Source organism: Pithys albifrons, chromosome 2 (assembly GCF_047495875.1).
Source record: "Pithys albifrons albifrons isolate INPA30051 chromosome 2, PitAlb_v1, whole genome shotgun sequence".
In the NCBI taxonomy this organism is placed as follows: Eukaryota; Metazoa; Chordata; class Aves; order Passeriformes; family Thamnophilidae; genus Pithys; species Pithys albifrons.
The window spans coordinates 11021639-11165817 of record NC_092459.1 but is presented as its reverse complement, the minus strand read 5'-3'; positions in this window follow the sequence as shown (position 1 = coordinate 11165817).

Genomic DNA, 144179 nt, shown 5'->3' with positions numbered 1-144179 from the left:
GACAGGGTGATATCCAGAGGAACCTGGACAAGTTCAAGAAATGGGCCCAGGGGAAACTCATAAAGATCAAAAAGGTCAAGTACAAGGTCCTTCACCTGGGTCAGGATGACTCGTGGTGTATTAATACACGCCGAAAAATTAGGACTAAGAGTGGCCCTGACAAGTAGGACTTGGTACCGGTGGATGAGAGGCTGGACATGACTCAGCAATATGAACTTGCAGCTCAAAAAGTCATACATGTCCTGGGCTACATCAAAAGCAGTGTGGGCAGCAGGTTGAGGGAGGGCATTCTGCCTCTCTACTCTACTCTACTCTGATGAGACCCAACCTGGAGCACTGCATCCAACTCTGCGGTTCTGAGCGCAGGAGAGACACGGATCTGTTGGAGCAGGTCCAGAGGAAGGCCCTGAAGAAGATCAGAAGGCTGGAGCACATCTCTTATGTAGAAGAGCTGAGGGACCTGATGTTGTTTAGCCTGGAGAAGAGAAGGCTCTGGGATGACCCTATTGGTTCCTATTATTGCTTGAAAGGTGACTTATATGGCCAGTGATGTGATAGATGCCCCATCCCTGGAATCATTCAAGGTCAGGTTGGGATAAACTCTGAGCAACCTGGACTAGTTAAAGGTGTTGGCATGCATGGCAGTGGGATTGGACTAGATGAGCTTACTACCCTTCCAACCCAGACTATTCTATGTTCAGTACAGAGCAGAATGGATATCCAAGAACTATAAACTATTCAGACGACATCATCTTCTGCTTAGCCAATTCTGAAAATAAATTTTAAACTCTTGTTTTGCCTTGCATCCAGTTTATAAAATTTTGCCTTTAATGAAGGGCTTGTATAATTTTCTATACACCGGTGTATTTTTTATAAACCTCCTATTACTCTTGTGTGACAGTATATAATGCAAAGAACCTGCAGTTTCTGCCCCAGAGAATAAGGAACCAAAATTCACACAATATTGAGTAGATAGCTACAGTTAGTTCAACGTGTCTCACATTAGAAAATCTTGCAATAAAAGGATTACAAGTTGAATTCTAACCCATTACAATGTAACTATTGCAACAAGAATGTCTTGATTCATGACCTAATTTTATGTTCTTAGATCCTGAATAACCTCAGTGAAGGTTAGAGGGCCAAGTTTGTGGTTCTGAAGAAGCAACTTCTTGAGAATAAGCTTTTGTCATTTTCCTAGACAGTAATTTAACTGCAGTCTATGCACCCAGAATCCAAATCAGACTGTGTAAAACTATCCAGGTACAAATGAGTTTTGTATCTTCAAATGCTCAGGTTTAGAAAGATCAAATTCCTATTGCACCATTGTTATTAAATCTTATTTTGAACTTTGCTGGTTTATATATTGAGGCTTGGAAAAAAACCCACACACTTTGACACAACAGTAAGGTTTGTGGAAGGAACTAGGAAAACTCACTTTACAAATATAGCTTTACACCTATTTTAACTGCAAGTAATATAAAGAATAAGGAAAGAGAAAGAAGGACAAGGAAAGAGAATTTTTCAGCTATTAACATTTAATTAACTTATTTTTAAAAAAATTACAAGGTAGTATGATTTTCTACATAAAGGAATTTATTAAGGTAAGTCTTACAAATTCTCCCTCAAAGTGTTTCTTAGCACTAAAAATGAAAACTGGCATTTCAAGAAAGTGAATACAACATATCAATAGTTCAAAAATTCATTGAAGTGAACAGTCTTAAGCAAACCATATGACAGCACAAGATCCTTTTCTATGCAGTCAGGGAGAATATTTGGAGTCACACAAATTAATGAGAACTATCTAATATACAACTTAAATTGTGATTTTCCTCTCTGTTTATCCGGATTATCATATTTTACCTCTTCAAGGATGGAGTTCCCATTTATTTTATTGTTTGAAGGAAGAAGTTATTATTTTTTCAAATTATTGTGTCATTTTAATATTGAAGTACAAGATAATATGAAATGATGAATATGTGCTATGTCAGAACACAGAAATTACAAAGTTGTGCCTGACCAAGGACCAGGTATATCAGCTTTTGAAAGAAGCATCAAATGCTGTCTTTTTTTCTAAGGTACATCAGCCTTTAACACAGTCTGCAAGATCTCTTCTGATCTGCTTCATTCAGTTCACCGCTTTTATTTTTATTTTTTTTATTTTATTTTTTTTTTCCTGAAAGGAAAGCCATGATGTAGTCAGATAGTGCAAATGTTCTGGTGGTCGTCATTAGATATATGTTATTTCTCTTATTTGCTTGCCAAAGAAACAACTCAAATCTTCATAAGACTAGCTAAATTCAGAATGTTATTCTTTCACCAATTCATTGCCTTGATGAACTGGTCTTTGTAATAATATCTCAACCTTTCAATAGTAATTTTGTTAACTTATATGCATTACCTGACTAATTCCTCTTTTATAATGATTAAAAGTTATCACTGGATATCAAAAAACTGAGGGTTTTTTCTCTCTCATACACAATATTGCAAATATATGGTTTTTTTCCCTAGCCTAACTTGAACAGTAGAAGTTGTTTATAAACGGATTCTGAAAATATTGATTTGTACTAAATAGACTACTTAATTTTTTTTAGTGTTCTTTTAAACAAAATTTTAAAGAAGAGTTTTAAAATCAGGAAATAAGCTTTTATCTTTATGTTCTATCTCTAAAACCACTTTTGTTTTACTCCATTTGATTATCTAATTCTTGAAGAAATATAAATGAAGTAAATCTCCAATGTGTGTTATTTTGCTAGTGATATTGTAATAGTGATACATTAGTAATTAGGTTTGGTATCAAAATATTTGACATTTTAATAAGTAAGATGTCTATCAATTATATTAATCTATATAGGGCTTATTTTTAAATATTGCTTGCAAATAATTTCCAGAAAATAACTGATCACTGTGAGAACTAAGCAGATGTTTTTAATATTGTGAGAAACTGAACAAAAATTGATACCATGCTCCTGAATACTTTCTTAATCCTTAGTGTGTTTCTTTCAATATTTAGCACATTTGAGCATTTATAAAAGATCAGTGTTCTCAATAAAAAGAAAAATTACAAGCCAACACCTCTTTTCAGGAATTTTTAAGCTTTAGAAAAGTGGGTTTCTTTTTCCTTGCAAAAGGAATCAAGAGAATAAAAACTGGTTTTAAAGTGTATTTTTTTTACTCCAATAAAACTTGTCTGGGTCCCTTTTTATTCTTGAGCATAACATCTTCACAGTTTTAAGTCACAGCTTCTTAACATAGATATTTTCAGACATGTTGCTTGAGCTGTAGTGCACTATTTAACGAGACAATTTGAAAAAGTGCAAAGCATTTTCAGTTTTGATAAAATAATTGCATTGTGTAGTCTTTTTCAGTCGATGCTCTTCAGATTCGCAGTCTGGTATTTATAGGGTTTGGTACTTGCTTTGAAAATCAACCACTCTTTTTTTTTTCAAAGTCATATTACAATAGCTAACACTTGGACACTTCCCTCAAAATAAATGACATACAACTTAAATGCAGATAATTTGTAAATCTGCTCTCTTTGTTGACAGCAAAAGGTAGGTCTCTTATTCTCCTCAGTGTGAATACTCTGTTATATACATAACACAAAAAACCCCACCCCAAAACAAAAACAAACAAAAGAAACCCAAACAAAAAACTCCAAAAAAAATAACAAAAAACCCAAACAATCCAACCCAACCCTTCAACCCCAACTATTATTTTAAACACAACACAAAATAATCCCAAATGTCACCTGAATTCATAAACAAGAAGTGCAGAAACAGAGAGAACAAATAAGTTTTCATGAGCATATTTTCAGATTTGTTCTTTGCTTTTTCCCTAGTGCCAAATAAGTCTTTCATTTGACTTTGTTTAATACTGTCTCACCTGGGGGGACATGATGTTCTGAAGCCTCATTCTGGTTTGTGTCTTTGGCTGTTGCAACTGACATTACCTCACTCTCACAGTCCAAAGGGGCAGCATAAAATCAGGAAGGCCTTTCACCTTCTGGCCACTGAGAAAATGTTTGGTTGGAGTACCACAATATCGTAAGAATACGTATTCTGATAAATGATTGAACCACTTGTTCCTGTGATTGTGACCTGCAAAGAATATTGTACACTTCATTTTCTGTAAGAAGTCCAAATTATTTCTTCCTTGTGAAGATGACTGAGTTGCTCAAGTGGAAGAAATTATTCACAGACCATAAAAAGAAGACAGATCCTATTTATAGTCTCTAACTCCAAAGACTTCTTGGTCATGACTACAAACCCCTCAGACACAGTAAATGATTGGCTGCAAGCAACAGGAGAGGCAAAACAGCACAGTAGGCTGGAGAGGAAAGCATATTTTTGTAGGAATTTGATTTGATGACTTCAAGAGCTGTCATATATTATAAAATCAGTCTTGTGATGAAAACAGTATTCTGTCAGCTTCCAAATTATAGTTCATTAGCTGTAGGACTGAACATGTTTGAGGATCTTCCTCATGAGACCCTACATGAGGTATACTTGATGTCTTCTGCAAAACCCTCTCATTTTAACTGGTACTCTTGTTACACTAGTACAGTGGCGTCTATCACATTCTTCTGTTTTCTCTCCATGGGTTTCCTGACTGCTCAGTTCTCCTTGCTAGCCTATTTATTGTTTATTTGTAGTGTTTGTTTACAATGTGGTCATACTTAAACCCACTGATCAGTGCTAATACCCTACCAGAACTACTGTCAGAAGTCAACTTTTCTTCCTTCATCTCTGTGTTGCTTCCTAGTGCTGACACAAAGGTTTGTACAGTCTGCAGTTAAAATCTGTACAAACACCTGACATTAAAATCTATGGCATGGGTTTTTAAAGGCAGTGAGCTCCTGAACATGCAGTTAGACATACAGGCATATTTTGAAAATGTTGTTAGGTTCTTATTTTCCTCTCTCTGAGATTAATCATGTTTCACAATCCAGTCCTTAGTCTCTTAATATTCAAAATTTAAGCTTTAACTTTTTTCTAGGCTGTTCATCCTGCCTGTCCTGCAGACAAGATTTAAATGTAGAGTGTTCTTCAATACCCATCATTGTACTGTAGGTAAAATTAATCCTCAGAGAGTTTTTTTAATTATCTTTCCTTTATTTAATTTTACTCATTTTAATTATTTTATTTTTTCCACACTACATTATAGCTACAGTAGTTTTGTTAAACACTATTTAATACAACAGTTCACAGCATATTATATCACAGTGGAGCCTGTCCAATGTTGGAGTCCATCACCATAAATCTCATGTCACATTGCATTGAACTGTGTCATCTAGGGACTAAAGTGTAATGTAAGTGTCAAATTGTCAGCTATGGTTACACTTCCTGAGGGAAGTAGTGGAAGCCCCATTGTTAGAATAATTTAAAATGAGACTGGGCAAAACACCAGAAAATTATACTATGGGTAACAGTCTCACTTTGGCAGGAAGAAAGAAGTAATAGGGTTTTTTTCTGTCTTCAACTTTCGTTGAAATACAAGGTATGACATGGTAGGGGTTTTTTGGTTCGTATGTCATGCACGGCTTTATAGACCTGTATTTTCCAGTAGTTTTCGCTTCCTACGCAGTGTCATGTAAAGACATCATTACCAATTACACAATTTACTCTTCTAAACAGATTACCTTTGGCAGTTGTAAAAGTGGTTATTATGAAATAAAAATATTAAGTCATAGATGTTTGTCTTATTTCTCAAATTGTCTTGTTTTCTTACATATTGGGACTTAACTATAGAATCAAGGAAATAAAACTTGAGGAAGAGAGAAAAGTACCAGGTTTTTTCAAAATTTTGTGGAAATATTTTCTTCTGCAGCAATCTTTCACTGACATTCAAACAAATATAGGCATATGTAGTGGTTTTAGCTAGGCCTCAAATTAGCAGGCTCAGAAAATCTGAGATTGGGAGAAACAGCCATCACCTGACTGGGGAACCAAGGGAATATTTCATACCAAATGACGCAAACCTACGACATGATACAGGACAAGGAGGTGTTTTTTCTCAGTTCCATCATGGCCCAAGTACAAGCAGGACATGTGAAAGTTGTTTAGCTGTGCTAGGCCCTGCTCCTGCTGCTGCCGCTACTTGCCTTTTGTTTGAGTTCAGAGAAGTAGAAATATTTTGTTGTTACTCTTTCTGTTCTTTGCTGGGTGTCTTTTGGGGTGCTTATAACAGTCTTTTAGGGTGCTTACAGGAAAACAAACTCAAGTATTTAACTATATTTAGGCAACAGAAGATGCAAAGAGAGGTACATTGATTTTTTTTCAGAAATAATTTAATTTAATATTTAACTTTAGCAATAAAAAGGTAAGGGTAAGTGGCATTCATCTGTCTAATTTTAACAGTAAAATGTAGATATTTAATTCTGAACTAGTCATTTATACTGTCAAAGCAGAAAAAGGCATAAACAGATGGTAATTTGAGCTACTTTCCACCTTTATTTTTGAGAGATTGTCTTTTGATGATACTTCATTAAAAGTAGCCCACAGGACTGGATCAGATTTAGAGATAGTAGAAAACTAAGTATCAGTCTGGATATTCTTCTAAATAATAATTTTTCTTCCTTTTCAGACAACAAAAGCAACAGAATTCAACAGGTGACAATTGCATATAACTGTTTTAGAAGGAGCTTCTGTCACTCTTTAGTCTCTATAAAGTTTTATAATTAGCTTAAGCTAAGTGCTAACTTTTTAATGGTTAAAATTAGAGTATATTAATTCTATCTAAAGCTACTTATATATAACAAGTTTTCAGGGTCGGGGCTTAATTATCCTGATATGGAAACAGCAGAACTCACAATTTGACACTGTCAAAAACTCTATAATAAAATATGTTCCTTTGAAATTCTTTTCTACTACTGATAAATACCACGTGGGCTTCACTTTTTCTACTTGACAAGATTCTGCTCTATCTTGCTTAAAAACTGCTGAAGAAAACCAGAATTTTTCCAACCAATATGCTTGAAATGAGATTCTTAAATTCATGATGAAGTTTTTTAAACAAATCGTTCAATTAAAAATATAACATAAAAAAGCAGCCATCTCTTAGGGATGTCAGCAAGAATCTCTAATCTTTTTTTGAAGGTAAAACTACTTGACTTGTTCATAAATAATGTATGGCCTCTGCAGTGAAAGCTGAAAAAGTTACAAGTTCCTTCAGGAACACAGTGCAATAAGCAGTGTGATTTAGTATATCAGATCACTTTTTCAACCTTGAAAATGGAAATATTTCTCCTTATTTGTGGGTAAAAAGCACTGAATATGTGCATCTCATTTGGATTTGAGAGAGGTGCCTCTAAGGAGTACTATCTCTCCTGAGGTGGCAGAATTTAGAGTTTTACACTTGACTCCTGAGGATGTGGCATGGAAACATGCATGTTTTAAGAATAGACATAACTAGACTTTCAGTGCTACCTTTTTTCTCTTCAGATCTTTTCAAAGGCTCATATTAAAACACTTGTATTCAGGAATCCTATAAGAAAGGTTTGAACCTGTTGTTGAATTTGTTTCCTGCTTTTCACCTGTCAAAGAAAAAATTCTATTATCCAGTTTCTCAAACTTTCAAACTTTCTATTTGTAAATGAGCTCTTTAAAACAAAGGCAACATTAATTTGCTATTTATACATCACTTTTTCCTTCTTCTGTGAATTTGTCTAATTTGTCTCTAAAATCTAGTGTTTCTCTCATCTAACACTTTTTTCTTTTTTCTTCTAAACCCGTCAGTGTTATTGTCATGTTAAATCTCATAGGTTTTACATCATGAGAAGTAAATAATCATATCTATTCACCTTGTCTGTGCAACTCATATTTTAAGGTCTCTTACGGAATCTCAGTTTTGTCTTTTCAAGGTTATAGAGTTTCCGTCTATTTACTCATTCATCACACTGAAGCCATTCCGCTACTTTGATCATTCTTGTTGCCCTTCTCTGTCTTTATGACTTTACTGTACTTTTTAGGTAGAAGGTCCAGATAGATTCTAAAATCAAGAAAAAAACAGATAGATAATAAATTCATTTTTTAAAATTTTTTTTTCTTTACCCTTCCAAGTCAATAATGATACTTACTTTGCTTTTTTTACCCTTATGGAATACTAATACAATATTTTGATACATTTTATACAAACATACCACTATTTTCCATAAATCAAATAAAACCCACTATGCTGTTTGCTATAAATTATAGACTGTCATCTGTGTGGATTAAACTCAACTACAATGTACATATACCTATTATCTATCTATCTATCTATCTATCTATCTATCTATCTATCTATCTATCTATCTATCTATTATCTATCTATCTATCTATCTATCTATCTATCTATTATCTATCTATCTATCTACTTGATATCATTATCCTAGACTGTATTACAGCTAATTAAAAACCCCAGACATTCATGAGGCATGATTGACTTTATGTACTTAGTCATAGATTTTAAAATAGCAAGAATCCTGCCTGTCCATTTCTCCTGGTGCAGGACAGGGTGTCTGGACAGCAGATCTGGACAGTCAGCTCTGGAGTACATTTCTCATAGTTGGACACATCTGACTGCAAGTCTCACTGCAAAGTTAAGCACTATAAAAGTACTTTTGATTTTTCATTGGGAATAAGAAATTGCACTACATGTATGTTTGCTTGTGTACCTATAATTTCTGAGAAAAAGTAGAAAAGTGATAGAATACTGGCAGTAACTCAAGGAAAAAAATATTTATATTTCCCCATTTAATTTATAACACATTATGGTCACATAAAGTAGGAAAAGGATATAAAAATATCTCAGGGTCTAAAATAAATTAAATGTTAAGCAAACTTTTCAAATTAGAAATCTCATTTTCTTCCTATGATAAGGGTTATAACTTGAACACTCTCATGGTGAAAATCAGTTCTGTCCCTAAGTATGATACATCTTAGAGTTTATAATGCTCATTTCAAGATGACACAGGAAAGTATTAACCTTGGACCTAAAATTCTATTCAGGTAGAATCATATGGATTAAAAAAAATGGGCTATGTCAAATATTTAATTAAAATGTATTGGAGAGTCTATATATCTGGAACAAACACAACTGAGAACTTTGTTTAAGGATTTTCTGTGTGAAAATGCGAGCTTTCAGTTTCCTTTACTCTTCATGTGTGCTGTGCTTGGAGGCTAAACATGAGAATTTAGCATTTGAGTGAAATCATCCCTGTTGCAATGTCAGCTGGAAGGATGTGACAAAGTGCAGTGACATTTACAAACCCTTTGATTGCCAAAGCTGCTTAGATGCTCTGGTTAGTCAGAGGAGTGTTTATTGTTTCTTGGCAGCAACTGTGAAATAATCAGGCATCAGCTTGTATGTGCTCAGTAGAAAAGAGTACAACAAAGGTGAAATATCTAGTCTAGAAGTATTAGGAATAAAATTTAGGGCACTAACTTTGTTGGCCTGCTGTCTTAGAGCATAGAAACATAAACAGAACCTGGAATAACAAGGTGGATGATGAAACTGTAAAGTGTGTATTAATTTTCTATAAGTTTGTGTTAACAAATGCCACTCAAGGGAAATCAGACCTCATGGATTAATGATAAAGCTCTTTTTCAAGTTTAACTACTTATATACGATTTATCTGTCCACAATTTAGCTACTTAAAGTAGTAGTTCAAGACCTCCTGGGTGCTCTCTTCCACATTCACTGCCAAATTACCATTTACCTGTTCTGGTAGATAATCAATCAGAATTTATTAAACAAGTATTAGATAAATATCAATCTGACACAAGCCTTCTCCTAATCATGGTCAAGCTCTCAGTTTATATTGTCCAAACATTTACTTTACTTGTGGGAAAGTGATTTTTAAAAGTATTTGTGCCTCTGGAATAAAGGCCACACCTGGCATCTAGGAATTTTGTTCTTTTTTATCTACAGGGAATACATTATCTCATGGCTGACCTGAGAATTTCAAAGTGTATGATGCTCATCTCAAACAGCAAAATATTGAAGACATGCTCCTCCTACCTTGCCCCCCTAAAAGTGAAATTAATTTCTAACACATGGCAGCAGAAATAGTATTTGTATGAAAATATACAAGTATATTACTTCAAATGTTACAATAATACACTTTCTTGTACGTTTCTCCCTCTGATCCAAAAATTACAAGTGTCAATCATATTCCTAAATGCATAAATAGAACCTAGTACCTAAGACAGACAGAAAGAGCTTTATAGCTTTCCTAAGGATTAGAAATGTTTTTCTTTTTCATAAGATTACAAGCTGGTTTTATGGTGTGGGACTAGGTTGTACCATCTGCTTTCTACATGCAGTTGTTATTATTTAGCATTCATGGACATTTTACAGCAGGAGCTCCGCAATTAGATGGTGATTAGTGATTTGTGCAGTTTTTAAAGAACTAGGTTTGCAGAAAACAATGCACCAATTGCACCACACCGACATTTTGTGCAGGTGGTGCACTGTTTGCTAGAAGGTATGAATAAAAAAATCTTGGTCTGAGGACATACGTATGCATGACTTGGATAAGTGGATTAGTCTTATCTATCCTTTCTCCTCTATCTTTCCTTAACTAGTTCTGAGAACTGTTTTGTACTTTTCTTTCTGAGATTACTTTAATTCTTAAAGTCTATTAGAATGAGGCTGATCAGAATTCTCAATGGCCTGAGACGAGCTTTATAAAATTTGACATTATGCACAAAGGGTGTCCTTGTCTGTGATGAACAGATTGTGTTTTTATGAAGATCAGGTAATATTAAAATAAAGAATAAAAAAAAAGTAGCCAAGGATCTGAAGAATAAAAAAGTCTACCAAATGAATATGACTCATCTTTCTGAAAGTTGAGTATCTGTAACTATTGTGTCTCATGTTGCTATTAAGCACAGATTGGACCCTAACGAATCTACTTCATAGATATTAATTCATTAGCTAGAATACATATACTTTAACCAAGTGTTGAATGCTAATGTAATGTCACGAGTGTTCTGTTGATCTATTTGCTATAAAATTATATTTCTTTTGAAATGCCCCAGAAATGGTCAGATTTCATATAGATGACAGGTATATTATAAAATGTGCAGTTGTCTCTAATATTATTTTTAGCTAGGGGACATGGCTAAATTAAGTTATGCCCACAATGGAGAAGTAAAATTCTGTAGTGTAATTATATCCCAATCCTTGCAAGTGATGGCCTTGTAGTTACTGCGCAATTTAGAAATTGTCTGGTGACCAAAGAAGGAAATGAAACATCTCTGAAAATCAGGGTAACAGCTCTGATTGATTTACTGACTGATTGAACATCAAGGACTAAATGAAAGACTGGCTTTAGAAAGAAGACACTGTGGTACAAATAACATTATTTAATTTTCTAACACTCAGAAGAAATATTTGTGTCACTCTGTCATGTGGTGGTATCACACAACTAATGGATTACATGCCAAAATTGCTCTTTTGAGCGCTATCGAGAGCACAGCATGCATCTGAGTTTTCCTGTCTATGGGAGTAGAAGCTGTACTACCCCTGAACTGGCACAGAGAATGCCTCCTCAAGCAAGTAATGGAATCATCAGGGGGATGGAGCATCTCTCCTGTGAAGATAGTCTGACCTCACTCTGTCCTTTCAGTACTTAAAGGCAGCTTGTAAGATTGAGGGAGAGCAACTTTTTTACATTTACAGAACAAGAGAAAATTATTTTAAATTAAAAGAAGGGAAATTCTGATTAGGTGTTAGAAGGACATTTTTTACTCCAAGGGTGGTGAGTCACTGGAACAGTTTGCCCATTTTGTGGGTGCCCTGTCGGTGTAAGTGTTCAAGGACAGGTTGGGTGAAGCTTTGAGATACTTCATGTATGGCAATGATGGTGGACATAGGTGATCCTTAAGATCCTTTCAAACCCAAACCATTCTATGATTCTATGCATCGATGACTCTGTGAGTCCAGGGAGGGTTATAGCAAATTTCTCAAATTCTCAAAGCTTTTATTAGGTTTCCCTAAAAACCTAGAAGGGATTTCTTCACCCTTTGCCCAACTCATGATGCTGATGACTTTTTTCTCCTCAGACCAAAGTATATTTTTTCTGGTTTTAGACATATTCTTATCAAAGTTTGTATCAGTGGTTTTGGTGGGATTGTTTGGTTTGGTTTGTGTTTATTTTAAGGATTTGAGCTTTCCCAGCTTTCAGATCCTTTTTTTTTTTTTTGTTAATCTTTAAAACTGATTTTACCTCATCACTATGAAATTGTGCTCCTGCAGTGACCTTTGATTGATTTGATCTGTGACATTGCATTTTATTTTTGAGGAAAATACTACTTGTTATCCCTATAAATTAAAGGTGAATTAAATTTAAGCAATAACAAGTCCCTAAAACTAATTCACCACAAGACAAGCCAGAAAAGTCCTGAGACTTGCATTATCAGGTCAATAAAAAGTCTTTTAGAAGTCATCGCAAAATTGTATTTGCTAGACTAGTATGGGTGTGGATTCATTACTATATAATATATATTTTTGTTATTTTAGATTCCTTACCTTGAGGAAAAATTCACTGTTAATTCAAAGGCTGGGTCATTTCAGTGCAATTATGTAAAAGGAACCTTAGGTGTTATAAATATCTTGGCCAGAAATTAAGGATAAATACATTATTCCTTAATTTTAAATTATTCTTTATGGGTTTTTTGTCCCTCTTCCTCTATGACATAAACAGCAGACAAATGGGATTAATTGAATATCTACACAGAGAAAATTATTACATTTGCTTTATATTCCTATTAATATAAAATGATTGCATGTGTTATCACAGAGAAATAAAAAAAAACAAGAATCTATTTACAGCATGGTAACTTAATAAGGGTTAAGAGTTATTGCAAGCTACAGATATGAAGAAGAGTGTAATAGGTGATTATAAAATTTGATCATTACTTTTAGTGACATCCTTTACACTATCTTAACAAAAAAACCCATGAAATTTTAATAGTACAGCAATTTACACATTATCGGTAAATGCAAATTAATAACAGATATGTTTTTCTGTATGCCTTAACTTCCTCTAACTTCCATTGATTCATTTGACTAATTAAATAATTTTTAATTTATACCAGTTGTCCATTGTCAAGCAAACTGTAGTGTCTTATATAAGTTTGGGGACCTATGCTGACTAAAGCCAAAACTACCACATATATGAAAAAACACATTTTATACTCATCTGGATGGATGTAAAAACTAAGGCAAAAAAGTCTTTCCTTTTGGCATATATTATATGCTTTCTAGTGAATCCTTCTAGAAGTTCTTTTCCATTTTTGTAGCCATTGTAGAATGGCTGTTATCACCATTTTAGAAATAATTGTGATTAATAATTACTCCTGTAGGAGTTATCAAATAGTTTGTTCTTTTGATCTTTGCTATTGTGAAATAACCCATGATAACTGAATTACTTTCAAATTATTCAAACACCAGCATTCTGGATAAATTATTTTTGAAATTATCAATAACAGTATTATAAATCTCCACTGTGGACTTAAATTAATGCAATTTCTTTTACTCTGCTGCATTTATACTGAATTGTTCGGTATTGTACACCGTGAAAACTTGATAGATTTATAACAGGGATTACTATTTTGATAAAATAGTTTGGTTTTTAATTGTTGAAAAGTGTATATTTCTAGCAGTCAGACACAAAAAATTTAATTTAGGAGACTGGTCATAAGTAATAAAAACTTGAACAAAAATTCTTATGACATTAAAAGAAAGTGATGTAACTCTTTTTTTGGAAAGACAGAAGAAAAGAAAGTCCTACAGCAACTGAATGTAATTTAAACTGAAAATAATGCACATTTCAGTCTTTCTACATTTTTCTACTTTGATCTTTTATTTTATATCATCTGAGAAGTCAATCACTGCAAAAGTTCAAAGCCGTTTCACTACAAGTACAAAGGGTGAGATAACCTGTTATAATTTTGCCTATTTCTTTGAAAGAGATATCTCTCAAGAAACAAGATCTGCACCTATATAAAAGAAAAAGAAATGACAACAGTCATAAGGGAAGGGTGCTTTTCTTCCTTTTTTTATATCAGACAATGGGTAAGGTTGTAAGGGACCACAGAGGGTCACAATCTCTACTCAAGAAGGGCCTTCCTAAAGCACATTGCACAGGATTGTGTCCAGACAGTTTTGGAATATCTCCAGTGAGGGAGACTCCACAGCCTCTCAAGGCAATCTGTTTAGCAATCACCTGCAGAGTACAGAAATTCTTCCTTATGTTCATGTTTCTGTGCGTCAGTTTCTGCCTATTGTACTTGGCACTACTGAGAACAGCCTGACTCCATCTTCCTGATACCCTCCCTTCAGATACTTACAGACATGGGCAAGATCCCCTGTTAATCATCTGTTCTCAAGATTGAACAGGCCCAACTCCCTCAGCCTTTCCTCATAAGACAGATGTTTCTGTCCTCTAATCATCTTTGTAGCCCTCTGCTGCACCCAGTCCAGGAGCTTCATGTCTCTTGTACTGAGGAGCCCAGAACTGGACACAGCACTCTGGATGTGGCCTCACCAGGGCTGAGTAGAGGGGCAGGATCACCTCCCTTGAATTGCTGGCCACACTCTCAATGCAATCGAGAATGCCATTGGTTTTCCTGGCCACTAAGGCACACTGCTGGTTCATGAACAGTGTGTTGTCCAGCAAGTCCCCACAGGTCCTTCTCCACAAAGCTGCTTCCCAACAGTCGATCCCCAACTTGTATAGGTGTATGGGATTATTCTTCTCCAGGTGCAGGACCCTGCATTTGCCTTTGCTGAACTTTAGATAGTTCTTCTCTGCCCATCTTTCCGACCTATTGTCAGAGACTGAAATAGTAATGGCTTAAACATTCTAAGATCACCAAAAGACTTTTGACCACTGGCACAGACTGAAAAGAAACAGCTGCTCACCCAGCAAAGCCCACCCCTCTCTGAATATGCCTACTGCAAAAGTACCTTCAGATCAGGTAAGTGGGGGCCATTGTGCAGCTATCCCAGGTGCAAAAAGGTGTGCATACCTGAAGCTACAAACTGGATTTCCAGATAAGGGAAGAGGCTAATAAGAGTCAAATCCTGTGAGATGGGATAATCCTTCTTATTATGCCAATGTCCTCTCCTAAATGATGACTCTGCTGTAAAACCTAGAAGACATTGCACATCCGGCCTGATCTATTAATCTCCAGTATTGGACCATGATGATGCTGAGTCTTAGAAGGTATCAGAGACTCATCCTGTGACACTATCCATTGTAAAATTCTCTGCCCCAGGGGAGATACAAGGCATTCCCACCTGAGCTTGAAGTGTATAACAAGTCTTTGATTTTTTTGTGGGGCTTCCCCCAGGCCCAACAGATCAAGACCATCACTTTGACAGGACTGTGACCACCACTTCAACAAACAGTCATAGAAGTTGCAACTAAAAAGTTTCATCACTGGATCCAGTGTGTGGTGACTATATCTATTTTAGAACTCTTATCCTTTCTTTCTCTTTCTCTCTTTTATATATTTCCTTAAGTGGTATGCTTTAATATTGCTGTATTACTATACATGGCAACACCCCAAATGGTGACATACCTGTTTATCTCTGGAACAAAATTGTTCCAAATGAAACTCTACACATATATGTTTGCAAACACTGATTATTCAGTGTCATTTCACTCTAATCCACCCCAGTGGATTTATTAACAAGAACCTATGTTAATCTCCCCTTCTGGGGTGGGTTGTAACACCTGCCAAGGTCGTTCTGAAGGGCCTCTCCTCCCAGCTTTATGTGATTACCAGGTTGGTGAGAAGGCATCTGCCCCTTCATCCAAGTAATTGACCAATATGGTAAACAATACTGGGCCCAGTACCAAACCTTAGGGGACACCAGTAGTGACAGGCCTCCAACTAGACCCTGTGCAACTGATTACAGTCCTCTGGGATGTGCTTCTCAGCCAGTTCTCAATCCACATTATTTTCCACTCATCCAGTCCACCTTTCTGAGTTTATCTATGAGGATGTTTTGAGAAACAGCTTAGAGAGCGTTGTTGAAGTTGAGGTAGATGGTCTAGTTTAAATGTCTCTCAACAAGTCCTGCTAACTCCAGAGCTGAGATGCTTTTCCTCCTTTGAGACAGGTTGGCCCTGTTTGTTGTCAGCATGCTCAGTGTCATATAAAGCAACCCGTGATCCAAAGATCCAAAATTCTGCTGGTAACACCAGTCTCAAAGCCAAGTATTCATCTGCATGATTTCTCTGTTTCTTTCCCCACCTTTCCCTGCAACTGGCAGGACTGAATTGAACACAACTTGCTTTCCAGATGCCTTGAGCAGTTGTCCCAAGAGTCGGAAGTCCCTCTTGATCATCCACTGTCTTTGTGTAGAGACTTTGTTGTCTGTTGACTTTGTTTCTCTTAATTGAGGAAGTTGTGATTCCTGAGGTAGGCTATCCTGCCCTAGGTTATCCCTCCAACATTCATCCACTTTCTCTTTTCCCTGGTCCTCAGATTCCAGGGTGTCATACCTATTGTATCAGAGCACCTGGGATTTCACCAGCCACCCTGAACAGAAACCCATTTCCACTCCTCCCATATCTGTGGTTCACTCCTTCTGCCTGGTGGTGAGAAGGTAGGGGCTCCACTGCTTCTGGTGAAGTAGATAATGGGTACATTTGTCTAAGGCATGGTGGAGTGTGGATCCAACAGCATAAGAGAAGGAATGGCAGATGAGGTAGTAAAATGGGAAATTTCAAGTATTTTGGGTTAAGATTGAGAATTCAGAATTGCAGGATTGTATGGGTTCTATTTTATTTTAATGAAAAAAATTTGAAAATTACATAGGCATTAAGACAGATGATATTATATTGTTTTTTTTCTCTGTTTGAGAAAACAATTGTTTCTGTGACCATTTCAAGCTTTTTTTTGCACTTTCCCACTTAGTGACAGGTTCTTTCTAATGCTGTTAGTCTTATAATAGTCTCTTCATATCAATCCTTATGGTTGACTTGCACAAACTAGGTGCTGTTAGTGTCTGAGCCATAAAGGCCCTTGTCATATAAAGCCAGAATTGTTTATCTTAAGTTTGTATTCAGACAGTTAAAACACCAGCTGCTCATTGCTGTAGGCAATATATAGTTTATTTCTCTTCCAATCATGATCCCTACTACCTCTTAGGAAGGCAGCCTGAGAAATTATGTCCATTAATATAAATGGGAAGTCAGAGAAAACATTATCACAGAAAATTTCCATGCTTGTGCCAGAAAACCTTGGCAAACTCCTGTGATTTAAAATATCTCCTTGACAGTTTTCATTATAATTAAATCACAGACATATGGGAGGCAAATAACTGAATGTCATTTAAGCAATGAAAAGTTTTAGAAGCAAAGAAACAGGGAAGTTCTTACTTATTGAATGTCACTTTTCTTCTTTCTACCTGGTTCTTGGCTTTCATAATTGATCCAGCAGGGTCACCAATAATTTATTACTAATATTTTTTAATGCAAAAAAAAAAGAGATTCTGACCATTTACAAAGGGGGTTGTATTTTCTTTGTAGTCTAGAAATATAGTAAATTATATTTTCTGGGAACATAGTCAGGACACCAGAGAAATTCAAACTTCCTTACAGGATTGGAATACCTTCTGGACTGCTTTCATGATCAGCAGTTTCTTGAAAACTGTCTATCTTTTACAGATGTATATAACAGCAAGGATATAGTTTGAATGCTTTTGTTTATAAAATGTCATTATTGATTCAGTTTTGAGATTTAAAGCACGTAGCAATGAATAAGGCAGCTGTGTTGATGACTATAAAGATTAAAAGGAAAGAATCAATATCTGTTTTTAAAACACTGAAGTGCCTAAATAAGCTGTTACTTTTACTTTCTAGATTACCTTTTATCATGCTGTACATGAACCAAATGTGAACTCAGGTGGATTATTTTGCCTCCAGTGAAATTGTTCCAGTATTTTTAAATGCACTGGTTAACTGTAGGCCCTGTTTAGCAACAGCTTAAACAGCTAATTAAGCTATACTGTAGCCTAAAATGTTACAATCCTCATTTATACCAGCATATAACAACTGAAACTTAATCCCCAACCTTGCCAAAACCATAGAAAATTACTATTCTATTCATATTGTTTATACGCTTAAAATACATAATCCTTGTAATTTCCCTCAAAAATATTTGAGACTGTGATTGTTTGAACTCTATGTTATCAATGTGTTTCCTTAAATGTTGCATATCTGTTGTTCTACTTGGTAATTTATCTGAAAAATTTAGTGCCGTAACAACAGAATAAACAAGAAGAATCATTTGAAACTTAAAATACCGGGTGGGGGAGGAAAAGTATGTTATCTTAATATTAAGTTTAGATAAAGTTAGGATTGAGAGAATGTGACAACGCCTACATCTTCAGAGACACTGCAACTGCAAAAAGCATGCCAAGGGGAGCAAGGCACTGCACCAACATTTCTCCATTCAACAGCCATGCTAGTGGGGAGCTCATCCTCAGCTCCAACCCCTTATTGGTAGAATAACTCCAAAGGAAGTTAAAAATGGTCGACAGAAAAATTGGAAATCTGTAACAGAAAAAAGGTGCTGCAAAAAAATAGAAAATTCAAATAAGCACTTTTTTGTATATCATGGCTGTGTTGATTACTTGGTTTGAGTATACTGAATATTTGTTTCCACAAATTCAGGACAGTTTCTGAATGCTTTCTCTATAATTGTTTAATTTTAGCATCTCTATTACTTAAAGGCAATATAGAGGACCTGTGAAAAAATATTAGAAAAAAAATGAAAAGCTGATATCATAGAAGATTAAAGCAGATTACATAATAACAGTCTTTTTCAGTTGCCTCTGGAAATAAAGGGAACCCTTGACCAGATGAAAGCAGCCACTGCAATGGTGCTGACAGAATTTAGTTTTGTTGCCCTGAAAGTGGGCTGCAAGATAGGACTTATCATGAATAATGGAAAATTGTAGTTCCCACTAATGACAAATGAGAGGCAAGCAAAATATGTAAGGAGGTCCTAAGACCTTCTCAGAGGAAGAGAATGCCTCAAGAACAGAAACAGTTGTGGGTTCACTCAAATGCATCAGGAGTTGCCTAACAGGAAGAGAAATAATTTATGACAAACATGAGCACAATAGAATGACATGAAATGTTTAGGGAAAGAAGTAGACAGCACTTGATTAGTGTTAAGTAATTAGCCAGTATTAGCAACATTATTAGCATTAAGTAATTTAGAGATAGAACATTTAGAGTGAATGCATGTCCCAGGAAAGAAGTTTCATTCAGGTTAGGAAGGTAGTCTTGAGGCTGGATTCTTCCTTTACTACCACTGTAGTTTAAAATCTGTTGATATTTAAAGCACTTTTATTTTAGATGCCATACTTAAAGTATACTTAGTGATGCCTCACGGTTTGTTTGGGCTTTTTTGATACTTTTAATTTCTATATATTTTAGAAGCAACTGTAGTGAATTCAAATTTTAGTGTAACAGTATTTCTAGTAGCTTAAGTCCAATGTCTCAGCATGCTAAGCATTATCCTATATCGATCCCTCAAGATTTCCTTAGCTATTTAGTCTTGTTTTCAAGGCAGAAGGCTGAAAAACACCTCAAGGCCTGCACCACATGACATAAGCACAGGCAGAGTGACCTCCAAGCCCAGAACATTGGAAGGCCTCCAAGTACCCTGCATGCTGCAAGGAAGATGAAGGATGATGAAGAGGAGGTCCCAGACTCCCCCAGACTCAGTTCTTGATGGGGTGTGCCAGGGGGTCTGATGGGACAGAACTGAGGGATGGGTGAACAGTGACAGGATGACATTATTATAAGAAAACATGGAATTGGTGTTTGGATGTGCATGCCAATATGTATTCCTGAAGGTCCTAGGCCTGGAAATTAAAGGATCTACCCTTTTGATCTTATCATACACTAAGTTGACTGGAGTCCTGTTTTCTGCAACCTCTTAAGGCAACATTAAAAAGTTTTTCTCCTGTCCATTTATTCATAGTACTGAAGCTAAGAACCAGATCTTCTATGTTTTGTGTGAGAGGTTAAATTGCTGGATTATGGACTGTATAGCAGAGACAAATCTGTTACTATGATTTAGCTTTTCAATAGCTACTGAACACTTTCACTCCTATATTAAAAAAGGTGTGAACAATCTTGACATAAGTGTAGAGTAAGAGCAGACACATTGGCAGTTACCACAGAGCATCTGACAACTTTAAACTCATCCTCTAACTCAGTACAAAACACTTGCAAATATGTCCATATTGCTATACTATTATCACCAGTTCCAATACTCACCCAATCTCTCAAGGTGTCCTTCAGCATGTTGCCAAACTTATAAGACCTGATAGAAACCAGAGCTAACTCATTTAATTTATCTGAAAAAAAAATTAACTTCTGTTTCCTAATCTTCTGTACTCTTTTTTTCTGAAATAGTTCCTTTTTTAAACTCAGAAAATCAGATTCTGATCTTATTTTTATTATAGTAAAACTAGTACTGCCCCTTATATTCTTCTGTGCCAGGTGTTTCCTTTCTGTGGACTAAACTCTTAGTTTCTATCATTGTGCATGTCCAGATACATCATCCTACAGTTTGATATTTCCCCAAACAATTACTGAGGTAACACACATTATAGCACACAATCTTTTTTTCCCCCTGTTTAATCTTGTACTGAAAGAAATCAAAATTAAAGCATGAGAAACAGAAAAATATGTTAGACTGTAAACATAGGTAGCTCTAAACATGAATGAGCAAAATATTGACCTATTTTTGATGCCACTCTGTTACTGGTAGGAATAAACCACAAACATTTCTGTCAGTTTGCAATTTTGAAGTTTGGCATTCTGATGATTCTAATAACGGATCAGGAAAAACATACTTTTTTGACTTGTACATGTTTAGAGATTGAAATAATTTAAAATATCCTGTTAGAATGAAAGGTCTTGACCTGTTTTGGGCATATGTTGCTTACAGCAATTTAGTCCCTTTGGTCAAGATCTTGCTCTCAGATATGCTGCCGTTGTTATTTTCAGCTTTGTTCACAATTGACCTATCCAGTCTTCATCTAGAAACTGCTTATTGTCTGTACACCAGAGATGTCTCTACTTCAAGGAATGTGAAGTTAATACCAAGGGATTCTTAAGCATAAATGCAAAAAGATATTTTATGACTCCTTAAGAATTTTGAAGAAATATATAACTTGAAGCTGCTCATAATTTAAATAACAGATTAAAGGATCATCAAGTTGTAAAAATGTGTCTCCTTAACTTCATTTATATGTCTAATTAACTTAACAGAGGTTTCAAAAAGGTAACTCCAATTTTCTGAAAATGATTATGAGCAAAGAGTTAAATCTTTCCTGACCTCCTCTATTGTTTTCTTGGGCATGAATTGAAGCATGGGACTACAGAGGACATTAGCTCAGAATACAATGCTGGATAAGCATCAATTTTCCACTTAGGACAATACGTAGGGTAGCACTGACAGTAAGTAATTGCTTCCTTCACTTCAGACCATAAAACATTGTGCAAACATTATGGGTGAAGCCTCTGGGTCTCACATTTCCCAGTGCAACTGGGTTTCTGTGGAGGGACTGGATATGGGATACTTCTCTTGTTTCTAGCAGAAACCAAGGATGAATAAAAAAAAAAAAGTAAATTCTGACCTACTTTGGTATTTTTTTCATTCCTGAAAATGTGAACTTGATATCAATCTGTTACATATTGGAAGGAGAGTAGAATTTATATTTCAACTAGCAAGGCTGGTGAAGGGACTGGAGCACAAGGCCTATGGGGAGAGGCCGAGGGAGCTGGGGTTGTTTAGCCTGGAGAAGAGGAGGCTCAGAGGTGACCTCATCACTCTCTATAACTACCTGAAGGGAAGTTCTAGCCAGGTGGAGGCTGGTCTCTTCTCCCAGGCACTCAGCAATAGGACAAGGGGGCACAGGCTTAAGCTCTGCCAGGGGAAATTTAAGTTGGAGATCAGAAAAAAATTCTTTACAGAGAGAGTAATCAGGCATTGGAATGGGCTGCCCAGAGAGGGGGTGGATTCACCATCCCTAGAGATTTTTAAACGCAGATTGGACGTGGCGCTGAGTGCCATGATCTAGTAAATGGACTAGAGCTGGACCAAGGGTTGGACTCGATGATCTCGGAGGTCGTTTCCAACCCAATCGATTCTACGATTCTATGATTCTATAACGTGGCTTCATCCATATGATTTGTGGAAAGGACTAACCTATGTCAAGTTTTTGCTGGAGAAAACTTCTTTTATTTTTTTTCCTTCCCCCCCCATCCCCTCCCCGAGTTCTGCAAAATGTTCTGACAAGTGCTGACTGTGCCTGTATTTTAAAATTCTAAGATACAGCATATGGGCTCCATTTTACTGGAGTATGTTTATTGTACCCCTTGAGGTAAATTAAAATACACATTTCTGGTAAATACTGGAAAAAAAAGAAAAAGGAACACTGCATTGGAGAGAATCCTACTGTCTTAAGTGGTTCTACAAAGACTCTACAAACATGTCTCTTAAACCAGTTTCTCATACCCACTTGCACCATCACCAAATCCTGTGAGTATTGGCATAAGAGTAACTCAGTGCACTCTTGGATTTGTTCCCCAGCCCAATTCTGCTGCCCAAAGGCAGCCCCTTAGCCCACCCATTCCAGGCTACCTATAAGAATGTTGAGACTGATTCTTTTCTCATCGTCAAAATGAAACTTCACTCCCTTACAGGGCCCTCACTGCAAGAAAAATGCTGAGATTCTGGAGTAGAGTTCAGAGAAGGGCAATGAAGCCAGTGAAGTGTCTGGAGCACAAGTCTGAGAAGGAGCAGTTGAGGGTACTGGGTTTTTTCATCTGGAGAAAAGGAGGCTTAAGGGACACCTTTTCATTCTTTACACCTACCTGAAAGGAGGAGATTGTAGACAGGTAACAGTTGGTCTCTTTTCCCAATTAATGAGTGATATGTATGTATGTATGGCCAAACTTCGCGAACAAAGATTTGGGAAGGGCTGTCCCCACGTGGGTGTGCCCTTCCAGCCTGCACAGTGGATTTTAGGTGAGGCTCAGCGTGCGCAGAACTGGCCCCACCGTTTAAGTCCTGAGGTTCATCTGCCACGGCCGAGCGAGCTTGGACGGTGCCAGTGAAGTCCTCAGGACTAGAACCTACAGCACCCGACATTTCCCAGGAGGTCTCCCATCCAAGTACTAATCCGGGGCTGACCCTGCTTAGCTTCTGAGATCTGACGGGATCGGATGTCAAGGAGGCATTTAACTGCCCTAATGAGTGATAGGACACAGGAAACAACCTCAAGTTGTGCCAGGGAAACACTAGATTGGATATTAGAAAAAGTTTCTTCATGAAAAGGGCTTTCAAGCACTGTAACAGGCTGCCCAGGGAAGTAGTTGAGTCACCATCCCTAGAAGTGTAAATGTGGCACATAGGGACATTTATTTCTGAGCAGTGCTTACACAGTCTCAAGGCCTTTTCCTCTTCTCATCCCACTCCACCAGCAAGAAAGCTGTGGGTGCACAAGGAGTTGTGAAGGGGCACGGCCAGGACAGCTGACCCCAGCTGATCCAAGGGATATATCCCCAACCATATGGTGTCATGCTGAGCATATAGAACTGAGGGAAGAAGAAGGAAGGGGAGATGTTCACAGTGATGGTGTTTGTCTTCCCAAGGTACCATTACACATGATGAAGCCCTGCTTTCCTGGGGAAGGCTGAACACTTACCTGTCCGTGGGAAGTGGTGAATGAGTTCCTTGTTTTGCTTTTCTTGCATATAACTTTACCTATGAAACTGTCTTTATCTCAACACAGGAATTTCTCTATTTTACAGTTCTGATTCTCTCCCCCATCCCAACAGTGGGGAGTGAAGAAGCATCTGTTTGGGACTGAGCAGCCTATCAGGGTTTATACATCAACTAGTAAAATGTGTAGAGATCTGAGAGGAAATGGTATAAATAAAAGATAGTTGCTTTAAGCAGAACTATTTAAGTTCACAGAACGTTTTAAAGTGGTTCCTCAGTGCTTTCCACTACTCATTTTCTTTTTGGATTGGAGGCCATATATAGATAGCAAAGCATTCATAATTGAGAATTCTTTAATAAAATAAAGTGTTTATAGTAAAAAAAAAAATCATGTTTTTGAACATTAAAAAGTTTGTGAGTATCAGCACCCCACAGCAGTGGGAAAATCTCTGAGTCCTGCAGAGAAACCTATAAATGGAACATCCGTGGTGTTCAACTCTAATATTCGTTCCTCACTTAGCACAACTAAATTTTCTTTTCTTACCTTCCAATCCTTATCAGCATATCAAGTTTACAAACAAGTCTAAGATGATTTGGTTTACTAGCAGATGTTTTAAGAGCAAAGTGAGAGGATAGGTCAGGTTTATTTTTGTTTTCCAAAAACCTTACCACTTAGTGCAGACAGATCCCCCTTTATATTTTCAATTTCTTTTATTTACTATGTGATCTTCATATAGGGATTACTGCTATGAATTATATACTACAAACTGGCAAAATGCAGGAATTATGTATGATACAATGATTTCAGGTTGCAGATTGAATAAGACATGCTCATTTTTAAGTGTTGAGATATAGTAACATAAACATAGACTGTCTGGCCTAAAAAAATCAGATGTCATCTGACTTTTCCAGATACAGATATTAGATTAATCATTTTAATATTACCACTTTATGGCCTTTGTTTTTCTACAGCTTCCTATGCACATCAAGAGCATTTGTACCAATATCCAAAATCCTTAAGTTGCATTGATACTTTTGATATTTGAAATATGCCAGAGCCTGATGGCTATTTCTGGACATTTGGTTGATAATAAAACCTAGGACAATCTCAAGACTATAATACTGCTGCTTAGTTGGGACTGGTTCATTTTTACAGAAAACAAGGGCACTCCATGCTTAAAGTGCAAATTGAATCTAGAGTGTGGATGCTCATTGCCTGTCTCTTCTGTTGCCGCAGTAAAAGTGGAAGCTAAATAAAATTACTAGAGTTCTTCCTTGGGGGATATTTAAGATATTTAAGAGACGTAGAAGCAGATGTGAATTGCATTTCAGATCAAAATAAATGTTGCTGCTTACAAGATGTAATTTGGCATCATGTGCTAAATCCTGAAGGTGTTTTTTCATCTTGAAGCACTTTGTTAAGTATGCTGCAAATGTATCTATTAGCTTATATGGCAAAAAAATCTCAGCACTGCTTCATACCCATTTTCCATATCAAATTCTGCATCCAAAATGTATGAGAAAGTTGTGATATAATGTATAAAAAGACAAATATGTGGAGTTACTTAATGACTGGACTAAAACAACCCTGGGATTATTTGTGACATATCTCACTGCTCAAAACCTTTGTTTATGATGGACATGACTCTCAGTGAAATTCTTCTTGTGCACTACTGCAAATTTGCAGTTTGAGAACTCATGTTGTGTCTTGGTTTGAGGGGAAAAAACCCAAAATGTTTACCCACAAGCGGGGGAGGGGGCCTTCTCCACAATAATCATGCCACTCTTTATTAAATTTAAGGAAAAAGGAATTTAATACAAGAAGGATAACTGTTCTTAACTGCTATATATAAACAGACTAGTGCAAACCGCTTCCCCAACACCACAAGAGAAAAAAAAAAAAACAACAACAAAACCCAGCAGTTTTTCCTCCAGGAGGAAAGTTATATTTAAGCAGTGTCAAATGTCACAGTCCGGCTGGCTGCGGAGTGAGTTCCCAGTAGTTCCCAGTCCCTCTCCAGCGAGACAGACGAGTGGTGAGCTCCCAGATGAACCCTGTGTCTCTTGTCCCAGATGAAGGAAAAAGAAAGCTGAAAGTGGGGAACCACCACGTGTCCTGCAAAAGCAGCTGCAACCCTCTCTCTCCTGGGTCACTGCCCCAGCCAGGGCAGGCTTTGACGGTGCAGGCGGTGGTCAGACTGCAACACAGGCCGGGATCCCAGATGCAGGAACCAGGAGAAACAGCCGCGGTGAGGAGAAAAACAGCGTCTCAGCCAGAAGCCCCAGCAGTGCCAGCAGAGCAGCTTCCCTCCTCGGCAGCCACCGCTCCTGCCTTCCACGGAGCTAAGAATGGAAGAATGTCCCCAAAAACAAAAGAGACAAACCTGCCCCCACCCAAGTGATTAGCAGTTAACTGCTGGCAGGGGCAATTAGTGGCAGGGGAGAGAATTTACATAATAATCCCAAACTACAACATGTTGTTATCAGGGGTTTTTTCCTAAATGGCAGCATTTGACTTGTCAATATTGTTACACTCCCAGTTTCTGAAACAGAAAGGTTTTGATCAAACTGACTGATGTGAATGATCTCTGGACTGGGCTAACATCCAAACTGTACATAAGTTTTGATCATTCTAACAAACTGAGAATACAGATGTACAGCGCCCCATAAAGGGGGCTATTGACCGCCCACCACTTTTTGTTTTACTTGAACAATTGCAAGCTTTGAGTGTCCCTGACTAACTTTTTGCTCCTCCTTCACCTTTTAAAAATTCTACACCAGCTATGACCTGCATGAGTCACAACATACAAAGGGATCAACTTTATCAGCTCTCATTAAACATCTCTAGTGCAAAGCAGATTCACCATGGTTTTCCTGACAGTTAAAAGTACATTTTGGTCCTCAAATGCAATGTAGAGCTCTGCTTTCTTTATTGTTCTGAGCCATAAAATCATGCAAAGTGTTATATATTTCCTGTTTATGGAGACGTTTAAGACCAGTTGGTCTGCTTTGCAAAGAAAACTGAGTGGGATTTGAAGCGTGATCTCTGGCAAATGCATGTTCTTCCATTTTGACAGTAAGAAAGAGGAATTTAATTTTTCTTTTAGTTTTGTATCTCCATATTCCATTTTTGTTATCTTCTTCAGGTAATTCTATAGTTAATTTTTCTTAAAAAATATTTTGTTCAGGGATATCCTTTTGTATATTAGTGGTAGAATAAGGTAAAAAGAGCGTCAACATGAATCTTCTTCTGAATACAAGAATCCTGAACTAGATTTGTGATGATATTATACTTGCTATAAATCTTTCAAAGTATTAGCTAGGTATTTATAATCTAAAATATGTTTAGATAACTTTCTTGCTTCAAGCTGGATCTAGTTTATATGGGAGAAAAGTATTGTAAATGTTTGAAATCTATTTGTACCTTTTACTAGGCCCAGTAGTAAAGCTGGAAAAATGTATCAAACTATTGGTCCTACAAGATTTTCTTAAATGTTGTCCAGAGAGTTTTCAGTATCTCCACATTTTAAACTGTTTTTAAGTTGACTGGATGAGGTTTTGAGCACTGTGTTCTTTACTTTTAGAGATCCCTTCCAACCTAAACCCCATAATGATTCCATGATAAAATAGGACTAGTATTTCTTTTTCTTTTCTATCTTCTTTTGTATCCAGTGGGTATCAAAATTATCAGTGCATAATTCATAGCCATGCATTTTTTTCACCATTTGGCTGGATCAATTTCTCAGCCATTCTTATTGTCAGCTCTTCAAGTTAGCAAGAAGACTGGGACTAGAAGCAGTGGGACTGGTATGACTCCATATATATGGTTTGAGCTTCTGGACATACTGAGGCAATGGCTGACCTGCAGAGAGGCCAGGCCAAGTCATGCTACACCTGTGTTTGTGTTTGAAACCTTGACAAAATGTGAAGTATTCAACCAAAGCAGTGTGGCCTCCATCCTCCACAGGCAAAACAAACAAAAAAAACCAACAAAAATTCAATTTAAAAAAAAAAATCTAAAAAACCCTAAAACCAAATCTTAAACTTAACTGGTTTATATAAAGGGAAAAGTAAAAGCAAACTACAATATAACACACGTATACAAGGTAAAAAGAAACAGCAATAACTCTTCATTCCCACTGAACACCCTGGCCACAAATGACCCAAAAAACTCAACCTCCCAAGGGACAGACCCAAGCAGAGGGAAAACTAGGAATAAATATTTTACTTCCCTGAGAAAACATAGTGGTGAGGTGGTGCTTGGCCTAACTCAGCAGAACAGCAGCAGCTGCATGTCCTCCTCATACCCAGTCCATGAAGAAAGAAGAGAGACCTCCTTAACTGGTTTTTATACCTGTTTTGACATCAGATGATATGAAGTATCTCTTTGGTTGCTTAAGACAGGTGACACTTGTCCCTTCTAATCTATGTAACACTATCTGGGCCGACTAAACTGAGGCCTACTAAAATTAGGGCCTAATCTAGGCCTAGCTAAAACTAAGGCCAAAACAATCTCCACCCCTTATTTCATATCATATGATATTAAACTTATATCCTATATCTATTTATTTCTTGCACTTAAACAGTTCTTGTTCTTTCCAGGGCTGTCTTCCACCCCTCTAGCTGATAGACTTTATTAGTGGGGATACTTTGGGCAGGAAAAGCAGGCAATTATTGGGCAGTAACACTAGTTCAGCTCAGGTCTTCTTAACCTGGTGGTTCATTCCCTGCAACAGACAACTCAGAATACAAGGGTTTTTTCCCTTAAGGTTAAATCTCTTTGAAGCACATACTGGGATAGTCCCATTCCCTTCTCAGGGGTCTCCATACCCCTCACTGGGGTCTCTATCTTCTTCTTAGGGATCTCCATCTAAAACGTATTCCAACTATCTCAAATAATTTTGAAATAATATACTTTTATTACCTACAAATACATAAGGTGACCTCTGGGGTCTTCCTGATACTGACCTCTTGTTGTGTTTTACATAAGTAAATGAACTATGAGAACAGCCTGAATCTAGGCCATACTAGAAGATTAACTGATCAGGATAAATTATACCTGTGCTCCATTTAATTTCTTCCTTAATTCCTCACCACTAGAAGAGTTACTCATGTTTGGCAGAAGGTGCCCTCCTCATAATACCTTTAATCTGGATGACCATTGTATTGGAAATTCCCATAAGTAAGGAAAATAGATCTGCCACTTCCTCAGAAAAATCTTCTGACCAGTAAGTTCTTGCTGAGAAGGTGCAAGGTAATGTTAAATGACCTCAACCCTTGGGGAATTCGGGCTATCGATGGTCACATGAACTTACTGTATGTTTCTGGGTAAATGAAATATTGATGCCTTCCTCTTCCCATCATGGGCTAGATAGTGCTAAGAACTGTAAAATCTGAGTAATTTTCTTAAGCTTAAATGCTCCCTAAATTGGTAATTTATGGGGTAAAAGTAAACAGCTTTTCTGTATTAACTCCGAATTCTGATATTACCACCTGCATAGCTGGACAGTCAGATCTCCCATATGCATTCTGTCTACTTAAAGGATCTATAATTGATTGAATTTTGCCATATGTATATGCAATGCCTAGAACAGTGATAATAATTAATATGTGACACAAATACATAGAAATAGATCTTGAAATAATTCTTTATACATAAGGCTACTCCATGGTGTAAAGTGTTATGCATCATACTCAAGGTTTAAATTCTGTAGTTCTTTTGTTTATTGAAAATATACTAGCTAGAGGGAACGTATCTTGCATCATTATGAAATAAATCTTTCCATTAACTAAACAGTGGTACTAAATTTACTTTCCATATATCAAAGTAAAATTTTATCTGTATAACTGTATTTACTGTGGTGCGCATTCAATGAACTGCTATGCTTGATCCTTTTAATATTCTTCAGGGTAAGAGACTTTTAAACTCAGATTTCTTATAATAGAAGTTATGACATTAAGAATAGATCAAAAAAGTGTTCATGAGTGATTTTACTTCAGAATTTCATTCTTTTAAGTTTGCAGACATCTTTCATTCCTCTAATAGATACACAATAGCTTCATAATGTTACTGGAAATACTAGTGGATAATTCATTGGTATAGAGGACCTTCAAGGAATAATTAAAAGAACACAAAAAAACCCCCCACCACACCAAAACAAAAAAAAACACCAACAACCCCCCCCCCCCCAAAAAAAAATAAAACAAAAACCCCACACCAACCAAACAAAACCCCACCAGACTTTGAGTGAAGATGTTTTGGGTTAGGAATGATACACTCCAATTTGGTGCTCCCACTGAGACTCTCCAAACCATGTACTGCTCACTTGCTCCCCCTCCTCCTCCCTCTCCCCCTACTGTGGGATGGAGAGGAGAATAGGGAGCATGAAAGGTGCAGATTGCAGGTTGAGATAAGAACAATTTACTAGAAATAGGAATGAGAGAAGAAAACAAATGGTAACAGCAACAATACTAGTGACAAAGAATACAAGAAAGAGCTGAAAGATTCATACAGGCACCGCCCAACAATATCTAACCACACTCTTCCACACTACACCAACACATAAAAGATCCCTTCCCTCATGCCCAGAAATGACATGAGGTGGTATAGAATAACCTCCTGGTCAGTCATGCCCTCTCCTGGCTACTGCAAAAATTAACTGTGTCCTGGCCAGAACCAGGACAAAAGACTGGAGTAGAAAAAAGTAAGATTGTCTTAAATTCCTTCAAATGTGGCCACAATAATGTTGCTTCTAGAATCAGAAGGTTACAAACAGCTCCCTTGTGGCCCTTCAGAGAAAAGCTGGTAACTGGGACTTAGACCTTTATTATCAGACATCTGCTTCATTTAGACATTTTTGTGCACTAGGTTGACCTCAGAAAATTATTTCATTGACTGTGCCTTGGGGGTTCTGTGGCAGTGTCATTTCAATCAAATATATGTTCCAAAGGGCACATGTGCAGTGATAAACCAAATGACAAAGTAACTTGTTATAACTGAGAAAAAGCTTTCATGAAACATCATTAAATCATTAAACATTGATTATTTTCAATATGTAAAAAAATAATAACTCCATAGTGGAAAGTATCAAAACCTGAACTGCAAAAACTCGATAGGGGTGGATTGTTTTCTACTTTTTCTAAACCTTAATAATATTTCTAGGAAAAAGTATTTCTCAAGAGCCTTCCACATTTTTCACTCTATTGCAGACAAGAAATATGTATGTGAGCTTCTAATACTTGAATTTGGTGAGGACGTACATTCTGTTGTGATATATATTTAACATTTAATACATAGATGGACTCTTCATGAATGTATAATGAAACTGCTCAAGTATTAATATATTTGAGCTATTCACATATCCAGAGATAAAAATGATTACAGGTCAGAAGTTATTTTTTGACCCAATGGTTATCCAGTTTGACACTCTGATTAATGGGATTTACACAAAGGGTGGCTCATTGCTGTTTCTGATAAGCCCCATTATGTTCACTTGTCACTAGCCAAGTATTGAAATAAATGGCTGATGATGTACAATTCAGATAAGGAATCTTTGATCAAAGAAGCCTAGTTGACAAAGGAAAAGCAAATACCTCTGGAGTATGTATACCCTGACCTCTCTATTATCACCTGAGTTATATAATCTGCGTATGTTAAAAAAAATAAAACTATAACATTTAGAAAGGATGGGGAGAAAAAAGAAAAAAAAATTTTAAAAGTGAACTCTTAGTTTTTCATGTTCTAAGGTAAGTATATGAGCTACTGAAAAAGAAAAGATGAATGTCATTCACACATATAAGGCTCTTGCTGAGGACTCAAAGATTGACTAAGATACAGAAAGAAAAGTCAGGATAGTTAGTTAAAAAAATTAATAAATAGTTTTTTCCTAATACAGGAATCAGAGTGGAGACTGCTGCTCTCTGCTTGTAAAGCAAAGAAGGGGACAATAGCTGTTGGAAATGGGGTTCACTCTTGTTCTCTCAGAACCCTTTCCTCTCCGACATATAGACTAGTCTCATTTTCTCTTCATGGGACATTTTATATAGAAAATATTTAGTGTAGCACTCGCCAATCCTTGTGCTTCACATAAAAGTTTTCACGGTTATGTGCAAGTGCCTGAAAGTCTGATTTGAGACATGGCTTATGAGTAGGAGCATGTTGCTTTTCTTGATAATCTGAGTTCAATATGCTTAAATAATCTGACTGTACTAGCAGGTAACACCTAAAAGCAAATTTAAAAGTAGTATTATTACCTACATGATTCAAAGGAAAATTTGGATTAAGGGGGTTTACTAAAGAAAGAGTCTGATGGATGAATGTGTTATATATGTTTTGTAAGGCTACCATAAATCATAAAATTGCTAGGATTTCTGTAAAGCATTTGCTTAACAGTTACTCAGACCTAAGGAGACTGTATTTTTGCATATATTCCTTTTCTGTTGTGTGCTGATAAGCCTTGGCTGGAAATTATTGCCAGAAAAAAGGTCTGTATAGGATAGTAAAACACGGGATTAATTTCACAACAGTATTAAGATCTTGTGCAAAGGAAAATTTGATGGTTCTAGAAATACATTTTCAGTAAAGATAACATTAATACCATTGCAGAAGGTCTTGACAGTATAGAATACTTCATGGAATTCTGAATTTGCATTTTCACATTATTAACTACATGTTTAGTACATTCCACTGTCAGCACAACCTACAAATGGTAATTCAGTTTGGACCTAGTTACAAAAATCAGACTTGGGATGGAAGGTACTGGCACTACAAGAGCAAATAACAGCCACACAGAGGGCTCCTCCACCTGTTACATATCCCATAGATTTAATGTACATTGACATTCCTCAGATAGTCATGAACTCGATCTGCACTTAGAGGGGGACCCCTCCAGACGCCATTCTGTTATCCATCCTCTCAAGAAGTGTGGAAAGAGAGGTTGTCATTGAACACTGAGGCAAAAGTTGTTGAGGACTTCAGCCTCATACATTGTTACCAGTTTTTCATCATTTTTTATTGGGGGTTATACCTACTCTGACCGGCTTCTTTTGTTAACATAGGTATAGAAGCCCTTCTTTTCATTGTTTGCATCCCTTGCCAGGTTCAGTTCCAGCTGGTGAGATCCACCAAAGCTTAAACATGCTATGGCAGAATGGGTGTAAGTATCTGAACAAAATTAAAGTGTGTACTCTGTCTAGCAAAAATACTCCTTGGAAGGACATGGCAGACATCTGGTAACATACCAGGAGAATGTATAGGGAAAAGGGGAGCAGGTAGGAAAGCATATGCACCAAGTATCAATGGTAAGGTACAGATTTTACCTAGGCATGATGGGTTCAGGCTATCAGTGAAAGGATTTCTAGCTTAAATGAGGTTCCGTGACAATATTTTATTATGTTTTGAAAAGGTATAAACTTCTACTTTACAAAAGAATTTGTTTCTAAAAGTAGTCACATGGCCTATGTTGTAGTAGAGACACAAATGTAGAGTTTGCATTGTATACCTCTTCAGTAAAATAAAATTTCTTTAATAATTTTAGACTGTTTATATATGTGTTATATACATACATATGCTTTATTTAGTATTTCAGTAACTTTGCTTTTAATACAATTATATATATATCCTTGCTTTGTTTCTTTACTGTTCTACTCTATTTCATGTGCAGTTATTACATGAATTATGCAGAAGCAATTTTTTTAGTGTGATATCCTGACAAAAATGAGTTTGTTCAACAGCAGTAACAACACAGTGCTGGCAGTCAGTTATTTCATAAGAGACTTTTATTGCTACCAGAGGAAAGAGAAGTGGATAATCAGTACCCTAAGGGAAATATATGAGTACTATAATTCAATTCCTAAGTGACCTGGCAATTAATAACCAATAATGATGAGGGCCAAAGAGCAAAAGAATAAGATATGCTGTAAATTATTTCAGAAACAGACTGTGTGAGAATGGGTATAATTCTCAGACATCTTATAGGCCAACAGAGAATTCTTTAATACTCCTACATCTATAGGTGAACTCTTCTGTATGAAACAAAATAATATAGTCTTCATCCTTTTATGATGATAAAATGATTATATAAATTGTGTTAAATTTTTTTCATAGCTAAAATATGCAAAGCTTAGCAGTTTGAGCAAATTAGGGTTCATTAACATCTACCTATGCACAAAGTATGGTATACCTTGATGATAGTGCTGTGAAATAAGATATATTATGATGCAATTTAGTACATAGTAAAGGAAAAATTAAGAAATAATCTCTATGTAAATGTAAGTACACAATAATATAGCGTAACAACACATTATTATGAAGGGATAATTTGAGCTAATACTGAGAAAACAGATGTTCCTACTAATCTGTTCTTTATTGTTGCCCTTGAATTTTCTTTTTTTTCCTGTTGCTTTTTAAGCTAAATCTTAGATACGTAATCATAAGATATTGTCTCATTATTGGGCTCATCCTGATACTCAAATATTCACACCTTAAACCTTAGCTGAAAATGGATGATGATATAAATGGAAAATTGTGGAAATGGGATCTCATCAGTGCCTTAAAAACATTCTAACTTTCTCAGATTTCAAGTAATTGTGTTTGTGTACACACAAATAGCTGTATATTCATTAAGATATGGCAAAAGGACTTGCTTAAAACTCATTTTTATTAGCATGCTTTTTTTTTAAATTTAAAACATTTTTCAAGTATCAATATAGTCAAGCTGTTTATCCATTGGAAAACAGAAGAAGCAAATGCAGCAATATATTTTAATAAGCCATATACATAAACGTCTACAAGGAATCATTTAGGTTGGAAAAGACCTTTAAGGCCATTGAGTCCAATCATAAACCTAGATTGTCAAAGGGTGAAAACTGAAAAATATAGAAATATTTACTTTTAGTAGGGCAAAACATGTTGCTTTCCCATGAGAATGTATAAAACATATAAATGTATAAATTATATATATAAATAACAGAGTATAAAATAACTATCAGCTTTAAAATGTCAAAAGAAAAAAATTTACTTTAAAAATATGTATAGTGATGCTGATATGAAGCAAACAATCAAACTAAATCTTTTTAAATGTCATTGGCATTTAGGAAAATGTTTTCCATGTAATTGAAATCTGTGAATTTTTGAAATTGTAATTGCAGAGCACGGCAATTTAATTGGGAAAAATATGCCTCTATGTAGACACGTAGCATAAATTCCAAACAACATAAATATTAAGAAACAGAGTTCACCTATAGCAGGGAAACACATCCTTACTAGTCAACATTCTCAGTCAGGGGAGCTCAATTTCACTGTGCAGCTAAATTATTGAAAAAAACTATAGCATAATTTTGGTTTAAATCATTTCCTACTCTTCTGCAGTTTCTTGGTGTGGGTTGAAGTTCAATACAGGGCAGAGACAGTTCCAATACACAGTCTAGAAGCTACCCTTGTAGTCTGCTAACAAAGAGAGCTGAAGACTCACACTCACTTGGCTTGCTAGTGCAGATTCAGCCAATAAGTATATTCTAAGGACTTATATAAAAATGAAGATCATATTTTCCACCTTTCCCCTAAAGAATTTCATTGCAAAGATTTATTTTTGCTTGAAAATGTGTGTGAAGGGAAGGGTGCCCTATTTGCTTCCTCCATGTTAATTAAATGAGCAGTTTTATGAACACTAGGAAGGATTTCACTTCAAGTGTTTTGTTCTTATGATGATCAAATCCTTGTGCAGCTTTTTAAAATTTTGATCTGGATAAATCCAATGATTTTAGTGCAATTTGTGTGGGGTTTTTTTCTTGCTCCCAATTATGATTTAACCCCAGGCAGCAACCAAATGAGCTGTTCTCTCACTTCTCCACCAGTGACATCAGGGAGAGAATCGAAATGCTTTTGATTAATAGGGAAAGCAAAAGCCACACACAAATGCAAAGACAAGCAATTAATTAATTCACCACTTCCCATGGGCAGGCAAATGTTCAGCCATCTCCAGGAAAGCAGGGTCCCACAATATGTAATAGCTTCTTGAGAAGACAAACAACATCACTCCAAACATCTCTCCCTTGCTCCTCCTTTTCCCTCCTTTATATGCTGAGTATTATGTTGTAAGGTATGGAATATCTCCCTGGTCTGTTGAGATCTAGCTCTTACTTCTAATTTTCCATTCATCTCCTTGCCAGTATGGCAGTATGAAAAGCAGAAAAGGTTTTGGCTCTGTATATGTACATGTTGATAATAACTGAAACGTGTCTATATTATCATCACATTGTTTTCAGGATAAATCCAAACCAGCCTCATACTAGCCACTGTGAAGAAAATTAACTCTACTTCAGCCAAAGACCTCAAGAACAGTATTTGGAACTTTGTCAATGTGGAAAGTGTTTTGAACTTGAGAAATGGTTGAGTTATGCCATAATTAACACTACATTTCAGAAAAGTGCTGGCTATTCTCAATTAGCATTTTATTTCTGTCCTTCTATTTAATCATGTACCTCTAAATTTCGGCAGTGACAAGAATATGGAAGTTAATATACCTGGAATTGGTTATTCTTTTATGTTCACATAGTAAAGTTAAATAGTTCATGCTGCTTTTCAGACATTGGGTGTTATAATGTGTTTTACAAAGTAATTAATTAAATGTTGGTAGTACTGTGCCCTGTAGGCAAATGGAGCTTCTATTAGGCTACAATTGTTCACACAAAGATGTAGAATTGCAACCTGATTTTATATTGAGAGCATGAGTGGAGAGGATATAGAGCTTGTTCTCTACTCCTTTTATACATTTCCAATAACTCTAAAAATTTTCACCCGAACAGACAAATGTGTACAAAGCAGAAAGAACAGCTATAGATGAAGAAACAAGCAATGGCTACATTTTGCCATTATTATATTTAAACCACCAGATCTAGCTATCCTAAAACTTTTGTTGGCATTGTGGTTTGTCAATATGCAAAAGGAGTGTAGTCACAGAGAAAAAGTGTTCAAAAGTATTCTCAATTTTTTTACAAATCAACATATACAAATTTATCAGACCCATAAACTATTGTAAGTGAAGTATAGGAATTGTGTTAAATGCTAATGCAGATCTGAATAAATAATCTATTCAGTGCCCCCTTTGGCCAGACTTCTCATGCTAATTCCATCTGATCCCTTCCTGTCCCACTTTGGATTTTTTTCTTTTTACTGTCAATTGAAATCTTTTCTCCTGTGTATCATCTCATAGAAAAGTAATTTAAATAACAAACTAATCATATTATTTTTTGTTAAACAGATTTAAGTCCTGATTTAAAGGGAAGGACTGCAGACAGGGAAGCAGTGGTTCTTTGAAGGTTTCCACATCTAGTTTACTATAGGAAGGCTTTTGTAATTATGTTTATCTACCTGTTGTAGTTTGAAATTATTATGTAAATTCTCTCCCCTGCCACTAACTGCCCATGCCATTAGTTAACAAAAAGAAGCAGTTAACTGCTACCATCTTCTTCTTGATCATTAGGGTGGGAGGCAGGCTGTCTCATTTGTTTTTGGGGAGTTTTGCTTTTTTTTTTTTTAGCTGGGCTGAACGCAGGAGTGGGGTGGGTGTGTGTGCGCTGCTGTAGAGAAGAAGCCATTTTCTGGCTGCTCCTGGCTGCTCCTGGCTGCTCCTCATTGCTGCTGCTGCTCCTTGGTGAGCCGCTTCTTTTCTCCTTGCCACGGCTGTTCTCCTGGTTCCTGCATTTGGGGTCCCAGTCTCTGCTCCAGTCTCACCGCCACTTGTAGCATCACGGCCTGCCCGCCCCAGCTGGGGCAGCAACCTGGGAGAGAGAAGTTACAGCTGCTTTCCAGGACACATGGCGGTTCCCTGCTTCCAGTTTTCCTTCTTCATTTGGGACAAGAGGCACAGAGGGAGAGACAGAATTCATCTGGGAGCTCACCCTGCAGCCAGCCGGGCTGTGACACTGACACTGCCCATAAGTATCTTTTCTCCAGGAGAAAACCTGCTGGTTTGGGGGGGGGTTTCTTGTTTGCTTTTTTTTCTTGTGGTGTTGGGGAAGTGGTTTGCTATGGTCTGTTTACAGATATATCTATACCTACATATATATATATACATATATATATCAGTTAAGAACAGTTATGCTTCTTATATCCATTGATTAAAGTTCCTTTTCTTAAATTTGATAAAGAGTGGCGTGATTATTGTGGAGGAAACCCCCCTCCTCCACTTGTGGGTAAACATTTTAGTTTTTCCCCTCAAACCAAGACACAACCTGATTATTTCTTGTTCCTAATGTAATAGTTTTGAACTAGTTAAACAATCACAGGCTAGTTTTACAATCTTAGTTTTACGGTTTTTGCAATGCCACTTTTTGCAGAAATTGGTGACTACAGAGACAGGAGAGAAGGAGATGAAGAAACAAAATCCTGTATATTTTTTTAAGTCTCTGTCCCACTATCATTCCCTGAAGGAACTCTGAACCTGCCACAGCACAGGATGATAGTTATGCAAGTGTACAAAATGTTTAGGCATATACAGGATATTTAAAGAATCACATACATATGAGTCAGAAGGGACCTCTGGAGATCAGTCCTTCACTCCTGTTCAAAACAGGGTCAACTCAAGAAGGTTGTTTTGAGTTCTGAAAATCTCTATGGGTGGAAACTCCAGAACTTCACTGGGCAGATTGTTCCAGTGTTCAATCACCCACATAGTAAAACATTTTTCTTAATTTGAGGTAATAAAGGACACTGAAGAAGACAGAAGATAATGAAAAATCTACAGAAAGCCTGTTGCGCAGCAAAATGAGTATAAGGGTGAATGAAGAGTTGAAACAGAGATGGATTCAGCATGGGCCAGTGGCACTTTCATCTTGGAGGCAGCTGGAATTGGTTCTGTCAGACATGGGAGAAACTCCTGGCAGCTTCTCACAGAAGCCATCCCTGTAGCCTCCCCATTACCAAAACTTTGCCACGGAAACTCAGAAAAATGCCTCACTTTTGGCCAAATCTTATGAAATAAACACAGGAAGTGGTGGCAATAAAGGTAATGATGAAAAAGGTCAGCCAAAGGCTACAGAATCTGCTCAATAGAGAAGAACATCATATTTCTATATTTATGACTTACCACTGCCATCAGATTATACAAACAATTTTCATTGAATTCATAAAGTCAATTATAATTGAAAAAAATTGCACAACAATAACCTAAATATTAGATAGTTATTCTGAAAGACATAGAAGAAAATAAAACTCTAAAATATCAGAAGAGTTATTCCTATGTGATCTAGCAGTGATCTGTGCCTATATGCTAATATGATATACGTGCTAATAATTGCTTTGCAGCTTTTGATCACCACACTGTATTGTTAGCTAGCCATGGGGATTGAACTTGAATTGAGAAAATTGAAACCCCTCACAATGAATGAGTATAATAGACTGCTCTGTGTGTAAATTATATTTATTTTGCTGCAGCTAGTAAGATAAAATGCTTAATCTAAAAAATTAATAATCACAAAACAGAAATTCATCACTATAACTCATTTCTGTGGTACATGTTACAAATTAAAAAATAAACACTAGAGGAAACTACATATAAAGAATCCCAGAGGCTTTTAAACTATTCCAAATGGATAATAATTTAATAGCTGAGCAACTATAATATTACTTTATTGATGGATTATGCTCATAAGTTTTGACTGTGCAGATAAAGTATATTTTTAAAATATCTGAAGCAAAGAATAGAAATATATTTTTAATAGTGTTATTGAAGTTCAGTCCTTGAATTTCATAGTTTTGTGTTTGCCTTTCTCATAAAAAAGTTTCACACCACAATTAAACAGTCATTATTCATCTCTAATTGATGTAGATGTTCCTTTCACTGAAATTAGAAGGAAATTTTTATATATTTAATGGAAAAAGTGTTATTTTCATTGGATGCAAACATGCCTAATTTAAAATAAGATATATATTTTAGAATGCAAAAATTATACCTTTTAATATAGTGCAATACAATCATAGAATCGCTTAGGTTGTAAAAGATGTCTGGGGCCATTGGGAACAACTGTTAATCCAGCACAGCCAAGTCCACCACTAAACCTTGTCCCCAAGTGCAACATCAACATGTCTTTAAATATCTCCAGAGATGGTGTTTCAGCCACTTTCCTGAGCAGGCTGTTCCAATATTTGACAATTCTTTCTGTGAAGAAATTTTTCCCAATATCCACTCTAAAGTTCCCCTGGTGTCCTCTCGTTTCCTGGGAGAAGAGACCAACTCCCATCTGGCTACAACCTCCTTTCAGGGCGTTGCAGAGAACAATAAGGTCTCCCTTGAGTCTCCTTTTCTCCAGGCTAAACAATCCCAGATCCCTCAGCTGCTCTTCATATGACTTACACTTTAGACCCTTTTCCAGCTTTGTTGCCCTTCTCTGGACATGCTCCAGCACCTCAATGTCTCTCTTGTATGAAGAGGACACAACTGAGCACAGGACTGGGGGTGCTTGCAGCCTTACCACTGCTGAGTACAGGGCAACCATCACTGCCATCATCTTGCTGGCCACACTATTTCTCATACAAACCAGGATGCCATTGGCCTTGGCCATCTGGGTACACTGCTGGCTCATCTTCTTCTGGTATATCACTGAGGGAGAAAAAATATGGATATTTCTATAAATAGAGTTATAAGGAAATGAATGCTCAGTTTAACATTAATTACTCACGCAAACTCTCATAGTGATGAATAAAACAATCTTTATTTTCTGAATTAAACTAGTGTGGTCTAAGAGTACATTAAAATTGAAGACTCCTTTCCCAGATCGAATTTATTTGTCTTGGGCATTCTCTTGCAGACAAATTGCATGATAATCTGTGCAGCAGGTGTACAATTATATTATTGTCTAGTGATCATCAATAAGAAATAACCTGTCATCTTCTTGGTGAAAGTTAGAACACCTATTGATCTATTGATTTATTTTTTAAGCTCACAATTTTTTTTCCAATCTGACATGCGTTGGTGCCTGTATAACTGGTCCAAAAATAGTAAATGATCTCACTTTTCAAATTAGGTTTTCTTTAAGAAATCTTATCCACTGAGAATGTTGTCAACTTGTTCAATGCCCTTCTTGGCCCTCAAAATCAGGATATCCACCAAATAGAATGGTATAAATTCTTTGAATTTTCCTTTCTCCTTGGAAATAGGTGAGGGGAAAAAAAAGCCTTTTTACACTTTTGCCTACCTAGTTTACCTATGACACTAAATGGTAGTGGAGGACAAAGTGAGACCATGAAAAGACCAAGAATAGCTGAAAATTTATTAATTGTTGTTTTTAGTGTCAGTTAGGCCAAATCCTACAAACATTTCCACCTTGACATTAAATAGGAATAGTCATGTTGGATTTGATTCTATAAATCATGAATCAGTGTTTAAATAATCACTGTCTGCAATTCTTTTGTTATAGAGCCTCTAAAATCAAAGAGAGATCTTGTTGATCTTATTGATGTTGATAAGCAGAAGAGTACCACGGTAAAGACAAAAAATTAAATGTAATTTACAGGTGACTGGGGAGACTCACAATTAATTAATAGTCAAGCAGGAATTAAAAAGAATTAGAGCTGTGTTGTATCTAAGTCTTACACCTAAAATATTCTTAACTGGATGTGTGAAAACACTGTAGCTCTTACCTTTACATGAATTACTAACATTTAAATAGACAATTAAAACATCCATAAGCATTTTCCAGTTTTCAGATAAATAAGCACTCAAAATATAAGCTAAGATCTTTCCACATCACGGGAGACAATATAATATCAAATGATCAGGCACACAGAATTTTATGCCAGTAATGACCAGTAAATCAGATCTCAGAAAATCTGTTTCCAGTTGTCATGCTAGCAGCAGCTTAAAAATTATCCTATCTATAAAGAAGAAGGTATCCATCACATGTCATTATGACTATGAGGAGTATTGTACATGTTGAAACACCAACTGAAGCTAACAGAATTTCATGGGGTTTTACTGGACTCCATAGAGATTTAAGCTACCTCAAAAAATGATGCTGTGAGAACTATTTCAAGACATGAATATCTGGATGTGAATTCAAGAAGTAATGAGTAGTGAGTTGGCAGTAAACTTTGCTATTTACCATATTCAAAATATATTCTACTTGAATTTCATCTTACTAGCAAAATACATTGCATTTCTCTAAAGTAGTGGCAAGGATACTGTAGATCTTTCCCAAGGATATTATAGTTTTCTGTGCTCAATCATATATATATTTGAATGCCATTTAATGATTTGGAAATGCCAGCAGATTATTTTTTTAGCTATTGTTTACTGAAATGGTGAATTTCTCTAGTGAAAAGCCCAATTATAACCACCTGATCATTTTCATAGTCTGCTCCCAAATAAGTTGACAAGCTAAGAAGGTTTACACTTAAAATACTCCATCAGAATAGAAGACTTTTGTATAAAGATTATAAAAAATCCCAATTATAATAGAGTTCAAATTCTATTTTTGTGACCTAAAAAGATACTTGGACTGGCCTTTACCTGTACTGTGAATCAGGCAAAAGCAACAATAATGGAGTTTCAATTATTTGTCAAAAATGAATCTTAACCTAGATCACAGTATCACTAAATTGTCATTGGAATTTGGCCTTTATGTAAATTTTGTGTGAAATATGGTGTTTCATAAATTTGTCCCTTAATGTTTTATATATAATTTTTATATATAATTTTTCCTCATTACTAGGTGTAACTAATTATGAATTATAATTGTGTTTTAACTCAGAAAATTAGTTTATAGATTTTCCCAATTCCCTTTAGAACTTAAATAAGATGGGAAACCAAAAATGATCAAAATTACTCTACACAGAAATTGCCTTTCTACTTGTGTGCACACTTAGATAAGAATATTTTTATATTGAATCTAGGCATTTATTTTTCAAGAAATATATATACTACCTTTTACAAGTCTCTTGATACAAGAAAGTCAAATGTAAAGGGCTTTTTGCATCTGTTCTGTACTATTATTTGTATCATAATCCAATTATTGATGCTCTACCTATCTCAGAACATAGGTACATGAACCAAACTGCAAGACAGCTGAATTACTCTGCTGGAAATGCTTAGGCCAGGTAAAAAATCTTGCTGACCCACATGTTTTTAGTCATATGAGCAAAAAATTGGGCAAATGTGGGTTTGGAAATTTGCAGTCAGTAAGATTTGCTGCAGGAAGCCAGTTTGTTACATGAAAATGCCCATTGTGTTATCTGAAAACTTAAATGTCTAGACTTCATAGTTTCAGGCATAAAACTAACACAATTCATGCTATCCCTAAATACATTGAAATATAAAAATATAAGAAATGTATTTATTATTGTTAATTATATTTTTAACACTAGTGTCATGACTGTCATGGGGTTTTTTGAATGGAAAAGAATGACAGTCTCAGGACTTGATATTTACTTAGTCATGGAGCAATATTGTATGAGCTAAGAACAGAGAGATCTATTTCTCATGAAGTGATTTAATTAAAAAGCACAACTAAAAATTAGAACAGCTAAGAACAGTTGCTGCTTTACTAAAATGTGAATTACTATGCCAAGGAAATTAAATAATGCTAATATGGGAGTAACTACTGAAGAACCATAATGAAATTATTGAGAACTAGTCAGTGATCCTGAAAATCTTTTCAAACTGAATGACTGTTGACTGATTCTATGGTTTATATTTTTGCTTTACTCAAGCTGTATGAAGAATTTTTAACTTTTGAGGATATTAATTCCCTTTTTATTCTCTTGGTACTCTGCCTTCATACAGAAATGAGTCAAGTGAAGCCATTTAAAATACTTTTTTTCAAAAAGGAAATTTTCCCAATGGATCAGATTTTTAATCAGACTTCACTCAAAATAACTAATAAAATATAACCTGAAACTTCATTTACTTTCAACAGACACTTTTCCACAAGCATTTCAGCTGTGACATCACAAATAAAAATAAATTTTAAAAAATGTATCTCATACCCAATCTCCTTATTTTTTCTTGGCAGAATAGTCCTTGATCCTTTTCTGGGGTGAAAAATGAAACAAAAAGGAAGTAATTTCTCAGGAAGGAAGATTCTGAACAGAGAAATTAATGTGTTTAAGCAATAGTTTGGTATTTTTCTAACAGGAATTGTAATGAATTTCATTCCACTTCTACAAAAAAATTACAGTAAGTCAAATTTAATTTTTTAGCATATAATATTTTTACCTGCAAAGCTTCATCAGATTCTAGCTGCCTGAGAATCTAATTGCTCCATTGCTAACTTTAGTTGATCCACCAAGTACTTGCAATGACTGTGGCTGTTGCTCTACCTCCAGTCTCTCAGTGATAACACAGCATGTGCTCCTCCTTACAGTCTTGAGGTCCCTCTTACCAAACAAAAAATATCACCACAATAGGGTTGCAGACATTGATCTAATTTCTCCTAGAATTACTTGTTCAGAATACCTGAAATGGGATTCAGGTTCCCAGATACATTAACACATTCATCTAGACACCACCTCAATGTACTTCTACCAAGCTGCCCTCATCTAATCCTTAGCTTCAATATTTTTCATAGTCTTTGTTGCTGCTTCCACCAACAGAACACATGCCTTTAACAACTCCATAAAACTGGACATGTTGTACAGGTATGAGGATAGGGTGTTTCTCTGTCTTGATGGAAAGAGAAAATTGACCACTTTTATTTTATTACCAAAAAAATATAAAAAAATAAAAGCCAGACAGCTTTCCAGCTCAGCTTAGAGGATGTAAAACCATCATAATGAAGAAGGTGGAAAGGAGCTGGCTGCAAAAATAAGTAGGATCTAGGCAGTTCCAATATGCATGGGTTCACAATGGGAAGGCAGTCATTAGGACACATAAAAAAACCTTTTTTTTCATAACCAGGCATCATCTACCCACTTTGTAGAGCTCATAAGGCACTTGTTGACTCAAACGGTTAATCGCATTTTTTATAAAAGACTCTACTACATAATGCCGATGTGACTGCAGACTCTGTTCCATTGCTGCTGCTTCAGTACGTTTGGCAACCCATCTTGCAACCTACACATCATTACTACTATAAGAGGTCACTGTATGTCCAGCAGCTCCCAAATCACCTCTTCTGTTAGGACAATGGAAGCCTGAAAGACTCGTGTTCTTGACTGATGACATTTCATCGATTTGGCACCTGCTATTAGCAAATCCAAAACAGTAACTGGTAACTAAGCAGAATCAAATTGCTTCAAATGAATTTGTTGTTTTGCTATCCATTTTGCAGTGTGTATTTGTTTTTAATAGAGTCTTATATGGTTCATTGCTCACTGTGGAAGTGCAATCATATTTTTGGCCCTTCAGAGTAAGTTAGTATCAATGACAAAAACACTAGAGCTGGGGAAAAAACCTCCAGAACTGCCAAATACAGGTTTTGGATCCCAAAGGCTGCAGGGCTGGGATTTAAAATACAGCTGAATTTGGATTCCCAGCTACAGGCAGAAGGTTCAGGCCGGTGGCTGCCAGAGGCTGCACTGTGAGTATTCAGTGATACCAGGGGAAAGAAGAAAACAGGAAAAAAATTGTAGGGACTTTATTTAATAACTCGCATCTGCTATCTATGAAATTTCCCAGTGCAGGCAAAGAGCTGTCAAAAATTTACATAAAAATTTCAGCCAGGATATCCCTTATGATTTTTTTCAGTTCATACAGATGAGTAACTAGACTCAGCTGGCACAGGTAGTAGCTATGGTTTTACTTGATCTTCTGCTTCTGTTCCTTTTTATTGTGTCCCTTTCACTTTTGCAAATACCAAAAACAAGAATAAGACTAAGTAAAGAAGAGTAATTTAACTTCATTCCTCCATGAAAAACTTATTCCCTGGCCATCTGGCAACTCCTTAGGTGGTAACTAAAGATGTTCAGTGATAGATGAGGTTGCATTTGTAAACTTTATGAGCCACAGCAATAAGAATCTAAGTGCTCTGCTAAGTAACAATGGCACAAAGGTTCCATTGATCTTATCTAGACCAGCACCATGGTTATACAGTTGGTTCACTGTCATACTCTAGGAAGGTGAAATGGCCCACCATATATTTTTCTAGGCCAACTGACAGTAGTGATAGCTATCCACAAAGAGTATCCTATAAAATGGTATAGTACTATCCTTTTGAGTTGCTGAAGTGCAACAGTTAGGGAGTCTGCATATGTAGATTTATGTGTCATCAGTATTGTCAGAGCTGCTGGGAGGTTCACTTGGGCAAAGCCTGATGACTGCTCACAGCACTACCAAAAGGTAGCACAGATCAGGAAGAGGGGATGCTACTTTCCAGATCATTTCTTGGTGCTTGAACCAACTATTGTCAGAGCAATGGAATTTGAGGTTGCAAGCTTCCAAATGAACCATTTAAGTTTTCCTCTTGACAGCCACTTTTATTGCTATACTGGTTATTTTCCATTTTATTATGCACAGGACACGATTTTTCTTCTGCAATTTTTATTCTGCTTACATTCTGCCCATATTCTGCATAGTGACCCTGTGCAATGAGGCATAATTATTCTAATAAATGAGACACTGGAGGTAAATAGAGGTAAATAGTAGCAGTTCCGTTTTCGCCTTTTTTTTTTCCCATCTTTTTAACAAGTACAGACCTGTCAGTTGGGGCTAGTGTAAATTAATATGTATCTGTACCCTTGGCTCTGAACAGTTAAGTTCAGATATAGTGCAGAGATTCTTCTTAAAGGAGTGTCACTGATAGGTGCTGCTTATTACTACTCCTGCTGACATGGTTGCCCAAGGCAGAAGACAAAAAATGACATAATGCCATTAGCGTGCTCCAATGCAGCTGTGGATTAGTCCAGCTTTGGAGTAGAGGACTTGTTTTACAGGAGTTGGCTGACAAACAGAGCACCCAAAGGACAGTCTCAAAATGATGACATGAGTCATAAGAAACCCACAAGAAAATCAAGAAGAGCTGAATACAATGCAATTCGAGAAGTAAGGCAGCCTACCTGTGGTGCACCCTCACGAAATGGAATCCTCTACCTTTTTACCAGTCAATTGGTTCCTACTTGTAGCAATCATGCACTCATGGTGTTTACAGTTTCAGTTTTTCACAGACTGGTGATAAATAGTGCGTGTATACAGTAGAAATTATCACCAAACCAAAGCTTTGTTTTCTACCACACCTTTTGTAGCCTTGTCTGGTACTTTCACCCTTCTACTGGTTCCTTTTATGTATCTTCATGACTTGCTCTTGGTTTCAATTTCATTCTTGAAAGTCTAATATTTTTAATAAATATTCAATGTATTTAGGACTTACTTTGTTCTTGCGATAAACCAAAGTTCTTTATTATTTACATTGTTCTTAAAGTAGAGCAGAACTTCTTTAAATTGTTTTCTTTTTATATATTTCAGTGAGTCTATTTTCTGAGATATGTTTTCATTTCCATCCAGATTTAACAGGATACAACACCGTGTTACAAAAAAGTCAAAAGAATTATACTTTATATATATAGGACTTTAAGGTCTCAAAACACTCATTTAAAATGTGAGTAGTTCTGAATTTGTTAAACCTCACTTTTAAACCAATTGATAATTAACAAAACTATTCTCCTTTCTTCCTAATGATCTTAGGAAAGGTGGCTTTTCTGAATTTTCTGAATAGATCAGGTATTACCAGGGAACTAATTCCTCAGAGAATATAAACTCTCTCTTCTAGATTTCTGTATCAGTTACATTTCCTGTAGCATTAAGGGACTTTACTATACTGTGCAATTATTCTTAATATTCATAAAATAGCTTGGGTTGGAAGACACTATAAATATCACCTAGTTCCAACCACACTGTCATAGGCAGGGATGCCACCCACTAGATCAGGTTGCTCAGGGCCCCATCACACCTGACGTTGAACATTCCAGAGATGAGGCATCCACAACTTCTCTGGGCAATTTGTGTCACTGCCTCACTATCCTCATAGTAAATAATTTCCTCCTTATGTATAAACTAAACCTAGCCCCTTTCAGTTCAAAGGTATTCCAACCTGTCCTATCACTATGTGCCTGTGTGGAACTTTGTCTTTTTTTCTGTTCTATAGGTTAAATAAACCCATGACTCCCAGATTGTTTTCATAGGAAAGGTGCTCCAGCTCTCTGATCATCTTAGTGGCCCTTCTCTGGACTTACTCCTACAGGTCCATGTATTTCCCGGGCTGAGAACCCCAAAGCTAGATGCAGCACTGCAGGTGGGTCTCACCAGAGCAGAGGGACAGAACCACTTCCCTTTACCTGCTGCCCACACTGCTTTGGATGCAGCCCAGGAGGTTGACTTTATCAGCTGTGAGTGCACACCCTTGACTCATGACCGACTTTTCACCCATGAGAACTCTCAAGTCCTTCTCAGCAGAGTTGCTCTCAATCCCTTCATCCTCCAACCTGTATTGAACATCATGAAGTTCATACTGCCCCACTTTTTGAACTTGGCCAGGTTCCTCTGGATGGTATCCCATTCTTATGTTCAGTCAATTGCACCACTCAGCTTTTTGTCATCTGCAAACCTGCCAAGGGTGTTTTTGATCCCACTGCCTATGTCATTGATGAAGATATTAAAAGGTACTGGACCCTATATGGACCCCCAAGGCATACCACTCATCACTGATCTCTATCTGTTCAAAAGCATTGCTTGCACTTAAGTTTTTCCTCTGTATGGCTGGTTGAATGACTTGTCTGATTACCCCAAATCAGTATTTGCTTAGGAGGTGAAGGTAACCTAGGTCTAAATTTTTCAACACTTTACCAGAATAAATTTTAGACGAACTTTCACATTTCACGTGAGCATGGGTAAATGTCAGCTGAATAGGGGATACATCACTGCTTTAGGGGTTTTCAAGAAAATATTAATAAGCATGGATGCTATTTGTTTTCTACTGAGAAAGTATTTAATCTTTGAAAGTCTTGGCTATGTAGAAATATGGATTATCAGAAGGAAACTTTTCAAGATTTTCCTTCATTTATAAATAATGCCATTGTTCACAGAACTGCTTATGATACTATTGTTTTCTAGACCAGTGAAATTATATGCAATGTTTACAAAAAACCACAAACAAAACAAAAAAAAAAGACAAAAGAAACAAAAAACAAAACAAAATCTTTTTTTCTTGTTAACAGGTCTTTGAACTGTATTTTTAGTGGCATTTTTCACACTCAAAATGATGTAGACTTTTTGTTTTTAACCATAATATTCATTACTCTGTAGACTTCAAGGTTAGAACTGTTTCCATTAGAATGAGTGTCATTCCTATTAGTGTCCTTAACATTGACTGAATGGGAGTCTTTTTCATTTTAAAAGCTGCAGTTGTATTCATGCAGTGCCTGACTTGAAGAGGATACTCAAATGGCTGGTGTGCTCATATCTAACAGCATCTGTCCACAGAGCAGTGCAAGGATGTGTGAAAACTCCCCCAGACTTCTTAGTAATTCCTAGCAGACCCAGCAGGATGATTGTATGTATGTTCATTGTGTTCGAGAGTACTACTGAGCTGATAATTGTTGTATTTATATTTTCCCTAAATAGCGAATTCTTACTTTAGGGCACATTATTAAGTCTGAGGAAATTTAAATGAGGATATTAAAAGTTTGGTATAAGTGAGCTATGAGACCCTCAGGACCTTCGCAGCGTGCTCTCAGAAAGCTAATCCTATATAGCATTAAATTGGTCTGCCATCCTTGAGGACTTGAACGCTTTTTATTTCAAGTGAGTTAATTCACCAGTATTGTTTGAATACATAGACTTACAGCAGCACTGTGATTTAGTGTATCTGTCTCATTAACAAAAGTGAGTACAGTTTTTTTCTTCATTACCCGTGGAAACATCAGTAGCTGTGTTAAAATATTAAAATGGATTTTTATTACATTTTTAATCTAAAATAAATTTGAGACATATGAATGACTGCCTTCTTTTATTATTATTTTTTACAACATAGCATCCTTCCAAGCTTTCTTTGCTGGATATAACATTTCCAAGAATTGTTTTGTTTTAAAAAGAAATGCATAGACCTTGATCTGAGAACAGGTTTTGAAAATTTAGTGCATTTATTGTTTTGTTTCTATAATTAATAAAAAATCAACATTATTAAAAATTATTTTGATATTTATATATTATGTTAATATAATGAAAATTATTATTTTGAATAATTAATATCATAACATGTAAATTATTCTAATGATTTTTTTAAAAAAGTACCAAAAAGAAAACACATGCGTTCCAACCGCAGTTTGTAAACCTCTTCAAGGTGTAGATAATTAGCTGAAAACTTTCCTTAATGTTTGAGCTGAAGAAATATTGTACCATGACATCAAGGAGTCATCTGGGAGTTATGATTTTGAGGCTCGAAGAAGGACACAGACAATATACATTACCACTGTGGTTTGAGTAGGGGTGTTACTTGTTATTTTGGATCTACCTCGTGAGTACAACTTTAACAAGCTAAGCCCCCTCTACAATTTCAGATAATTTAGGGTATTCCTAGTTTCAGCATACTGATGCTAATCCTCTATCAAGCAGCAAGTGTACTTCATTCACTGAAGGGCTGAAATTCAGTCATGTCTCTGTCTCTCCCATGAGTGCCCCATGAATGTCCCAAATATGTATCACTTAGACTTTAGGAATTAAAAACCACTTTTGACTGCCTCCTTTTCCATAAGACTGTAAGTCATGTCTTACATGCCTTTTGGATATTCACCAAGACACAATCAGAACATGTAAATTTATTTATTTTCTCATCTTCTAGAAATACATTTATTTTTGTAGCAATGGACAAGTGTGTTTGCTTTAGTGTAATACTAGGAATACAAGTATGACATTTTAATTTTAGGTACATAAGACAGTTTATTGTATTTGATGTCCTTTTGTTGGTTGACTAGGAAAGGTTCTGGACTTTAGTTCACTGTTTCAGCCATTATAGAAAACTGATGGTGCAAGTCTGATACATTGAGTACAGAGAAACATAGTGACAGTCCTTTCCTCTTGAACTTAGAAGGCTGTTTCTTGCTCTGAAATTTCAGATTTTGCTTTCCCAGTATTCATGTTGAGCATGAAGGTCAAGGTCATGTTCTTAAAAATGTTGAACTATTTACATGTTTCTTTATTTTTTACACACATAAATGTCCTCAAGTTACCCAAAAACTATATGAATATCTAAGGATGGGATCAGCAGGTCTCTCGTGGTACTGAAGAAGTAGTGAAGGCCCAGAGGAAATATTCCTGTTGATGGGATTTTGAAAAAGCTGTCTCTTCTGTAGAATTAGGATGAAAAGATCATTTTGTACCAATAAAACAGCATAATTAAAAGTTCAGTTAGCATAATTATTTAATTTATGTTACTTTATGTTTATTTTATTTATGTTTATTATATTATTTTGTTTATGTTTATTTTTTAAAGTACACCTATTCTAGTACAATACTATCATTTATATGACAGAGGTTACCTGCACTGAACAAGATATTTACTGTTATCAATTGTAATAGCTGAATTAAATGTAGAGTTTCTGTGACTTCCAATTAATAACAAACTTCTGTTAATTTAATATCTTTCTCTCAAGATTAAATTGACACCTCTTTTATGCTCTTTTTTTCCCCCTGGCCTTGTCAGAAATTACTACGGATATCCTATTTTACCCTTGTTTAGACACAGCGAGGGGATCTGTGCATCCCTTTCCATTCACTGCATAGATTCTGTCTGATGTGAAGCTGTTTCAGGGTAAGCCTGTTTAACAGAGGTATCTGTACATCCAGTGTTATTGACAAGGACCCTAAGAACCACAAGAATGGGTGTGATGGAGAGTTCTTCAGTTTGAGAAGGCTGTTTGACCAAGCAGTTAGTATTCTGAAGAGGGGTGTCAAAGTGAGAAGTAGCTCTTCTGCCTGTCTGCAATACAGAGGTTTGGAGACTAGAAATTCCCCACATGAGACAAGGGAAGGAAAAAGAGATTCCCATCAGAACCTTAAAAAGGAGGTGCAAGTAGCTATGCCAGTTTGTGACCTCCCTGCTTCACAGTGTTGCTGTTCCACTCCACGTCTGCCTGTTCCTCTGCTGCATGCACCATCGTTTCTTCCCTTGTGAGACTTCTAACTTTCTCCTCAGCTGCCTGTGATCGAAAGCCTACTTCTGACAGAGTATCACTGCATAATTTTGGTTCGGATTTCTGAGAAAATAGTTAAGTGATAAACTTCTTCTCTTAGATGTATAGATTAGAGTCATGCAATATAAGAAAGATCAGACTGAAGAGTTAAAACTTTCAAGCAGGGCAGTTAGCTAGCAGCTCAAGTTTTTAAGATAAAAAATTAAAATTACAAGTTATAAAACCATAAGGAGAAAAAAAGGGGGACGTGGAAGACAGCAAATTAAAAATCATCCCACTACGGGGGACAGCAAAGGACAAGGTTTATTCCCTTGATAGACAACTGACTCATGACCACAGCATTTTACTAGGGATTTAGTGGGGTTAGTGAACCCCTTAAAGCTTACCCTAGGACCTAAAATTTTTATTTCATATTAGTTTCCAAGCAGGATTCACAGAGAATACAGGGAACTATAGATTGAAAATTAAACCTTTTTTCTGTGATAAATAAATATAAATGGGTAAAATAAAAAAACAGAAATATAATGGGCAAGTCTCAGCAATGTTTTAAATTACAGATACAGCTACAAAGATAACAGTTTATTTGGATATATAACAGATATTATTTGGATATATAACAGATATTCAACAAAGCTGCTCACCAAAAGCTTTTAAAGAAACAAAAGTGCTGATATGAGAAGGAAGGTCTGGTAATGTACTGGTAGCTCATTAAGAAATGCAGTGCAGGAATAAATAAATAAGCAGTTTCCGTAGTGCAGAAAGGGGTCCCAGAGAAATCTGTGTTAGACATTTTGTTTCTTTGTTATCACACATTCTAACATAGGGGATTGAGTCTAATATTAGTAAATTTGTGGATGACACCAAGTTGGGTGAGAGTGTCAATCTGCTGGAGGGTAGAAAGGCTCTACAGAGAGACCTGGACAGGCTGGATCAATGGGCTAAGACCAACAAGTATGACGTTCAACAAGATCAAGTACTCAATAATCCCAGGTACCACTGCAGGCTGGGAGAAGAGTGTTTGGAAAGTGGTCCAAAGGAAAAAGGCCTGGGGGTGCTGGTCAACAGCTACTGAACATAAGCCAGCACTGTGCCCAGCTGGCCAAGAAGGCCAATGGCATCCTAGCCTGTATCAGGAAAAGTGTGGCCAGCAAGACTAGGGAAGTAATTCTTCCCCTGTACTCAACACTAGTGAAGTCACACCTCAAGTATTGTGCTCTGTTATGAGCTCCTCAATTAAGAAAGAACACTGAGGTGTTGGAGCAGGTCCAGAGAAGGGCAATGGGGCTGGTCAAGGGTCTGGAGCACAAGTCCTGTGACAAATGGCTGAGGGAGCTGAGGTTGTTTAGACTGGAGAAAAAGAGACTCAGAGGTGACCTTATCACTCTCTACAAGTCCCTGAAAGGAGGTTGTGGCCAGGCAGAGGTCAGCCTCTTCTCGCAGGCAACAAGCAACAGAACAAGAGGACACAGTTTGAAGATGTGCCAAGGAAGGTTTAAGATGCATATTAGGAGGAATTTCTTCACAGAAGGCGTGATTAGATATTGGAACTGCCCAGGGAGGTGGTAGAGTCACTGACCCTGGAGGTGTTTAAGGAAAGACTGGACGTGTCACTCAGTGCCATGGTCTGGTTGACATGGTGGTATTTGGTCATAGGTTGGACTCAATGATCTCAGAGGCTTTTCCCAACCGAATTGATTCTGAGGTTCTGTGATTCACAAGTGATAATGAACAGGGGTAAAATGAGCAAAAGGTCAAAGGTAATGTTATATTATTTGTGATATCAAAACCATTATATCTGGATCAGTATTCTCACACTATTTAACATTTCACCTATGTAACTGGTTGTATGTATGTCTAAGCTTCGTGAACGAAGATTTGGGAAGGGCTCTACCCACGTTGGTGCGTCCTTTGAGCCTGCGCAGCGGATTTTTGTAGGTGAGGCACAGCGTGTTTGGAACTGACCCCACCCTTTATTCCTAAGGTTCATCTGCCATGGCCAAGTGAGCTTCAACAGTGACAGTGAAGTCACCAGGACTAGAACCTATAGCCCCCGGTATTCCCAGGAGGTCTCCCACCCAAGCACTAACCAGGGCTGACCCTGCTTAGCTTCTGAGATCTTACGGGATCAGGTGTAACTGGTTGTAGTCTCAAAAGAACTCTAGATTTTGACACAATTTAAAACCAGGCAGCATTTATCATATAAATACAAGTTTTGAATAATAGTGATATTTTCTTTAAACCATAGCTTAAATTAGAAAAAATGATTATCGATTCCTATTTCCTATTTTTCATTTAAATGTTCTGCATGTCTTCTGTAGATTACTTGTAAATACATTAAGACTAATGAAATGTTACAGCTGAATAATAAACAAATGAAAACAATTTCATTTGGCATCACAGCAGATGTTTCATTTAGTTAAAAAATAAGCCTTGACAGGATAGCTAATAAGGACATTGCTAGGACCTGAGATACTGGAAACACAAGGTCAAAAACTTGTCTCTAGTTAGAGATACTTGTGGAACTCTCATTACCTCACCTCAATAAATAGCTCAAGCTGTGTTCAGTGGTAGAAGTAGGAACACACTGAAGCTACCCTTGGATGAGTAAAAATTCTTGACTTCCTTTATATTACCCATGAACTATCTAAAAAATATTGATGAAACTACTAGAGTTCTGTTAAAAGAAAAAATAAATAATTAAGAAATCAACATTAAAAGAAAATTAAATTTATTTATTAGAAAAAAGATCCCAGTTTTATTTCTAGAAAATCAAAGAAAAGCTGGTAAATGAAAATACCTGAAAAATTTAAAAATGATTCAAAGCAGATAAAGTACACATGAAATTTAGGTGATGGATTTGTTTTTATTTCTAAAAATTATACCTTTTGATTTTTATTATTTATTTGTCAAGTATTTTTCTGAAGTATTCACAGTACACCTTACAGCTGCTGTTGACTTAGAAAGGTATCAATTTTTGGAACTATTTGAAAAATACTTGCATTTGGAGTTAGTTTTACAAATACTAATTAAAAAGTCCTATGTTAGAGACAGTTTTATGGTCTTTGATTTAAAATTTGCATTTTAGGAAACTAATGCATAGAATACAAAAGGAGAAAAATCCATGCAGAATAAATTGCAAAGCTCTGGCCTGCTTCTTTTGGATGAGTTGAAACTTCTGCTTTATCCCATAATGTAAGATGAAGTTTTGAGTTAACACTTTTATTGGCAGAGTTTGTAGGGGAGAGAGTGTGGGGAGTTGTTATTTGTTCTCAGAGTGACTTTCTGTTCTGTGAAAATATATGTATTGAATCCTTAAAAAATATTTATGTTATCTCAACTTTCTTTTATTGAGTGAATGTTTTAATGGGCTGACCTTGAGTCTAAAAAGCTCAAAAATGGCAAGGTAGGGTGTGATCAAAGGTCAGCAATGGCAACAGCCTAATGATCCATAATCCATGAAACTGAGGCAAAACTTTGATTTCAGTGAAAAGTTTATTAGACATTTATTGATGTAATTTATTTGATGGTTCAATAACAAAGTGCTGATCATAACATTACTGTCTACTAAGATAATAGCCTGATTCATATTTCCCTGGCACACATATCAAGAGCTTAACATAAGATAAATCATTTGATAAGCCTCAAATAATATTTTGTTTCAGATCTTTAACTTCAAGACCAATGGGGGGAGAAACGTTATTAAAGCAGATGAATTCTGAGCAAATGTAATAGCCAGACATACCATGTTTTCCTTAACAGGAGAGTATCAGCAGCAGTGACTTGAGGGCAGTGCACTTGACTGGCATTCAGCAAATTTAATTTGCGTATTTGACAAATGTGATGAATTGGGAATTCTGAGTTTTAATCCTGCTTTTGATACAGTGTCTTTGGGCACTTGCCCATTTAAGTGAATTTGTTTCACTTTCTGTATAAAAAGAGATATTGTAAAACATATATTTCATAGAATTAAGTAATTTGGGCAAAATGCATTGAAGATAAAACACATTATTCAAGTAATTTAAATGTAATCAAATTAAATTTTAGGCAATAGAGTAACTTTTTCTCCAATCTGAACTTTTTACTGAATAAGTCATTGTGTTTGGCAGCTGATTCTTTTGTATGCCTCAGTTGGACAGCTAGTTCCCTTTTTAATATTTTAGGAATAAACTTTCAGACAGGAAATTAGATACAGGACTTTCATTAGCATAAATATAGAATTTATTTTGCCAAACAGGCTTTGCATCTAGAAATTCATGTATCGTGGATTTTCAGTGTTATGTGTTACAGTGAGCCATTTAACACTTGCATAATCAATTTAGTTTGAACTTGTAAACAACACAGGGCAAAAACTATGATGGGAAAATTGATAAAGAAAGAAAAAAAGCAATCGGGAGTGTTAATTCAGCCAAAATAGAAAGCTGAAATTTAGAGCTCCAGTTGATGAAAATGGGGTGCTCTTTAGAAATTGCAATTACATTTAGGAGCAAGAAGAAAGACACATGCTTATTATTTTGGCTGAATTTTTGTTAGGTTTGTCAGCATGTCATGTTAAACAGCTGGGATCAGAAGCTGAGAGCCACAGGGCCTTCCCAAGTCATCAAGGCAGGCCCTGGCAGAGCATATTCCACAACCCCAACAGGGAGTAGGAAGCAGAATTACTTCCCTGGACCTCTTGGCTACACTCTTGCTAACACCACAGATGGTTTATTCGGCTGCTTTTGTTAGAAGGGTAAGTTAAGTCTCACATTCAATCTGTAGCATGTTAGAACTAGATTTTGTCCTTCAGACCTCTTTTTTGTCCAGCTGACCTCTGTCTTGGTTTCAACTGGCAAAATGCCAACTGCTCAATACCAAGTCAGAGCCTTTCTTCCCTCACCAAGGAAAGGGAGAAAGGGAAAAAACTCTCAAACTTCATTTATGCTTAAACTAGCTACATATATTTATACAGAAACTACAATATAACATACACAAGTTAGGTATAAAAACAATTTTCTACTTCCCAACAAAAACAGATTCTATCACTCTGGATCTATAAGCACCCTAAAAGACACCCAGCAAGAAGGAGAAAGTATAACAACAAAATATTTCTAATTCCCTGAAATTAAAACAAAATACGATGTAGCGGCAGCAGGAGCAGGGCCGAACAGAGCAGAACAACTGTGGCACATCCTTTCTGTACTTCAGCCACGAAGGAACTGCCAAAACACCTCCCACTGCTTCACTCATATCTTAGGTTTGCATCATCTGGTGTGAAATATTTCCTTGGTTACCCAATCAGGTGATAGCTGTCTTCCTCAATCCACGTAGATTCTCTGAGCCTGCTAATTTGAGGCCTAGCTAAAACCACTACAACCCCCAACCTTTGTGTGGATTTATTCCAGTTAAAGTGGAAGATCTTCCATTTGCCTTTACTGAACTTCATAAAGCTTCTGTCATCCCATTTTCCCAATCTGCCAAGATACTACAGCTCTGCTTTTCAGTATGTCCTCTTTCACCAAACTGTGTCACCTATGAATGGTGCATTTGGTTTCATTATCCAGGCCATTATTAAAATGTTAAACTCTCTCAGTTCCAGTCTCAATTCCTGAGGAACATCCCTAGTGAGCTACTAAAAGTTACAGTTAGATTTCATATAACTAATCACAGCTATGTGAACCTTGGGGTCCCATTTTCCAGCCATCATATCTAATCTACCTATTTATCTGAGATCACACTTTACTAGTAGGTAGACTATATCTGTGATGGCATGACTAGTCTGTATGTGCATGATAACAATACTCTGTTTTGAAGATCTACACATTCCTAACTACAAAATGGAATTGCAATTGGAGACATAAGGACAACATGGTGATGTTACACCAAGCATGCACAGTTGTATTAATCTTTATGCGACTGTACGTAACAGGCATACCACTGCCATCTGAAGTGATAGTAGTATCTGTTTTTCCTTTGATACAATCAGAATATAACTAAAGACAACTGACAAGAATGTAGTGGATGATCAACATGTATGTCAGATCAAAAAACAGCTGGAGAAATTAAAAATCCCTAAAACTTTACTCAGAAATATTAGATATAAAACATGGCCTTTGTCTTAGGAAGTCCCTGAATAAAGTGGCAAAAACTTGGTGAAGAAACTAGCACTTCACAGTTACCTTTTTTATTAGACTATGTTACCAATCACTGTGGAATATTGAAGTACATTCACCATTAGTCTGGCTTTACAAGGCAGTTGTGATTTTTTTTTTTTTTTTGGTTTCACACAGGGTCTTGGTCTTCTCCTCTGCATTTCCACAGGACTGGATGGAAGGTAGTGGTCTTCGTTGCTGTTCATGACATTAATGTACACCAGTTTACTCATAACATTTTGATTCTTGAGACATACTTTTTGCCTTACATTTCTCTTTTCCCATCAGGGTGTTTAGCTGAAGAGTCATACAAATGCATAAGTATTTTTAGAAACATTTCCAAGCTATTTGCTATGATACACATGGGAAAAAAAAAACCAAAACACTCTCCACGATTAGAAAATCACTTCTAACTCAGTTTTCTACCTGGATTAAAAGAAGCCAGTTTTTTCCCCCAGTTAGCTTTATATTCAATTATATTTTCCTGATATCCTCTTTTATGTAGTACATTTATTTTACTCCCATTATTCCTGTGTTGAGACATACAGCTTCTTTGGCACTGCCACATTTATCTGGAGCTCATTAAGCACTGAAGCAAAGGTTTCAAGGGAATAATCTACATTTTGAAGATTCAGGTGTTTCATCACTCTTTCTTCTCTGAATATGTACCTGTATCTCTAATATTGACTGCCTTTATAGTACTTCTTCAAATGCCTGATCATCTAGTAATTATAATAAATATTAACAAAAATAAATATTCATGCAGGGAAACATAGCATTTGAAGAATGACATGGGTACTATCTGGAAGTGCCTCCTAAATCAATAGACACAGAAAAGCAAAACTAAGAACTATATCTTTTTCTGTTGAAAGACAAACAGAAGATGGAATCAACTCCAGTATCAGTATAAAGAACTAAACCTTACAATATCACACACACCAGTAGCATGATGTCTGAATCCTACACCTGGAAAAGACAACACTAATTGAAATCCAGGACTCTTACCATGGAAACCAGTACTAAAATGACTGAAGTCTGCAATATATGCCATGTCTCTGATCAAAACAAACAAACAAAAAAAGGTAAAAATAGCAGAGGCCACCTGAACCACCATGGGAAGAACCTTGCAATACCATCGCCTGATGTGTCCTTGTCACAAACACCCTTGATGCTGTGCTGACAGCATATGCAGTTTTGTGTGCCTCAGAGACTGAGAAAAGCTGCTGTGCTGCACTGGGACTGCAAGTGATGGCAGTTCTGCATCCATAACTTAGTGGGACAGAGTTGTCATCCTTCAGGTACTTTGCTCTGTAACATATTGCATGACTAGAAGCCATTTGTGAGCACATCGGAAATACTCCCAATGTGTCCAGAAATCTGAATGTTTGACATCTTTGTTTTGTGGAAAAGAAACCCGAGGTTGTTCCTGGCAAGTTCTTGTTATGTCATATCTGCTATGGAAGGATCTGTTTGGTCCAAATAAGCTAAGAGAAATCACAAATCCTTCAGCCTTTTATAAGGCTGAAGATTAAGATTGTGATTAAGATAAGACTGTGACTTGGGTGACCATTCAGGACTTCAAATTTTTCATCAGATAAACTTTATCCCTTGCCAGTACTAAGTAGTCTATCAATTTAACAAGGTGATTATAAACCAGCAATGCACCATTGTGGTAATTAAGACCAACAGTGTCCTGAGCTGCATCAGAAGGAGTGTTTCCAGCAGGTCAAGGGAGATGATCCTCTCTCTCTACTCAGCACTGGCAAGGCCACATCTGGACTGCTGGATCCAGATCTGATCTTCCAAATATAAAAAAGATAGGGAACTAACTAGAGCAGTCCAGGGAAAGGCTACAAAAATGATTATGGGACTGAAGCGTTTAACTTAGAACATTGAGAAAGCTTAATCATATTCAAAATGACAATCAGAGTTCCATTAAGAACCCCTTCAAATATGTCATGAAGCCATAAATGCAGGGCAAGCACTTACTGTGTATTATTAATGAGGTTCTGCAGGTTAAACTAATCATATTCATATACTGTATTACACTATCCAAAGTTCTCAAATTACTCACAAGTAATTTAATATACTTGAATCATATGTCTACAAGCACTGCCAAAATACATTTGCAGTTTTTCCATTGAAAAGGAGGTGATATAGGGCAATATGATAGAAATGTACTTTAAAATAAAATCTTTCTGTGGAATGTCAAGTAGATATATCTCAGAGACAACATACTGCCTCTGTGTTTTAGATGGTGGATTAAAGAATATGGTGCTGCAGCAGGACAAAAATACTTAGATCACTGATGAAAAGCTTCATGTCAAAAGGCTTATACAAACCTTATGGGCACTGACCCACAGTGACAGTAGTTATCATCAGCTCTTGCTGAATCTTACAGGATGTCATAGAAGAGACTTTTTAGGACAACTTTCTCATAATTTTACAGCCTATCAGGGGAATATATTAGTCATTATCAGCACTCAGGCATGCAGACTGTGTTTGGCAATATTTCATCAAGAAGCAGACATCTACTTAGGGAAAAAGAGTTCATGTTAAAAATTTCCTTTAGTTGAAGAATATTTTGATAAGTACACAGTTAAATATACACATATATTCTAAATCCTTGGTTATGATTAGACCTACTAATTAAAAAATGAAGAAAAAAGAAACACAGAAACAGAAGATTGTTCATGTTGAAAGGGACCGCTTGAGATCATCTGGTTCAGTCCCACAGGTCAAGGCATCTATTAATGTGGCAACCACAGTAAACTTCTCATCTTTCTCCTTGGTTCTGCACAAATACAATTCTCTGACATAATTTTCTTCATTTTTGCTGTTATGTCTGTCGAGTCCACCAATATTATCAGGTTATAATCCATTATCACTTTTTACTTTTCTGACTGTGAATCCAACACTCACAAGTCACCAAATAAAGAAGACCAGTAGGAATATGATTTGTAATGTATTTTATTATGATTCCATGTAAAAGCACTGCCTTATTGTGTAGATACATGTACTATAGGTTTCATAGAGATTCTAATCTTTTACCAAAAGCAAATAGAAATATAAACTGCGTTAACTGTAGAAATACTTGTCTCTCTTAATTTAAACCTTTCCCAATGTTCTTCATTTCTGTAGTGTCTTAACAGAAAATTATACAGCAAATTTTAAATAGCTAAATAGAAGTCTGACATACACTCTTCTTACCTCAATTTTAAAAGTCAGAGGTGTAAAGAAATATGCTGCAAAGGAAACCAAGCTCCAGTTGTGTTTTTTTTTACCTACACAAACATTTTTTCATGGACATCTTCCTGGGTTCCTTTTAGAAAAAAGAATATTTATTCCTTGATAAACACAGGATGAATATTCAGTTTCTTTGACAGCTGATCACACAAGGTAGATTTCTGCAAAAGTACTTGTTTGTAAATATTGCTAAAGAATAAAAAATATGGTGCATTTCCATTCAACAAAATATGAAAATAACTTCTTGTACTAAAAAGGTAGGCTTCACTTATTCTAAAAAATAAGCGTTAGACACTGGTCCTCTTGATATTGATTTCATGTCCAGTTAGTACATGGCAGGCCGATAAAGAAAATATTAATAATGGTTTGTTATTTAGACAAGTTGATAAAGAAGCTTGAGGGAGTTGCTCCAGGCCACTGATTTTCTCAGAACATGACATTTAGTCCTCTGCTTAAATCATGCATTTTCATGAAAGGAAAACTTTTTTCTCTATACATTAATAAAAAAGTCTGATACCAGTGACACAGTAGAATAGTAGCATTTTTTATCTGCAGTACAGTTTTCCATGGAGTGGGACTCATGCTAAAGGAAAAATGCCTAAAATCAGGTGACTTTGAATGGAATTCTGTGACAAAATCTAAATGTCTACATTTTAAATAGTTATCTGAGGTTTAAATTATTTTAATATATGCCAATACTTCCTTGGACAGAAGCCACACATCACTAGTTAGGAATTGTTCCCAACAGGTATTTTGGACATGTCAGCAGACGGTGCCATGAAGTAGCATGTTTAGGCTTGTGAGCCCCAACAAAGCTGTGTCATTAGACGGAGCCAAAAAAAAATTCTTGTTCTGCAGCATTTGCTGGTACACACACTCAGCTGGTTTAAAATAGTTCATGTAATGCCTGCAACTTACAAATACAACAATTTTGGAGAAGCCTTTCTTTGGCTTTCTTTTTCACTACATATATAAGCAATTGCTATTTTTGTGTTTCTGATGATAAGAAAAAAAAGGTGTCTTGGTTTGAGATAAGCAACTGCCAACCCCTCCCAAGCACAGAGAGAAAAGCCTCCCTCCTAACACCAGGGAAAGGGAGGAAAAGAGAGGGGAAAGGAAAAAACCACTTCAAACTGCATTTGTACTAAATCTACATGTATTTTTCACAGAAAGAAAGAGACAATTAGAAGAGAGTACAAATATACACTCACACAAGTCTGCAACAACAAGTTCCCCACCTCAACTTCTTAACGAACACACAAATTCTACTGTCCTAACTACACATTACTCAAGAAAAGACTTATTCCCCAGGGAGACAAAGCCAAGCAGAAAGGAGAGACCCAGAACAACACATTTTACTTTCCTGAGGTACCCTGTGAGCCAGTGGTGGGCCTGGTCCTCTCCATCCCCCCTGGGACAGCATCGTGCGTCCTCCCAAGAGGAGGGCTGAGAAGCGACTGCCTTAACCACTCCCACACTGGTTCCTACTTCCCTGGAGATGATGTCATAATGTGGTATGGAATACAAAATTACTGGCTAGAAGAGGTCAGCTGTTAGCTCAGCCCAGCTCAAGTCAGCTGACAGCTTCGGCCTAGTCCAAACTTCAGAGCCCAAATCTAGGCCCACCTAGGTGAACCCATAACAAAAGGGTTGAAGGTAGACATGTTTGAAAGTATTAAGGAAAGGGGGCATGTCTTTATTAGAGACTCCTGCTAAGCTGGTGAAGTTCTGGCATTCTGTAAGACTTTTTATGGATTCTAAAAAATGTTATAGATTTTAAAAAATCCCTTACATTCAAATAAATCTCCTGTTCTAGAAAACAAAAAGCTTCAGAAGGACTAGATTTTTTTATTTTTTTTTAGTCATGAGGTCAATGATTAACACCACTTTCTCCCCTACACTTGTCCCTTTGACCATTCAGTTCAGAGTTCAGGTTCAGGTTCATTCTGTTTAGGCCACATTATCATAATATGTCTAGAACTGTTTCTGTACTAAAGCCTGAATAGGGCTTTCTAGTACCTGTGCTAAGCATGCACACAGTTAGTACTCCCCACAGTAATGCAGAACTAGAGCTTAGAGAGGGCAGCAGGAACCTTACAAAGAATCTGAAAGAGGAAATGCCAGATGATCTGCTTGGAAGTAGTGGGTGGACTTAAAAAACTAATGTGGATGTGGATTTAATATTTAAGCAGTAAAGATGCAATTGTAGGTAATCCTGAGTAAAGCTGAATGAAATGGAAACAGAATTGTAAAGATCTTTGATACTAGTCTTACCTAGAACTAATGAATGCAAAAAAATAGTAAATACTTTCAAAATTTACTGGCACATCAAATGCAAATATATTGTGGATTTTAAGTCTTTTTTCGGGAAAAAAAATACATGAAGCCACCTCAAAATAAAATCTCCAACAGAAAAATATGACAACTTATCCAACTTTAAACAATTTGGCAGAGCCAGGAACTGGGAATGCCACAGGCTTCTGGTCAATACACTGATTATAAAACCTATTAGTGGTTTTCTTACTAGACAGACAGTCAACACTTGCAGAATGAGATAGTCTTCAAACTTTTGTTGCCAATGCTTAGAAGGAAGAATTAAGCTGTTATTGAAAATTTTACTTTGAGTACAAATCTTGGAGGTCCTGCTCAAATACTGATGTTTCTCAAGAATATATGTAAAATATGTAAATCTATAACAAATATATTTACAGACATGCTCTGTAAAATCATAATAGGAATGAAAAAAAATCCTGCTAATAACTACTTGAGGTCTGCTACTGAGAAGAGTTAACACAGTATTTAGGAAAGTCTTCTGGCCTTTGGAGTTGGATTTTGCAAAGCAAAATTATGATTATTCTGTCACGTGAGAATTGCTGAAGTAGAGTGAAGGCCACAAGAGAGCAAGTAGTAGACAGCAAGGAAAACACTGTACCTTAGACAGTCAAGTTAAACATTTACAATTGTACAATCTGGACAGTTTATACAACAGAGTCATACAGGAGTTGGTTGAGACAAATACTGTTATTCTTTTTATTTCCCAATTTTTAATCCTGAAGAGAAAATAATTTCAAAATTCAGACCTTGAAAAAGTACTGTGGTTTCTCAGTGGCAAAGTTAGTAAGGAGAACCATGTAATTCAAGGCCACATAACTTGGTTTGAGTTCCAGAAAAAGTAATGAAAAAAGTACTAGGAGGTTTGATTTGTAAAGAATTAAAGGATGAGATTACAGTTAATGTCAATCAATCATCATAAAAATAGGTTTTGTTCAACAAACGATTCCTTTCTTTTAAATTATAAAAATATTTTGTAATGATAACAGCACTGATGGAAACCGTTTCATTAAAGGTATTTGGGACAAAGTACTTTATATTATTTGGAATAAAGATTAGTGGTACTTGAAATTAACAATGCAAACATGAAATAGAATACAGACTTTATGACAGGTATGATAGTTGAAACAATTTCTAATAAGAATTTCTACTGACATCCCACAGGCATAGTGACTTCCAACACTGTTCAACGTTTAGTCAATGAACCAGAAGTAAACACAAAATCACTGCCAATAAAATGTGCAGAAAAAAAGACTGAATGAATGATAAATGATAAAGAGGTACAAGTCTTTGACCACTGAGCCAGTTAAAACAAAAAATTAATAATAGGATTCTGGATCAGAACTGTGCAAAAAGGGAGAAATATGATGATTCTTGGCTGTCCGAACAGTAGAGTAGCACACAAGACATAAGAAATGTCTTTTTATCTCTCGATATATGTCACTAGAGTCCTGAAAGACCGTCTGCACTCCTCTTGTCATGTTGCTGAGAAGACATTAAAAATTTAAAAATATTGAAAGGGATAAATAAAATGTCACAAAAGCATACAAGGCTTGTAGGAAATGATGCGGAAGAATTCAGAAGACTCAATTTATCTTAGTGGAGAAGAGACTAAAAGGTGATTGGATTACAGTGACTCAGTGCCTTCACAGAGGGAAAATACTGGTATTGACGGATTTCTGAATTGCAGAGAGAAAGGTGTATCAGGTACCAGCAGATGGATAGCAAAACAGCCTATATTTAAATTGGAATTCTAATGCATCACTCTTAAAAGTGATTTTAAAAGTATATTATTTTAAAAGTATAGTGATGTGTCTCTTCCTGTCTTCACTCATATCTTCACATCAGATCAGGTCACAGGTATTGCCAGAAGTTCATATAGAGAATGAAACAGCCCTGGAATAGGCAAAATATTAGCCAGATAAAATACCATTCTGTCTCAAAAATCTGTGAATTTCTTGCAAAAATGCACACCAATAGCTGCAGCTTCTACTAATGAAAACTGTATTTTTGCCTGATCTTTAACTTAGAGACATTTAGTTCCTACAGTTATTTGATGGCTGCATAGTACATTTTAAACATTGCTTCTCACATTCCTTCTCATTCCTTCATTGTCTTTCTGATTTTGAGGTCAGAGACTGTAGAAGAAGCCTCTACAAATTAAATTTCTCTAATTTGTATAGAAATATATGAACAAAAAACTTGTGGCATTTATCCCAGACTGAGAGATCAACCAAGATATGCAGGACAGGAGGAGTAATTGCTTTTTCTTAGTAAGATGTCAAATCTTTTAAAACAAACACACACAGGAGGTCTATTCATTTTTCCATACAGTGGATATTTCACAAATATTTTTGCTTTGTACCAACAAAACAAGCATGTAAACCTTCTACATAGCGTATGTATGGTATTGTAAAGATCTCTGATGGTTTTACCTTCAATTATGATTTTTATTTCAGAATTTCTTTCATTGATGCACAAGGGGGACTTTGGATATAGTTACTAAGCACAGCAGAGCCCTGTATCTCGTTTAAAATGGTGTTTGTGGAATTAGCAGACACATCAGACTTGTGGCTAATGTAGTTGAACTATAGACACAATTCTTGCTCTTAAAGGGAATGATATATTTCCCTTTCTATTGCCCTTTTACTATAATGCATTAAATTTTGCTGATTTTCTTTTAATTTTGTTCTATTTGGAGATCAGGGAGATCTGTCAGTTGTGGTTTGCTACTCCTTTCCCAGAACAAACTCACTTTCCTGCTGAGGTTTTATGATTTTCATTTGTTAAATTGACAATGTATTAGCTAATAAACAACACTAATCCACTGCTACTAATCAGTGAGGCAATTTAGGTAACTGCTCAACATAGGACTGCTAGTACCTCTCTGTCCCTTGGTAGCTACATTTTTAACTTATTTTGAGATATGCTTTTACTAACCTCAATTAATTTCTACCTACTGTGCCATCACTCTATCTTGAGAAGTTATGTTGAGGCACTCATGTCTAGAACTAGTGACTTGGTATTTTGCCTGTTAAGGATTTTATATCTTATTACCTTGTCATGAAGGCTATGGGAACTAACAGAATACAGAAAAGATTTCATTCTTTCCTCCTCAGAAGCTGACACTTGCACAATGGACATGATGTTAAGCTATAAGAATTTTTGTTATATTTTGCTTTTCCAATTAGCCTGAGAACTTCAAAAGAGACAGTTAGAAAATGAAGGAATCAAAGAGCACTGTAGTCCATATGGAAATGGCTTCAATTGTTGGCTGCAAAGCAAACCATAATTGCTATATTACCATGTAAGGCATTAGGCAGGTGGTGAGAATTAGATGTTGAAAAGCAATGAATAATAGGGAAATTTCCCTGAGGAATCACATACATCTTTTTCAGGCACATGATTTATGGGATTGAGTGCACCCTCAGCAAGTTTGCCCACAACACCAAGCTGTGTGGTGTGGTGGACAAGCTGTAGGGAAACAGATGTCCTTGAGAGGTCCCAAACCATTCTATGATGAATATTTTTTTATACTGTAGAATCTCATCATCCCTCATTTGCACATATGAGTCTAAAACCTTCCAAACTGACCTACAAGTACTTTTCTGATAGCAGGACATGAACCTAATAAAAAATAGTCCATGTGAAGTTGTTAGATCAGCTCAGATGATCCCACTGTTTTTCCTTTTGTCCTCAGGAATTGTGAGAGCTCTAGAGAGCAGTACCTAGCCTCGATCAGTATAGACAGCCTGGGACATCAAAAACATTGTCTTTCATCTCAGTATAAACTAAATTTTTTTACAGTGAGAACAATAATTCACTGTAACAACCTTCCCAGGGGTGTGGTAGAGTCAAGATGCAATTGGACAGAGTGCTAGAAAATCTCATCTATATTCCTTTTCCCTTAAAAGACTAGACCAAGTAACATTTTGAGAATCCTTTCAACCTCTGCTGTTCTGTAATTTCACGTTTCAGTTGGGTCTGTGGAGATGCATACAACTCCCATCAACTCGAGGAACACCAAGAAAGAGAAGAGGGAAACAATACTTTGTAGGGAAGTGCTGGTGAATGAGAAACTGGACATGAGCTTGCAGTGTGAGCTTGCAGCCCAGAAAGCCCAACTGTGTCCTGGGATGCAACCAAAGCAGCTTGGGCAGTAGGCCAAGTAAAGTGATTCTGCCTATCTAATCCACACTGGTGAGTTCCCAGCCAGCCTTCAGCAAAGGAAGGATATTGACCTGTTGGAGTGAGTCCAGAGGAAGGCACAAAAATTATTGGAGGGCTGGAGCATTTCTCCTATGAGGAAAGGCTGAGACAATTAGGACTGTTCTGCTTGGAGATGAGAAGGCTTTGGCTTGACCTAATTGCAGCCTTCCAGAACCTGAAGGCAGACTAAAAGAAAGATGGAGAGAAATTTTTCACAAGGGCATGTAGTGACAGAACAAGGGAAAATAGCTTCGAACTGAAACAGACCAGAATTTGATTACTTATTAGGAAGAAATTGTTTACTGTGAGGGTGGTGACACTGGAATGGTAACATTGTGTTTGGTTCAGAACAGGACACCAACTACAGTGCAACTCATCATCTTGGGAAAATCCTGTTGAGAAAGTTGAATAAACTCAACCCCGCTCAGTACAAGATAGATCTGTGAAGTTCCTCCCCTTCTTTCCCCTGGATGGCAGGCAGTTATCCCAGTTAAGAATTTAGTCATCTTATTCTCTGACAAAAACCTAAACTTTCAACAACTCTGTTGGAGCCTAAAGATACATTGAATCAATTTGGTCTCAAAGCACACAAAAAACAGTAAAAGATACTGGGGAGTTAAATTTTTCCCATGTTTCCATGCTTTATGAATTTTTAAAGTCACATGCTTATGAATAAAACATACCGTACCTGTGCAAATATCTAAATATATAGAATAGCTGACATTTAATAAACATGGACAGTTTGTTAGAGAAGCAACATATATATTTTTTTATCATCAACAGCTCTGCCTCTATGTCATTTTATATTGTAATGTCTCGTTAAAAATAGAGATAAGTGCTGTTGTGGACAGGGTTCAGCTGACAGGGTCTTTTGTCTTAACATTTCCACATTATTATCTTAACATAACAGGTTTCCATATGTGTCAGTTGTCATAGTTTAAAGAAATATATATGCCTACCAAAACAAAGTGGGTAGTGGCAGACTATGATGCCAGTGATGAGGCAAAGTAAATTGAAATTGTTATGTTTGTATAAACATATACAGTACTTTTTTTTTCCAAGTAGTCTACTTTTTTTTCTTTTTTTTTTTTGTTTGTTATCTTCAGTTTTCATGCACCTGCTTTCATTGAATGGGATAAATCCTACCTAGAAGAGCAAGCAAAGAATATTGTCTCAATATATCAAATGCTCTTTCCCTAAATACATACATTCAGAATCTGCTTTTTCTGTTTTGTTATTAGAAGGGTGCTTTCTTCACTAACATCTTAAACACTTCACTGTGCCCCTTTCAGATGCTGTAAGTTGAGTGCACTCAGCTATACCTTCACTTAAGCTGATCCTAGTCTTGAGATGTATTGAAATATATTCTTGACTTACATAATTTAGTTTTAAATGTAATCAAAAGAGATACAGTTCCAGAACATTGACTGAAAATTAATATTTTATATCAATAATTTTATATTTCAGAAGCATGGAAATATATTAAATATTGACTAAAGTAGTCATTAATAATGAATGTTTTCTTTTCTGCTGAGACAATTGTTTTATAGTAAAGAATGCAACATACAAATGACATACTATGGTCTGTAAGAGCAGTGGCTATTAAGATTCAATTTAAAGCTCCTCCTGAGCAAGTGTATTGTTCAAGAAGTGACTCTGTGAGAAAAGGAGAAGAAGAATTAAGAAGATGCCAATTTTATTCTTCTACATTGCAGCTATATATTTATCTTCAAGACATCAAGACTAAGACTTTGAGGAAATATCCTTTTGTTCTCTACAGAAGACAATAAGCCTGGAATTACCACTCACTATTTTCATGGAAGTGTAGTGTTTCTACTTTCCACTGCTTGTCCATTGCTCCATTTCTCTATTCCATTTTATATTCTCTGTCTTCTATTCCTGTTTCTAACTGTAGAAGGCTCTCTATAAATAAAGAAAACAGGGCAGAAGAGATGATATTTCCTTTAACTTTAACTCATTGTTTTAAAATATGTACTTGCTTTATGATATTGTCATCAGACATTAATTCCGACATTGTTCCTAAGCCAATGTGGGCACCTGAAAAGGGTTCACCATCAGAAAAAAAAGGTAGTTGAAAATTTTTCCCAAAGCTTATCCAATATTAACTGGTAGGTATAGGAAAATGTGCTCGATCAGTAGTCATAATCTATTGCAGTGAATACCAACTTCTAAGTCTTCTGACCATAGAAAACGTTGTGTTTTGGTTTGAAACCTTGGCAAAATACCAAGTATTCAACCAAAGCAGTGTAGGCTTCCTTCTCCTCTCGCCAAAGGAAAAGGGAAAAAACCCCTAAAAACTCTAAAACTTGAACTTAACTGGCTCATAGAAATAGGGAAAATTAAAAGCAAACTACAAAATAACACACATATACAAAAGTAAAAAGGAACAGCAAAAGTCCTCACTCCCACTGAACACAAACTCCACCACCCCAGCCACAAATCACCCAAAAAGCTGAGCCTCCCAAAGAACAGACAGAGAGAAAACTGAAAATAAACATTTTACTTTCCCAAGATAACACAGTGGTGAGGGGTGCTGGGCCTAACTCAGCAGAACAGCAGCAGCACGTCCTCCTCACACCCAGGCTATGAAGAAAGACTCAGATAATTTCTCCCTACATTGTTTTTATACTTATATTGATGTCAGCTGGTATGAAACATCTCTTTGGTTTCTTAAGTCAGGTGACACCTGTCCTCTCTAATTTATGTAACACTATCAGGGCCTACTAAACTCAATCCTACTAAAATTAAGGCCTAACTAAAACTAAGGCCTACCTAGACCAAAAATACCACACCTTGTTACTTCCTCCCAGCAGTACATTCTTCACCATTGTTGTATTTCATAATCAAAATAGTTTTGTGATCAAGGGGAGCCATTTTCAATTCTAGCATATGGATTTTTTTGCCATTATTGTAGGAAAAAAGTAATTACTGTTGCACATTTTTTTTCCTTCTGAAAGAGAACTTTGAGCAGAAAGGAAGGGGTTATTTTTTGTCAAACGTATTTTCTAATTGCAGCACCAGCATGTCTATCACCTTCTGCTAGAGGCAGACTGAAAGGATGCAGTGTGCATAACCAAAAATAGCTGTTCCAAGCACCATGCTTCCTATTAAACTCACCTGGCTTGACACCTTCAGTGCCAGATGGAAAAACTGCTGAATATTTTGATTTCACATGTTGCTTTTTCGTTACAATTCCTGGGCTTCCAACTCTTCCATCCTAGTAATCTGTATTTTCCTGATAATGAATACTAGATTGCAAACATTCTAAAGTGGACATCCACTTTGACTCTTAATGAAAGCTTATAATATTCTTACAAAAGTCCAATAAAGTTAAACCTTTAATTGAAATGGATCACTCAAGATAGGTGAACTGAATGGTTTGCAGTAAGGTTTGATTAAAGGTAAGATGATGCTTTAGTGAAAAAGAAATGGTGGACTGCATGTCAGGAAATTTATATATAAACTAGAACATAAAACTAGTATTTGCTCTCAAGTGAAATGCTACAAGAATCATTGCATGACTAAGTTGAAGTAAATTGTGCAAAGCACAGACTGTAGGGAACAATTTTGCAAATGAATTTTCATCTCTTATTTCCCAGGCTAAGAATATCCATGATACCAGCAAATCCTGTGTGGAGAAATTGACAATTCCACAATGTTTTTTAATGGATCAACATTTCTATCATTCTCTGGAGGACACTTAACATGCAAGAGATTCTATCCTGAAACCATCAAAGGATATTTTTACTGCCTAGGATATCTGTCCACAATGAACCTAAAAAAAAGAGTTAGAAACACAGGAAGGTTGAACTGCCATATTCTTCAGTCCTGATCAATTTAGATCACTGGACAGAAACCAATTTGCCACTAAATGACAGAAATAACCACTATTCAATGCTTATCATCTTAAGACAGTAAGACTGACTTAAGACAAGCTCTTTTGCTCTTGTAGGTTACGTTGCTGTACCATTATGAGATTTTGCTGCTGTCTGGAGAAGAGTGCTGCTAAAAAGTGATTCTATGGATAATTCCCATTATCACAAAACATTTGGAAATTTCAGACTGAAGGAGAACCGGAAACTTTGAAATCTTTAAATTTTGCTACAACACAGACAGTTCCAAGGAATTTAGATAGCTCCCAGACCTTGCTTGTCCCTATCATCTTTATAAACTCAGAACTACATGGACTCTCACAATTTCCGTTCCCTGGAAAAATAAAGGGCTTTGGAAAACATAAGCACCACTTCACACACACAAAATGTACAGATAGAAATTAACAGTTGAAATTAACTGATTTGTTCCTATGTTTTTTAAAAATATAATTGAAATAACAATATTTTTAATTTTTTTAATATTGTTCTGTATTTTGGATATTTTACAAGAGAGAACAATTAGATCTTTAGTGTTTACTACTTTTCAGTATCTTTATTCTGCTACAATATCCCATGATAACTGTGCAGAAAAGAAATTAAAGGAAAAGCAGATCATGTTGATCAAGACCTAAAAATCAAAAATGCCAGAATTTCCTCTCTATACTCATCTACTTGCATATCATCATCATCATCATCATCATCATCATCATCATCATCATCATCATGGCTGGGCTTCCCGAACAAAGATTTGGGAAGGGCTCTCCCCATGTGGGTGTGTCCTTCGAGCCTGCACAGTGGATGTTTCAGGTGAGGCACAGCGTGCACAGAACTGGCCCCACCCTTTAACTCCTAAGGTTCATCTGCCATGGCCAAGCGAGCTTGAACAGTGACAGTGAAGTCCTCAGGACTAGAACCTGCAGTCCCAGGAGGTCCCCTAGACAAGTACTAACCGGGCCTGACCCTGCTTAGCTTCCGAGATCTGATGGGATCGGAAGTCAGGGTGGCATTTAACTGCCATACATATTAGATAGGTCATATGTTTTAACATTGTACTTTATAAAAAAACAACACATTTTTTTACATAGATTTTCTAAGCTAAACAAACTGGATTTTCTCTTACAATGTCTTTGTTTATGATGATTTTCCTATATTGATGACCTTCTGGTCATCTATTATATGTCACCTGATTTCTTTAATTCAGTGTTAACACTATACCAAAATTTCTTTCATAGTACAGACATAAAGAAGTCCCAGATGTCCTCACTTTTAGGTCAGGCCTCATTCAGATTTATCTGACAGGGTGACTCACTAACACAGATAAGAAAACTAATTAAGCTCTTATGGAAGCCATATATGCTTTAAAGCATCACAGGTACTATCTAACTTTTGATCTAATCAAAGTCATTTTTGTTCTCTGAAGTTAACTTTAAGTTAGCTTGATGCTAAGCATGATATTAAGAGTAGACAGAAGGATCTTGTGTCTACTCTTAATACAGCAGAACAGTCAATCATCAAGCTGCAAGGGAAAACTGAAATACTCACGTTTTTAAAAGTCAAGCCTAATATATTCAAATGTGATTTTTCTGCTTCAACCAGTTGGAGATGTAGCTCTCAAGGGTATATAGATAAATCTTGCTTAGCATTATTAAAAATAAATGTTTTATCATGTCTCTCTACTTTTGTACAGAGGAAACAGTGGAAATTCTCTGGAGGAGACAGAAATAAATAAATAGGAAACATGGTTCCCTGGCCTTCAAGGACATATTTATATTTCAATTAAATAGCAAGGAAGATGTAGAAAGATCATTGTTTTCATCACCAAATTAATTTCAATGGTTTTGATGCTGGTTTTTTTTTTTAACTGGGAAAAGTAGTTACACATCTTGAGTTTTCTTCACTTAAGGTATTTTAAAGAAACAGAAATCATCAGACTTGGGATGATTATCAACTCACAAAAGAGAAATACCCACTACCTATTACTTCCCACTAAGATGGCACAAATCCCAGAATAACAGTTGCTGAATAGTTCTACAAACTCAGCTACCTCCCAAAAACACCTGTCCCCAGTTCAATTCAGGCCGCTGGGGAGATAAGGATTTTTGAGCATGCCATAACTCCAAAGTGTTTGTTTAGGGGAGAGTGGGGTGTTGGTTTTAGGGTTTGGGGGGTTTTTTCTTTCTTTTTTTTTTGTTTTTTTTTTTTTTAATATTTACTGTGGATTTTTCTTCCTCTTTTTGCTCATATTTACTGCATTATCTTCTTTTGTTTTTCTTTTTTTTTACACATCCATTAAGCTTCTTTCAGTCAAGGATAGTCAGTAGTAATGGACTCTTGAATAACTTCATATAAGCCCTGTTTTATAAATATAACATCATTTTTATAAATATCAGATATCTGTGCCATTTGAGAAATCACACAGGGCTCAGCTGAGAGATGTATGACAGTATTTTCAAGACATCTTCATATCACTGATGCCTGCAATCACCTCAGCTGGTACTAAAACACCTACATGTGGATAACTGAATTGAAACCCAGACTTTCAACATACACTATGGAGACCAGTCAGCTAAATCATTTCCCAGGCTGCATTAACAGTTCTGATTAAATAATGCTCAACTCCTGGAATAAGAGACTAGTGTTTTTATGGACTTCCTTGGCTTTCAACTTAAGCTGAATCCTACCCTCACAGAAACAACAATCCTATTGGCTAGCCACCGACTATTGGTGCCACTGAAACATTTTAAGTTATTTTGTCTGTCCTTCAGGTGCTCATGAGTCTTCTGTAGTTTGTGTCATAAATTTCAATGAAGTCTTTAATTTGTACTTAATGTTACTGACATTTAGAAAAAGGTTCAGATGCCTACCCATAGATTCACAAGCCAAGTCAAACAACCTTGAATATTTAAATCATTTGAGATTGGCCTGATATGATGATGAGATGTAGGAATTCTGGGACACCTGCATCCTTTTGGAGCACCCAAAATTTCAAACTGTTTCAAGTTCTGCCAAATGCATGTGTTTAGGCAAGAGAACCCCAAGATGATAAAATCATAGAATCATTTTAGTTGGAAAAGCCCCTTAAGATGATTGAGTTTAACCTTAAACATAACACTGTCAAGTCCAGCACTAAACCGTGTCCCTATGCACCACTTTTATATACCCCCAGAGGCAGTGGCTCAACCCCACTTCCCTGGGTAGCTTGTTATAGTGCTTGTTAATGAAACCCAAATGATAATAATTAATGTTGCTTTCTACTTTATTGTGCCTACATAATCTTTAAGAAAAGATGATTATTCATGCTGATGTTTTCCCATCAATTAATTCCCCATTCTGAGAGAATAATGATATGGGAGAGGTAAGACGCTGGAACAGGTCGCCCAGAGAACTTATTGATGCCTCATCCCTGGAAGTGTTTAAGGCCAGATTGGATGAGACTTTGAGCAACCTTCTCTAATGGAAGGTGTCCCTGGACATAGCCAGGGGATTGGAATTAGAAAATCTTTAAGGTTCCTTCCAACTCAAGCCTTTCTATAACAGTGAGTATATCAAAGGACAGGAAAAGGAAGGCTAATGAGGATGTATCGGGTAGTGTAGGACCTGAGCATGACACAAATGGTGTGAAACAAGGGAAGGAGATGGTACTGATTTCCTTCATGATTTTCTTCACAGTAGTTCATATAGTGTTAGGTTTTAGATTTGTGAGAAAAAAACAATATGGATAACACACCAATGTTTTAATGTTGTTGAGCACAGTGTGTGCTTACACACTGTGAAGGTATTCTCTGTTTCTCACCCACACACACACCTAGTGAATGGGCTGAGTGCATCCAAGAAATTAGGAGGGGCCACAGCCAGGACAGCTGACCCCAACTGACCAATATGCCCTCATGCTCAGAATATAGAGATGGGTGAAGAAAGAAGTGGGATATCTGGGGTCTTGACATTTGTCTTCTCAAGTAAACATTACACATGACACTGTCCTGTGTTCCTGAGGATGGCTGAACATCTTCCCATCCACGGGAAGTGGTGAATGAATTCCTTATCTTGCTTTACTTGCATATAGCTTTTCCTTTACCTAATAAATTATCTGCGTCTCAACCCATGAGTTTTCTCACTTTTACACTTCTGATACTCTTCCCCATCCTTGGAGGGGGGAGTGAGTGAAGGCTTGTTGTTGCTCAGCTTCCCACTTGAGTTAATCCACAACAGTGTATGAAAAATTTTTAAAGGAAGTCTTTTTTCCCTTTGCTTTCCTTCTCTTTCCTGTTCAATACCACATCATTGATCCAATCCACCCTAAAGATCTGCTTTAACTGTGAAGTACACAGAACTCAGCTGGCCCAGAATTGTTCTATAGCACAACTGACCTGAATTGCCCTAATTGTACACTTGAATGGTGGGTAAGGTAAATATATAAAACATTCATGTGTTTATGTGTATTTCAGCTTATGAACTTTTTATGACAGGTGATTTGTTGTAGTTACAGCAGCATCTATTACGTGATAAATACTGAAACCTGCATAGTGAATACAGAATTGAAATGATTGCCTTTTTCCTTCTCTGACCATCTTTCAAAGAAAAGTCATGTAAAGGTTTTTCAGCAGTAAAAACTGAAACCTTGTGAGTTGCAAAACCTCCTATAACATAAGGCAATGAATCAAATTTAATTAAAGGATTGCCTTGAGTTGCACAGTAAGCTTTCAATTCTGCAATCTGTTTTTTACAATTTAAGCAAAGCCAATTGCACCCTCTGGAATAACTCCAGAACTACAGTGACCCTGAGCACTTGTGGGACTGGGATCCCAAGTTAAAAAAAGCCTTCACTCTTTTTGGCACTAAGCAGAATTTTTTATATTCTGTTGTAAATTTTACTTTCACAATATGAGTGCAAAATGTCCTTGTTTTAATTCAGTGGAACTTTGTGTTTTGTTTGCATCTCTAAATTATTATTATTACTATTATTATTTGGGGTTTTTTTGTTGTTGTCATCATCAATATTGTTATTAAAATATTATTAATAATAATTACAGCATCAACAACAATACTAATGTGGAGATCCAAAGTGCTTGTCTTTCTAAATATCATATATGAATTACAATCAATTAATGCCAACAGTGAATAATAGCAGCCCACACTAAGTTCTCAGTTGCCTTCATACACATAACAACATCACGTAGAACTATATAATACTCAGATATAAAGCTGTGCATGTGTGTGTATTCAGAACTAATGAAACCAGAGCTGTGAAAGACACAGGTAGAAACTGATTCATTATTGGCCAACACAGAATTATTAGTTTCCAGCACTATCACATCCCATGGGAGACTAGTCCTAGTTTAACAGACCTCAAAAAACAGTAAGCATGTGAATAAAGCCTTGTTGTGCAAAGTTTGCTCTTTAAAGTGTATTTGTCTGAACCTTAACAATAGTGTAAGCATTTCAAAGTATATAATTCAAGCTGAATTGGCTTTTTTACTTTTTTAATTAGAGTTAACTGGGTAAATGCTTCCTCAGCATTTTAAGATACAGAAAAATTATAAGCATCAGTTTAAAAAAAACCTGTCAGATACACTTCATAATATTATTCATTTTCAAATTTTTGTAAAACAGTATGAGAAGCTTAAAGGCACAACTATCTACAATACTAATCCTATTGGGAATTTCTAGAGCAGAGCTTAGTTCTGTACTGCTTTTTGGATCACTACCCTTTTGTTTTCTAACTGCTGTTACAACTACAGTACAGGTGCCTTGAACTCACTGCATAATTTATAGAAGACATATCACCTCTCTAGGGAAGGCAGATCTCAAAATGAGTATGCAGTAATTTAGATGTTGGGTGTTTTTTTTCCTCCATAAACACTGTTCTTTGCTTTTAACTAACTTTCTAAATTTAGGCAGTATCTATGCTAATATTTTTTTTAGTTTCCTCCAGACTTCTCATTTTTTCCTGCTGTTTCTTTCATACTCTACAAATTCATAGTATTATTTTTTTCAGTTCAGACTTTGTTGTAACTTTTGTTTCAGAGTCTATTCAGCCAAGAGATTGATTGAAGTCACTACTGAGGTTCATGTAGAGAATTGACCACTGGGTCTGCTCTTTATTTCCTCTGAGTGAGCTTTTGCTTACTCTGTGTTATTGATTTTGTTTTATTCTTTCTATTTTTAACCTTGTTTTCTATTATTGTTATAACTTTTTAATAAAAAAGTCAAAACACTCACAAGCAAGATCCTTACTCCCCAGTCTTATGAAGTTTCCTCAAGAAGCTGAACAGGACACAAATAGATTTGATCTATTTTGCCATAAATCATATCTGGTATAAATACCTTAAATATTGCCAGTGTTAATGTCCCAAAAGAATGAGCAATATGCTTGAGGGAAAAAACTCATACATCTCAAAATCACCATTTCACTAATTTAAGTTAAAAATTATGTCTTAGATTAACCATTGGTACAAAGAAAACCAGCAAAAGACAAGCAACACAACCTTTGAGTATGGCTCATAAGCTACCCTTATCAAAGAGGGTTTGAAAAATTCCATATAGAATCATTGAATCAGTTGGGTTGGAAGAGACCTCTGAAAACATCAAGTCAAACCCTTAATCCAACCCCACTTTGATTGCTAGATCATGGCACTAAGTGCCACATCCAGTCTCACCTGAAAAACCTCAGAGAATCCACCACCTCCCTGGGCAGGCCATTCCATTCTCTGTAAAGAACTTCTTCCTGATATCCAACCTAAACCTCCCCTGGCAAAGCTTAAGCCTATGCCCTCTTGTCCTACTATTGGTTGTATAGAAAGCATCTCAAGTTTTGTGATGTGCTGAGAACACATCGCTGGGAAAAATTATACTGAAATAATATGAGTAGAATGAGTATGATGATAAGATATAAATCCATCTCTTGCTTCTTTTTCTTACACTTTTAACTCACTGATTTCCTGTGCAGCACTTAAGTTTGGCTTTTTTTTTTTATAAGACTGGACATAGAAAGTCTAGACATTGTCTATGATTTTCCTAGGTGCTCTCAATATGAGTATTGAAATGATACTAAAACACTTTATTTTATTTGCTCTGTTTTTCATTATGACACCAGTTTTTATATCCTGAGTCTATATTATGTAGTCTTGTTCATCTAAGGAAAAACTGGCAGTATGATAGAAATTTAATTTTCTATGGTAAAAGAATATTTAGCATTTATTGAAACACCTGACAGCTAATTATCAAAAATCACAATCAAACACAGTTGCTTACTCAATTTAGAGCCAATTTCACAGCTTTTTAGTTATGTTAATATAAAACAGTCACACTATATAGTTGTCTGATTATTATGAAATATCTGTGTATCAGCTCACTATTTCAGTCAATGCAAATGGAAGTACAACTAATGGAATTAAATCCAAATAAATTGCATCCGATTCAGATGTTTTGCATTCCTTATCTGGACTTTAATGTATTTTCCAAAATAAACACTGAAACTAGTATTTGTCTTTGAAAAGTTTATTCAAACTTTTTTTTTTAACAAAAATGTAGTCTAGAGGCAAGCAATAATATAAAATTTGCAGAAGAATGAGTCCAGAGAGCAAAATAATTACTTGTTTGGCTGGGAGTTTTTGCAGCTGGATTCTTCAGTCTAATTGGAACAAGCTCTTTTCTTACTATGATGTAAAATCTAGAAGAAATACTTTACACTCTAAAATTCTAATGATAGGCACTCAAATATGAAAGTGTTGACCTTTACTCTGTGTATGGAAGTAGGAGACCCAAAGTACAGTGACTTCCTCTTAGTGCTATCAAAATTGAACATGTTGAAAAATGGTTCTCCTGTGTTTAAAAGTCACATGAGGATTTCTTCCGCAAAATAAAACTAACTCATTATGATAAAATTAAAGAGATTAGAAAATCAAGAGAAAGCTTTGACAGCCTTAAATAAAAGAGAGGACAGCAATAATATGGAAAAGCTTCAGGTCTGATCTGAGAACAGCCCTAAACAATCTGCCCCCAAGAGTAGAGTAGGAAGTCAGCATAAGTCTATAACCCTGTTCTTTGTGCCAAGCATTTCCAAAGTGTGTTTCATTGTTCCAGTCAAAAATGACATAATGAAGTTACATTATTATGGGCCATAACAACAGGCATTACAGCAGATAATCATTAAAAAGGTTAGATTTTTTAAAAAGAGAAATAATCTTACAGGCTAACAGGGGCAGAAATTCAATGAGCACTTTAAATAAATGGATCCTATTAAAATATTCCTTTTAATAATTAATTTTTTTCATTTGTAGATCATATGAGGTTGCACAGTTCAGTATGGTTTACACTGGAGGAAGAGAGAGACACTCAAAATGCTTCATTCTAAGTCATTCTGACTGTAAGTCAGGTACAAAGTATATTCACTGGCAGAGCATTAGTATGCAAGTATGCAATTCATCTTGCATTTGAATCATGCAAGATGGATTACCAGCACAAATAATTTCTCTGTTAACACAGATACTACAGTATGGCTAACTCAAATGTAAGAGTCTATCATAAATATCTACATTGTCTGCTGAATTACAGTTCATTACTCAGTCCTCCAGTTGAGGGTGCTCAGTTTATGGTAGGATGGGGCCTATCAACCTCATAGTCTACTTGTAACAACAATGGGGATATATTAAAGAGAAACAAAAGCAAACTCCTCTTTGGGGAGTTCTTTATCAGGATTGTGTGTTTTGCTTCATTTGTTTGTTTTAAGTGGACATATTAGGAAGTGCAAATGTGATACTTTATTAATTTATGAGGGAAGAAATTAACTGTGTTTTTCTAATTCACTCATTTTTCTCTTCTCATTCATTCTACATCTACTCACTCTTTTCTTTCTTTTCCTGTTTTTTCCTCGTCCAAATTATCTGTGTTTACTTTCAGTTCTGTGTGTGGAACTCCATACATTGTCTTTTATAAGGAAAAGGGAAAAGTTAATACCAGCAAAATACCAATAAAAAAATTCAGATGGAGTAAAGATAGTGAGGACAGTCTATCTTTATTGTAATATCATGACTAATAAACAGATAAATCTTAAGATATTGTCATATTTAAATACGTTGTAGTCAAATTTCCAGTTTTAAGGAAAGGTAATATCTGTGAAGTTTGTAGCAGTATTTGGATTAATGCAGCTTTAAAGTTTCTTCAGTATATCACAATAATGAGGTGAAAAATATTGTCCAAAAAACACTAGTAATGTTGTGTTTTACTGTTAATGATTTCTGTGCTGTCTGTTGGAGAAGCCAAGTAATAGGGTCACAGAGACATGCAAGCTGAATGGACCTTTGGAATCCAAATGCTTTGTAAAAAGGAATAATGTAAAGTACAACTTTTTTATTTGCCATTTCTCACTCAACATGCCTTAATCTCTAAGAGATGTTTGCTGTGAACAGCCTGCACTCAAATTCTTCAACCCTTATTGATTGTCATTATCCTTAAATATCTTGGTATAAGGACTGACTTTCATCTCTAAACAGAAGTAAAATAAGAATGAGGCCTGTCTCAGTGAATGGAAAACAATTTATCCCAGAAGATTCAGTATTTTGATGTCACTATCTCTTTCAACAGATTGTAGGCAAACAATTTCAGGTAAGAGAGCATAAACAAAAGATGAAACCTTACCTTCTGTTATTTTCAAAATCTTTCTAAAGAAAGTTGTAAAAGCAAAAAATTAATTATATTTTCAGCTTGAATAAAGGAATTACAGAAAGAAACACAAGACAGAAATGTTTTATAGCTTTATAGTCAAACTGATATGGATGTCATACAAAACAGAGTAAGTTTCATAGGGATTACTGCTTCAATTTAAGGGAATTCATGAATGCCAGAGGAAGAGTGCTCATACAGAATACCAAATTTCTAAAAATGTTTAGATGTTTACTAAACTATCAAAATGTCAGAGATTCTCTTGGAGCCTGGTTTTTGCAATTTGATTTAAACTTCAGGTGTGGTTCGAACTGTAGGTACAATAATATGTTCGTTAATGGAGGGAATTAGTTAGTTGGTATATTTCCATGTTGAGTAAGTCCAAAAGTAAGGATGCACCCTTCAGAGTCTCGTGGTCTAAACAGATCCAGTGTGTAAAACAGAAACAATTTGGGGATTTTGGGAACACAGAATGAGAGGAATTAACAGAAAATATTTATTTGGCAGAATTATTTGATTTCTAGTATCCTATGTTGTAAATCTTGTAATAGAATTACTTTTGGTAAAAACCAAAAACTATATTAATAATTTACAAAATGAAATTATGATAGTAGAGATGTTGTTCTACTGGTTATTATAACTGGAACACTGAGATTTTCTATTAAAAATAAGATGATTAAAATAGAAAACATGGCTTCAGTAAATTGTGTTTTTTCAATCCTAAATATTATAATTTTATTTCCTTAATTTGGTAAAATACTCAGATTTTCTTTTGGCAGAATCTCGTCAAGGTGTTTTGAGTCAGTACATCTAGTTGACCTGAAATTCATAATATGGGACAGCCAAAACCTTTTTTATGCCTGTGAACCATGATTTATAAATAGGCAATGGTTGAGATGAAAGACTACAGAAGAGTTGAAATAGAAGCAATCTGGTCAACAAGTTCCTTTCATCAAAGCCTAGACTGTGAAGATGCCACTCTCAGAAGGCACTGGAGGTAAAAAGTAATTTTACTGTAACGCTGAGCCATCTCCAAGTAAAGCATTTAGACAATGCTGAATCAATAATTCGGAGTTTGTCTTTCAGATCAGGAAGCAGGAAAAAGATAGTTAGAAGGGATTAAGAAATTTAAAGGCCAAAACACCCTACAGATTAATTTTTTTTTATGTTTGAAGAACATCATATTCTTTCATGACTGAAATCAGAATCACTCAGAAACTAAAACTTGAATCTCTGTTCTTTTCAAAATTTCTTAGAGACATTATCTGAGCAAGCTGGGTTTTATCATATTGTTTTGCAAATTTGAGTTTCTCCATTTCACTTTTTTGTTGTTTTGGCTTCTCACTACTGTTTTGCCTATAATAAATTCACTGAATTCAATATAGTTTATTATAATATAGTATCCCATCTGTGCTGGTAAATAGTGATATTTCATCATGATTGATTTCATATTTTAATTTTTTCATTATAGTTTCTTTAGGCAATTTTCTCACAGTTTCTAAGATGTTAAATTTTGACCTTCTCTTTCATTCTTAAATGTGATACCATGAATGACCCCTCCCCCCAAAAACAGGACTTCGAGCCACGTTAGTGTAGGGTAAGATAAAAAGTAAAGGTCCTTTAATAACACAGGGCCTACAGCCCACAGGAATACAGGATGACATGCATGTGTTCCAGTTCTTGTTTCCATGGCTTTTATAATAAGATCCCTCCAATCATTGCTTTACACATTTCTCAGTTCAGCCCCGGTTTCACCCCTGGTCCAACCCCCTGGAATTGGGTCTGGGGTCGTCAGGACCCTCTGTCTTCATCAGCTCTTCTTCCTCAGGCACACAAAGGTCTCTTGGAGTTCATCCAGTTCTGGCTTTTGGGTCACTCTGACCTGTGTTTATGTTTCATTCTGTAGGCCTTCTGATATCCTTCAGCTCTTTACCTTGGAAAGGAGTCTAAACAAGATTAATTAACTAAAGGAATTTGAGCTCCCTGTTCTGGGACAGGGGTAGTGATAGAAAGGCATTAAACTTAAACTGTTAGAAATATTAACCTCCTAAAAATCTACACCTACTGTGTTCCTAAAATCTACAAAATGTGAAAATCAGAACAAAAACTCCTTTGGCATCAAATGAAACATCCCAAGTAATAATTTTAGCACATATAAATATTTATGGCATTCTCCTCTTCAAGGGATTACATGCTTTTGAAGACAAATCAATGGAATTAATTTAAATGGATATGACCTTTTATTTACAGAAAAGGAATCATAGATCCTCCAGAACAGGCCTTGCCTGTTTCGAGGCATATTTTAAAATTACAGAGCAAACTTACACAGGTAGGTCTGTGTTTATGTGCAGGTATGTGTATGCATATACACACACGCATGTGCAGGTGTATGCATGTATGAGTATACAAAATTTGACCAAACATCATAATCACTCACTGCATTTGTTCATCAAGGTAATACAGGCTAGCAAAGTTCCTGTGTTAATGTTTTTGAGAATTTAGCCACTGTTAAAGCTTTGGGATGTCAGGGTATATTTGGGAGCTCTGATCTCCTTATCTGGGATCTATTTTGTGCTGCAGATGCCTCAGTAGATGATGGAAGTGCCATTCTTCCTAAAATTCCATGTGTATTCACTTAAACACACCCTTTCAGATTTACAACTATAGGATGATTGCTTACATCTGATCAATTCAATCATTTCAGGGGAGGTCTTAGAAAAAGGTTCTTCACCCAGAGGGTGGTTGGGTGCTGGAACAGGCTCTGGAGGGAAGAGATCACAGCACAAAGCCTGACAGAGTTCAAGATGAGTTTTGACAATGCTGTCAGGCACATGGTGTGACTCTTGGTGATGGTCTTGTTGGGCTGGAGGTTAGACTCGATCCTTGTGGGTCCCTTCCAATTCAACATATTCTGTGATTCCGTGAAAACACTGAGAAAGAAAAGAACAGAGTTTTGGTAAAGGAATATATTAACCACAGTAGCTTAATATTAAGACTAAGGAGTTTGTCTGGAAAACTGATATCTTTTATAAGAAAAATTAATCAATGAAAAAGTAATTTCTCTGTCCCTAAATGTCTCCCCTTGTCCATATTTGCAGACCATGGTGAATAGAACAGAATCAGTAGGATGGAGAGCAGTCCTTCTCTGTATGAAAGTGTGTGAAAATAAGTTTAGATTAAGTTCAGAAATATCCCATGTCACAATATGTACCCATTATCTTACTTCCAGCTGCTCCATGTAGAACAAATAGAAGTAATTTAGAGTGACAGCTACACACAACAGAGTTTTAAGAGCTCAAGATGATTTTTGAATCCTTTTTTTCCACTCAGGACATTGCTAAAAGCACTTACTCTCATGTGGAAAGTTTTGTCAAATACTTCTGTCAAATCCTCTTCCAGTGTTCTTCCCCATTGCTGCACAGTCAAGACATGTTTTTCTTTACTTCTGTCTTATTCCAAGAAGTATGTCAGATCTGCTTCTTTTTCCAATTTATTTTCAATATTTTTCACTTCTCAGTGTGTTAAAAGCAGCTGAAGGGTTTTCACCTTCAGTTTTCATTATCCATATTTTGTTACTAATGGTCTTTTTGATGCAATGAAGGTAATGAGAAAAAAAGTGAGTCCAGACCTTCATTCAGAACATGTGTGCGTGTGTCTTGGAGTTCTGGTTATTAGAGTGACTTTATTGGAAGTTGCCCTCTTCATAGATAATTACTTTGGAGAATTGCCAAGGAAAGTGTACATGTTCTCAATAAGTGTAAAGTGAAAAACTGGTTAAGCAACCAAATGGATTTATAAGACCTAGAAGTGTTTCAGCATTCAGATGTCATGGACAAAAGGTACTCCATGGACATGCAGATGTAAGAGAAAGCAATTAAAATCATTCTCAGTACATTCTTCCCTCCATGTGCTCTTATTAATTCCATCACAACTTGCAGCTGTGAAAATTGATTGGAACTTCATTTTGTAAGAAACAGATATTCTAAAAGTTATTTTTGTTGATAATTAGGATTTTGAAATGTATCTGAAATTTCTGAAAATATTTCCAACTAGAAACATAAAAACATTCTCTTTATAGAATGGGAAATGATGCACTAAAGAATTTATATTTATATATTCTATTCAACTGATATTCTGATACTAATCCTAGATGAGTCAATATGTTTAAATATAGTTGCATCTTTTTATGCTATCCAAGTAAAATCTCTAAACAATTTATTTTGGCATTTCAGAATTACAAAGTTTATTGAAATCAGTACATTTTTGCTTTTCATAGAGATATTGACAAACTGTGGTTTGAAGGTGTTTGTTTTCATGGTTTTTTTGTCCAGTTCTAGAACATTCCAGGAACCTTAAATTATTAGACATACTGTCTGGATGGCCACTTTTCTAAGGATATTTGTATAACCAGTGCTATACATGTTAGACAGTTCTACACAGACCAGTTGGCTAGATTTACCTTTACATCAAGGAAAAAAGTATAATAAGCTTTTTGTTTTCTGATGTCTCTGAAACCTTTATATTGTATTATCTACTTTTTATGTTTGAATAACAAGCACTCTGATAGAAATGGTTTCTTGAAAGTCTTTCATCAAAAGATTGGAGAGAAGTCAGATATTTGTAAATGTTCCTGTTTCCAAGCTGTAGATACCTTGCTCAGCATGATTTTCTCACCAGTATCAGGGACAGATTTCATAAATTTTAATACAATTTTCAGTTTTAATTTTTTTATAAAGCTGAGGTTAATCTTCCACCATGAAAGCATTATTTTATACTTTGAAGAACCAAGGTTTGTAGAACCATAGGCGGATGCAAATGAAATATTTTCTGAGTGTTTAGTTTCCCAGTGTGCCAAGGCTTTCTTGGGATAATTCAGATCTTTGTGGCAGGTATTCTAGACAGCTTTGCTTTACATAAAGGCAAACTCCAGCCAGGCTAAAATTCTTAGATAACTTTCAGACAATTTAAAATTTCTTGACTTCAATTTATTCATGGAAGAAAAAGGTGAAACAAAGATGAAGGATATTGTATCCTATTCATGAAGTCTCGAATCTTCACAAGCCTTACTGGAATTTTTAACCCTGGGGATGTGGGGATAGAGATGCAACACAAAGAGTATGTAAATAGGGCATAATAACTAGTTTCTATGATAGGGTGTCTGAAATGAAATTTATACCACGGGTTTGAAGGTTAAGACAATCTTCCAAAAGAAGTTTGAAGGTTGGTTATCCCACTGTAACTTGTGCTGATACATAGAATTAGCATGATGGAGGACACAGTTTTGTATCTTTAGTAACTTGGATGTTGGTATGGAAAGTCTTTGTCTGCAAATGTTCACACAATTCCTAAGTGGAGAAGAATTGGATAAGCTGGAGTAGAATCAGATGATCTCCAAATTTATCTTCCAACCTAAATTATTCTATGCATCTGTGAGGAAGATTATTGTTTATTATGATTACTGAGTCATGATTCTTTAAGGTACAAATAAAAGGTTTGCCGTTAGCAAACTATAAGATGCTTATAGCACTTAAAAGACAAAAGCCTGTTTATAAGCTAAGGAATCAACCTTGAAGATCTGAATGTGATCTTTCAGTCTGTGCTATTCAAGGACTAGGCCACTACAGTTCAGGGACTTCTAAATAATTTAATTGGTAGTGAGATTCTTTTCCACTGGTCAGTCCTCTCTGCTTTCCAATATAGTATTTCAAATCCAACTGAAAGTTAAACCATCCACTGAAGGTATCTGCAAAGTTTCAAAACCTGTGCCTGGAAAAGGAGTTCAACTGCAGTCAGAGGAAGGTGGGTTAAGAGAAACTTAGAATAGATGTGTAACTATCAAAAGGTTAAAAAGATTTTGGACTAGGAGGCCGGAGATCACTGAAACCTAACTGGGATGGTGGGCTACACTGGTGTGTGCAAATTGTTCCTGAAAACTAGCCTAAATATGGAAAATAACAGAAATACAGACACAGTGCAAATGGTATACAAAAACCTTTATACAACAGAAAAAACAAGCTGATGAAGATAAGTTTTCTAAGACATGGATCCTGCCATAATCTTGAAATGACCCCAAGAGTTTTATCTAGGTACAGCTCTTGGTGTCTGGTTTTGAAAGAGACATTTGATGTGTTTTAGCTACCTTATATGCTGGCTTATACAGAGGTTAATAACCTTGTTTTGCAACAAAGGGTAGATGCCATTATGACAGAACTCTGATTTTTCAATTTCTTTTAAAAATAGCGACAAAAATATTTACACAATTATTTCACCAAGCCAGATAATATTCCCACTAAAAACACATGATGAGACAGTTACAGACTATATCATAATGTGAAAATAAGATGACGAAATTAAGAAAAAAATTAATTGCAGCATTTGTTTGGAGGTTTTTTCCCTAAGATTTAACTACTTACTTTTTGTTTTGTTTTGTTTTCTTGTTGATAAACATGGTTAATAAATGTGGTTCACACAGAAAAATTAAGAAAGAAAAAGAGGGAAACAGAAAAAGGGAGCAGCAATGCTACTATTTTGGCTTGTCTGGAAAATGATTGGACGAGAAGTACCACAATCTTATATGACTTCGTGCAGCAGCTTAAAAGCAATAAGGTATTTTCTATTATTTGTACAATTCATATTTTCAAAAGATATATACTGCAGCCTAGGCAACTCAGACATGCTATAATCTAGGTTGCTGCTAGCAGCAGAATGAACCCTCAAAACATATGGCTTTGCCACCTGATATGGAAATATCTAAATAAATAAAATCCAATCCCAACTGTACTCTCAGCTCACAAGCATATTTTCTTTCCTCACAAGGCTGTCAATATAAGTTATTTGATGGAACAATTTATCTGAACTGAAAACAGTCTTACCTGCCAGTTGAAAACACTTCTTTCCCAATATATTTATCTAAATTAAACTCAGAATCTGTGACTGTCATGGCAAGCTGATAAGTGTACACTGATGTATATTGTGCAGTTTTAAATAATTGTGTCTTTGTTATGGGAGTTGTATAGCACTTCTGTTTACTTTTCAGCTGATTAATTTTCCAGGATCTTTCCAGTCTTAGTCTTAGTCACATTTTCTTAGCCAGGAGCTTTCAACAATACAGCTGAATATCTCAATTATTATTAGTGTCACCTGCTCTTTATATAGCTGTGTCCAGACACATTCCTGCACCCTGTTTTGAAAGAATGACAATCTCAAATTTGGACATTAATGGGAGGCCAAAATGGACAAGGGGCAGAAATACATTTTTTCCACTTTTTCATCTATGATGATTTACTGAACTGTATGATTATATGTTAAGAGTATAATTTCCCTAACACATTTTTAGAGTTTATTTTCCCAAATGGACCCTTATCTTCTTCATTAGTAAGCGATGTATTCCTGCTGGAGGAGTAAGAGGCCACCTTACATATAACTGATACTAAAATTATAATGCATTTGCTTCTATTTTCTTAAATGAGCACGAGTCAGTAGGTATCATCTCTCTGTAAAGAAAGAAAATTTTCTGTAAAGAGATATGTAGAGACTGTCATATATACACAGCAAATCTTTTTGGATCATACGGGAAAAAACATTAAAGATGATCCATTGAGAACTTCAGGATACATCATTTCCCCTTATGAGAAAAATTTTCCATTGTTCTAAAGAGTTGTAGAGCTCTCATGTTCACAGATTCAGGAAAAAGTGAAGAATGTGTCATTTATTCAGACATACAGAAAAGCAGGTCCTGCATTAGTGTAAAGCACTGACGAATCATAAATCTCTTTGTGATACATTGTTGACTATTTAAGTTTTTGGTTCTTTTTCACATGCTAAGACTAAAAAAAGAATGAAGCCACCACAACCAAATCCTTTGTAACGTCATTTTTTGTAAATTTTATGTTTTAAACATTTTTTAGGACTTTGTATTTTCACTTTTAATAATGTGATAATGTTTGCTGTTTCTTTTCGATTTATTCTGAAGATGAATGTTTGAGAGATATCTACTGAGGAGAAAAAATGGTGATGATTATAGTCAGGAAGTACATCATCTGAAGTGTTATGAAAGTCCCAAATCATTAGACTTTTCTCATTCAAATGGCCACAAGTGTTGACTTCTTAAATATGCTAATGAGCCCCTACAGCATAATTTCAAGTTACTTTTCTTTAGAAAGAATGATTTGTGAGCAGAAGCTGAAGAATACTGATCAGTATTTAGTTCCTATTGGTTTGGGGGTGTTTTTTTGTACAAAGGAGAACTGAAAGTGATGACTAGATTGATTTTTGTTCTTTCACAGTAAAAAAGAATAAAGCCCAAAATACCTATATTAGTAAATTAACTATATGGTTATAGCTGACAGCAGTGAAAGCACAGCTATAGTATATCAGCTCTATCAAGTACTCGATAACACTTGACAGGTGTACACTGCTAGTATATATTGCCTAAATTCAAATGTTTGAAAAAAGTCTCTAACTTCATCCAACTGTGAATGAGCCATAAGTCCCCTTGCTGTGTCTCCCTCTTTGAAGCAGTCATCTGTCAAACAAGTAGCTAGCTCTATGTGAGGAGAAAAAACCCCACATGAGCAGCAACTGCAGCAGCAACAACTTCTAGTTAACCTCTGAAGAGGAAAAATCATATTTTAACAATCTGGGGAGAAATTTTTGCTTTTAGTTCCTAAAGATGATTTTTTGCATACAGAAAACTATTAATAACTTCTCTGACATTATCACTGACCTCATTACATTTGTGCTTTCTATCCTAAGGTACCATTTGCCTCTTACCTGCTTAGAGTTAGACTTTGATTCTGGAAAAGAAACTTAGAGGGCAGAAATCTTGCAGACTTCCATGGAAATGCTTCTGTGCAATCTTTGAAATTACTTTGAACAATTTCAGGAACCAGCAGAAAAACATTGCTGAGAAAATGAACTTGGTGATATTTTTTAAAATTGGTATAACCTAATTAAGTGAAACTGTTACATAAAAATGACTTGATTCAAGTTTGAATCTGCACTATGAACCTCAGAGTTCAGAACAAGAAAATGTTGGCAATGCAATTTGATAAAAAGAACGTATGTGCAAAATCATATTTTAATATCTGGGTTTCATCTTTTTGTCTGTAACCTTGAGAAACAGAAATTGGCAGAATTATTTTTGCATGAAAGTCAAAAGAACTTATGATTTATTTTCATCCTGAGTACTGTAGCTTAAAATATTCTTATGGGAAAAAATCTTATTATCAGTAGAGAAACCTATCAGCTTCTCTGAAGCTGCCCTTTTATCCTGTGACTCCATCTCTTGTAAGCCACACCTGGGGGAAAGGAAAACCCACCAGCAAACAAACAAAAAAAAACCCAACTCATAATTACATTTGGTTAGATGAAACAAAGGGGATTTATGTGCTGTGCAGCATAAGCACGCTTACAGATCATGCATCTGCACAGTCTCTCTTTCTAACAAGATCTGAGCTAGTTCTTCAGCAAAGAGTTCCCTGCAGACATAGTGAAGAACTGTGGAAAAGCTAGCAAGGTCATAACCTGTACAGTGCAACATTTCTTCTGACAAGAAAATTAGTTAATTTCAGTACAAGAGTACAAGATGCTATGAAATCCCTTGTATGTAATGCCTTTGTTAGGCATTCTACTTTGAATTTACCAAAAGGTACGTAAGTAACATTCATGTCTGTTAGGAGGACACTGTGAGGCAAACATTCCTTGTCTGTCTCTTGATCATTTTTGGAAGTGGTATCAGTATGGGGAATTTACTCCAGATGAAGATGCATATCCTTAGCATTCTGGACTTGAATGCTGCCTGTATTCCCTGAATTTGGAAGTAGTTACTAAGCTTTACCGTAGAGATCTTCATTTTATCCAAAGACTGCCAAAGACAATGAGGCTCTTTGAACACATTTCATTGGACTTGTGCTGGTTCCTGGGAGAAGTTGTTGTCTGTTTGTGCACAACTGGCATCTCCCTGCCATTGACTTCTCTTTCTTGACATCCCCTCTGGCTTCGATGTCTCACTTCTCACTTATATCTTTTTATCGATCCTTCACTCTTGGTTACTGCTTCCTCAATTCATTCCCAAGTTTGTGGCTGTCCCACAGCTCCTAAAGAGTTCCCAGGCAGACCTAAGTTCCTTTTACCCCTTCACTAGCTTATCAGACCTCCAGGCTGCTCCATATTTCCACATACTGCTCACAGGCTTCCTGAAATGTGTGCCTCCTTGGACTTCTGCACTTTATTATGTCAGATGTACTGTCTCTAAGCTTTTCTGCTCCACCTTTGCAAAAGAGGCCAAGTTACTACACAATTGTCTTGCTTCACAGCTGATACATAAATACATGAAATTGGAAGTGTATTACTCAGGATTTTAGCTAGTGGCAAAGAAATATCAACTGCTTATCTCATAGCCCTAGAGTGTCTTGGTTTTGTCGTGGCCTCCAGCTCGAGCCGCCACCCCCACCCACCTTCTCCTCCTGCTCCTCAAAACAGGGAAAAGGAAAGGGGGGGAAAAAAAGAGCCTGAAAGAAGCTGAGCCAAGTCAGTATATATATATATATATATATATATATATATATGTATATTCTCTAAATGTCTACAATTATATGTATACAAGTTGCACCCACAATAGGGAAAAAGGGAAAGGGAAGGGGGAAAGGGAAAGGGAAAACAGGAGCGACAAAAAAGACAAAACAAAAAACCCCCAAACCAATGGATACAAAAGAACACTCCTACCCCCCTACCAAGTAAACCAGTACAACACAATCCCACCACCACTCTTAGAAGAAAACTAGCCCCTTTCTCTCATGCGAGGGGTCTCACTCATGCCCTTTTCCTGATCTTTTGTGTGGCTCTGATAAGGGACCGAGCAGCAGCTGAGAGAGCCTTCTGCCCTCCACCCTCATCGGAAACTGAAGAGATCTAAACTACTTATCTCCTGTCTCTTATCCCTTGGGAGGGGAAAAAGAATGGGTGAGGACTACCTAGGAGACAAGCCCCTCCATAGTTACATCTGGTTACCAGGAACAAGCTTGGGTTTAACTATCACATAGAGTAAAAGGAGTTTTTGCAAACGTCACTTGGCCCCCACCCCCCCCACCCCGAGAGTTACTTTTATTTATTTGTATAACTGTGGAAATAATTTTCTTCAAAATATTGGCATTATCCTCCAAAATATTAGATATATTTTGGATTAAAAAAGAAAAGAAAAAAAAAAAGAAAAAAAGCAGGTAAAAGCAGCAATCTGGAACTAAATTTTTGATTCCCAGAATAACTTGGCTGTCATACAAGCATGAAAGCAGCAGAAACATGCCTGAGGCTAGTAGGACAATATAGCAGTATTGTTTCTTTGAACTGTAATGTTTTACTTCCCATGGGTCACTCAGTGACATTCAAGAGACTGGGTCCAGAGAGAACACACCTGGTCAGTCTGTTTAAAGAATATAAAAACTGGCATTTTCTGAAATGCAAAGACTTATTTTTTCCTTCAGCTATAATCTGAAATTTTTCCTATTGGTTTTGAGTTGGATTTTCCTGTGGAATTCATTCACATAAATACTTCAATAATGACAATAAAATACATGCAGGTGTATCTGACTATTTTGTAGATAAACTGCATTTTGAAAGAATTTCCTTTCATTTTTGAAAAACAGAGTTTAGACTATGCAGCTATACTGTGCCCTGAGCAATGCATTTGAATGTTATTACATCTGAATTTTTACACTGAAGTGTAAGAATTTCCTTGTGTACTGTAAAAGAGCTGAATAAGACTAAGACTACTGCAGAACATTTAATTTTTCAGCTATATAATAAACACAAAGCTATATTATTTCTTCATCTTGTTTAAATAGATTTGGGAGGTATAACATGGTAAGCTTTCTAAAAGCTGTCTTACTATGCTTGAACTTAATTATAAGCTTTCAGTTTTCATAATTAGAAGACAATGAAAAGCTATGGCAGCTGTCTGGTTGTCAGCTTCCTCAAGGCACAGCAGTGAATCAAACTGAATGGAAAGTTTCTGATCAAGGTCACATAATTTCTTACCCACAAGGTGAGCACAACCTCTGACTGAGGAAAAGGAAAGGAGACCTTTGCTTGCACCCTACCAGAAAACACTCAAGTAGCCTTTATTTCCAAAATAAGCTTATTTGGAAAATAAACCACAGTTACAAACCTCTGCACACTGACTGTAGTGAACTGCAGATTTCATGTGTGTTGCTGCATTCCTGAAGAGGCAAACTGCCTTTGTAATCAGCAGAGACCTAGAGCTGGCCAGAAATTCTTTTGATTTTTGAGCTTTCGACGCCCTCTTTGTCTGTTTAATCTTCTCTTCAGAGTAAAACAAAAGCACTCGAAAATGCTCCCTAGAAGTTTAAACTGTATTTCTTCTCAAATATTTCTTTGTCCATCCTTCAGTCTTATAAATAGGCTAATGAACAGACAGAAAATATGAGTTTGTTATCCCACCCTCAGTTTTCAGTAAGACCTTGCTGAACATGATGATATATCTCTTATTCTTTGGTTGCTTATTCCCAAAATAATTTGATGCTTGTAAAATTTAGCCAGCACTGGCTAGGATTTCTTGGTTCATTAAAGCCACTTTGCTCTTGGCACAGATTTGGAAGCAGCATGGAAATGATATAAGTGTTTTGTCCTAGACAGAACAACTCTGTTGAAATCTGGCAGCAGAGCTTTTCTCTGCCTAGACCAGCTGTACTTTATGGATCAAAGTACAATACAGATGTTCCCATATTTTTTCAAGCTAAATCTTTTCTTTATAAGACAATGACGACAACTTATATTATCACAAATACACTTTCTCCTTCTTCCATGATCACTTATGGAATTTCCTGGTTTTATGCCCTGTTCTATATTAAAATTAACTTATTCTGAATAAGATGATTTTTCCCATTTTAAAATAAAAAATTAAATATATAAGGTCATTTATAATATATACTATAAATTGATACATCATGTAGTTTTAGTATTTAAAATAATATATAATTTTATAATAAAACACATTGCTATTTATATAGTAATATATGTATACATTTAAAATGCTACAGAAGTCCTGATAGCAATTTTGTGGTGTTTAAGGACAGCAAGATACAAATATTTAACCATATTCATGAAAACTAATGCATTTCATAAATTATAAAAAAATAGCATACTTCATCTTTTTCTTACTGAATGTTGTTTTCATTTTAATTTAAAAAGTAAAAAAGAAAAAATGCTATGGCACAAGGGTTTTATATAAAGTCTGTTGTTGAACATTTCAATTAAAAATTATTAAAATGAGAGCATTTATAACAATGAGAAGCACTAAAGTATAAGATCTATAAAAATGAAATTAATCTGAAATGAGTTAGCAGTGGCATTTTCATAATAAATAATCTTCAGGTTCTATGTCATCATGTCCAGACTCTTATTAAGTGGGAAAACAACACAAATGCTAATTATGATCATAAGAATAATATGGATATTACTCCTCTGCTTACCTAAACCCCTGACAGTTTTGCTGATACAGGAGCAGAACAAAATCTTGCATGCCATTTTGTACAAAAGCAGCGTGGAAGTAATAAACAACCCTTTGGGTTTTTTCTTTCTTTCTGGGCAACTCATGTTTTCTCCAGCTCACTTTGGAGCCCAGGGAAACTCAGCACTGTATGAACAAAAATAGATTTGTTCTAGCAAAATAGTTTACTGGGGGAAAAAAATAATTTAAAGAAATCTCTCTTATTCATGTTTTCAACCTACCCAATCTAGAACATCACAAAAAAAAAAAAGAGTTATTTTGCCTATTTTTTTTTACATCTTTCAAATCAAATTGTACATGGGTTGATTAATGGGTTGATGTCTGTATTCTCACTAGTCTAATTGTTATCACTATTTTATTTGTTTGTTTTGGTTTTGTTTAGTTTTGTTTTCTCAAAGTAATTTTTTCAAGCAAACGTGAAAAAAGTTCTGGAGCTGTTGCTTTTTGTTTTGAGTTATTGACTTGCAGCAGCTTCCAAAGAGAGATCAAAAGATGCTTTGATGGAGACTAGAGCAGACAATAGCTGCAAAGGGGTTCCTCAAACTATCTATGATCTTATGGCAATTTCCATAATTAACTCAACATCCTGAAATGTTGTCTGCATTTTTCTGAAGATAATTTTAGTTCAATGTCTGTCATTTAGTGCATTGACTGTGAATGTCTACATTGATCCCACATTTTGTTCAAGAAATGACTGAACATACAGACACAAATATTCATATAGGAACATCTAGAATATATGACTAAACCAAGAAGAAATATATCTATGAATGCTGGAGACACAAAATATGGGGGAAAATATAACTGAACTAAACCTTAATACGAATTAATTTTATTTATGTATTTTTGCATCTACCTGCCTGCCAATCACTAGTTTAGGAGAAAATGTGGTCTAATTCTCACTGTAGTATCAGACTTCTTGTACAAATTTCCTTGCAGTCTTAACTGCTTTGAAGATTCTGAAATGGTTTTTCAATCCATTACTTTCTTTTTAAAATTAATACTATAAACACTTATCATTTGTATTTGGAAAAAATATTTTTTTTTCATTATCTTCAGTCTCAAGGTTGCAACTATGGCCAATGATTGCTATTATTACTATTAATGTAACAAATTACTGTAAAAGTAACAAAAATAAAACAGTTTTAGAGAGGAAGAGAGAAAGGAGAATTATCATATTTTAATATTTTTAAAAGGACATTTTGAAAAAAATTAGTAACAAGTGTATGTTAATGTCATTTTATAAGTCCTGTTATTTATCTGCATATTGACTTGCAATTAACAACTCTACATCTCATAAACTAAAGGGTGTCCTTATGACTCAATTTTTTGAGTTTTTTACAATTTTTCTTAGTCTATTATAACTTAGAAGAATTCCTATTGTTACGTTTGACATGAAAAGAAAAATATGTTACAGAAACAGTCACTGTAAATGACAAGTTGTTCTGAATGAAAAATGTTTTATTGGACATTCTTTCTTTTCCCAGATAGAATGGAAATTTGAAGAAAACATGTTGCTGGTCTAGATCAGATTCATTAAAAAAATGTTTGAATGTAGAATTATGGTAACCCAAAAAGAACAGAACTATTTTAATGTTTCCTAAGGGGATATTATCATTGTCATGACAATAACAGTCTATTTCCCCTTGTTCTCCACCACATAATTTGTTAATGTCTGTAATGCAGAACACATGCAGTAGTAAAGCAAACTGGCACAACCAGATATGTCACATGACTGTAACGCAAATCACTGTGACCTCTTGGTTTTCATTTTATGGAAACACACCAGCCCCTAAAATCTGCTGTAAGACCTCTTCATGCAGCAGATGCCCGAAGGAGGCTGTGACCCCATGGGAAGGCCATGGGCCATGGGTCATGCTGGAGAAGGTTTCTGACAGGACCTGCAGACCCATGGAGAGAGGAACCCATGCTGGAACAGGTTTGCTGGCAGGACTTGTGACCCATGGGGCAGCCTGTTCTAGAAGGACTGCACCCCATGGAAAATATTCTGTAGAGGATTCAATGCAAAATGAATCCTGAAATTGGTAAAAGGGCACACATACAGTGGCAGACCCAGGAATAGGGACAGAAAGGGCAAGCTGGACAAAAGGATGTTTATCTTGTACCAAGGATCCCTTAAAGTGTCAGACTTTTCATTTAAGTCCTCCACTGTGCACGCCCATAGGTAGTGCAGAACACAGGTTTGTGGAGCATTTTTGGCACATTGTCCTTTAACTGTTCTATTTCAGGCACGAAAATGCTCTCTTTGTACTTAATTTAAAATCCCTATTTACCTTGCAGAATGAGGATCAAAAATTCTAGTTCATGTTTGGGGCAGGGGGTGAAGGAGTGAGTGCATCCTGTTCTAAATGTATAAAATGATCCATTTCTGTTCAATGGACTTTTCTGACTACTGGGTGGCAAAATATGAGTGTATGGTATTTTTTGTAGTACAGAAATATTGCCCAACTAACACTGATAAGCCAGTGAGTCACAGATCAAATTTATCATGTACATTTTGCAAATCCTGTCAATGATTTCCAAGTGCAATTAATTCCATCAAAAATTATTTCTGTCAGATCAAACAAAAGGACATTTAGGCCACACATTTTATGCTTTTAGAGTAATGACTTCACTTGTTTGCTTTATTTTGGATATCACTCTTGACCTGAAATTATTTTGAAATCACTTGCAATTTATGACTGAAATACATAATCATTATATGGTATCAAGTGTGCCTCTCAAGAGTAACGGAAATTTTTTAAATTGTTTAAATTGTTTCAGGAGTGATGCATACACTTGAACATGACTCAAACCACAATTTTCCTGTAGTAATCTCTTTTGCATGACAATACATTATTCTAGTAATTCAATTTCAACCTCTCCCCTCCCTTAACCAAAATAGATTCCTTGAGTTTCTGCATCTTTTTTTCATGTTAGCTATTTAATCCATTACTGTATAATTTAGGCCTTTCTATAAAACAGACAAAATGGTTATATATAGCAAGCCAGCTATTGTGACATTAGTGGTTTTCTTTAAGCTGGGACATATATCTCAGCATTAGACAACTACTTTTTTTCAGAGATGGAGGCTTGATCCTTCGACAGTCCAAAGAAAACACCAGAGTTCATTATATTATCAAAAAAAAAAAAAAAAAGAAGTGATAAAGATAGGATTTTGACCCCTAATTCCAGCTGGAATCCTACCTGTTTCTTGAATAAGTTGTAGACAGAGAAACAGTTAGGAAGAAACATATAGATGCTAAGTCCCCATGTTGATTCTTGCACAGTTCTCTGTGGGGGACTTCTGTAGTAACTTGAATAACAAGTTTATACAAACTTGGGATAAATATTCAGTCTTGCTAAGTTCATAAATTAAGCATTTTTCTATCGGGGGTAATTAGAATTGTGTCATCTAACCATCAAGGTTTGATAAATTAATATAAAAATATCTCTCCCTGTAATTAGCTTTAAATGATGAATGTACTGGTTATGCTGAAGATGTATAGTTTATATGAAGCATTTTGAACACACAGGTATTACAAAACCATCATCACAAAGAAGCACTGGTCCTGCTGGCTTTTCTAGAATAAACCCTTCTATTTTAGAAAGACTTCTTAGTTAAACAGAAACCATTAGGATAATTTCTCTCTAGAATAGGTCATCTCCATCCTTGGAAGTCTTCAAACCTTGGATAGAAAAAACAGACTGACTTCATCGAATACTAGCAATAATTTCAAGTGAGAACCTGGTCTGAAAATCCTCCAGAATTATCTTATGACTAACATTTCTGTGTCTTCCTGACTGAACTGCCTGATAGAGATATTTTCAACTGGACATGGCTGTTTCATACTCATGGAGAATACAAACCAAAGAGCTCCATGTATTATTCAGTAGAACTGAAACCATTACTTTCCAGAACTGTCACTTTGCATCCTTTGAATAACTTCATTTTAGCAATTAAAGTTTTCTGGTAAGAACTGTGAAAGCTTCTGCTTTTTGAAAATTTTAAAGAGGTTTGCATAACAAAGATAGGAGAAAAGAGAACTACTGAGATCTTTCCTATATCCAAACTAATCACGGAGCATGTTCTAAGATTGGGCAAGCAGTTTTTAGAGAAAAAAAGCACCTGACTGATCTGGATGCATAGAGGATTCAGATAAGGAGGAGACGAGCTGGAAATCACCAAAAGAATTAGGGCAGCAGTTGCCTTGGCACCTCACTACCATCTAGTCAACCACCAAGATGACCAGGTCAACTATTGTGAACACATTCTTATCACTCATAAATGAAAGACTAGTAGCAGTGCCAATAGCAAACAAGATGGAATTAAAAAAAATACTGTGAACATCAAGTTTTCATTACAATATCAGGAGTGAGATTTTTGCTGTGAGAAAAAAATAATCTCTTTATTAACTCAATAGAGAGCTTTGTCCCTCACTGTTATGGGTTTGGCCAGTTGGGCCTAAATTTAGGTTTTAAAAGTTCAGCTAGGCCTGGGAATTGTCAGCTGACTTGAGCTGGGCTGAGCTAGCTAACAGCTGACTTCTTCTAGCCAATAATATTGTATTCCATACCATATTGCATCATCTCAAAAGGGGTAAGAGCTGGTGTGTGGGTGTGGCTTGGTCAGTTGCTTCACAGCTGTGGTCCCAGCAAGACACTCTGCTGTCCCAGGAGGGATGGGGAGGCCCAAGCCCAGAGCACCGGCTTAACATCATGTTTTTTTTAGGGAAGTAAAATGTTTGTTCTTAGCTTTTCTCTCTGCTTAAATCTGTCTCTGAAGAACTGACTTCTCTAGAATGATTTGTAGTTAAAATGGTAGAATTTGTGTTTACTGGGAAGTGGGAAGTTATTTCTTGTTATACATAACTTGTGTAAGTGTGTGTTATATTGTAGTCTTCTCTTAATTTTCTCTTTTCTGTATAAATACATGTAGTTAGTTTCAGCATAAACCTGGTTTTGTAGTGGTCTTCTTCCTCTCTCCCTCTTCTTTTTCCCTTGGTTGGTTGGGGGGAGGAGGAACCCTTTCACTCTGTCCTGGACAGTTGGCGTTTTGCCGGTTCAACCCAGGACGATCGCATTCGTTAATTTTTTTAGTGGCGAAATAGTTATTCAAGAATTGTTCAAAAGCAAGAACTGTTAATCGGGTGGTTGAACAGTATCTGATCAGTCTATGTAGCAACATGCCATCTATCTGCAACTGAGTCATGAAAGCAACTGCTAGAGAGACTCTTGAGCAGAAGGGCCATGGGTCAGAGCTTTGATGGCAGCAAAAATGTAAACAGTGCAAGAAGATGTGAAGATGTAGTCATATAGTAGATGACACTGCTGCCTCAGACTGCAATAAAACTCTGATCTGGAACATATTTGATTCACTACTTTGCTCAAGATACTATTTCTTAGAGAAAAGCTAGGGTCAAATGGTGTTGGATATAAGGTAGCATAGACTGAAGTATCTCATAATCATTTATATTTCCTTGTTGATTCCATGTATCAGTACAATGTTATTTAATACAGACAGAACTTAATATAAAAGACTATTTTGGCCTGGAATGGTGTCGGTGTTCAATAAAGACTTAGGATATCTTCAGGAAAATAATAAATCTTATGCATTTCCAGGGTGATTTTATTCACCTTAACCAATGAATACTGCATATTCTTTGTTTTGGTTTATTTGATTTGTTGGTTTGGGGTTTGTTTTTGTTTTTTAAATAAGCTAAAAATAACTTTGATAGAATATGCAGTTTATTTGGACATACTTAGAACCTTCTTCACAATACCAAAAACACTGAAAAGTATTTCAGTTCATTATAGAATTGTCATTTTTTGTAAATGCCACTACAAGTATTATTCCCTTTCCCTTTCCTTTCCCAGAAGAACACGTTAACATTAACACTGAGGACATTTTTGTGTCTTATCTCTTCTCAAGAACTTCAAAGTTAAAGATGTAAAAATTTATCATATTTTAAAACAAATTACTCTTATTTCATCCTTACTTATTACCCATTGAAAAAGTGCCAATTTTTAAATGCTAAACAATTCTTATTAGCTAAACAAAAAATCTTTTCATGCTTTTCTACTTCCTTTTTTTTCTGTCATATGCTCCCACCTTCATCATTCCAAATTCACCTGCCATGGCTTACCTATGTGCATATCTCTACAGCTATTTCCATATTGCTTTGTCTGTAGCCATTTCTGATGTACTGTCACTTATAGTTACGCTCCTTTCCACCTTGTCAGTGGGGTCCCTGACCCAGAATCCACATCTAAACTAATTAAGAGCATAGTTTTGTTTTCATTAATATTTTAATATAATTTAAACATCTATTCTAAATGCATCAGAAAATAGTTTTCTACAAATGTTAATGGAGTAGTAGTTACAAACAAAAGAAAAAAATACTACAATGGCCTTTCCTGGTGTAGACAGAAAGTAAATTGTCATTTTGATTTATCTTAGAAGATTAGGGTATTCATCAGTTTCAACAAAGGAAAAAAATAAAACACCACAAACAGAATTTTCAATGGGCCTCACAGACACTCTTTTTTAAAATGACAGAGTAATTTTCTCCCCTCAGATTCTCACTAATCTTAACTTTTCAGCCTACATGTGCATCTTAAGGACATTGGTCATTCAACTGCAGATAGATTATACAGAGCTTACTTTGTAATTCCTTACTGATTTTGTAAAGTCGAGTTCTGAGTAATAATGTGAAAGTTATAATAGGAATTCACAGTTTGACTTCAGCAGAAACTAAGAATTAGTTATAGAATTTACATTCTTTCTTGCTCTTAAAAAAACTCACTAAATTACATAAAGTTTCAGAGAAATAGTACTTAAATCAGTGCTTCTATATAATGCAAATAGTCTGTTTTACATACTCATAATTACATCATTTCTGTATTTGCATCATCAATTGAGGCACAGTGATCTCACAAAGGTTTCATTAAAGTAATTTTAAATTGCAATGTTTGCTTAAATGTCTTTTCAAAACTTGTTGAATTCTGAGTCTTCATTGCTTCTGTGCTGGCAGGTCCAAGCTACAGAAAGGCTAAGAATGCAGACCACACATAATGCACACATGTATGTATATACACATCTGGCTGCACAGAAGACACAGACAGACACAGAGCACTCAAAAAAGCACAGACAATACATATAAGCACATTCTGGTCCTCTCTCTGACTGCTCCTTTTGTGAGAAAAAAATAATGTATTAGATGTCAATATGTACATATTAGATAAAAAAAAAATCTGGGCTCGGACACTGCCCAGCAGCTGGCCTCTGGATCCCAGTCTTCCCAGTTGCTGACATGTGCACATATGAACTGAGGCTGCAGTCCCATTCAGGTTGCTGGTATAGACTGTCTTGCTCACAAAGCACACATGCACACACACACACACACACACACACAGAGCTAGCTGGGGAAGCCCTAGTCACTTTGTCCTCTCCAGCTCCTCCCATGGTTTCACAAACCTCTGGATCCCAGGCTATGTCACCTACTCACCAGCTAGTCTGGTTTAAGCTTCATGCCTAGTTAGTCCTATCAATAATACATTGTCTAACTCAATGTTGGATGCTGCTGCATCTTGTAAGTGTAACTGTTCCTAAATGCTATTGTATTAAACAAAAAAATCTGATGGCAGTTGAAGGAATGCCAATTAGGAACAATTTTCTTCATGCAGTTAGCTGAAATTTTAGAGTAATTTAAAGTTATGTCCCTATCTGTATTGTGAAGTCAATGTTCTGCCTCCCATGAAATCACATGTGGCTCAGGGGCACTTCTAGTTGTGGGAAAAAATGAACAAAAAAAAGAATGTCTTTTTGAGAAGCCAGGGTACCTGTAAATCATGATGGAATTTATGCACCATGTAAAATTACAGACTTTTTTCCACTGGGGAAAAAAAGCAATCATCTTGGAAAAATGTGGAATTTGATCTAAACTAACTTAAAATTGGTATCATTTATATTTAGCTATCCTGTGACTATACTCATTGTGGAGCCACAGTAGTCCAGGCAGCCCATATTAAATGTGATGGAATAATATCTATTTCTATTGAGACTAAAATTACAAATACATAAATTGTTCTAATCACATCAAGGAAGGTTCTTAGACCTTAATATTGAGATTGTAGGGTTCCCTTTAAAGAAACTTTTCAAGTCTAGAATGCTACCTTTATTTAACACAAGCAAGTTTAATTTGCTTTTATCCTAGAAAAACATTGTGTTTTGTTTAGAGAAAAATAGGACCTTGGAGTGAATTTATTTATTTACTATTTCCATTGGATCTGTTGGAGGATTTTAGGTATTATATATATAACTGTGTTATAATGAGACAACTGATCTAGAAATCAGAGTGCTCTTGGCTATTAGAAAAGTTGCTTGACTTTTAGCAATTAATCTCCATTACAAGAACAAACAAGAAGATAAATGAAAATTTTATTTTCCCCATCCTGCAGGAAAGACAGGAAAGATGCCCAGGACAAAAAACAGTAGACCTGTTTCCTCCTATCAGTGTCACTGCTGATCATAAATGCTTGTCTTGAAGTTGACAGTTACCCCATAACTTCCTGTAAGCACCACCGATCATGCCTGAGTGGGGAAAGACACAGGAGATGGACAGGATACCACAGGGGAGGTGGATGCCAGCCAAACAGACAGCTTTCCCCACTATTATGAAAGTTAAAATACAATTTGTTGCTAGGATGATTTGAGAGACCTAGCATCCTCAAGGTTAATCAGTAGTGCTTGATCTAGATATTCAGGAGAAAGCTAAAGTGTTAGGAAGAGAAGGAAGGAATGTTTATTGTGATGTTGGTCCACCTAAAGGGCTTTCTGCTTGCAGATAATGGCCCTGGTGGCTATTTTACTCTTTGAAAAGACTTTAAGAACAGTTATGGCATTAAAGCGTAGCAAAGTAAACAAGAAAAAAACACAAAGAAAGAAATAAAAAAAAGATATTATCTCATGACTGTGTAGCTGTGTTGTGGAATTTTTGTAAGATACATAATGCCTTGGAGGTGACACTGCTGACTCTGCCATTGATTGCTAGCTGTGTAACCTGACCCTGCTTCCGCTTAGATATCTCTTTTGTGCCTTATGAGGAGCAACCTGTTCATCCGTGCAGGCATCCTGTTGCCTTTGTGTTGTTTTGTCAGTTTCAGAATTGTTCATTCTTAAGCTTAAAGGAGATCATCCTTTAAAATTAGCCAGTTCTCCTGGACTCAGTTTCAGGAGTATATCTCACAGGCCTCTCCCAAGCAGATCTCTGAACAGATCCAAGTTATTTTTTTTTTCTGAGGGTCCTCAACACCATGTCTCATGCTGTAAGAAACTGGACAATATCCAGATAGGGGAGTGCTCTAAAGTATCGAGTTATTATTTCTGCCTTACAGGTTAATATTTGTAAGAGGCAAAACTCCCTGAAATTTCCCATTCAGAAAAATCTGGACTACTGTCACTACTGTCAAATCTGTATTGTTTATGATGATTCCTAGTCCCATTTTGAAGAGAGGGAGAACTTGGAATGTATAATGCATTGTAACATCTGTGCTTGAGGAAGGCCATTTGAGGGGTTCCACTTTCACTCTCATAACAATTTGTTTTCTCTTTCTGACTGTTTTCTATCTTTGTTCCACAATCCTTTTTACAATCTTCTTTTACACCAAGCTACATTCAATAATTCCCACATGGTTTGATGTAGTCATTTGTGTGTGATATTATAGTCTGAGTCATATGGAACAGAATATGAAATTATTATGATAATCTTTTTTGGCCTTAACTTCTTTGAAAGTCTACTTTTACTCAAAATCTAAATTTGTATTGTCATCCAGGAATACTCTATTTTCCCAGAATATAGTAAAGTTGACCCAAAGCTCATTAAAACCACTGCAAAGATGTCTACTGCCTACAGGCCCCTTCTGAACAATGAAATATTCTAGCCTATAAAGCTCCTAAAAATGTGTAAGATAAAGATTTAGGGTATAAGGACTGAAATCTTCATTAAATCTCTGCAGAAATACAACTGTTGAGTATATAAAAATTCAACCAGTCTTAAAATATGCTCACTAGTAGCTGTTCATAGCTTGATCTAAGAGAAATAATATAAAAATACTATTTATATATCTCCAATGAGGCCTCCAGAGTTGAAGTAATAGACATATATTATTCATATTTTTAGCAGCCTTTGTATAACATGGCTTGAAAATCATTCAAAGCCTGATCCAGAAATCCAAGAGGAGTTTTAACATTGATCTATGTGGGAAACACAGGTAACACGAAGTGTAAGAAAAAAATTCAGGCCAGACTGATGTCTTTGCAAAAGGGGCTCAAAGGTCTATAAAATCTCCATTTTCTTTCTTCATTTTAGAAAGAATAAAACCTTATATGTGGAAATGGAGTAGGTGACCCACTCAACAAGTAAGCTAATTCTGAAAGAACTGAACAAAACACATTAAGCACTTTTTATGGTCTATCTGAAATGTTTGGAGGTGAATTAACCCTTTCTCATTTTTATATTTAGAAAATCCTAATAACACACAGAGATTGTACAGTATTTTCTTAATGTTATTTTCACAGACTGAGGAAAATATGTAACTTCCTGTGACTAAATACATTAAAACAGCTTTTTAAATGAGATTTTTTTGCATAGTAAACCAGGCAAAGATTTCCTTTTTTGCAATTACCACTCTGAGACCTTTGTTGAAATTTCATAGTGTAGGCTTCTGGTATACAAGTATTTTAATATAAACTGGAGCCTAGTAGTTTTTTCAGATTGTGGTGAGTAGACCCTGGCAGGACACCAGGCATCCACCTAGTGCTTCTCTATCCCTCACCTCATCTGGGCAGGGAAGAGAAAACGCGATCAAAGGCTCATGGGTCGAGGTAAGCGCAGGGAGAGATCACTCACCAGTGGCCGTCATAGGCAAAACAGACTCCACTTGAGGAAAAACTGATTTGATGTTTTACCAGTGAAATCAGAATAAGATAATGATAAACAAAAAATAAATCTTCTCCCCCCTGTCCCTCTTTCTGGGCTCAACTTTACTCCTGATTTTGCCTCCTCCCACAGAAGAGCACAGGGAATAGGGGCTGCCACCAGTTAATCACATGTTGTGTGCTGCTCCTTCCAGCTCAGGGGGAAGACTCCTCACACTCTCTGCTTCAACATGGAGTCCCTCCCATAGAAGACAGTCCTCTACACACTGCTCCAACATGAGTCCTTTCCATGGGTTACAGTTCTTCCCAAACTGCTCCAGCATAGGTCAATTCCATGGGATGCACTCCTTCAGGAATAGGCTGTTCCAGTGTGGGTCCCCCATGGGGTAAGAAGCACACCTGCTCCTCTCTCCATGTGTCTACTTCTCTCTCGGCAGGTCCACAGGCCTGCCTGAAGCTTGTCCAGCATGGATCTCCCATGGGGTCACATCATCCTTCAGGTATCCACATGCTCTAGTGTGGGATCCTCCATGGGCGTCAGGTGGATCTTTGCTCCATGGTGGAACTCCACGGGCTGCAGGGACACAGCTGCCTCACAGTGATTACACCACAAGCTGCAGGGGAATCTTTGCTCTGGTACTTGAAGCAACTTCTCTTCCTCCTTCTTTACAGACCTTAGTGTCTGTTCTTCTCACATATTCTTACTCCTTTCTTCTCTCGACCAAATGAGTTCCGTGCAACACTTTTTTTACTCTTCTTAAATACAATATCCCAGAGGCACTGCCACTGTCACTAATGGGCTCAGCCTTGGCCAGCAGTGGGTCTGTCCTGGAGCTTGTTGGCATTAGCTCTGCTGGACGTGGGGGAAGCTTCTGACAGCTTCTCACAGAACCCATCCCTGTAGCCCCACCACTACCAACACCTCGCAGTGCAAACCCACTATAGAGCTAAAACTGACTAACGCTGCATTGTCTGTCCTTCAGTATTCTAGTACTTTCCATTGTACAGCATGTTACAGCATGAATTTAAAACAGTCTAAACCACCTTTCTTTCAAAGGGGAAATCTGATCCCTTTTGGCAGTAATTTTTTTTTCTGCTGTTTTTGTCTCTAGAAAAGATACTTCTGTGGTGTATCTGGACACAGATTTTGAAAAACAACTTGTATGAAATCGTATTCTATGCAATGCTAAACAGCAGTGAATTCTGCTCATGATTACACTGTAACAAATACACTAACTTAATCAATCATAATCATTACTGTAAATCTTTCTGATTTTACCAAAATAATTCAGACAATAACTGATTCATAGTAATAAAAAATATTTTCTAGCAAGAATGTGGATTTTTTAAACTGCTTTACTTGATAAAATTATCAACTTTGCTGAAGCAGCCAGTCCTTATTTGAGTGGAATTATATTTCATTTTAAATATACAGTAACAAGTTTTTTTAAAAGTTATAAGATTTTGGGTACTTGGTACCATGCATATTAAACAAGTGCTGGCAGTGGATTTACATATGTGTAGAACAAAATTTTCTATTCACATAATTTTTAAAATTTTTAATTATTTATATTTTCATGTGCTTAGTTTAGGCATTTCTAAAGAGATGAAGTGGCAACCTGACACTGTGGGTTTCTATACTGTTACTGACTATACCTGTACTCCGAGAGAAAGTTTCAAATGCTCATTTTAATATTGGATTATCAAACTCTGAATAAAGAGCTACTGAATTATCTAAGTTTAATAAAAATGATATGAAACATAAAGGTCAGCAATGACCTTATCTTCACAACATTCTATTGATTTGAGCTTATAAAGATAAGCTATAATGTTATTTATTAAAGATTTAATAAAACATGAGCTATCAAAGGACCTGTGAAGAACTTGAAGGAAAAAAGAAAAACTCCCTATTAAGATTCAGAAAATACTGAATTTGGTTTTCTAAAGAAGGAAATAAGTAAGAAAGCAAATAGAGAGAGAAAGAAACCCTTTTAAATTATACACTAAAATAGCTTATGAGAAATATTTGAATTTCATGCCAACAATGACATTTATGCAATGCATTTAATCCTTAGAATGAAATATTAGAAACATATTAGGCATTGGTGACACTTCATGTTTTATGGTACTGGAACTAAGGGCCAGATCTTTCAAAAAGATTTTCTAGTATTTTCCATGGGTTTAAGAGACAAACACTGACATCTTTTCCTACACAGATTTACTCTTTTTTTTTCTATAATTACTCCCACTGACATTACAAGTATTAAGTATATTTATGATGTAAGGCTTTAAACTGTATCATTAGTTGTATGATTATTCAATGTAATCAAAATTTCCAAGCTTATTAAAAGACGAAATCTCTAGCACTTGTATTTAAAGATCCATCAAGAAAGAAAAGGTAGCCTCTCCCAACTTTTTTTCTGTTGGAAAAATTATTAAGGTCTTTCTCTATCAGTTCAACAAATGAGTGAATAAAATTGTACTAGATTTTTAAGCTTATGGCATAAGCTTTTTTGAGTACTGAGTATGATTGACCACACACAGTGAGATTATCCAGTAGACCTTCATAATGCAACTCAAACACACATTCATACCTGATTCTGTAATAGAAGCACTAGACAATTCTGGATTGTATTAATAAATCTTAAAAATGTAAAAGCTAATAACATTTTATTGCATTTGAGTATATAAGGCCACATCTATGCAAATTTGAAGCTTTAAACATTTGGGAATCTTTTTTATTTTTCCAGAGAAGGAACTTACCTGACTGAGTTAAATATCATAGTTAGCAAACATACCAAAAGGAATATTATAATTTCATAAACCACATCGTCAGAGGGTAAAAGTGAAGATGACTGTAAAAGCAGCTGTTAGGTAATTTCTGCTTGCAGAAGGAAACATTTTTTAAAATTTAGGTTTCATGTTTGTTTCAGTAATGTCAGTTTTGCCCTATCATGTGCTGCAGCTGTAAATATCAAAAGTTTTCTGAATCCTGACCTCAAAAGGGAAAATTCCATATTTAAATTAAATGCAATGGAAAAACAAAATTAATATAGTCTTTATATCATCTGTAACTCACTAGAATAAATTTTTTTTTACAATATTTGATTTTCAAAGAAAATTTTGGTGATTATGATGACAAAGTTGTGAATAACTTAGTAAGGCCAGGGGTTTGATTTGTGTTCTATTATATAGGGATGGGTGAAAACAGAAAGTTTACATGGGAAAGCTTAAATTTATGTACCTTGAGATATAATTTTGATTAAAAATTGCTGTAACTACCATAAGATACCAGTGAGAACTAATATATATATGTCTATTTGTGTGTGTGTGAACAGCTTAATTTTCACATAAAAGATATGATAATGGGACATGCTATAAGGATCCAGTATCCTCAGGAGAAACCTGAGTCACAAAGTCATTTACATTAGAAGAGATCTCAGGGTGCATCCAGTTCAGCCACCAGCTCACAGCTGGGTGAATACTGAATTTAGACCAGTTGCTCAGGGTTTTGTCCAACTGGACCAACGCTAAATAATCTGTAAAAGCAACTCATTCCAATGCAGGATTATTCTCATAATGAATCCTCTTGCATTCCAATTTAAGACCAATTTCTATCTTTCTTACTGTACACCTCGGTGAAGAACTTTGCTCTGCCTTCTTGGCAACCTACCCTGCAGTTTTAAAATGTTGTTGCTAGGCTTCCTTCATGACTCTGCTTTACCAGACTAAACAATCATGGCTCCTTCACTCTCTTCTCTTATTTATGCCATTAAATAAAAAATAGTCATTCATGCAATCAAGTGCAACTGAGCTCTCCTCAAATTATCCATGACAAGCTCAGAAAAATTTGTACACGTTCAAAATGTTTTATAAATTAGTGTTCTCCACAGTTACCCCCTAAGGACCTGACCTGTGGTTCAGAGTAGCCAGTAGAACAACATCTATTGATTTCAAGAGTTTTACATCCAGCCAAAACTAAAGGATTTTTTTTCTGAGTTCTTGAACTTTGACTAGTAATTAAATGTTGGGGTTTTTCAAACCCCAAACACAGGGTATTTGGGAAAGCTTAGAGAGAAAAGATGCATAAAAATAGATACATGAGTAAATAGAAATAAAACAGCTTTCTCTTTTTTTTTTTAACAAAAGAAGGGCAGGAAAGGAAAAGTTAAAATAAAAAAAAAACCAGAAATGAGGGATTTCAGGGAGTTGTTTTTTGGGTTTTTTTTGGGGGGGGTGTTTTGGTTTGGTTTGGTTCTTCTGTTAAACATAATATTTATACGCTTCTGACCAAAGTTGATAATTGCTATAATTGGAAAATATTTTTCCCTAACCTATCAGCATTATCAAATGAAGAGTTTTGGCAGAGAAAATTTTAACTGGTGTATGTGGCAGCATAGTGAACAAAATGAACCTTTTTTTTCTTTTTTAACAAAAGAGATTTTAAAAGTCTTTCATATAGGAAAATTGTAAGACAATACTGTGCAAATTCTACTTGATGATCAAGGAGTCAATAAGCAGGGGTGCTTTGCTGGTTCACACTCGCTAAAAAGAGAGGACTAATTGGGCAACTAAAGTTTGAAGGCACCATTGTCTGCAGTGACAATGAGATGGTCAAGTTCAAGGTCCTGAGAGAAGAAGATAGGGCAAAGACCAAGATCATAACACTGGACTTCAAGTGAGAAGATTTTTGCCTTTTCAGGGATCTGCAAATCCATGGGATAAACGCCTGTCATAGACAGGGGCCCAAGAAAGTTGGTGGATATTCAGCAATCCTCCTCCAAGCTCAAAAGCATTCCACTTTAATAAGCAGGAAGTCAGGCAAAAATACCAAGAGGTATGGATGAACAAGGATCTCCGAGGAAAACTTAAAAAGAAAGCCTAAAAAAAATGACCACCTAGCAACAGTAAACAAGGTATTGACAGCAGGTTGAGGAGAGTTTTTCTTCCCCTCTTCTCAGTAATGGTGGTGAGTCCACTTCGGGACTCCTCAGGGCAAAAGATGGACATCCTGAAGCAAGTCTAGCAAAAGACCACAAAGATGGTTAAGAAACTGGAGTATTTCTCCTGTGAGGAAAGGCTAAGACAGCTGGGACTTTAATCGGAATAGAAGGCCAAGTGGTATTCTTAAAAATGTGTAAAATATTTGAATGCAGACAGTAAAGAAGACCAAGGCAGACTCTTCTCAGTGCCCAGCAACAAGGCAAGAGACAACTGACACAAACCGAAACACACGTGGTACCAGCCACACATTAGGAAACACTTTTATCCTGTGAGGGTAACTGAGCACTGGCACACATTGCCCAGAGAGTTGGTGATGTCTCCCACCTTGGGGATACTCAAAGGCCATCTGGACACAGTCCTGGACAACTGGGTTGAGCATAGGGATTGGATTGGAAGAGCTCTGAAGGTCTCTTCCTCCAGAGACTGATGTCAACTCTTCCCTTATTCAGTGTTTCTCTGACTGTGATTACTTGATCGTATGCTTACCTGCAAATAAGAAAGATTAGATGTGGTAATCTTTTCAGGAATACATAATTCATCTTCAGTACAGCTACCATATAATTTTAACTCATGTTTTAAAGAAAACTGAGGTCTGAGAATAAACAGACTTACAGTAAATTGCATATATTCTCCTACAGCAATCTCTACAATACTTAGGGGGTTTTTAATTGAAACTTTTCTCCATGGTGAGCATTTTATTGTTGGTAAGTACTTGAAAGAAAACAATATAACATATTTTGAAGAATTTTTTGCAAGCATTACTTTTTTTAACCTCTGTTGGTCTTTCATGTGCAATGGTGCACTTTGCCTCATTCATGCATTCACTATCCACTGACTCTTGCATGACAGGAAATTCAATGAACCTTTTTTTTATTTAACTTCATCTTTTCAATTTCATTCTCCAGTTGCAGTATTTATGATTATGTGATGAGATGGAACTTCAGTTAATTCCATGTGCTTTCAATAAGGATTCCAGACTTTGCTTTTTAGGATATAAACCATCAAATAATCTATATGGTACTATAGTTGGTAACCGTAAACCCTTCCCAGACCCTCATATATAAATATTATAAAAATAGTATAATTCAGTTTCTTGTCCTCTGTAAGTATGACATTTCCTTTTTCTACTGAATATAGCATATTTATCAGAAATTATGCCATTTCAGACCTAACTGAATATAAAATCACTTCTGAAACAAAGCAATATTTAATATTATATTATTTCTGTATACACTCCTGAAGCTTCTCAGTTCTTCCTTCTCTGGGCAGAGAATAGATAATGATATCCATAAAGCTTGAAAATATTGTGACATCTAAAAGTTACTTTTGGCCTCAAGCAGAAATAAAAAAAGGTTGTGTGACCTTCTTACTATTCAGCATTATACATTGTTCACATAGTTTCATTAACCTTTATTTCTTTATTAATAGATTAAATATATGTATTCAGACCCCATCAAAATGTCTTTCTTTTCAATATTTGGCTACAACATATCATTTTTCATGTTTCAACTGCACAGTGAATTGCAGCTTGCAAAGAACAAGATAGGATGTTTTTCATTTTGTGTCTGTCATGACATTTTAAAATTCAAAGCAGAAGTTTCCTATTGGCCTAGTGTGGTTTAAATAGTAACTTAGAATTCAGATCTCTAGAATGGAATATCTGTTTCTTTTCCTTTCTTATTGCTTAATACCAGGGCTCTGCATTGTTGGTATTCATTATTCCTTTAACTTACTAAATTAACTTTGACACAGTTCAAGCCTCTGTTCTTCTAAGAGTGCTTAAATTTACATCATTTCAGACATTTCTCAGTTAGTTGCACTACTTAATCCTAACATAGGTTAAATGGCTTTTTATTACCCAAACTGTGATCATTTATGGCTATGAAACAAACATGTTGGTTACCAGGATTTGGAAATAGCATTTGCAACTAACATAGATGAGTCCTGGTTGTTTTGATTAATGCATTGATTTGTCTGCATTTGATTTACTTCTTCAAATGAGTTTTGCCTATGAATTTGATAAAACCACTATTACAAGAAGACTGTAATAGAATCTCAAACTTTACCTTTTATTTCGCTTGAAGATTGAAGCATTGCTTTGGCATGCAAAGAGGTGAGTAATGGGATTGACAGTCACTTGACAATGAGTAGAGAGTTTGTGACAGCTGTCAGAATTCCCCGAGTAGAGATGGCTCTGCTGCACATCTGTTGTACTCAGTTGTGCAGCTGTAGAACATTCAGGGCTACAGTAAATTCTTGTCAGATTAATTCATTTTACACTAGGGAGTGTCAATTCCACACCTCAAAGAAGGGATTAATTCTCATTAGATTTTCTCTCACAAGAGAGCTGTCTTTTTTAAGAGACTTAATCTCATTATTAATTTATGGGGTTCCTTTCTGAACCCTTCACCCCTAAAGAAGTTCTTTACATCAAAGTAAAACCTCTCTTTACCCTTCCTACCATCCACATTTCTGCTTCATGCTGAGCTGATCTTATAACCAATGTTTAAAAAATGAGCTGAAAAAATATTAAAGTACTAAGGAAATAGATATTGTAAGCACTGTAGTTTTTGGGGGAAAAAGACAAAATGACATGCTAGATAGATAAATAGACAGAAGAAAAAAATGAGGCCTTTTAGCATACCTGTGAGACTACATTGCAGTATGTAGTACATACCACACTTACAGCAATGTGTCAGAAGAACTCAGGAATACGAAGGTAGGGAAGGAAATGTGAATCTTAATGCTCTTTTTTCCAAAGTAGCAAATCAAGTGTGAAATGATATTTTCCACACTAGTGATCTAAAGTATAATTTACAAGGAAAGTGGACTGTATGTGCCTGAGCTTCATATGCCCTCCCAACTATATTTCAAATTGCTCTCATAATATGTCTGCTAATGAAGTAATTAGAGAGTTATCTGTGTTTATTGATTTTGATAAGATTCAAGATGACAGATTGATGCATGCTCTGAAATATGCTGTTGTCTCAAAATATGCACAACATATTTAGGAAAGTCTGCACTGGGCATAGAAAGAGTAATATGAATAAACATATAACACTGCGCAACATGTATTGTATTCCACTTCAACAGAGATATGGAGTGGGTATCAAACTGGAAAGTTTAGGAGTGCCAAAATTAGGGTAATGATAAAGTAATAGCAAAAATTCTATGGAACAGTGAACAAGTTATGGAAAAACAAAAAATGTTAAGAAAACTGGACCCAAGTCAAGTCTAAACTATCATGATCTGTGCCAAAGTGACCAAGTGACACCACATGACAGATTCCTGTAATGCAGGAGTCTGATAAAACAGAGTAGAAATGAGAGAAGTAATAAATGGAAAGATGATATCGAAAAAATACTTTTGACAAATTCTGAAAGGAGTGTTGTGATTGATATATTTACTTCTTCATCCATTTGTGATTAATGAAGTATTACACAACAAAAAAAGTTTAAGACACGGCAACAATGCTGCTATGAAAGCAGTGCAGCTTGAAGTACTAGATGACTATTAACAGGTTTATGTGAATGATTGCATTTCAGTATTTTAATTTTCAAAACAAGTGAAAAACAAAACAAGGAAATGGAAAGACAGATATACCATAAATATTGTAGAATAGAGTGCTATGGAAGAGATAACAGATAAATTAACACTTTTCAGGGAACTGAAACAAATCACTGGCCTCTTGTACTGGGTTGAGCCTGGCTGGCAGATAAACACCCATCTAGTTGCTCACTCACTCTGACCCTCCTGGATAGGAGGCAGAATGAGAAAAGCAAAAGGAAGAAAACTTGTGGGTTGAGATATGTCTTGGTTTGAGATAAGCAACTGCCAACCCCCCCAAGCACAGAGAGAAAAGCCTCCCTCCTAACACCAAGGAAAGGGAGGAAAAGAGAGGGGAAAGGAAAAAAAAACGCTTCAAACCGCGTTTATACTAAAACTACATATATTTTTCACAGAAAGAAAGAGACAATTAGAAGAGAGTACAAATACACACTCACACAAGTCTGCAACAACAAGTTCCCCACCTCAACTTCTTAACGAACACACAAATTCTACTGTCTTAACTACACATTACTTAAGAAAAACCTTATTCCCCAGGGAGACAAACTCAAGCAGAAAGGAAAGACCCAGAACAACACAGTTTACTTTCCTGAGATACCCTGTGAGCCAGTGGTGGGCCTGGTCCTCTCCATCCCCCCTGGGACAGCATCGTGCGTCCTCCCAAGAGGAGGGCTGAGAAGCAACTGCCTTAACAACTCCCACACTGGTTCCTACTTCCCTGGAGATGATGTCATAATGTGGTATGGAATACAAAATTACTGGCTAGAAGAGGTCAGCTGTTAGCTCAGCCCAGCTCAAGTCAGCTGACAGCTTCGGCCTAGTCCAAACTTCAGAGCCCAAATCTAGGCCCACCTGGGTGAACCCATAACAAGATAAAAAGAGATTAGTACAGGAAACAAAAATGTGTGGACAATCAAAGGAAAACAAGAAGTTCATTCACTACTTCCTTCAGCAGGCAGCTGTTTAGTCACTTCATAGGAAACAGGGCTCCATTATCTTACTTGAGAAGACTAATATCCCAACTCCAAATACTGTGGTTTCCTCTTTCTTCCCCCAGCAGGCCAGATTATTGAGGGAGGTGATTCTCTGCTTCCCCTCTGCTTCATGAGATCCCACCTGGAATACTGTGTCCAGGTTTAAGGGCACGAGCACAGAAAAGACGTGGATACATGGACTCGCTCAGGAAGGTCCACAGGAGGCCTGCAAAGATGATGAGTGGGCTTGATCACTTCCGCTATGAAGACACACTGAAACGGTTGGTGTTGTTTAGGCCGGAGAATTTAAAACTCCAGGCAGACTTTCTAAGCACTCTTTCAGCATCTAAAGGAGGCTAAAAGAGAGATGGAGAGGGGCATTTACACAGGCAAGTAGTGACAGAACAAGGGCTAATAGCTTTAAACTGAAACAGGATGGGTTTAGATTAGATATAAGGAAGAAGTTCTTTGCTGTGAGGGTGGTGATGCATGAAAACAGGTTGTGCAGAGAAACTATGGATGCCCCATCCCTGGAACTCTTCCAGGCCAGGTTGGATGGGACATTGAGCAACGTGGTCTGGTGGAAAGTGTCCTGCCTGGGCCACAACAAGCAGATCAAAACTAGAAAATATTTAAGGTCCCTTCCAACCCAAACCTTTTTTATGAATCTATTATTCTATGATTCCATGATTTTATTGCTAGTGTGCTATCAAGACCGTTTTAGCCACAAACACAACACATAGCACATTTAGGCTTCTATGAAGAAAATTAACTCTTTCCCAGACAAACCCAGAAAAATCTCCACCCCTTATTCTTTACCATTAACATCATGCTAAGTGACAAAAACTGAGGAGGTTGGCAGTTTGGAGTAGAATCGATTGTTCAGTGACTAGCTGGGTATCACTCTTCTTTGCATCATTTTGTTTTGGTGGGGTTTTTTTCCTCCCTCTTCTCTCCATTTTTTGAACCATGTTTTCCTCAACCCAGCACTTCCCTCATGTTTTCTCATATTCTCTCCCTCATCTCCAGCAAGGGCTGGAGTGAACAAGAGGCTGTGTAGTCCTGATTTGCTGACTGGATCAGCTCACTACCCTCCCTCATTCATTTTCAGAGAGAGGTGAAAATTAGTCATAAGATTGTATGAACAGCTGATTGACAGAGGTGGATTTTTTTTTCTTCCACACAGATAAGGATCTTTCACCCTAAATAGTACTTTATTTGTATGATCCATGTCATTGCTATTTAAACATGAGTTACTGATAGTGTAATACTTTACTGTTTTAGTTCATAAGGCAGTTAGCATCTTCCTTAACCAAGCAAAACATCTCACCAGGAGTTATAATTCTGCCAGTTCATCATACTATGAACTTTGTCACCTTTTAGCCTTTGTGTGACATTTCATGTGCAGTTTTGCTGAAGCCTATTGGGAAATCATTTTTGTTTTTCAGAAATCATTCATTCACCTATTGCTACATTACTCAGTCCTTGTCATACATACCCTTCTCATTTATAAAGGAAGAACCATAAGCCATGTGCTGAAAGAGAATGTTGATTTTTTTTAAAAATCCATTTATTCTCAGACAAGCAGTTTGTTAACTTTCATTGTATACCAAAAGTCTAATATTTTTTCAGCTTTGAATCATGCTGGCTGAACCTTGGAGTTGAGGAGATTTTTCTTTACTATGGATGTTCCACTGAGAAAAGACAAATGAGAGATCCAACCCTCCTGTTCACTCTCCATGTCACAGCATGTCTACTTTCTCAGTGTACAGATGAAAGACAGAGACTAGTACTGCTTATTATGATTAATAGAAACAAATAAACAAGGTAATAAATAATGTTACCACAGCAATTTTGTACTACATTTCTAGATCTATCTCCTCATTTCATACCATGTATTGACAAACCTTAAAGCCATGTTTTGACTATCTGTCATAGGAAGCAGCCTCTCTGAAATTGTCCATTTGTACAGACTCAGACATGGAAAAACAATCAGTGAAAAGGATAGGAAGTAGATAGAACTCATGACATGAAAGTTTGCCTTCTAGACTAGCTGCTTGAGGTGGGCTATTAGTGAGATATTGGAAAGAACCACAGTAAAGGCAGTGACTTGTTTACAGTTCCTAAATTCTATTGCATTCCCAAGCCAAGAGGGCAATAAGCAGTGATATTTCTTCCAAGGGCAGAATCATGGAGACATATTATTACCTGTGCTCAGTGACTGTAGCTGCTGTTATGCCACAGAGAGGTACCCAAAGGGCATATGATAGAATATGTCAACATTCAATGGGAATGAGGGTTTGATTGCACTTTGCAATTCTGTAGTGCTGAGGGGCACAAAATAAGGGAAATTTTAAACCTCCACCTCTGAGATGTTATGCCTAGGTTAAGAAAAATTTAAGGGCCCACAAAACAGAAATTTAGATGTTTTGTCCATTAAAAGCCAAGAAATATGAAATGGTTACCAAAAATCTCTCTATGGACACTCAGTCTACTTCTCATCCACAAATAAAATATTACCATATGTTTCAAAATAACACATTAACAGAAAATAAAGCACTCAGAATTTGCATTCAAGTGTATCTTATTTGCCCTTTTCTTATAAAATTAAATGTCTCTTGTCTTAACTGAAAAATATTTCTATTAGGAAAACTTTATCTAAGAAAAAAACAATGCAACATATATTTGTTTAAAGCCTTTTATTTAAAATAGAAAAACAACTTAACATAAATTAACAAACAAACATAGTATTCAACTTTACTTTCTCCCCCTTTCAGTGCATAGATTTAATTTAAAAGTATGTGTTATTTAACTCTATTGTTCTATTTTGGTCTCCTCACTAAAGAAGAGTGATTGAATACGTCCAGAGAAGGACAACAGAGCTAAAGAGTCTGGATCACAAGCCTTATGAAGAGTGGTGGGTGGACGTGGGGTTGTTTAACCTGGAGAAAAGGAGACTGAAAGGTGTCTGTATGTCTCTTCTTCTATTCCTCATTCAAGACACTAAAAATAATTTCCAAAGCTTTTACTCTAGATGATGAAATTATAAATTAGCATCCAAAGAACTGTTTCATTAAAGGACAAAGAACAGCATTTTAGATGAGCAAACCTTAAATTCTTAACAGTTTTTATGACAGTTTGTTTGGAAACACATTTCATTACTGAATTGTTCCCTGCTTTTGAGAGACAGACAGAAAGAATGAAGGAAAGAAAAAACCAAACACACAACCCCCAATAAAAAATTGCTGAAAGGAAAAGCCTTGGATGTTTTTTTAATTACATTTTTCTAAGTCACAAGATTGCCTTCAACCCCATATGGATAAATCCACTAATTCATCAATCTGAAATGTAACAAATCAAGACAAAAAAATAAAAGGAGTCGCTTGCACCATGGTCAGCTTAATTCTGAATTTCAATTTCTCTCAGCTAGTGAGAATTTTGACAACATAAGGACTTGAAGATGTTGCTGATGAAAAATGACTGCAGAGATTTGTAGGATTAGATACAAACATTTGGAGAAGCTTTCATGTATGGAGTTAGTTAAGAACAGTATTTTCAAGTATCTATTGGTTCTGACTTCCTGATTTTCTAGCTACACCTGAATCACTGTTAACTACCATGTATTCAAGGACAATATCTGTTCCATTTGGGCTATATTTCAACTATGCAGAAGGAAAACAATTGCATCTCAGCTGAGAGCTGAAACCATCATCACAGCACAAACTGTTAAGGCTTTCTACATTGTAAACCTGTTGTATCTGGAAGTAGATGAATTCTGTCAGGGACTTCCAAGACAAAGGTATTCAGTTGAGATCACCTTCATCAGAGACAGAAACTAGGAGTTTGACTTTGCTTTAACAGATTCACTTAGGAGGCAGCATCTTTGCTATGCTGTATTGTGAGAATGCCTCCGGGTCATTTCAGAAAAAAAAAAATCAAATAGCGTCAACATGTTGGTGCTGTGATGTATGGTTTCTGTCAGCTTTCATTGTGGTATCTGAGCAGATTGCCACCTCCAGCTGTGCAAACAGTGACCTCTTCAGCCACTGAAGTTAATTCTGACAAAAACTGTGCATCAGAGGCCTGAAATGCCATGGTTCAGAGTCCAATATAATAATATAAAATGAAACAGATGGAGATTTAGAGTAATAGACCACATGATGAACTGCAACAGCTCAAGGATGAAGAGGTCATTCATTTATACACTGACCTGCACAAAAAGTTGCACACTGACCTGCACAAAGTTTTCATTGCCTTTCTTGATTGCAACATAATCTCATCTACTAAATTAAAAACCCACCACACAGAACAATCCCCCTCTCCTTGGGATTATGTACATGACAGCAACTGTAGTAAATAACCCAAACCAGTCAAAATTTTCAGGAGTGAGCAATTTTTTGTTTCACCATTTTGGTTGCAAAGCTTGGGAATAAACAGACAAAAGGTCTGATTGGATGTCTAACTATCAAAAACTATTTCTGGAAAATCAAAGATTATGGCCTTTGATACCATTCTTGAAAGTCTTTTAGTGTTCTTGGACATAAAGATCTTCCATCCTTGGAAGTGTCTTTTAGGAGGTTAAGAAATTCACATTACTCTGTACACATTTCAAACCACTGTTTACACCTACACAGCTTTCATTAAGCAAGCAGAGAGCCTCCCTAGCTTGTGGTGTGAGTCTGATATACACATTCCATGTAGCTCTCACACGTTGTATGTGAGATATAAATTCTGACCATGCTGAAAGCTGCAGAAATTCTGCTGCATTTTCATATTTTTGCCTTAGGCTATATGATATGAAAGTGTTTTGTAGCTATTGCAATCTGGAGTCCAGTCCTAATTATCTTTAATTAATCTGTTAAAACTCAAATCTAAGAACTTTTTTTTGTGCTGGGAGCTGTTGTGCTGAGGTGGCATGAGTACAGCTATGAGGAGGCAACAGCAGTGACCTGATGGATGGCAAAGTCATGAGTAAATTCCTTAGTTATTCCTTCTTTTTGAAGAAGCCGGATTTCTCCATTTCACTGTTTGATGCCACCTCTGGTGTTTATTCTTTGACTGCTCGAGCCTCCTTCAGATACCAGAGAAACCATAATAAATTTTCTGTCAAGGGAATTAAAAAATCTATTTAACTGCTCTGGATAAGGATGGATTTCTGCTGCCATTAGAATGGCTCCTGATAAAACCGCATTTTCCTCCTGAACAAAAAAAAGTCTATTTTAGCACCTGATATTTCATGATGCATGTCTATTTATTACTTATTAGGTACTTTTTAAAGATAACAGCCTTTGCTGATGTACCACTGCTGTGTATACATAAGGCTGGGAAAGTACGGATACTTCTAGTAATGTTATTTGTTATGTGTTATAGCACTTCTTTCTCAGTGACTGCTAGGAGGTTTCCATGGTCTGAATCTTATTATGTAACAATTTGTCACCCTGATATGTAGATACTAAATATGGCACAGTAGTTTGTAGAAAGATCATTGTATTTTGTGAAAATGTAACATTTCCTTCCATAAAGGAGACATCATAAATCTAAAATAGAACACTAAAGGTATGTCACTTTGGATCAGACCATTAGGGTCTGCCTAGTCCTGAAAGTCCAGATGGATCTTCTCCTTCTCAGCAACTGATGGGCAAAAAATTGCTTTCCTGGTGGAAAATCAAATTTACAGGATGTCCCATAGCACATAGAACTGCCAAATAACTGGTGTTTGTTTTCAAGAGCAGTGTTAGATTTCAATGTGAACCTACACCACTTGGGAGATCTATTACCTTCTTATTCCATGCTTGGAAATGAAAAAAATCGGCTCATCTGTAGAGTCAGCAGCAGTTTGTTACTAGAGATGCTACTAAGTGAAGGAAAGGATGTCAAGAGACTGGAAGAAAATATGAACAGCTTTAGTTGTGTTTTTCATGTTATATCATTTTTTAAAATTCCTAATTTTATATAATCTGTCTTAAAATCTGCTTTTCTAGTAGCCATCTTGGTTATTTCTTGATCAGATTTCTTGATTTTAAAAAGTAATATATCTCCCTTAAACAGTTATGTGTATTTTTCACAAATAAAATTTCCATTCTCATTATAACATCTGCAAAAATTGAGTTTTACACTAATCTGCTAAGTGTTTGCAGCAGAAAGCTCCTGTACTATCATAATCATGGAGCAGCAATTTCTACAACCAACAGACAGTTCTATTCTATAAGCAAGAACAGAGCTAAGCAAGTGAAAAGATGTTTCATTGTCTCATAGGCCCTCCAGCTGCTGAATCCACAGTGTAAACAAAGTAGATATTTTCTTCTTGTTTTGGTGTTGATAGATATGACACAATAGCTGAACATAAAATACTAACAATGTAACTTTCTGCCTTCATTTTTTCTTAAAAAGTTACATGTGAAGTAAATTCATGCTTTCCTATTCTCTTCTTCCAAAGCATATATACCCTGAGCTGTTAAGAATGGTTTATTATTAAAACTTGCTTAATGATATCCTTTGTATTTCATATTTGTATTTCAAGATACAAGGCAATTTTTTTATGTAGTTCACTTAGACATGAATTTTGCTTCAACCAAAAAGGACAAGAAAAAGACCCTTTACTATTCTTTTTTTTCCTTTTTTTTTATTACATTTATGCAGATGAATAACTGTAACGCCTGCAGTGTTCAAGATTAAATCAATCAAGACTTTCTTTTCAAGCACATGTTAAATTTTTATTACTGTCTAATTTGCTATTACATATTATCTTCTTTAAAATTAATTTCTTTTACAGTGACTTCATAGTTTTCATTGTTTTCACTAGACATCACAGAACAAAAAATTTATTCAAACATGCATGAAATTCTAGAAAGCTGTGGTCGCTTAAATTTGCAATTCTTCAGTGTTTTCCTACCTCTTGCTACTCAGATTCATTTAGGCTGTGATATTGGAAACAATAAACTAAATTAATTCAGATGTTGAAATTAATTTTAATTTTTTCTTTCAAGATACTGAAATTATGTTAAATTATGATTCTTGCAAAGATTAATTGTTGATTAAAGATAAAAAAATCTGGAAACCATCATACATGCAAAATTGTGACAAACATTAAAAATTAATGGCTTTTGTGCTGACACTTTTAATTTTCTTTATCCATCTCTCTCAGCCTAACAATTTTCTTTATGTAGAGAAAGAGATTGCTCGAAGGAAAGACATAAATCTATGGACAGATAATAATGTCAGCTTGTACTACAGTTGGTGATTAAGGAAATAGGATCCAGTGCAGAGATCTTGTTGGATGATCAAATGACCTAAATTCAATAAGGACATGACCTCTACTGCTAAGTTGTGCCAGTACTCGCGTCTCTGATCATAGAATCATAGCATGACAGAATATTCCTGATATCCAACTTAAACCTCCTCTGACACAGCTTCATACCATTTCCTTGAGTCCTGTCACTGATTACCATTGGGAACAAATCAGTTCCTGCCTCTCTTCTTCCCTCTGAAAGGAAGTTGTAGACTGCAAAGAGATCTCCCCTCAGTCTTCTCTTCTCCAATGCCCTCAGTCACTCCACATTCAGCTTCCCCTCAAGGTCCTACACAATTTTCATTGTCCTCTTTTGGACACTTTCTAATAGCTTAATGTCTTTCTTATATTGCAGTGACCAAAACTGCACACAATATTCAAGTTGAGGCTGCACCAGTGCAGAGCAGAGGGGGACAATCCCCTCCCTCAACCAGCTGGTGATGCTGTGCCTGATGCCCCCTGAAGACCTCCTGGCTGCCAGGGCACTGCTGACATATATTCAACTTGCCATTGGCTAGGGCCCCCAGGTCCCTTTCTGCAGCACTGTTCTCCAGTCTTCCATTCCCCAGTCTATGCACACAGCCAGGGTTGCTCCGTCCCAAGTGCAGACTCTGACACTTGCCTGTGTTAAACTTCCCATGGCTGGTGATTGCCCACCTCTCTAATTTATCAAGGTCTCACTGCAGGGCCTCTCTGCCCTTGCAGGCATCCAAGGGCATCTGAGGATTGAAAATCCTTTGTTCCTTGAAAACTTTCATTTACAAAACAGCAAACAAAGGAAAAGTCAACAGATTCAACAATTAAAGAGTAAGTTCAGACTGCAAAAAGAAACTTTCTTTTAAACTCTTTCCTAAATGCAATTCTGCTGGGGGATGGAGGGATGTGGAGCCATACTGTAATGGCTGAAAGTCAGTAACAAGCCTTGTGCTGGCAGACTCTATCCCGTGGTCTCTGTCAAGGAGGGAGGAGAGCAGGCTTCTTTGTAAGGAAAGGTCAGCCAGAGTCAGAAGTCATGCAAAGACAGGCAGAGGCAGTGACCTTGTGTACTATATAGCACAGTGCTATATACCTGAGAAAGAACGTCCAGTGATGGTAGACAGTGTCATCCAAGAGTCTAATGATCACCACACAACTCCATATTGATGAAACACATCTAAGTTCAAATCAAGAAATCAACTCTACTGGCCAGGGTCATGATCCAGGCTAATAAGACCCATGGCCAGGCACAGGCATATCAGCAATACTACTACATTGTAGTTCAGGCAGAGGTGATATTTCAGACCCTTGGTTTAAAAGCAGCTCCCAAGCAAAAGGAGAGGGAGCACACAGGTTTTTTTAGCAGAGCCATTAGAGAAAAACTCTGATGAGCTTTTTGTCAACTTTTTCTCAAGAAGCAACAAGGCTGTCAAGGGTTCCCTTACAGGTCTCTCTTATCACCGAACTTGATTCCTAGATGGAATACTCTGTAACCCAACAGTTTCCAACTCCTGAAAGCTTGCAAGCTTTCAACTGGCAGAAATATAAAACTGTTATAGATTTCTAACTTCTTTTATTCTCAGAAGCAGAAAGAACAGAAAACAGCAGGATAAAACATTTTGGATAATTTCTGAAATGTTTTCTTACAGATTAAACATCAAGTTTTTGTGCCTATTTTGCTGTTAAGTAAAAGGAATATAATGTCCTGCAAAAACCTGCAAAGTGGAAAGGTAGTCAAAACCTGAAATATGAGACTATCTATCAATGACCTAAAAGAAAAACTTAACTTCATTTTCACTCTTTCCTCAGAGTTTGTGCTGGTTTAAAGGTAAACTGGCAGGGAAAATGAACCCCACTGAAAAGATGTTAAAAGTCGAAGTCACAGTTTAATAAGAATATTACAGTAAATGCAATGACACAAAGAGAAATCGACTTTAACCTCCAAAAACCAGAACTATAACCCAGCACCCTGGGTAACAAACAGAATGGTGCTTGTTAGCCCCTATGCTGAGCCCTGCAGGGTCCCCCTGAGTCCAAATTGAAAGGAAAGAAAAAAACCTGTTAGTGTGGATGATGCTCACAGTCCGGTCTAGGGTGGTGGTTGGAGTGCTGTTGGCGTTCTGGTTCTCCTCTGGATCCGACAAGTGGTACCAGAAGTCCCCAAGCCCAAGATGACATCTGCATAGGTTCAGAGGGAAATGGCCGCTACCTCCTCCAGGGCCAAGAGTTTCACAATGGGTGACTTACTTTATGAGTCATGGGATATTCCTGGACTCCTTGATGGCTCATTAGCAGACATGACCCCTCCGGCTGGGTGTGAGGGTGGTAAAGCCTCCCCAGAGGGGAGTTATCACCCCTGAGTCACTGGTATGAAAACCCTACCTCACAGGGTTCTGTAACACTCAGCTTGTAGCCTGAAGGGTCAGGTGTGCTCTCATCAGCTGCTGCAAATTAGCCATTGTTAACAGCTTGTTAGAAATGACTTAGAGGGTGTAGAATACACAGTTTTGGTTACACTCCCACAGTAATAAGCTGGTCCTGGGTGCTCTAACTAAGACAAGAGTTGTAATGAAAATGGTTGATTAGTTTCAATTTTGTAATTACTGCTACCTAACCCCAATGACTCAAAGTTAAGAAATTGCAGATGAAATATTACCTTTGCCATTATTAACATATGGATAACAGTTTCCTGAATTTAATGGTCAGCACTGTACATCTGAAAGCAGAAGATACTACAGACCAAATAGAATTATAAAATTTTCCATGTTTTCAATTTTTCAGTCAGCTGCTAATCATTAGTCAGATTAGCATATCTAAGTTTTTTCTATTCTAAATGTTGCTATATTTAATTAATACCATGAAAGCATTTTCTTTGTGAAAAGTCCTGTAGAATCGTATGGTACATAGTTCAGTGAAGACTGTTACATCAACAGGGTCAAAAAGGATTTCCCTGACCCTGATGCAGGACTTCACATTTCTTTGTCGTAGTTCAGGAGGTTCACACAGACTCCCAAGTGTGTCAAGGTCCCTCTGAATGTCATCCCTTCCCTCCAGCATGCTGACCACACCACACAGCTTAGTGTCATCAGCAAACCTGCTTAGGGTGCACACAATCGCACTGTCCATGTTGCCAACAAAATGTTTAACAGCACAGGTCCCTACACTGACCTCTGAGGAACACCACTTATCACTGGTCTCCATGTGGACATCAAGACATTGACCTCAACCCTTTGAGTGCAATCATCAAGCCAATTCCTTATTCACAGAATGGTCCACTCATCAAATCCCTGTCTCTTCAGTTTAGAGTTTAGGGTAACATGTGGGGCAGTGTCAAATACTTTGTACAAGTCCAGGTAGAAGATCTCAGTTGCTTTTCCCTTATTCACCAACACTTTAGCCTCTTGAAGAAGGCCACCAAGTTTTTCAGGCATCTTTCACTTCATCTTATTGAATGTTCATCCAGATTTATAATAAGATTTATTATGTCTTCACAGCAAAAAGAGAAAACCAGTAGGAAATATTTGAGAGGGCTACTAGTATTACGGTTTAAATTAAATCTTGCTTAAGGATCTGGCAAGAAGCATAAACTTACCTAGACATCTGTTTGAATAGTTTACAGCTGTATCCTTCTGGTTTAGTCTTGATTATAACCTTCCTCAGGCAGTAACCCCATTGGAATGATGGAAGAAGAAAAGTATGAGTCACAGTAAGTGTGGCTGTCAGAAAATGGGGACAACTTCCCTTAGATAAACATATGAAAGACTTCCTTAAAAATCAGTTTCTCCAGAAGACAGCAGTGACCCATTTAGAGCTAATGCAGACTTGAATCTCCCCTGCTCTAACCCCAGATAATTAATTAGTCTGCAATAATGGTAGTCCATTAATTATTGGTTCACTGCACAATATTAGTTCTGGAAGAAACCATTTTCATCTACTATGTCAGTAAAGATTAAGGAAAAGAAGAAAGTTCATGGAGCTCATCATAAACATTGATGAAATACATTTTTTTGCAAAAGCAGTGTTTCATGACTTGACAAATATCCCTGAAAATATCTGTATTGAGAAATTTTTTTCAAGGTTTGTTTCAGAATATTTGATTATTTTTAATTCATGAGAAGCAATATTAAAAATTATGTCCCTGATAAACATTGAGATTTTCTTAATACAGCTCACTCTTCTTAATATGATTCATATCACTGGAATTCATGGGAGTATTACTGGGGGGTTTTTTTAAGTAAACATATCCATGCCAAAAAATCAACTTCTCTATCACAAAAAATAAACTATTTCTTTTTCCTTGTCACAGAATTTGTGAAGAGAATGAATTTCTCCTTTTATTCATATTTTAAAACTTTGAATTTTTGCAATCCTTAGCAAAAGTAGGAAAAACATGATTTTATGTTCCTACATCATGCGGCAGCTATATTTATTATATGAAAATATTTCATTTCACAGCAAGACTCCTTATTCATAAATTTGTTGATCTTGCATTACACAACAGGCACACTAAAGCTTAAGAGGCCTGTTCATCTGTTTGGGGCGTTCTGGCTTGTGATGCACAGAATGACTCTGTATTACATGCAATACAGAATCTGTCTAACTATGTTGAGGCATGAAATTTAACTCTGGTTCATGTCATGTTGTTATGCCATCTGCACTGGACAGCTGTGGACTGGGAATTCCAGCATTTGGCAGCTTCTTGCAAAAGGCTAGGAACTCAGACTACTTTTCATGGGGAAAATGAGTTTGCCTGAAATCAGACTTTGTGTTTTTCTTTTTTTGTAATACATCTGAAGTGGTTCTGAGAATTCTACCAATTCTAAACTCTCTTGAATAAAAATATCTTGTGGGTACCATGTCTGCTGCTCTTTGTAATAGGTACTTTATGCATCATAAGACTTTATTGTCTTACAGAGACAGTAAAAAAACCCAAATCAAACAAACAAAAAAACCAAAAACAAATCCAAAAACACTTAAGAAAGTTCAAGAACTATTCATAAATGCATAAGTTATAGCATAAATTATACAGTATCAGATATTAACAGACATATTTTCTTTCATAAAATGATACTGTCATGGGTTTAGGCTGACACTGCATTGGGCAGTTGGCATTTTGCCAGCTCAACCCAGGACAGATACACACACACACAAAAAATTTGGTAAAGACTATGAAATGACACAAGTAAAATCAGAAAGCTGCAGAAAACTCTTTATAATTATGACACAGAAATAAATTCTGTTATTACTATATTTGCTTACCTGAGTTTATAAAATCTTTTGGACAGTCCTATACACATGGGATACACATAGTTTAAATATTAGAAGTAGGATAATCACTAGAGTAATTCAGGATACACCCACATGGGTGTAATTCAGGATACACCCTTCCCAAAATGCTCTTTTGTGAAACCTAGCCATGATGATGATGATGATCCACAAGACTGTAACAAAGTAGTGACTACACTGAAATAATAAAAATTTTAATTATCCCTAGTTCTCTATGTAGAGTGCAAGTTAGAGATTGCATCTGCAGCTTTCCTTTCCTTTTTGGATAGGTTTTCAGGAAACTGGACAGTCTTGACTGGCAGTAAAATTATAATGGGCAAATTAGCATGTTAGGATGCAAAACTCTTGAATTGGAAATTACTTTTGACCAGCTCTTCAATAAGACTACCTTAATTCCAGTCCTGCTCACTGTATAGTAGAATTGATTTTGCCTATTCAATAACCTACCTCCAGTCAAGAGGCAATTAAAGTGTACCATATTCTTCATTGCTTTTAAAATTGTGAGTCTTACTATGGATCACTGACGATATTGGCTAAGTGAGGGAGAAACTATTATGAAGCCATTTTCAGAAGTAATCCTCACAGGGACTGAAACTGAAAATCCATTTTGGTACTACAACTGAAAAGAGAATAAGCTTTTTTAATTTTCTGGAAAAAAAGTGTATTTAGCTTTCGGTGAAGACCAATGGCCTTATGCAAAAACATGTTAAGATTTTGTCTTAGATATCCATGTCTTGAAATGGGTGACAAGTTCAGTGTTCCAGGTGAAAGTTACATTTTCTAACTGTCCCATTGGAGAAAATAACAATGTAAACAATTAAGTCTACATTCAGCACCAAATATGCTGGGCTACTTGTACTCAGTTCTTATGATTGTTAATAGTCTGCTATGCTTAGTAGGATTCAGTTTATGAATTCTGAACATGCAGAGCTGACAATGCCAGGTAACGCATTCAGCCTTCAGATGTAACAAGAAATCTTTCCAAAGATTCAATGCAGGGATCTTCAGACAGTTTTATGGACCTTCGAACTTCCAACTAGATAACAGGAAATTAGTAAGTGGCCCTCAGAGAATTGCCTTGTTAAAATGAAATTTGCTGCTGATATGTAAGTGTTAGATTAAGAATCCATCCTTAGTTCCCAGCCAAAATGAGGTTTTGCTAGGAAGAGGTGAGCACTTTGTGCTTTTGCAGAGTCTTGCTTTTACCTATGCCAAATACATGCCAGGATTTTGATGTAGCTTAAAGACTTTTATATATTAGGAAGGAAAAATATAATATTTCACAATGTCTTGGGTTTAAGAGAACATTTCAAAGAGTCTTCCAAAAGAAATTAATCTTTAGTATGTTTTCAATGTATTATAGCTCATAAGCTAGTAGACACAAATACTGGAAACAACAGATTTCCCATTTTCCTTAGTGCCACCTGCTGCCACATGCGAATAGAAAATGGCAGTCATAAAACTTATTTTTCAGTGGTTAATGAAGTATGGAGGTGACATTTTAAAGATGGGTCTTTAAGCCATAGTCTCATTGTGAAAGCTCTTACAAAGTAATTACTGCTTCATCAAAGTATGTAGACTTAAATTGAGGTGCTGAAAGAATGGTTGCCCAGAGGAATGGGAACTGCTAGGAAAAAATCTCTACCCTTTTAAAAGATATGGAAAGTAAGTACTAAGTATTAAAAATAATGGTAACATAGTGTTATGGGTTTAGTCAGGTGGGCCTAAACTTAGGTTTTAAAGTTCAGCTAGGCCTAGGATTGTCAGCTGATTTAAGCTGGGCTGAGCTAGCTAACAGCTGACTTCTTCTAGCCAATAATATTGTATTTCATACCATACTACATCATCTCAAAGGGTGTAAAATCCAGTGTGTGGGTGTGGGTTAGTCAGTTCTGCCATGGCCGAGATACAAGCCGGACGTGACCCAGCTTTTGTCTTGAAGCAGGCCTTGCTCTGCCCCTGCTGCCTCTGCTTGCATTTTGTTTGCATTCAGGGAAGTAGAAACATTTTTGTTGTTACTTTTTTCTGTTTCTTGCTATGTGTCTCTTAGAGTACTTACAGATCTAGTGTAATAGACTTTGCTTTGTATTAATTGGGGAGTGGGAAGTTATGCCTTCTTATATATATGTAACTTGTGTAAGTGTGTATTACATTGTAGTTTCCTCTTAATATTCTCTTTTCTGTATAAATACATGTAGTTAGTTTCAGCATAAACCTGCTTTAGAAGTTTTTTTTCCTCTCTCTCCCTCTTCTTTTTTTTCCCTTAGCTGGCTGGGAGGGGAGGAACCCTTTTCACCCTGTCCTGGACACTTGGCGTCTTGCCAGCTCAACCCAGGACACATAGAAGCAAGAAATGTCCATAACTATGCCTTACTCAGCAAGGATTTTGGGAGAGGAGCATGTTTGCAAAACTTCTGTAGACCTTTAATGATAAATGGGGAATCAAGTCTACCAAGCATGTCCTCTTGAATGGCACGCATTGTGATGGGTATTTATGTTGAAAGGCTCATTGTGTCTTTAACAAGATTGTATGAGACTGCCAAAAGCACTGTTGTTTTCAATTCCAGTTTTTCCACAGTCCTGTATTAGAACTCTATCAATGCAAAATCTTCCACCAGTGATTTTCTTAAGCTACCTATAAAATATCCTCTGTCTCTCCTTTCTATGTATAAACACTTTATTATGTGCAGTTCTTCATCTGCTGGAAAAAAATCTGCTATTTACTTACCAGTATTTTTATTTTTTGGCTGATTCTGCACAAAGGAACACCTGGGGAGGTCGCTAGGCTGGTTAGAATCTCCATCAAGGATGTTAGGTAACCAATAAACCTACTTAGAGTACCTATCAATTGTCTGGGGAGCAAAAGATGCCCAGGGGAATCCAAGAGACTGAAAATTCTCACCAGGATGGCTCCTGTAAGTTAGTTAAATGTTTTGCCATGAAATCACTAGCAGTGAGTCAATCACCTTGTTCTCAATTGATCTGTTGTTTCCTATCAATCCATTGTCCTCACACAGACTACCCAGGAAGTTCCTGAGTCAGATGAGGAAAAAAACTAATAACAATCTACACTTTAGTAACTATAGAATGAAACTAAATGCATCTCTATATCTTATTTATAGGTTAAAATCCATTGTTCTTGTCACAGCACACACCTGCAGAATGAACCAAGCCAGAACCCATTGCTCATTGGGTACAGTTGTCTTCATTGTGAGTCAAGAGATCCTGATTGTCAGGTGTTGCTCTCTCATCTGGTAGAGATTTGTGTAGTTCACAGGATATTGGTATACGTTGCCAACTTCATCCTCTTCAGTAGTTTCCATTTGTTTCGGGTTTTTTCACAGCAGCCAGGAACGAACCTCACATTTCTGGGGTGTGAGGGGTTATATACCTATAGCAGGGATTAATGAGATGTTATTTTTTTGGTCTGTTCTTTTGCCAGCCACTTGGGAGAATTTTATTCTTTTCCTGCTGAGTTACTGGAAACAAGCATTGATAAGAAGAAAGTTTTTATCCTTGAAGACAGAGCTTGTATAAACTAAGCTTAATTGGAATTCCCCTTACACATGCATGAAGAAGTACCACTTACATAACAAGAAGGTAGGGCCAAGGGCCTCTGACTGGGCAGTCCTGGTCACACCTGCCCAGGCAGACATCATTGGCAGATTGGATAAAGGGCAGGTGGCTTGTGCTCAGATGCTTGTTTGCTTCACATAAAGGACAGTGTTTCCTGGAATAGCAGGGATGCCTGCTAGTCATGTGAGCCAGCTGATGCCTAGAAAATGAAGTCCTTGTCTCTGGGGAGTCTAAGTATCCTGGGTTGGTAAGACAACCCTCATGAGTAATCTCTGGGTGAGCAGGGATATTTACACATGGGGCTTCTGTTCCCTTCTCCTCTCTCTCCTTCTCTTGAGTTCCCATTACTTTACCACCTCTAGTAATAAAGATACTGTGTTGCTGAATTCCTGATGGTGCTTAGTCTCCCTTCTGGCATAATTTTCGACCCACCCTGATACAATACCATAAACCTTATTTCTAATACACATGATTGAAGAGTTTAATGGTTTGCATAATGCTGCCAATGTAGTGAGGTCACACTGGTGCTGTGTGATGCAAAATGTAAGGCCTTCAGTAGCGCAAGCACCTGGTCTTCCTAAGTATTTGTCCTATTGCCACAGCGCTGCACCACCCAACAGTGTTTACTCTTCACTCTGGCTGATTGTTTCCCTGTTTACTTGTGGTCAGCATGCACCTTTTGACAAGTTCATCATATGGTGTGTTTAGCATAGTGCTGATATAACTTGGCATTTCTGTCCAGAAATACCTATAAACACATAAAGGTTATATTATTTTACTGCTACAATTCTCATTTTCATCAGAACTTTGCTGGTTTTCAGCATCAAGTTGAACTGATTAGAAAAAAATATTCAGAAAGAGCTAAGATGAGGTGCTTAGAACTCCATGTTCTCTGTTATTCATACTTTTCCTTGAGATAATTATATTACATATTTTTCATATTATGTTATACTAAGTAACACAAGAAAATGCAACTATTTTATAGATTTTTCTGTTTCTCATGTTTCCTCTGTTCCTCATTAGAAATTTTAATGTTTTTTTCGGTCCTGTGCAGCTGAGGTGTTATCCATGAATATTTGGAGATGCCTGCATATACATTGTAATAGTAAATACCACTTGAAGAAAAAATTTCTTTTAACTTCCCTATAAATTCCATGGATTTATAGTTCTAGATATGGTGGCTGCCAGCTGAGAACATTATTCTTTTCACAGAAGATGGAACCAAATCTCTTTCTCAGGGGCAAAAACTTTGTGGATTGGCTCAGTTGTGTCCTGCAGTGTAGAGTCTGATGTCTGGCAAGACTAATTTTTTTTTTGCTTTGTTATTTCCCAATTATTCTTCACCTGTTCATTCCCACTTCCTAAAATTTCAGTGTTCAGAAGAGACTTATGTTCTTCTAATGACAAATGAGACCAAAACCTTATAGCCTTGTTGCATCTGTAGGGATAGCAAAAATTTTTTCAATAGCAGAGTGCAAGGGGGTCTGGAGAGAGATGTGCCTTGTGAAGAAAAAACCTGGTTTCAAGCCTTTGATAGTTACTGCAGATCAGTTCATTAGTGAAACCACAGAAGGCAAATGATTTTGATTCTGGAATCAGCAGGTGAGAGGGTTTTCTTTGAACATTCTTCTTCTCCATCTCCTAGTACATAGATCAGCAAAATAATAAAAAGATCCAATGGAAAGAAAGTGTCTTCCATTTGCTGACAAAATTTGGACCTAGTGACTGATTTCTACCAATGCAACATCAGCAGGGATTAAAAAATGCTACCAATAATACTAACATGCCACACATCAGAAAATGTTCATTGTTAACATTGCTTATTGCTGTTTGCCTTGTGGAGGATTTTATTTCATATTTTAAAAAGTCTGTGTGGAAAAAATAGGGGTAAATATTAAATTGTAAAGTTTAAGTATGTAAGGTATATGAGAGCAAAATATTCAAGGAATCTCTCAGAAAAGCTGGTAGTCAATATGTACAGGTTAAAAAATTTCTTATGTGTTTGGTCTTAGTTCATATATAGGCAATGAAACACTACTTGAAATTGAAAAGACTACTTCTGTTATACACCTAGATTTCTGCTACAGCATTTCTACTTATGTTGGTTCTCAAAAAAACTCAAATTCAATATAGTAGGAGTCATTCTTGTAAAACCTTGAAAGCCTAAACATGTGAAGTCTGGGAAACTGGATTTTCCTTATCACACTTGTAAAGAATAGACTGTACATGATGTTGGATAACAGATTTAGGTGTGAAATTGATCTGTTTGGTTATATGAGGCTGGTAAGTAAATAACCTGAATGATATATTTGGGGAGTTTCTGCAGTTGATTGAGGGGAAAAAAGCATATCTTAATGTGAAATGGTGATAGATGTGAGAACAGTAATAAGTTTTCATTTCATTATTTAGAAATCTTAAAGAAACCACATTTCCTTGCATTTGTAGTTATGTTTCTATGAAAGCAATAGAAAATAGAGAGAAATATATATTTGCTCATTCCATGAAATAGGTTTTATTCTGCAAGACAGAACAAATATAGCCAAAACGTCATAGCAGAAAGTGAAATTAATAGTAGTATTATGGAATTAAATAGCAACTTATTTTTAATAAAAAATATGTCAGGTTCTCTTGATTTGAAAATGGTGATATTTGTTTTGTGGTAGCTGTGTAAACTTCAAGCTGATCCCCAAGAAGAATCTTTTTTTGCCCTTTAAATAATTATCGAATCTGTAATTTGATTCTGTCTTTTTTTAGTTGATGATCAAATCAGAGGAGGACCAGTTTGCTTGTAAACTGCTTTAAGATATCTTCAGTACAAGGGGAAGTAAAACCCAGTTTTTACTTAGAGAATGGATAAATATGATGGCAAGCCTAGTTTTGAACACATTGAAAAAAGAAAGTGATATTTTAAAAGTTTCTTTTTGTTTGAGTATGAAACTAAAGTACAGTAGTTAAGATTTATGGTTTTCATAAATCCAGACATAATAAATTCTGAGTGAGATTTAAGTTCTTGGTTCTTGTATATTGTAGGTTGTTGAATAGTCCTACATTAATTCTAGTCATCCTAGCTATTCACTCTACATATTTTAAGCACCTCAGATGGATTTAGACATACTCTTGACACAAGCTTTCAGGCATTTCTTGTTATTTGACAGCATATGAACACACTTGCTCATCTAAATCCTAATGGCATAAAGTGAAAAGTAGGTACTGATCAGCATATTGCCTGAGAAGATGAAGCAAGTATACTAAACAGGGGTAATGTCGTGTTTCACAGAAGTAACTGTGACTGTTACTCCTTTAATTGAAACAAAGAATGTAAGAAGAAATACTAGCAGTCATTGAATAGTGGCCTATTGGCTTGAGTATTATGAGTAACAGGTGACCTAAATTCTGGGCCCTGGAGTAATTCCAATTCAATTTCTGGAATTACATTAACAATCAGCAATATAATTATCTGTGTAAAAAAATTATTAAATTAATAATCTGGCCAAACTTCGCGAACGAAGATTTGGTAAGGGCTCTCCCCAGGTGGGGGTGTGCCCTTCAAGCCTGCGCAGTGAATTTTTTAGGTGAGGCTCAGCGTGCGCAGAACTGGCCCCACCATTTAAGTCCCAAGGTCCATCTGCCACGGCCAAGCGAGCCTGGATGGTGACAGTGAAGTCCTCAGGACTGTCTACAGCACCCGGTACTAACCGAGGCTGACCCTGCTGAGCATCTGAGATCTGACGGATCGGATGGCAGGGAGGCTTTTAACTGCCCGGTACTGACCCTGCTGAGCATCTGAGATCTGAGATCTGACGGGATCGGATGGCAGGGAGGCATTTAAGTGCCCGGTACGGTCTCCACTGAGACTTGAACTCACAACCTGGTGATCAGAGTCCGGAGTGCTCACCATTACGCCATGGGATAAACAGTATGGTCAAATTGTCATCTATCCTAAAGATGACTTACTCTTTGAAGCCCCATAGGTATAGTTATACAGATATATCAATATTATATATTGACACAGTATGATTATTTTATTGTTCACTTATATTTGGCTGAGGTTTCTTTCACAGGAGTTAAATTTCAAGTAGGCTTTCCTTGAAAGTAAGTTTTATGTTTCTTCTTCCTGTGTTGTTTCTGGCTGTCCACCAATATGTGTGTAAGCACTAACTTATTCTTTAAAATTTCCTAGTTCAGCCAGCTGAAGTCCTATCCTATCTTAGGATAAAGGATATTGGCAGTTAAGGATTCTTTACCTTAAGAACTATACCCTATGAGTCAACTCTTTAAGGACAGATATCTGCTGTTCATGATGCCTAGTCTAACCCTAGGACTTTATCTGAAACAGCTTTAGCAACCCACCTGCTTACCACCTCAGTGGATATTACTTGCATCTTTCAAAAACAACTGAATCATTCATCTCTTTCCATTACCTAGAAAGTTTTTGTGGCTATTTTAAGTGTAACAAGTGCATTGATCTGAGTCTTTGGAAAATCAGGTTGACAAAGAGTATGGAGAATATATTATTTGTGCTCAATAGTAACACAATGGGAGGGGTAACTTGGGAGGATATTACCTCAAATTGTCATCAGCTGATCCAATGTTTCATACTGCACAGAAAAAAAATGATAAAATTGAAAAAATTTAGATCTGATCTGGAGGAAAAATTACTTTTCTGTAGTTACTGATTTCTAAGAGAGAAAATGATCCCAGTTTCACAGTTCTCATATGTTTTACCCACCACTCTTCTGTTCATAATAAATCTGAGTGTTATGGGTTTAGCCAAGTAGGCCAAAAATTTAGGCTTTAAAGGAATTGTCAGCTGACTTAAGCTGGGCTGGGCTAGCTAACACCTGACTTCTTCTAGCCAATAATATTGTATTCCATACCATATTGCATCATCTCAAAAGGGGTAAGAGCTGGTGTGTGGGTGTGGCTTAGTCAGTTGCTTCACAGGTGTGGTGCCAGCAAGACACTCTGCCGTCCCAGGAGGGATGGGGAGGCCCAAGCCCAGAGCACCGACTTAACATCATGTTATCTTAGGGAAGTAAAATGTTTGTTCTTAGCTTTTCTCTCTGCTTAAGTCTGTCTCTGGGGAATTGACTTCTCTAGAATTATTTGTAGTTAAAATGGTAGAATTTGTGTTTACTGGGAAGTTATTGTTATACATAACTTGTGTGTTTGTTATATTGTAGTTTTAATTTACTCTTTTCTGTATAAATACATATAGTTAGTTTCAGCTGAAACCTGGTTTAGAGGGTTTTTTTTTCCTCTCCCTTTTCTTTTTTCCCTTGGCTGGTTGGGGGGAGGAGGAACCCTTTCTCTCTGCCTTGGACACTTGGCATTTTGCCAGCTCAACCCAAGACACTGAGTTTTTAAAGAAACTTCTGCAGTAAAAAGGATCACATTGAACTAAGTGTAGGCTGGAGCAGCATTCACTTCTGAAATGAACTTAGCAACTGTTATGTAACATTTATACTGTAAAGTTCCTGTGTATTAACTGATAGTAAGAGGTTGAAGAGCAAAATATACAACAATAAAGTCTAGAGTTGATAAATGGATGAAAATGCTTTACACTCCATAATCTTAAATGGCACCTGTTTAAGTACAAGGCTGATTACTTAACTTAAAGATAGATTATATCTTTTCTTATAGTCCAGACTCATTTTCATATTTCTTTTATCTCCTTAACCTTGGCTAAACTTCTCAAAAACACCCAAAACATGCCCCCCCACCCAAAAAAAAAATAGTTGTTTCCTTGGAGGTAACTGAATTGTTTTCTTCTGCCTCACTTCTATCGATGAATTACTATTTGAAGAGATAAGATGCAATTATATTTATCTGAAATCATGGGACTAGTTATTTATACTGAGGTTGATGTTGTATCAGGCATTTTTCTAGTGACTACTTATTGATGCAGTTTTAGGTAATCTGAACAGCTAAATACTAGAGGGTAATCTTGACTGACCACAGCAAGAAAAATATATTGACAGCACCTTTCAATTTCCTGTTTCAGATTGCATACATTTTTTTCTTCATCCTCCTTGTTCATCACCTGGTCTTTGTTTGTGTCTCCAGATTGCTTCCCAACACCAGGGTCCTAATCCTGGTTCCAGGATTTTGCCTAAATTAGGAAGTTCAACTAGTTGACTCAAAAGTCAATTACCTTGCCTAAAAGAGTTGTTGTGAAGACAGGTAGAATTCTCCTGTTCTTGGAAGCTAATTTTTTATGCTAAGGCTCTTCTACTGATACCCTGTGTTGCCCTTATATTGGTTCTACCTCCTCAGCTTTGAGGTTTTTCTACTGGTTAGCTTGATCTTGGACATGTATCATCATGACACACCAGCATTCACTGATCAGGCTCACCCTGATCACTGGATCCTGTCCTAACATTCTAAGCCCACACCACAGCTCCTTGCTAGTGAGGGCATACTCATGCCTCAAGTTAATTAAAAGCAGATTCCAAGGAAAGGAGAGGCAACCTTCCAGCTTTTTTCATGACAGCTCCTACCAGTGAAGGAGCTCATCTAGATTCCGTTTGGACTCAGCCAGCTGACCTGCTAGTTGAGATGTGCTCAGAGGCCTGAAACATTGATGTTATTGCTTTCCTATCTGTGATTCTGATCATGTCTTCATACACTAAGCCATTTCTAGGCCTATACAACTAAGCAAAAATAGAAAATTATGTTTTTACAGGGTGAGGTTTTAAGTGATATATGAGATATTTTGCTATTGTTCTATTTATAAAGAAAGCAATTTTAGGTCATTTCCACCTGGAAAAGCATCACTTGCATAATCTGTGCCCTATTATTACATATACCTGTCTGTACATGGTGGTATCTGGGCGTGCTAACAGATATTTCTGAAGTGTAACTGTCAAACTGATTTCTGTAAATAAGACCAGAAGTGCTGCTGAAAATTCTTTGATAGTTTTGCCTAGACTGTACATAACTAATATACCATGTTGATTTGCTCTGCTAAGACCATGTTCTGAGGAGTCTTCTGGGCCCAGCAAAAGCTGAGAAAAAAGTGCTTTTGAATTCTTATAACAGTGAACAGCTAATGTGGTTTAGGGGTTTATGTCCTATTACAGCTGGTGATTTTATTCTGACAATCCCATTTAAATAGGTTGTAGAAACACAATATGTAATCAGAAAGTTAAAACATTTAGAAAAACAAAGTTGCTAATATTGCTCACCTTATAGCTTTATCCTAGTACTTCCATTTCATCCAGATTCCTTTAAGCTTTCTGTAAGAGATTAAGTTGCCTTTAATGGAAACAGGATAAGGTCCTAATTAAACTGGAATTACTACAAAGCTGTATACCATGTAAATCAGGTAAAAAAAAGCTGTTGTCTACTTTTGCTTATGCAAGGGCAAACATATTCTATTTTAAACAGCATACAAGAGTGAACAGCAAATTTGTGCAATTGAAACATGAAGAATAACAAAGACTTTGCACGCTTTGTGTTTTTGTTGTTGAGTGATCTCGTTGGAAGCACAGAGCAGCATCTGGTCTTTTAAGCAGACAAAAATATGTATTAATCTTGTGGCAATAAAGTGCATCAGATGTTTCTAAAAATGTTTAGTCCTTACTGTTTTTCACTACTGAGACACTTTCTTGATTAGGCCACCCAAACCTTTTTGAAAAAAACAGAAGATATAAAGACAGACATACAGAATTAAGACTCAGCTGGAGACAATGATTTATATGTCACAGGATTCATAAAAGTCAAAGTTTCTTCACCCTAGGTTGAAGAAAATATGATGACTACAGGATGATGCTGACCCATACTGTGACGGTGAAACACAGGAGTAACATGAATAAACAGGAATGTTCCAGGATGGCAGATGTCCTGTTCAGGCTGTGTATGGGGCAGCTTCCTCTTTGCTTTAAAATTGTTAATCCAAGTATTTTATAAACTACAGTTTTCCCCAGAACTTTGTATTTGACCCTGGCTTTGTTTGTTTTTTCAAATAAGACTTTAAAAGACTCCAAGTGTATTCAAGTTCAGTCATCAAATCCCTTTTATACACTGATTTAGACTAATCTTAAAAATAATGTTCTTGTTGTTTATTGCTGTTTTGACTTGATCCTTCTACTGAAAGGTTAGTGCTTTACTATTTTAGTAAATTCCTTTAATTTCTAGTTTATCAATAGCCAGTAAATCAGTAATTTGTCCTTTAAGCTCAAACTGAGCTTCCTCTTTTTCCTTCTTCTCTCCTTGTGTAATAACTGTACCTTTTGAATGCATGAGACAAAAACTTTTGACTTCTTTGCTAATTCATGTTAATTATTCCATCATAAACAAAATTTTCTTGGTCCACAGGCATGTGCAGAAGAAATACCTTTACTTTTTTCTTTTTTTTTTTTTTAATTTTATTTATTTATTAACTGTATGGATAAGATCTCAGAAGAACTTTTTAAGTAAAATGAAAAATTTTCTGCTGTACTGGTGGCCTCTCCTACATGCTGTGGCTGGTATGCTACCCTATATGTTCTGAGATAATCAAATGTCATCTCATTCATTACTTAATTCTTTGAAATTTTATGACCTATCATAAGATGATGGAAAAACAGAGTATTTTTTCACTAGTCAATTCCAATTTAATAAACTTGTAGCGCAATTTCTTATTAATCCCCAAGGGCTTGATTTTCTATTACTCTGGTCAAAATATTTATGTGGTTCTTCATGCATGATATCTTAATAGCCTTCCAAATTACTTCCATGCTCACATTACCAACAGCTTCATCAGTCACTGCAGGTTGATATGAATTACTGTTACTTTTAGGAATTCAGAGTTTGATTTTTGATTGATTATGGCCCGAACAAGAAATAGAATAAAGAACCACTGAGACAAAGAAGAAATAATTGGGAATTCCTCTTCTTGGACGATAATGAAAATTATTCTGAAGTAGATCTGAATTAACTATCATTTGCAGCTGACCATTGAAGGACCTAGATCTTCCCTGTGAGAACTGGGACATCATAAATTTTGGGTTCTTTTGGCAAAAGTGCTTGTTGTGAGATTAAGTCCCCTTTTAATCCCAGCATTTCAATTATAAGTTTTCAAAATTGTCCAGGTCTTTTAAACATGTATGACATAATGGCAAGATGACAATTCTAAAATAAAGACTGAGCTCTGAAGAAAAGGGAAGTATAATCCAGACTGTTTGATCTTAATTGAAAAGCAGGAGGTTAGAGATTAAACAGAGACACTTGCATAGCAGTTGACAGTTCCAGTGACTAGATACTGACAATCCCATTTTTTTTTATTTAACTCTTTAATTATTTACTTATTCGCAGTGCAATAACTTTCAACACCTTCATGCACAAAGCCAAATATATTGATGCTCTCTTAAAAGAACTGCTAATTTGCAAATTGTATAACTGAACCTTCTATGTGATGAGAGAATGAAACATAATTTTACTAAGTTATCTGTGATTTACATTAGTGTTTCTTAATCAATAGCTGTTTAGCATTTTTATTTACTATTTGTGATCTCCTCATGAAAATTAATTTATTATATCACATCGTTAATCAATTACCATCATAATTTATAATACTATCGTAATTAAATATAATTATAATTATTCTTATAATTATTAATAATTACACATTATTAGTAAATTATTCATCTATTTATTGAATTATTTGTTACAGTTCATTTTATTAGCCAATAAAACACTGTTTGTGTTTTTATTGCAAAAGAATATTTGACAGGAGACAAACCCCCAATGCTTTTGAGACATGCGCTGTAGTTCTGGTGTCATAAAAAAGAGAAAAGTCATTCCCAGTGGTACCTAAATATACAAAATATATCTTTCAGTCAGAAACTCCTAATAAGTTACAAATTCAAGTGATGTTTCATTTTATCATAAAACTGTCTAGAAAGTTCTAAATTCTCAAATTAGAAATCTTTGTTTTGTTTTGACTTGTTTTAGAAATTCCTTTCCATATTCTCTGACAGTAGGTACTTACTATTTATATAGAAGCATTTAGGGGCTTGTTAACATTAGTCTGCCTATTCAACATAAGTGATACAGATATCACAGGTTTCAGTGCTAGTTTAGTGATTCATCTGATAAAACAGTTTGTTGTCTATTTCATTAACTGTGTCTTCTAAAATTTCAAGTTCTGTGTAGTTGTCCTCCTTGCACTGATCCCTTATTTTAACATCTGTTATTACATAGAAACTCATCTTTTCTTTGTAAAGGCAGTCAGTAACAGCTTGGGCAACAAAATCTGATTCTTCATATATGCAATTAACGTTACTGTTCAGTTTCATCATTCTTTTCAAAACCATGCAAGAGTCTTAAAATCTCAGAGAAGCATATTCCAGGTTGCAAAACAGGTTCAGACTTATTTATTATCCTTCCGATAACCTTCTAAGCATCCTAATATTTTATTTAATATCCTTCCCATTATTTATATGCAATCTTTTATTTCCAGTTAGTCAGAAAAAAAAGAAAATCACCTGTGAGCAAGGCTTTAAACCTGTACACATTTTTAGCTTTCCCTGACGAAGTGACAGATGGAGTTTGTGGTTTTATGCAAAGTTTTTTCCAGCCAGTAGATTATAATAGTCTTGATTAAGAACTTAAAAGGAATTGTCCAGAACAGCACTGAACTTATTTTCAGATTTTTTTTTTCAAAATTATAACTGCAGTGAAGAACAAAATGCTCCCTAAACGTGATTATAAAAAATTGAGGAATCAATCCATTAATTATTTTTTATAAACTAATGTCTCCTTATTTATGAAGAGAGAATATTTGATTAGCAGTTTATAACAGGTGTCTTCATCTGCCATCTTACAGAATCCACAGCAAAAATTTCCTTATCACATTTTAGAATTTTTTGGGTTTTTGACATATTCTTTTCATGTTAGCCTTGATTGATGTCCAGAGTGAGGATCCAGATGATGACTGATCAGGAAGTATTTCCATGTTAATGTGAACTTGGGCCTTCAGGTGGTGATATTGCCACTTAAATATCACACAATGGAGCCTTAATGCTTTGAAATATAATCTGAAATCCCCAGAAATTCTGGTTTTATTTTAGTCAGTTCTTCTTTGTTCAACACTGTGCCTAGGGAATAGTGTAAGAATTATCTGAAAGAAGTTGGCAGTCGTTGTGTTTTGTTCTGCCACTTCTAAAAGCTGCTCCAAATTCTCCCAATAATTCAGGAGCATATGAAATAAGACTTAATTAAATGCATCTGTTCATTCCTGTTGCAAATAGCCCTAAATAAGTGGATTTAGACCTTTTTATTTTCTTGATATGGAAATATCTATCAGTGTACTGAATATGAAATGATGCTATCAATCGTTATTTCAAAAATAGTCTTCTCTGTAGCAAGAATTTCTTCTATTGCCTGCTCCATCTAACACATGAAAGGAAATGGCACATTATATCCTCATGAGAAACATAAAATACAGAGATCCATCTTACATCTTGCATGAATAGCCAGAATGTAAGGATTCTGGAGTCTTTTGTCCAAAACTTCTGCAATATTCACACCTATTTAAGGTATGAGAAGAGATTCCTGCCTTCATATATTTGTGTCCACATGTCCGTATGTGTACAAAAGTAAATGCTTAACTTGGTCATAAACATTCACCATGTCATGTTGTCCACACAGAATATAGTAGTTAACCACAATGATCTAAGTAAAAATCAAGAACATAAAAATGAATAGTTTTGGAGCAGAAAATGAACATACACAATACAGGGGAGGTTTCCTTAAAATAACTACAGTGTTAAACAGGGTAAAAAAATTACACTGAAGTAAATTAATTGTAAAGCACAAAGGGCAAACACAAATTATAAATTATATAGGAGCTAGTCAATCATTCAGAGATATGTGCATGGAAATAGTTAAATAATTTATTTCCTAAGACTGAAGTAAATCTGCATTGGTAGGTGATTATAATTTGATACTTCTTTAATTTCAATATGTATCTGTTGAACTCATATGAGCATGAATCACTTGTGTAGATTACATTTAAATCAGTGTTCTGATTTAACAGTAATATTCTTATTTGTGCACATAACTCCATCATTCTCCTTGAAGAAGCTATCTGATGAATTACATTCATGAGATTATTTTACAGAACTATTTACAACTTTGAACTGCTGTATTGCCTTTAAGCTGTATTGCAATAGTATGATTACAAATGTCTTATTTTAGCTCAACTTGATATTGATGAATATTACATATTGATATCTCTACAAATACATTCCATACTTTCATATTCTAAATAGATGAAAAAATATTTCATTAATTTGTTGCTTTTTTAAAAAACCCTTCAATTCATTGGTCTATAAATAACAGAATGCTTAACATGATTTTTTTCATGTTTATCTCATGCTTTAATATTAATTGCAATCAATGCACAGAAGTTTTCTTGGGTGTAAACCCGCACTTGAAGAAGTTGGGAATCACGTTGAGACAAAGCATAGAGATCAACATAATAGTATAAAAATAATATTCTTTAATTAAACTGTTAATTTGAGATTGACCAATCTCTTCTTTCTCTTTTTTATTTTATTTTCCTTTTGCTTGAATTGATTTCAGGTTTGTTTCATTAATACTGATTTCACTTACAAATTCAAAGGCATGGTTAAAAGGATTCAAGAAGTGTCTGATCCTCTGCCAGAGTCTCATTTCTAAGCAATCCAGCAACAGTTTCAAGCAGAACAGCTGCAACCTACTGC